The sequence below is a fragment of the Zootoca vivipara genome, chromosome 13, assembly GCF_963506605.1.
Source record: "Zootoca vivipara chromosome 13, rZooViv1.1, whole genome shotgun sequence".
Lineage (NCBI taxonomy): Eukaryota > Metazoa > Chordata > Lepidosauria > Squamata > Lacertidae > Zootoca > Zootoca vivipara.
In genome coordinates, this window is record NC_083288.1 from 17,727,583 (window position 1) to 17,871,761 (window position 144,179).

Here is a 144,179-nt window from a genome sequence, read left to right on the forward strand (position 1 = left end):
CATGGGGAGAACTATGGAGAAAGAACTGGAAATTTACAGCCTGTGAAGTATTGAGGGAAAACCTAATCAAGATGTTTTATAGATGGTACTTAACACCTACCAAAATAGCTAAAATGTATAAGACAAAAACAAATCTGTGCTGGAGGTAAGATAAGATAAGATATCTTTGTTGTCATTGTCCCCTTGCGGGAACAACGAAATTATTCGGTTGCTACATCCACTTAGATAAAGCATTCCGCATAATCCAAAATCACAAAACCTAATTAAAAACAGTAAATATAATACAAAATAACAAGTAAAATACGATGACTTCAAAGTCCAGGCTTTCCATTTAAGGCCAAAATCGCTCTAGAGAAGAAACTGTTCTTGCGACGGCTCGTTTTTGCCTACATTGTTCTATATCTCCGTCCGGATGGCAGGAGCTGAAACAAATGGTGACCAGGGTGCGTTGGATCTCTTGATATGTCTAGTGCTTTTCTATGGCACCTGGTGGTGTAGATTTGTTCTAAGGTGGAGAGTGAGCAGCCAATAATGTTCTCTGCTGTTTTAATAATTCTGCACAGCCCTGCTCTATCCTGAGAAGTACAGCTTCCGTACCACACACATAAACCGTACGTGAGCACGCTCTGTATGGCACAGTGATAGAAGGCAAGCAGCAGCTTTTGTGGAAGATGGTTTTTCCTTAAAATTCTCAAAAAATACAGTCTCTGCTGCGCCTTCTTCACAAGCCCCCTTGTATTAATACTCCAGGACAGATCCTCCAGTAATTCAATGCCTAGAAATCTAAACGTTGTTACCCTCTCCACACAGATTCCGTCAATCAAAAGTGGTGTGGTCAAACAGAGGGGACACTTATAGATGTTTGTTGGACCTGTGAAAAAATCAAAAGCTTCTGGAACACAGTGTTCCAGTGTTTAAGTATAACTTTATGAAAAATACAAAAGCTTTTCTACTAGGGATAACAGACACAGGTATAGCAAGAGAAGATCAGAAAATGTTCTTCTATGCCACAGGAGCGGAAAGGATCCTAATTGCTAAAAACTGGAAAAAAGAAACTGTGCCAACAAAAAAAGGAATGCCAAGATAAACTGTTAAGAGTATATTGAACTGGCTAGATTAACAGAGGCAATTAGAGATCACACTAGACAAGAGTTTCAAAAAGCATGGGGAAAATGCAGAGAATACTTCACAAAACAGTGCCCTAAAATACATACCTGGACTTGTTTTGATTAATGTCTGCAGGAGACTTTGTGGATGTTTAAGTCATAATTAGAAAAATCTTAATAATTATTCATAAAGGAAACAGTTTGTAAGAAGTAAATAAGGAGGCCAGATACAGGATAAAGGAATTCTTTTATTTGGTTGTTTGTATTGTTGTATGTTATGTTCACTGTATGTTATGTTCATGTTTAATGAGCGTGGATTTGTGTTTTGGGCCGCGTGGATCGATGTGGGGATTCTGATTGTTCGGGCTGCACCATTCCCCCCTCCCCCTCCCTCCTCCTGGATTCTCCCTGCCCTGCCTAGAGGAGGAAGGGGGCTCGGCTTTGTTGAGCTGCGAACGCCATTTTAAGCAGCCCCTCTCCGGAGCCAGCCCTTTTGCGCCACCCATCGTCCCTCTGCCACCGCCACCAGCCTGTGCCGCTCGCAAGGCACAGGTAAGCAGCCACCGGGGCTCATTCAGTGCTGTGGAGAAGGGAGGGGAGAGTCGGTGGGGTTTCCCCCCAAAAAAATATATATAGTGTGGCCCCCCACAAGGTCTGAGGGACAGTGGACCGCCCCCTGCAGAAAAAGTTTGCTGACCCTTGCCTTAGAGCAAAGTGCGGATGAAAACGAAGACATTGGTGGGGGGGGGGAATAGCATGCAAATCTGCACCATATTGGAAGTTGCTTGCAGAAATGCACACATCACTCAAAACTGCATGTGCATCAGGAGAAATTTGCACCAAAATGCTTACGAACCACACACACACATGCGCACACACGCACGCACACACACACACACAAATTGCTACAGAAATGTGGAGAATTGAATTTAAGACTAGGAAAAACAAGAGGCCGAGAGAAGTGAAATGGGCAAATCCTTCTACGCCTAAGTTGCATGGCGTTTGCCGGCTCTGCATCAGCCTGTTATGAAGTGGCGCTTGGTGTCCAATTCTGAGCTGCGGTTCCTTTTCCATTCAGCTTCAGATTGTTTAGTCTTGCTCAATGCATCTGGCACCCACAGGGCAGCTGTGACTCAAAACACTTTCACGGCAACACTCACTCTCCCGGTAGGCGGCCTGCCTCTGCACTAGAATCAGGATAACACCATCTCAGTTCCGAGAACGCTGCTGGGATTCGAACCAGGGACCTCCAGTTCCCTGTGCAGCTACCCCTTGTGGTGAGCTACCAGAACTGCAGCATGGAGCACCTTCCTGGGCGGAAATGTGTTCTTGGCTGAGTCCGGACTGGTCTTGCCCACCCAAGCGGACCGCTGGTCCCTCACCTAGACAGAAAGATGCTTTCAGGGCTTCCTGTTTGTCCTGGGGCTTTGTCTGGAAAACAATGGTTCTCCTGGCTCTTTGGCGTGTTTGGGTTATTTTCAGACTCCTGGTTTTTGTTCCTTGGCTCCGACTCCTCGCTGCGTCCCCTGAGCGTTCTCAACACAAATTCTGGCTCCTGCATCCCAGCTGCGGGGTCTCTTCTAACAGCAGTCCAGACAGCTAAGCCCTGGTTGATATTTAGCTTCCATAAACATATGGAGAAGGGAACAGAGGGCCAAACAAAACGTTATGATAAGTTTTTTTTTTAATATGTTGCAGGTGGGTGGGTGGGGGGGTTGGTTTGCCCCTCTAGCAGATTCTCTCTCTCTCTCTCTCTCTCTCACACACACACACACAACGACTACCAAAATCAACACAATCACTAAGGCAAATGTCTCCACAGAACACTTCATCACAGTTTTTCCTATCTCTATTCAAAGGTCCGTATAGTTAAAGCTATGGTTTTCCCCGTAGTGATGTATGGAAGTGAGAGCTGGACCGTAAAGAAGGCTGATCGCTGAAGAATTGATGCTTTTGAATTACGGTATGGTGCTGGAGGAGACTCTTGAGAGTCCCACGGACTGCAAGAAGATCAGACCTATCCATTCTGAAGGAAATCAGCCCTGAGTGCTCCCTGGAAGGACAGATCATGAAGCTGAGGCACCAATACTTTGGCCACCTCATGAGAAGAGAAGACTCCCTGGAAAAGACCCTGATGTTGGGAAAGATGGAGAGCACAAGGAGAAGGGGACGCCAGAGGACAAGATGGTTGGACAGTGTTCTTGACGCTACGAACATGAGTTTGACCAAACTGCGGGAGGCAGTGGAAGACAGGAGTGCCTGGCGTGCTCTGGTCCATGGGGTCACGAAGAGTCGGACATGACTAAATGTCTAAACAACAACAACAACAACATTCAAAGGGCCTCTGCTGCACATTACCAAATGTAACAATTCACTGATGAATCTATCTACATACTGGCTTACTGGGAAAATTTTAGAAAGTCATGTAAGATTGCTGCAGTATGGATTTGAACCATTCCAACTTTATTCTGTTCAGGAAAGGAATGGCTTACGAAACAAGGAGTCTGGGATGTGGGCAGCCATAATCCCCGAAACCTGGGATCAGGTACAAAGCAGCCTCTTGCACAAGAGGTAATCGCTGGCATCCTGGCAAAAGGGTGTCACAGACAGGCAGTCATCCCACGGACAATGGCAAACCATCCAGGAATGGATTAGGTTCTTGGTCAGGACAAAGAGGTGTGATTAACTTGGCCTGGGAAAGTAGGAACTTGTAAATATTTATTTTGTCTTACTTGATGGGTGTGAGGTGGAGGTCAAGGGGGGGGGCAAATCTGATGTTCAGGCTTCTGTCACAATACCCTCCCAATTTGTGATGTATTTCTGATGTACGCATGATGTAATTTTAGGGGTGTTGTAGGTATCTTTGTAAAAGTGATAAAAGTGGGAGCCATCCTTTGTTCTGGTCTTCTTCCTGCTTCTCCCATGTGGTGGGTGCAAGTCCTGTTGCAACGGTCCTTTAAAATAAAGACCAGGCCTACTGGCTGCTGTTTTGCTCCTATATTCCTGGCTGGTGTCTTTGTTTGGTAATCCAAATGAGCCAAAGGATTTTCCTATAACAAATAAAAAAGTATGCTTAAGCGAGCCACTCTTATTTTGAAGCAGCAGCAGCAGCAGCAGCCAAGGGGGCCTGGCTTGGAACTGGCTCCCGATCTGGATCAGGGCCTTGCCTGGTTCCCAGCTGATCCCACATTTGGATCAGATCACATCTGTGCAATGCATCTAAAGTGCATTTGTAGCACAGGGTTTCTCTCCAAAGAATTCTGGGAGCTGTAATTTTTGGAAAAGAGCGCTGGGGAGTGGAACTCTGTTAGGGGATAAACTTAGGGTTGCCAGACTCAATAGAGGACAGGACTTCTGTGCCTTTAATTGCCCTGCTCTCTTTTGAGTCTGGAAACCTTAAAGCAGGGGTCCCCAAACTTACCCGGCTTTGGGCCGGATGCCTGCCGCGCCGATTGTGTGGTGGGCCGGAGGGTGTGGGAGTGTGGGGGGGCGCGTGAGTGCGCGGCTGTGCACACCCATGCGCATATGCTATTTCTGGCACACTCCTGACCTGGAAAGCGCCGGAAATAGCTTGTGCGCATGTGCAGAAGCCTCCTCCGACCCGGAAGTACACCGAAAATGATGCTTGCGCGTGCGCACAAACTATTCCCATCGCTTTTCTGGGTCGGAAGTTGGCAGCCGCGCCGCACCGTGTCGGTAAGAGCTGGCGGCGGGGGTCCCCGGGGGCCGCATAAAAGAGCCTCGGGGGCCGTATGTGGCCCCCGGGCCGTAGTCTGGGGACCGCTGCCTTAAAGAGAAACCAGCAGACCCTTTGTTTAATTTCCAAGCAAAGGGTCTGCTGGTTTCTCTTTAAGGTTTCCAGACTCAAAAGAGAGCAGGGCAATTAAAGGCACAGAAGTCCTCTCCTCTATTGAGTCTGACAACCCTAGATAAACTACAGTTCCCAGGATTCTATGAGGGGAAGCTGTGACAGTTACAGTGCTACAGGTGTGCTTTAAGTGTATGGCATGGGCAGAAGCTCCGACTTGGGTCGAATGATGCGGGGGGGAGGGGCCTGAGCCCCCTGCTAAGGAAGATCGAGGGGGCTGACGATGCCTCTGTTCCCTAGAGTTGGGAGGCCTGGGTCTGGGTGTGGTCAGCACACCCTGTCCACGCAGGGCTGCCTTTGGAGATAGCTTGGAAATTGAAGCTAGTGCAAAACGTAGTTCGGGGTACTCAAAGGTCCGCAGTACCGGCACCTCTCTTTGTTGTTATAAAGTGTGGTGGCACTAATATCAATCATTCAAATACCAAATTATATAATTTGGATAAGTCCCCCCCCCCCCCCCGGCGTGCTAGAATTGATAATTTGATGGTTTTCTTTATTTCTGCGTTACACAGCCAGGCATTCTCCATTTCAGTGCGAATTAAAACAAAGACTTAACAGAGCATTCAGCCTGGCTTATTTGCAGGGAAATGAAGTTGGCTATTCAATGAGCATTCATTTCGAATTGTTTGCAGTGAGATTAGACGATGTTGCATCGAAGCAAATCCCACACTGTGTCACATACAGTTTTCCAATAATTCCCCTTATCGCGAAAAGTCCGATCTTTGGGGCAATCAGTATTGTTGTGCAAGATCTCGTCAATTATAATCAGGTGGCACGAATTTGCTGGTATGCAATTGAATCCCACTCGAAAGTAGTGAGAGAATGGGAGTGCCCTTTGCTGCGTAGTACTGTTTAAATTGTGTTTGATGTTGTTTTTTACGAGGTTGATGATGTTTTTATGGAATTTTATCATTACCTGCCCAGAAATCTTTGGATGCTGAGCAGGATATAAACAGGCAAGTGAATAAATCATGCATCTTGCATTAAATCCCACACCGCTTCCTTCAACCTGCCCGGAGATAGAGCTGGTTTTAGAAATTACAGCCTCTCTTCCCGAAGTCACTGGAAAGACCAGACTCCCTCTTTCCCCCTCCCCTCCCCTCCCCTTAGATATGAATCTGTCTTATCGTATGACTGTCAAAGGCTAATGTTTGGTTAAGAGGGGCAAAGGTTAACATGCAACAGGTGCTCACATATTTCTAGGGAGAACTGATCTGCTCAAAGCGTGCAAGGCTCAAAATCCAGGGAAAATATTAGTTCTTCACTTGAAAGAGGGGAAGCCGCCACCACAATTGAGAGAGGGGGTGTCCAGCAGAAAGACTGCTCACGTGATCTCTCATGACACGAGTCCCCTTCGGTCCCTTCTCGTAGAGAGCTTTTTAGAAACCTTTTGGGAGTTCTTTTCAAGCATGCCTATATTACAGACATGTGTGATGTTGTAGGCAAAGCCACATTCTTGCATTGGCAAATCTGCTTGGGTGACTTACACGCTGCCGGTTATGACCAATGTTGGATTTACGTACAGTCATACCTCGGTTTAAGTACGCCTTGGTTTGAGTACTTTCAGTTTAAATATTCCGTGGACCCGTCTGGAACGGATTAATCCACTTTCCATTACTTTCAATGGGAAAGTTCGCTTCAGGCTTCAGGTTAAGTATGGACTTCCAGAACCAATTACACTCATACTTCGGGTTAAGTACGCTTCAGGTTGAGTACTCCATGGACCTGTCTGGAACGGATTAATCCTCTTTCCGTTACTTTCAATGGGAAAGTTCGCTTCAGGTTAAGTACGCTTCAGGTTGAGTACTCCGCGGACCCGTCTGGAACGGATTAATCCACTTTCCATTACTTTCAAAGGGAAAGTTCGCTTCAGGTTAAGTACGCTTCAGTTTAAGTACTCCGCAGACCGTCTGGAACGGAATAATCTACTTCCCATTACCTTCAATGGGAAAGTTTGCTTCAGGTTAAGTACACTTCAGGTTAAGTACAGACTTCCAGAACCAATTGTGTACTTAAACCAAAGTACCACTGTATACCGTATTTTTCGCTCCAAAGGGCGCACTGGACCATAGGGCACACCTCATTCTTACAGGAGGAAAACAAGAAAAAAAAATTCCCCTGGTTTTCCTCCTCTACCGGGCTTCTCCTGCCTCTCCCACCCCTGCCGACACTGGCAAACGGGGGGGGGGGGAGAAAGGGGCAGCCCACCGCTTTCGCTGGTGTCAGAGGAGGCAGGGGATGCTGCCGCCGGCTCTGGCAGGGGCAACCGCGCTGCCCCCCATTCTTGCCAGAGCCGGCGGCAGCACCAGAGCCCCGAAGGAGGCGGCCCGAGAGCCCAAGCTGCCCGACACCCAACAGCCGCGTGCAGCGGGAAACCGGCTTCTCGTGCTGGGGTGGGGAGGAAGGAGCTCTCCTCTCCATCTAATAGGGTTGCCCCAGCCACTCTGTGTGGTTTGCAACATATATATACAGTGAAACCTTGGTTTTCGAACGTCTCAGCTGCCAAACGCTTTGGATGCCAAACGCCGAAAACCCAGAAGTGAATGCTTCCGTTTTTGAACGGCTTCCTTGGCGCATTTTTCCATTTTCACCATTGAAATTGCCGACAGCCCTTTGATTTATGGTTTTCGAATGTTTCGTAAGTCGAACGGACTTCCAGAATGTATCACGTTTGAAAACTGAGGTTCCACTGTATTAACATAATAAAACATTAAAAACTTCCCTATGCAGGGTTTTCATCAGATGTCTTCTAAAGGTTGTATAGTTACTTATCTCCTTGGCTTTGGGGGCGGGGGGCGGTCACATAACTCCACATCCTCCAGCATTTATCCAATGAAAATAGGGATGTCCTAAGGAAAAGTGGGACATCCTGGGATCAAATCAGAAACTGGGGCGGCTTCTGTAAATCCGGGACTGCCCCTTGAAAATAGGGTGTCCACTTCGAGGGTCTGCCATGGCAGAGAACTTGCTTTGCATTCACAAGGGACTCAGCTATGCAGCTGTAAATAAAATGTTTCAAGTGCATCGCAAAGTGCAATATACAAATGTGTCACTAGATGGCGATGCCGAGCTATGGCAACTTCAATATATTTTTCAAAACGTTTTTTTTAAAAAAGCATTTTCACAGCGTTTTTTTAAAAAATATGTGTGTAGATTCCACCAAGGTCTCAGGCTTCATCTCTGGATGTCTCCAACTAGCAATGTGAAAGAGCCCGGTCTGAAAGCTTGGCAAGCCACCGCCAGTCAATTGAGACTAAGCTAGATCAGGGGTCGGGAACGTTTTCGGGTTCGAGGGCCCCGTTCCTTCCCAGAGAACCTTCCCAGAGGTGCATTCTGCTGCTAGCCATAAGCTGCATTTCAGCCATACAGCTGGGCTTGGGGAAAGGTCTCTTCTCCTGCTGTGTTACCACTGGAGATAAACCAGGGATGGAACTCTGGGATAGCTCAGATTTTAGAGCATGAGACTCTTAATCTCAGGGTTGTGGGTTCAAGCCCCAAGTTGGGCAAAAGATTCCTACATTGGAGGGGGTGGACTAGATGACCCCTTCCAATTATGTTTCCGAGCACAATTCAAAGTGTTGGTGCTGTCCTAAACGGCCTCGGTCCAGTATACCTGAAAGAGCGTCTCCACCCCCATCATTCAACCCAGAAACTGAGGTCCAGCTCCGAGAGCCTTCTGGCGGTTCCCTCACTGCGAGAAGTGAGGCTACAGGGAACCAGGCAGAGGGCCTTCTCGGTAGTGGCGCCCACCCTGGTGGAACGCCCTCCCTTCAGATGTCAAGGAAATAAACAACAATCTGACTTTTAGAAGACATCTGAAGGCAGCCTTGTTTAGGGAAGTTTGGTGTTTTATTGTGTTTTTAATATTCTGTTGTAAGCCGCCCAGAGTGGCTGGGGAAACTCAGCCAGATGCGTGGGGTATAAATTTAATAAATAATAATAATAATAATAATAATAATAATAATTCTAGGAACCGAGACTCTCTGGCTAGGGCGCCTTCACTAAATCTGGGGAAGTTGGATGCGGAGAAGCAGTTTGGTACTGAAGCAAGGGCTCAGATTCATACTGTTCACTTTCTGCCACGGGTCTGTGGATGCTCCCAGAGCCCTCGCAAAACAGGAAACTTATGCCCAGAGGTGCAGTGTGCTTTCTGAGGCCTGGTTTGAGCCAAATGAGCTCACCTGAGACCTCCAAGTGCCCTTATTTTGAATCCGATACGCCGGGGGTTAGCAGTCAAAGATCTTGCCCATCTAGACTACCGGTGGAATTTTCCATTACTCTCCAAATGCATTGCGCTATTTAAGGAGAGATCCCCTCTGGGTCTCCTTTTCCTTTCTCCCCCCTGTCTGTGCCGGTGGCTAATATGACATTGCCTCAACCACTAAATCATGCCGGGACTTGTCTCCTGGCACCAGTGGGGTAAACGTGTGTGTGTGGAAGATAAGACCCTCCTTGAGAAAGAGGAGATGTTTTCCTCTGTGAGCCAGGCATCCCACACAGGCCAAAGTCTCCGCAGGAAAATACCTTTTCTCTTCCTCCATTTTCACAATTCCGACACTGGAGGGGCTTCTGTCTGACTGGGGCTTGCCAGGGACTCCGGGGAAGGCTTCCCCTCTTCCACTTCTCCAAACACAACCCCCTCCGGACAACCGCTTTTGGGGCGGCGTGTCTGAAACACGGCGAAGCTGTTTGCGGTATCTATTGCAAGGCTGAGCGCAGGCAGGTGCAAGCTAATCCGTGCGGTTTCCTCTCCTTGGGCACGTGGTTTTAATTCTGAGGTAAAGGGGAACAGCTCTGAGTCAGCTTTGGGCCTCTGCCCTCTTCCTCCTCCCAACACTTTTCTCTCTCTCTCTCCACAACAGCCGATGATCGTTTCATTTCTCTGGGCCTGCCATTTCTATGAGAGGCAATGTGACGCAGTGGTTAGAGTGTCAGACTAGGAACAGGTTAAGTGGGTTATGATACACTGGGCAAAGGACTTGGGACATAATAATATTAAGATGGCAGGCTGGGAAAGGTTATGGGAATCAGATTTGAAATTTACGGCATGTTGTACATTGAAAGAAAACTATATGAAAATGATGTACCAGCGGTATTTGACTCCTCCTAAGTTAGCCACCTCATGAGAAGAGAAGACTCCCTGGAAAAGACCCTGATGTTGGGAAAGATGGAGGGCACAAGGAGAAGGGGACGACAGAGGACGAGATGGTTCGTCAGTGTTCTCGAAGCTACGAACATGAGTTTGACCAAACTGCGGGAGGCAGTGGAAGACAGGAGTGCCTGGCGTGCTCTGGTCCATGGGGTCACGAAGAGTCGGACACGACTAAACGACTAAACAACAACAACAACCCAGAGGTTGGCCTGGTCCCAGCAAACAAAGGGACTTAGGGGCTTTCCAGATTGGCTTACTTAGGAATGAAGTCATGGTCTCCATTTGGCGAATGCCAACTTTCCTAAACAACTAAACAACAACAACAACATTCAAAGGGCCTCTGCTGCACATTACCAACAAGTTAGCAAAAATGTATAGGACAAGTTCAAATATCTGCTGGAAATGTAAAGAAAAGGTACCTTTTATCATATGTGGTAATTCTATGATTATGTGATTCTAGGGTAAGGGACGCGGGTGGCGCTGTGGGTTAAACCACAGAGCCTAGGGCTTGCTGATCAGAAGGTCGGCGGTTCGAATCCCCGCGATGGGGTGAGCTCCTGTTGCTCGGTCCCAGCTCCTGCCAACCTAGCAGTTGGAAAGCACATCAAAGTGCAAGTACGGTAGAGAGAAATACAGCGGGAAGATAAACGGCGTTTCCGTGTGCTGCTCTGGTTTGTCAGAAGCGGCTTAGTCATGCTGGCCACATGACCTGGAAGCTGTGTGCAAGATGAGCACTACAACCCCAGAGTCGGTCACGACTGGACCTAATGGTCAGGGGTCCTTTTACCTTTACGGTTCTAGGGTGGGTGGGGGAATTAAATAAGGATGCACACCGCCAGTGGCATGCGTCAGTGGGGTAGAGGGACCAGTCCCCTAAATGTTCCTGCCTGTCAGGTTTCGGGGAATCAGATCCCTCTCACAGTGGCAGCCCAGAATCAGAGAAACTGTCAGGGGCGGTCTGGATTGGAAGGTGGGGAATGCAATCACTGGGAGATCAGTTCCTAACAGAAGAAGAGGGGAAATTCCCCCCCTTCCAGCTTTTCCAGAAGCAGAGAAACAGGCAGAGACAGAAGTTGTACAGTTAGGGAGGAGCTACCCAGCTATGAGATAGTAGCTAAGCAACCAGAAGGGAAGGAGCAGCTGGGTGATACATCAATCGAGAATTGGGGGGGAACCCCCTCCCTCCCCCGAACTCGGAGGTCTGAGCGTGTCAGAGAACAAAGAAAACACGGGGGGGGGGCTTCCCTTTCGCGCGCTTCTTGCTGCGGAAGTGGGGAGGAGTCAGAGTAGGCAACTGATATCCTTGCGGAGGGTTGCCTGTATGTGCCTGTAACAGAATGTTGTAATAAAAGGACTATAAATCTACCAAATGCTCGTTCTTATTGGTGAGCCACCAGAAGGGAGAGGGGAACTCCCGTACTTGACAGAAATGATAAAAGTTCTTACCAAGCAATTTATTTAATAATTCACAGAGAGCGCCAAAGGAATGCAGCCTTCCCTAATAATGGTGTTGCTCCAAGTAAAGTCTCACCCCCCTACATTTCCCCCTATTAGACGTCACTCCTGCGTTGGTTAATCTTAGCTTTCTGCCTCTGGGCTCTCTGTTCTAATACCCTCAATGCCTGCCTGGTCCTGGGAGAAGGGGGGGGGGTCAGGAATGCTCTCCAAGGACACTGAGTCTGTCGGCTGTCTCCCCTGGTGCTTCTTCTTCTTCCTGCTGTTCCTCCTCCAATATTCCCCAGCTTTCCCCTCTGCAGCCTCTGAACTATGCCCTTCTGCAAGCCACTGTTCTAAATCTATACTGTCCTCCTGTTATCAGGAAGGTTCAGGAGAGGTGAGGGCGCCTAGGGAGGGAGGCACAATGCTCACATGCATGACGTCGGCCCTCCCCATCACCCTTGCAAGCTGGCCACTGTACACCACCTCAACCTCCTTGGAGATAGAAATGCAGCAAGCAAGCAAACAAACATGTAACATTTCCCCAAACTCTCTATCTCACTGGACTGTGCTCCTCAAGGCTGAGCATTGGTCCTGGTTTTCTTGCCCAACATTTACACAAAGGTCAGACTACAACTGCATGCACACCATCCCATAAAGCTCATCCTCAAAGAATCTTGGGAACTGTAGTTTACCACCCCACACAGAGCTACAATTCCCAGAACCCTTGACAAACTGCAGTGCTGAGGTTTCTTTGGACAGGGGGAGATGGGATTTAAATTAAGCCATGCTGAGCATTCATTCTGATTTTTTTGCTGGGTGGTGATACATCTTCTTGTTCATTCATTCATTCATTCATTCCTCCCACACTTCTCACCATGTTTCCCCATCACTGCAAAAAGTCTTATCTGTTTTGAAAAACTGGAGGGCTGACATTCTTCTTTAGCTAATTTGTATGGTTTAAGACCATTGTCTTTATTAAGAAGACAATGTTGGATGGACAATAGAGAGAAACTAGCCTACTGTATATAGAAACTAGTCTACTGTGTACAAAGGTTAAAAATAACCTTTGTTGCTCTGCCTACTTTTGCCTCTGGCCTCGCCCACCACTTCCATGTGGCCCTTGAAAAGTCACCTAAAAGGGAATATGGCCCTCAGACTGAAAAAGGTTTCCTACCCCTGTTTCAAGAAACAAACGAATAAATGAATTTCAAATGGAGCAAAGCGGAAAGCTCCCCCCCCCCAAGCAATTCTGCAATGCTGCCAGATTTGTGCAGAAACCATAACCCAGAAGCACTCTTTTCTTTTTCACCAGGTCCCCTATTCCTGCATTTAAAAAGGGGCCTAAGACCTCTCTGACATTAGGGACATTTTGATCTCTATTATTCACACGTGGAAAATAGCAGCTGCAAGGAAACAAATGTGTGGGATGCTCTAAAAGCCGCAGCTATGGATAGAGACCCTGGGCTCTAAGGCTGCTCCTTCTCCAGATGTTCACGGAACTGTTTGTTGCTTTGCCATCTCTTACAAATGCCAGGAAAAAAAGAGGGGAAGAGAGGGAGGGAGGATGTAAAGCAGCACTTGGAAAACAATGCAGGTTTATAACATTGGATTTGGACGCAGACGGAATCCAGGAAATTGCCGAGAGAATCCCTTTCCTGGCCTGGGACAGGCATCATTATAGGGAGCAAAATTAGTTCGTTCTCCTCCCAATAAGAGAAATGAGCCAGGCAGAAGGAGGATGTTGCTGCAAAGTAACTGCATTTCTTGTATTCTAAAGACGGAATGGTGAATCTGTCAATTTCGATTTCCCTCTGCTTCTCATTTAACTAATCTTAAATTCAGAGTCAATCCTTGGAAAAGACCCTGATGTTGGGAAAGATTGAGGGCACTAGGAGAAGGGGACGTCAGAGGACAAGATGGTTGGACAGTGTTCTCGAGGCTACGAACATGAGTTTGACCAAACTGCGGGAGGCAGTGCAAGACAGGAGTGCCTGGCGTGCTGTGGTCCATGGGGTCACGAAGAGTCGGACACGACTAAACGACTAAACAACAACAACAAATTCAGTTTGCTACATATCCCCATCCGTTTGTTACATTTTAAAGTCCTTGTGCAAAGCCATCAGCATTTCCATGCGATTTCCCCCCCTAATAGACACATTTTTTGCATGCAAATATGCCCAATTTTTGTATGCTACATTCCTTAAGAGTTGCAATTTTTATGCACACCTTAAGGGCTGGAGGACAGCACCGCAAAATCCTGAAGATCCATTTCCAGGCTTAGACAGCCAAGGCATGACACATGTTCCAAGTGACTAGAACAGCTGGCTGCCCATTTGCCCCCATTGTCATCTACAAATGCCAGACTGTATGAAAGCCCACTGCGTATTTTGGTTGGCTCGCAGTTGTTAAAACCCCTGGTGCTGAAACGTGGGCTGGAATTCTTATTTTTTTCCCAGTGAAAACTGAAGGAGCACCATGTGTTCCACATTGGTTGTCTGGACATTTTAAAAGCATAGGTCACCGTCAACCCGCATGACTCAAGCAAGTGAGCAAAGCCAACTGCCACAAGAGAATAAAGGGGCAGGAGGAAACTGCAGGAAAGTTGTGTTTAATGGAACATAGGAAGGTGCCTTATTGTCACGAATTGGCTGGATGTAGAAGAATGGTGGGAGGAGCCAGCCGGGGAACCCCTAAGGGAAGAAGGCTCAGACTCCAGGGAGTGGTGGTGGGACAGCGATGGGTGGTCACAGGGAGGAGACTGGAAAGAGGAGGAGTCGGAAGCTGAAGAGGTAACAGGGTTTAGTGAGCGGGGAGAATCTGTGGCAGACAGATGTCCAGCATCAGAGGCAGAAGCTGAAGCAGGAGGGGTGGGGCTAAGAGGCAGAGAAGTCTAGCTGGTGAAGAGTCAACAAGCTCCCCTCTTCTCTCGTCTCCCAGAACCAGGAAAGGCATGAAAAGGGCGGAGGGGAAGTTAGCTTCACATGGGCACACTCTCAGATTGCTTGGGAAGGGCTTAGGAGACGAGGAGACTTAGGCAGCTCTGGGAAGGTGGGGAAAGGAGATTCTAACTAAACATATGGAAAAACTTTCTGAAAGTAAGAGCTGTTCGACAGGGGAACGGTCTCCCTCGGGAGGCTGTGGACTCTCCTCCCTTGGAGGTATTCAAGCAGAGGTTGGATGGCCATCTGTGGTGGATGCTTTAGCTGAGATTCCTGCATTGCAGGGGGTTGGTCCAGATGACCCTTGGGGTCCCTTCCAGCTCAACAATTCTATGATTCTACGACCTTCAGTCTCCACAACCTTCAGACTTGCTGGAGATGAGCGGCTGTGGTCTTTGGGCCTGGCACTCCTGAGCAGATTCTGTTTCTTCCAGTAAAGAGTTAACTTGATGTAATCCGTGTGCTTTATTGCTGGCTCGCTCACTACACTTATACAGGATCAGAGCACTGGTCCATCCACCTCAGTCCTGTCAACACTAGCGGGATTTCAAGCTGGGGATTGTTCCCAGACCTAGCTGGATATGCGGAGATCTTCAACATGCGAGGGTGAAGCTCTATGACTGAGCTACGGCCTCTCTCTTCCTAAATTGTGTGTGTATAGTTCCTTTGTGGCCCGAAAGGTATATCAAGCGCCAAGCCAGAAGGTGTCCAGCTGCTAAGTGTGCTGACGGCTGCTTCAGTTTTGGTGTTATCAAGCATCGCGCACGCAAGACCCCTCTGTGAGCCAAGTGGAAGTTCCCCCCCCTCCCTGTGCACATGCAAAAGCCTTTTCGGTGGTCCTTGGGCAGCTGAAGGAGGCCTTCCCCAGCCGTCCCAAATACAGCATCAGCTTCCCCCCTAAGCTGCACAGCCCCATCTTTCCTGTTGAATTCCAGATGGATGACATTTTCCTGGCTTTTGGAATCTGCTCCTGGCAACAGCTGCTGCAGCAGCAGCAGTAGCAAACACTTCTTCCTCTGAATCACAGTAAATCAGAGTTTGAGGTTTCATCGACTGAAACCTACAACTGAAAAGACTCTCTGGGCAGGAGCTGCTTTCCTGTTTTTAAGGGGGGGGGGGGAAAGTTGGCATTCGCCAAATGGAGACCATGACTTCATCCCTAAGTAAGCCAATCTGGAAAGCCCCTTTGTTTGCTGGGACCAGGCCAACCTCTGGGTTGTTGTTGTTGTTGTTTAGTCGTGTAGTCATGTCCAACTCTTCATGACCCCATGGACCAGAGCACGCCAGGCACTCCTGTCTTCCACTGCCTCCTGCAGTTTGGTCAAACTCATGTTCGTAGCTTCAAGAACACTGTCCAGCCATCTCGTCCTCTGTCGTCCCCTTCTCCTTGTGCCCTCCATCTTTCCCAACATCGGGGTCTTTTCCAGGGAGTCTTCTCTTCTCATGAGGTGGCCAAAGAATGGATAGGTTTGATCTTCTTGCAGTCCATGGGACTCTCAAGAGTCTCCTCCAGCACCATAATTCAAAAGCACCAATTCCATAGCTGCCAAGTACCCCGCTTTCTCCGGGAAACCCCCGTTTTTACTTACCTTTTCCCGGTGGTCCCCCATATCACTTCGTCTCCCGTTTTTCTCCGTTATTTTCTCCTGCTGGCGGCCATTTTTTTCTTTCTGATTTGCCCTTCTATGGGCACCAAAAATGGCCGCCGCCAGCTTCAAAATTCGCATCTACGCATGTCCGGAAGTGCCTGCGGTGGCCATTTTTGGTGCCCATAGATGGGTGGAGCGACACCAGAAGGTGCGTCGGCGCACTTCCTGACATGCATACAAGCGACTTTCGAAGCCGGCAGCGGCCATTTTTGGTGCCCATAGAAGGGCAAAGCGACACCGGAAGTTACATCAACGCAACTTCCGGTGTCACACGGCTGCCGGTCCCGGATTCTGCAGTCCGGGACTTGGAAGGTAAGCATCAATTCTTCAGCGATCAGACTTCTTTATGGTCCAGGGACCATCCATGGTTGCTCTGCTGTCGCATGACATCATAGAGCCCTTGCCTTCTACATAAACCAAGGTTGAAGGGCAAAAGAAGGTTCTCCTGGATCAGGCCCATCTAATCCAGCATCCTGTTCCCACAGAGGCCGAACAGTTGGAGGAAACCAGGAAGCAGGATTCAAGCGCAAGAGCACCCTTCTTCCAGCGAGCGGTGTTCAGAAGCATTGCTCCCTCCAACTTGCATACACCCAGGAGCGGAGGGTGTGTGGTGGGGACGGACCGCCGGGGTGTCTTTGCTGAGGGGGGTGACATTTGGCATGCCACCCGCCCGCGACTCCCAAGCCTACCCCGAGCCACTGGGGGAAGGGGGAAGCTGCACCACTTTGCCGGCAGCATGCCCCCTTCCCCCTTCATTTTGACAGCTGGGGGAGGCTTGGGAGTCGCGGGTGCGTGGTACACGAATGTCTGCCGTTGTGGTGCGCTCTGCTCCCGTGGGTGGCTCGCTCTGCCCCCGGCGGCAGGGCGCCTGTGCCATTCCATGCACCTGAGCGGCTATCCCGCACCTGGGAGAGCACCCTCTGCACCCCCCCCCCCCGGGAACACGCCAGCCCTGGGCAGTGCAGGCATAAGCTCCGCCACTGCATACGCCTCCTGATTTTCCAGGGACAGTCCTGGAATTACAAAAGCCACCCCGGCTTCTGATTTGAACCTGGATTGTCCCTATTTCCCCTGCCAGCTTCTCCAGCTCTGAGTTTGGGGAGGAGGGTGAGCCGGTGTTTGTCCTGAGCGGCGGTGGCAGCAGTGGCGGCTGCAAGAGAGCATCCCATGGCCTCTTCATGGCCACTGCTGCCGGCCTCCTTCCATCAGTCTTTGAGAATTGTGAGCTCCGCTAGCCTTGTTAAGCCTTCACACATGAACCTTTGAAAGAGTCCGCCCCCGGAGGAAACCATTCCTGTGAAACGGGCAAGAAGCTGGCCACCCGTTGGATGAGATAAGAATGTATGGGAAGAGATAAGAACACATGATACATCATAGCACTTTATTGTCGGACTTTATTGCACCTTATACTGGACTTTTAAGACTTCGAGTATGAGACTTTGCACACATTTTTGATTCTCCTTGTATATGTGAAGGTTGTTTATACATTTAAATATTTGCACCTCACGGTGGTTTACCTTTTCATTGTTTCACCAAGATCACTGTGGTTGTCTCTTTGTTGCTGCGGCCTCCTTCCTTGAGCAGCTCGCAGCAGCCGCAGGAGAGTGGGCAAGGAGGAGAGGAAGCTGCCACTGCCGCTGCCTAGGCCCAGTCCCGCGTGACGTGCCAGGTCTGAAGGGTAGGCAGAGGGCAGGGGCAGCCCTGGGCATGAAGAAAGGGGGAGTCTTGATTTAAAAGAAAAAAATGCTATGCTTGTCTGCATACATACATAACATAAAGGTAAAAGTTAAAGGACCCCTGGATGGTTAAGTCCATTCAAGGGCGACTATGGGGTTGTGGCACTCATCTCACTTTCAGGCCGAGGGAGCCGGCGTTTGTCCACAGCTTTCCAGGACATGTGGCCAGCAGGACTAAACCGCTTCTGGCACAACGGAACATTGTGATGGAAGCCAGAGCGCATGGAAATGCTGTTTACTTTCCTGCCACAGTGGTACCTATTTATGTACTTGTATTGGCATGCTTTCGAAGTGCTAGGTTGGCAGGAGCTGGGACAGAGCAACGGGAGCCCAAGAGGCTCAGTGGTTTAGACCAACCACAGCGCCAACCGCATCCACATACAGTACATATATAACATGGGGGGGGGGCAGGGATTTCTGCCCCTATAATCCCTATCAGAAACGCTTCGGGCTTTCTCATTTTAAACATCTTGTGTTTTTCGTTTTGTCCATCTACCAAAGAATAAAATAAAATAGGGTCAGTTGGGGAGGGGGAGTGAGAAAAGACCCTATTTTCATCTGAGGAATGTTGGAGGGTTTGCAGCTGCAGGGGCAGAAGCTTAACCATTGTGGCTAGTAGCCATTGGTGTCTGTCTCCTCCATGAATTGATCTAGCCTTCTTTTCAAGCCATGTGGGTTTCACCTGTGGACACATAAGGCCATTTGATCCCTGTTCATCTTGTGAGCACATTCGGGTCATCATTTCAGGGCCCCGTGGTTTCCATCCCATGGCAGTTTTATTGCTGTAGGCTTTTTAAAAAAAATCTTTATCAATTGTTCCATTGAAGGCCACCCTCTCTTTTTGACACAGAACCGGCCCGTCCTGAGTTATTTTCAGAGCAACCTTAGCGATAGCAAGCTGGCGTAAATTAGGCTGGCATAGGGACCCAGGTGGCGCTGTGGGCTAAACCACTGAGCCTAGGGCTTGCTGATCAGAAGGTCGGTGGTTCGAATCCCTGTGACGGGGTGAGCTCCCGTTGCTTGGTCTCAGCTCCTGCCAAACTAGCAGTTCGAAAGCACATCTAAATGCAAGTAGATAAATAGGAACCGCTATAGCGGGAAGTTAAACGGCGTTTCCATGTGCTGCTCTGGTTTGCCAGAAGCAGCTTTGTCATGTTGGCCACATGACCTGGAAGCTATACGCCGGCTCCCTCGGCCAATAATGCGAGATGAGCGCGCAACCCCAGAGTTGGTCACGACTGGACCTAATGGTCAGGGGTCCCTTTACCTTTACCTTTAGGTTACCCTAAACTCGGTACAGGAGCCTCTAGGAGGGATGAGCTGGCAGGTGAGTGTGGAACCGAGTTGTGAGGTTTGGGTCACAAGAACCCAGCTGAATAGAATTTGGCATAGCTATGAGTCTCTCGTTGCCCCTCTACTCCCCCAGAACACCCATTTTTGGAGCCTTAACCCAGCATAAGTTACACTGACAGCGGTGCCAACATGAATTAAAATATTGGGGAGGCCAGGTGAGCCCCTCGGCCCCTAGGAATTGGCTCCTATGCTGTCTGATATCCCAGCGTTATCTCTGGCTGAGCGACTTTCACTGGTGTAGCCCTGGCTCAGCTGAGAAAGCCCAAGATCTACCGCATCCAAAACCTATCCCGGTGGGTACTGGGTTCGAATTATACTGCTGGGCAATCAAAAAATTAGTAAAGCTGCAACAGTGAAAGGTTAGGCTTTTCCAGAGGTTTGGAAAAGGGACTCTTCCTTTCCTTTTAAAAAAATAAATCCCAAGCTGCAGCCTGCGACCCCAGAGACCTTCCTTGCCTCCCAGGCCTGCTGCTGCTGAGTTCATTTGGTCTCTTTTCATAACTGTGTCCACCCGCTGCCCCAGCTCAGCAGGCAGCTTGGCCTGTTTATTCAGCTGCTATCAGTGGCGGAGCTCTGGGATCATCAATCATGTAGGTTTTGCTCTCAAGGGAAAAAGGGGGAGGAAAACTGTGGGGGTGGGCAGGGAAGGTTTAAACACAGCCCTGGTTTACACATCAGCCCAGCATCTAAGGAAACCACACACACACACACACACACACACACACACACACACACACACACACAGAGCAAATTTAGGCTGCACAATTAAAGGCGACTTGGAGCTCTTGCACAACAAACTTGCTCCCCCTCCACCAAGTTGGACTTTTTGCAGTAAGGAAAGTGATGGGGGGGGGGGCACACGCTGGGAAAGTGAGGGATAACACTTGCTTGACCTAATGTTAGCTTCCCCCCCCCCCGCCAACCAAATAAGAATGAACGCTCAATAAATAGCTGTCGTCATTTAACCTCCCTGCAAATCAAAAGCGCAAGCAAATGAGGAGGAACGCTCAATAAGCAGGTGGTCTGGAAACAACCGGGAATTCATTTGTCAATATCTTCTTTGGTTTCTATACTTAATTTGGTTGTTCCTCTTTTTGTACTTCTGAGGGTGTTTCTTTTTCCCCGCTGCTGTTTTGAATTGCTTTACATTTTGTTAATTATAGGGATTATCTGATTAAATGGGTTCTGCTGTATTGTGTTTATCTTTTAATCTTGCTGGTGGTCTTGGATGGTTTGTGCTAGAAAGGGAGGGGGAAATACTGGAAATAAATCAATATAAATCCTCACAGCCAAGGGCGCTGGCTCCTGGGGGGCCCAATGCACTTTGGGCCCCCTCAATCTTTTTTTCTTTGTTTAATTTTCGCCCCCAATGTTCAGTGGGCCCTGTGCACGACGTCAGACATTGTGCGTCATTTCGCACACGTCAGGACACCATAGCGATCCTCAATCCTCTGGAGATCCTCAATCCTCTGGAGAAGCTGGTGTGTCTGCTCACGGTACCTCTGAGAGAGAGAGGTCTGAAATTATCCCTGTTTTACAACTGGAGAACTGAGGCTGAGGCAGCAACTTATGAGGGACCACACAGTGTGATTGCAGAGCAGATGTGGGCCATAAACCCAGACTCTGGGTTGTCATGACCTTCCAAATCTAATACATCTGCATTTTTTAACAGTATCCAATCCCGAAGCCAGCATAGGCAGGACGCTTCATAATATAACTTCACAACTGGCAGGGAGACGTCACCTCTTTCTTTGGAATCTATCAGTAACTTATATTTCATTCTTGGCTTTCCCCCCTGCCAGATACATTTAGATATTGTTTATTGCCATTCTTTAAAGTGCACTGCCTCACTGATCACAGTTACTGATTGAAACAAAAATAGCATTCTTGGTAGTGCATTCATTTTTATAGCCGATATGCCTTCCCAAAATGATAAATTCATTCTTCCCAACACCCCTAGGTTTTTTCTTTTTTTCTTTATATTTTTTGCAGTTAACAATACCCCTAGGTATTTGAACACCACCTATCTCAGTCCTCTCCTGGTTGGATGATCTGTTGGCAGGAATTTTGGGGTCTGAACAGCCCTTGAAGCACAGTAAGCCTGCAACTTATAGAGGCTACGTTCCGGATATGACACCTAAAGCCAAAATCGTGAGTTCAACAGCGGGTGAGATTGCCAGTCTTCCCAACTCCCCCCCCCCCCGGGACCTCTGCCCCTGTCTGTTTCAGGTTTTTTTAAAAAAATAAATTGCCCAAAAAAGCTGAATGTGCATAAGTTAAATGTGCTCTAATTTCTTACCTATCTGCCCCTGTCTGCTTCCTGTTACTTCCGATGCTGCCACCTAATGGCGACATAAACAATTACACCCTAATGTAATAGAATGCTTGGTGTGACATTTGTCTAAAAATGTTTAGACTCTAAAAGCCTGGAGGGCTTAGGGCCAAACTAAACGAAATGTTAGGAGAACCATGATCAGATATGCATTTTTGAAAAGAAGAAGAAGAAGTTAAAATCAGCCACAAGAGGGAGGCTTAGTTTGGGACTGCGACACCAGAGACGGGAGAAATGTTTTACTTCTTTTCTATGTCTTGCTTTCCTGACCTAAATTTTAACTCCTGCTGCTATTTTGCCAAGTAGGAAACGCCTTCAATCTACGCTGTGGGTACCTGTATGTTTTCCTTGGTAGATGCTTGTGATATTTAATGTTTTATTGATTTTTTTAAAAAAGTGCAGACATGTGGTTTTTTTTTGCTGTTTTGTGGTTTCTGTTTTAACTATTTATTTGTGCTTTTATACTCATGTTTTTATCTTGTGAATCGCCTTGAGATCTTTTGATCTTTATTAATCTAATAAAGAAATAAAGAAAACAGACCCTCCAAGTGCCCCCATTTCCCAGGGACAGTCCCGGATTTACAAAACCATCCTGGTTTCTGATTTGACCCCAGACATCCCTATTTTCATCGGAGAAATGTTGGGGAGTATGAGAAAACAAGGATGAAATAAGTGGGAGGAAGAAAGTATACAGGGATAATAAAGTATTGCTCGGCAGGGCAAACAGCAGCTCTGAGAGCTGGGGAGGAGGGGCGGGTTTGATCAGAGAAGAGGTGTAGAGACAACAGATTAAAACCCCGCTAACCGCTGCTTTGTGCCTTGATCCAGCTTGCTCTACCCATTCTCTGCCCTGCCCCAGGCATGGTTGGAGAGTATGAGATATAGCCCCTGTGCCAAAACAAAAGTCTAGCCCACATAGGCCTCCTGGGTTTCATGATGGAAGAACGCTGGGTTAGCAACATACTACACAACAAATTATGTTGAGCCTGGATAGCTCAGTTGGTTAGAGCATGGTGTTGATAACACCAAGGTTGCAGGTTTGATCCCTGTATGGGATGGCTGTACATTCCTGCATTGCAGGGGCTTGGACTAGATAATAACATAGCTGCCAAGTGTCCCGTTTTCCCCGGGAAATCCCCGTTTTTCCAGCTGTTCCTAGCTGAAAAAACGGATTTTTTTTGTTTCCCCCCGGTTTATTCTGGCGTGGCAGCCATTTTGGAACTGGGTGGAGCATGCTCAGAAGTGACTTTTGATGCTGCTCTGCCCAGTTCCAAAATGGCTGCAGTGCGACTTCTGGTGCGGCGGCCATTTTGGAACTGGGCAACGCAGCATCAAAAGTCACTTCTGAGCATGCTCCGCCCAGTTCCAAAATGGCGGCAGCGCTACTTCCGGTCTGCTATTTCCGGCCTGGTCCCTTATTTCTCTGACAGCAACTTGGCAGGTATGGATAATAATAGTAATAGTAATAATAGTAATTTATTTATACTCCGCCCATCTGGCTAGGCTTCCCCAGCCACTCTGGGCGGCTCCCAGCAGAATATTAAAAATACAATAAAACAGGCATCCTAGATGTCCTAGAACAGGCATCCGCAAACTTCGGCACTCCAGATGTTTTGGACTACAATTCCCATCATCTCTGACCACCGGTCCGCTTAGCTAGGGATCATGGGAGTTGTAGGCCAAAACATCTGGAGGGCCGCAGTTTGCGGATGCCTGCGATAAAACATCAAACATTACAAACTTCCCTTCAGATGTCTTCTAAAAGTCAGATAGTTTTTTGTTTCCTTGACATCTGTTGGGAGGGTGTTCCACAGGGCAGGCGCCACTACCGAGAGGGCCCTCTGCCTGGTTCCCTGCAACCTCGCTTCTCGCAGGGTCCCTCCCAACTCTGTGATACAAATAAACAAAAGCAGGCAATCTGGTCCCAGCACTTCCACTATCCCGCCCTGTTTGGGCTTTGGATCCCGGAAATGTGGGTATTGGATCTCGCCCATGCCGTTTAGCAGCTTGATTAGGGCCGCAGCGTCAAACACCAGCCGTTTTCCTAGGCATGCCCTAGGAACCTGCAGCTCTCTAGATGCTGTTGGGCTCCCAGACATCAATCCCAGGCAGACACATGGCCAACCAGCCAGGGATGATTTTTTTTTTAACTCATCTTTATTCATTTTATAGATAGAATACAAAATACAAAAAGAAAAAAGAAAAACACCAGGCACAAAAAAACACAAAAAGCAAAAAGCAAACAAGCAACAACAAAAAACAAAACAAAAAACAAATAATAATAATAATCTATGTCTTATATCCTCATCAATTCATTTGGACTCCCCCGATTCTTCCCTCATTGGTTTCTTATTTCAATTCTTTAAAAAACAGTTTATCAATTATTTTATAATCTATTAGAATTTCCTTTCTAATTATCCTCTTTAGATTTTAATAACTAATAACTCAATTTTAATATACATACAATTCTAATTAATAATTCCCCAACTTAAATTTTTGTCAGAAATGAAATTCCCCTTAAAAAAATAATAATATTCATTCTCCCCCCCCCCTTCCCCTGGACCCAGATTACCCAGAAATTTCAGCAAATTCCAAAATTCATGCCAGTGTCGGACTTTCCCATGCAATCCAGCCTATAAACACAATATTATGACTTTTATCCCAACCAGCCAGGGATGATGGGAGTTGCAGTCCCAGTGACATCTGGGCTGTGCTACAGCTTTCCCATCGCTGCTGTATAACTGTGTGTGAAAGAGAGATGGAAGGAAGGAGGTCCTGGGGTCCTTATTTGTTGGCAAGCACAGCAAACAAATGTGGGGGTGAATATGACTAGCGGGCCAGCTGGGGTCACCCAAGGGCCATATCCGTGCTGTGCGTCCACCTCCAGTCTGAATTCTGCCCCCTTCTCCAAAAACCGAAAAGGAAAAAGGTGCATTGAGAAATGAGCGCCAGGGCTTTGGAGAAAACGGGTGGAACTTAGACATTTGGACAGCACACTCTTGTGGACGACCCTCGGAAATGCAACATTTTTGGGTCTTTCCCACAGACCAAGCCACATAGCACCTGCTTTTCCGATGCCCTCTCCAGGATGGGTGGCCCAGAACACTTGCTTTAGATTTCCTTCCTCCACTGAATGCAGTCTATTCTTTCCCTTTCATAAAATTTTGTTTTGACAAAGCAACAATCACAAATAGACAAGAACAAAAACATGCACCCCACCACCGAGACCATTCCATTGTAACTATCCAACCTCCCAAAATTTCAACACCTCTTGTGGTACTCCTTTCTGTTTTAACGGTATGAATGCCATCTAATGAGATGCCCTCGCCTCTGGATGCTCTAAGCCAGGCATAGGCAAACTCGGCCCTCCAGATGTTTTGAGACTACAACTCCCATCACCCCTGGCCATTGGTCCTGTTAGCTAGGGATGATGGGAGTTCATAGAATCATAGAAACATAGAGTTGGAAGAGACCACAGGGGCCATCCAGTCGAACCCCCTACCAAGCAGGAAACACCATCAAAGCATTCTTGACATATGCCTCCAAAGACCTCCAAAGAAGGAGACTCCACCACACTCCTTGGTAGCAAATTCCACTGCCTAACAGCTCTTACTGTCAGGAAGTTCTTCCTAATGTTCAGGTAGAATCTTCTTTCTTGTAGTTTGAATCCATTGCTCCGTGTCCGCTTCTCTGGAGCAGCAGAAAACAATCTCTCTCCCTCCTCTATATCTATGACATCCTTTAATATATTTGAACATGGCTATCATATCACCCCTTAACCTTCTCTTCTCCAGGCTAAACATACCCAGCTCCCTAAGCCGTTCCTCATAAGGCATCGTTTCCAGGCCTTTGACCATTTTGGTTGCCCTCTTCTGGACACGTTCCAGCTTGTCAGTATCCTTCTTGAACTGTGGTGCCCAGAACTGGACACAGTACTCCAGGTGAGGTCTGACCAGAGCAGAATACAGTGGTACTATTACTTCCCTTGATCTAGATGCTATACTCCTATTGATGCAGCCCAGAATTGCATTGGCTTTTTTAGCTGCTGCTGTAGTCCCAAGACATCTGGAGGGCCGAGTTTGCCTATGCCTGCTCTAAGCATCTTCCTCTCTGTAGCCGTGCCAGCGGCTCCCAGATCTGGATTGCTCAGTTGGTTAGAGCATGGTGCTGATAATGACAAGGTTGGAGGTTCGATCTGGGACAGCTGCATTGTCCTAGATCAGGGGTGGGCAAGGCTTACCGGCCATGGGCTGGATCACTCCCACGGAGATTGTTTACCAGGTAGGCAGGCGGGGGGAATACCAATTCTGTCCCATCACACGACTAACCACAAACATGCAGTTGGACTCTCTGCAAACGCGCTAGGACCAGGCATTTCTGCAGTTGCAAATCTCAAATTTCAAGCCATTTTTATTTTTTTTTAGGATCGTAGTGCACATCCTATGTCTGAATTACAGGTATACAGGTATCACCGTCCTAAACAGGAGCAGAGGGAGCTTCCAAGTTGTCACTCATTTCCAGTGGGATTCAACCACATAACAGTGGTACCTTGGTTCCCAAATGCTGAAAACCTGGAAGTGTTCTGGTTTTCAAATGTATTGCGGAAGCTGAACATCTGATGCGGTTCTCGGCTATTGCACCAATCAGAAGCTGTGCCTTGGTTTTCACACATTTCAGAAGTCAAACGAACTTCCGGAACGGATTAAGTTTGGCGCTCTTGTTTTTGCCATTTATTTTGCGTTTTTGTTTCTGAGGCTTTTTCGATCAATTGGTTTTTGTAACTGTGTGGACCATAAAGAAGACTGATCGCCGAAGAATTGATGCTTTTGAATTATGGTGCTGGAGGAGACTCTTGAGAGTCCCATGGACTGCAAGAAGATTAAACCTATCCATTCTTAAGGAAATCAGCCCTGAGTGCTCACTGGAAGGACAGATCGTGAAGCTGAGGCTCCAACACTTTGGCCACCTCATGAGAAGAGAAAACTCCCGGGAAAAGACCCTGATGTTGGGAAAGATTGAGGGCACAAGGAGCAGGGGACGACAGAGGACGAGGTGGTTGGACAGTGTTCTCGAAGCTACCAACATGAGTTTGACCAAACTGCGGGAGGCAGTGGAAGACAGGAGTGCCTGGCGTGCTACATAGCTGCAAAGTTTTTCCTTTTCTCGCGAGGAAGCCTATTCAGCATAAGGGAAAATCCCTGTAAAAAATGGATAACTTGGCAGCTATGGCGTGCTATGGTCCATGGGGTCATGAAGAGTCGGACACGACTAAATACTAAACAACAAAAACTGTGTGGAACCCAGTTCGGCTATTGATTGATTGTGTGACTGTGGAAATGGATAAAAGCCATAGCTGCCAAGTTATCCCTTTTTTAAGGGATTTTCCCTTATGCTGAATAGGCTTCCTCGCGAGAAAAGGGAAAACTTGGCAGCTATGATAAAAGCCCCCCCCCCATCCATACAATGACTATCATCAGTGCAGGTAAGACAAATTAATATAATTTTAATTTTCATCATCTACAATATTATTTTATTTATTTTATAGTACAGTACATTGATTATTGCTTTCATTTTATGGCTCAATGGTCTGGTTAGATAGTAAAATTCATGTTAAATTGCTGTTTTAGGCAGTAGCGTAGGAAGATAGGGGTGGTGGGGGCGCGCCACCCCGGGCAGCGCGATCCCAGGGGCGCCATCGCAGCTGCCCGCCCCGCCCCCAAAATGCAGCTCCTGCCCACCTAGCAGTTCAAAAGCACATCAAAGTGCAAGTAGATAAATAGGAACCACTCCGGCGGGAAGGTAAACGGCGTTTCCATGTGCTACTCTGGTTCGCCAGAAGCAGCTTTGTCATGCTGGCCGCATGACCCGGAAGCTGTCTGCGGACAAACGCCGGCTCCCTTGGCCTATAGAGCGAGATGAGCGCCGCAACCCCAGAGTCGGACACGACTGGACCTGATGGTCAGGGGCCCCTTTTAATCTGGAACGGATTAATCCATTTTGCATTACTTTCTATGGCCAAGGGGCGCCTTGGTTGTAGAACACTTTGGTTTTGGAACGGACTTCTCGAACGGATTAAGTTTGAGAACCAAGGTACCACTGTACTGCCAAATTCAGGATGCGTGATTATAGTCGCTCGGGAGACCTTGTGCAACACAAACCCAATTCCCCCCAAAGTTCTGACTTTTTGCAATCAGGGAAATCAGTGGGGAAACACACCAGACACTGTGAGACAACAGTTGGCTTGGAAGCAACATCCCCACACCTCCCTGCCTACAAACCAGAATGAATGCTCACTCAATAGCCAGCATCGTCTAACCTCCCTGCAATCAAATCAGAACAAACACAATCGATGAAGAGAAGAACAGGGACTTTCCTACACCCAATGAACCTGTATCGGCAGCCTCTGGGGCTCTGAGAGTTAAAAGCCTGCATACACCGTTTGGTGGCTCCTTTCCAAAAGAGGTTGCTGTTAAACCAAAGGTCCGCTCATTGCTCACTCTCGTTAATAGATTTCTCCCATTGATTTCTCCCTTTATTGACTATCACTTCCTTTTTCTGCAGGGGAGCTATTAGCTGGGTCGCTGATCCATCGCAACTTAAAAGGCCGCCCATTGATTGGGTTTTATTGGCGGCTAGGTGTGTGTGGTGTGGTGTGTGATGCAGGAGTGTTGCTAAAGACCCAAACACCCTTGGCAAAGACTTTTGCTGCCTCCCCACCTGCACCCATGGCTGGCTTGTGGGACTCTCCTCACCCTGGGCAGGCTGCAGGGCTGAAGTTAGGTTTGATGAGGCCCCAAGCTACTGAAGGTAATGGGGCCCTTTGTATGTCCAGCTGTCCTTTGTCAACAACACATTGTCACTGTTTTTTGTGTTGAATATATGCTATATGGTAATTTATGGACCTAATAGGCAACCAGTCCATGCAGAATGTAGGCACCCTATATACAGAAATGAGCAAACCAGTCATATTTTAGGGAGCAGGCTAGCAGGCGGGGCCCATGACTTACACCATAGGAGCTTACACAACACAAAACACTGTTGCTGTATGTTGGTTTTTTAAATTATTATTATTATTATTATTATTATTATTATTATTATTATTATTATTATTATTTGTTCTTTATCTTATATTTTGGAAATGTATAACCAGTCCTTTTTTGCTTAATTTTTTTTGGGGGGGGATGCCCAAGAGATTGGGCCCCTAAGCTATAGCTTGTTTAGCTTATACGTAAATTCGGCACTGGGGACGCAGGTGGCGCTGTGGTCTAAACCACAGAGTCTAGGGCAGGCATGCCCAAACTGCGGCCCTCCAGATGTTTTGGCCTACAACTCCCATGATCCCTAGCTAACAGGACCAGTGGTCGGGGAAGATGGGAATTGTAGTCCAAAACATCTGGAGGGCCGAAGTTTGGGGATGCCTGGTCTAGGGCTTGCCAATCAGAAGGTCAGCGGTTAGAATCCCCCTGCTCCTGCCAACCTAGCAGTTCGAAAGCACATCAGAGAGTGCAAGTAGATAAATAGGTACCACTCCAATGGGAAGGTAAACGGCGTTTCCGTGCGCTGATCTGGATCGCCAGATGACCCGGGAGCTGTACGCCGGTTCCCTCGGCCAATAAAGCGAGATGAGTGCCGCAACCCCAGAGTTGGTCACATCTGGACCTAATGGTCAGGGGTCCCTTTACCTTTAAATTCGGCACTGGCAGGCTGAGATGTTTTTAGCAGTCCAGGAAGCAATAACACATCCATCATTTTCTCTCTCTCTCCACACACATGCCCATTTACACGTGCTTTACCCGGTGTTTGAAACTCTCATATAAATAGATGATAGATACACACACACACACACACACACACACACACACACACTGCTTTAAAAAAATGTTTGGGGGTACTCTCATTTTCCTACTCATTTTGAAATACTGCCCCTCAATGAGGCCGAGCTTAGATTCACAAAATGTTTAGCGGCATGTGTACCTCTGCATCCCCGCCCCCCCACCCCGAAAAAACCACTGTGTGTGTGTGTGCGTGCGCGCATGCAGTGCTTTTTTCGGGGGGGGGATGCAGGAGGACGCATACCCCTAAACATTTTGTGAATCTTTGTACTTTTGTCCATTTACTGTATTTATTTTTCCCAATTTGAATTATAAAATGGTGATTTTCTTGAATAAAAATGAGAACACCCTAAACATGTTTTTTTAAGAAAAAAGCACTATATGTGTGTGTGTATGAAATCATTTTTATTTTATTTTACAAATATGAATTTATAACATTCCAAATGCATATCCATATATAGAGATTACTCTGAATCTCGAGACTTCCCCCATCCCCTCCACAGGTCCTATTCTCAACATTTACAACTGCGTTCTATTCCTGCTGTATCCTGCTGTTTCCATCTGCTTGCAGTGGTCTCCCAGGTAAGTTACAATTTTTCCCCATTTTTATTTTTATTTTATAATTAAATTTTTATTAAAGAAAATTCCTTTTTTGAATAAAAACAAATTGCAAATACATATACTGTAACCAATTACATTCCCCCCTTTATTCCCTCCCTCCCCTCCCTCCCTCTCCCACCCTCCAGAGACTTCCCTCAGCTCCCCTCTCTGGTTTGTTTGTACATATTATTCTATGCATGTTATAAAATTGTACATATCATTGCATTATCTGTCATCATGTTCTACTAATAAATTTGTGAATGTTTATTCAAAACCTGCCAATGAATCCAAGTCCTTTTGTTGCTTTTGTAAATAATTTGTAAAAAGTCCCCATTCTTCCTTAAAGTCACGGTTGTCCTTCTCGCATAGTTTATATGCTAACTTTGCCAGTTCTGCATAGTTCATCAATCTTTCTTGCCATTGTCCTTTTGTTGGGATTTCCTCATTCTTCCATCCTTGTGCTAACAAAACTCTTGCTGCTGTTGTAGCATACATAAATAAATTCTTTGTTTTCTTTGGCAGATCTTGTCCTAAAATCCCTAACAAAAATGCTTCTGTTTTTTTTTTACAAATTTCATTTTAAACATTTTTTTCAACTCATTATATATCATCTCCCAATTTTTAAAAACTTCTTTACATTCCCACCACATATGATAAAGTGTACCTTCTTTTTCTTTACATTTCCAACATGCATTTGATCTGGTTTTTATACATTTTAACCATTTTTACTGGTGTAATATACCATCTATACATCATTTTCAGGTAATTTTCCTTCAAGAGAGTACAGTCTGTAAACTTCAAATTTACTTTCCCCAATTTTCCCCAATCCTCAAGTTGTATATTATGTCCTATATCTTGCACCCATTTAATCATAACCGATTTGACCTCCTCATCTTTAGTTTCCCATTCTAGCAGAATACTATATGCTTTTTTCAATAACTTCACATCTTCTTCTATAACCTCCTTTTGAAATCTAGAAATTGTGTAAGTGAACCCTTTTTTGTTATCTTCCTTATGAATCTTATTTAATTGTCTATAATGCCACCAACTCTGGACATGTTCTTTAATTTCATCGTAGTCTTTTAATTTCCATTTTCCTTCTTGGTCTCTCAGTAGGTCTCTATTTGTTGGCCAAATTCCCTTTTTACCTAGAGGTTTGAGTAATGAAACTTCAATTGGTGATAGCCACTACGGACTTTTGTTCTGTTAAATCTTTATACCTCTCCCACACTCTTATTAACGATCTCCTAATTATATGAATGTAAAATCCTTTATGCACTTTCCCTTTCCCATACCATAAGTATGCATGCCATCCATATCTGTTATCATGACCTTCCAAATCTAGTGCTTCTTCCTTTCCAATTTTATCCAGTCCCTAATCCAGACCAAACATGCAGCCTCATAATACAATTTAAGATATGGGAGAGAGAAACCTCCTCTTTCTTTTATATCTGTAAGTATCTTATGTTTAATCCTTGCCACCCCCACCCCCCAGATAAACTTAGAAATATCCTTTTGCCATCGTCTGAGGCAGTCATCCTTAACCATTACTGGGACTGTCTAGAAAAAGAAGAGCATTTTTGGCAACACATTCATTTTTTACAGCAGGGATTCTTCTTAGTAGGGAAAGGTTCATTCTGCTCTAAATACTTTATACCTTTTTATGAATTTCTATCTCAATGTAAATCAGATCAACCAAAGTCCTGGTTAAAGAGAAACATTTTTGCCTGGCGCCTAAAGGTGCATAATGAAGGTGCCAGGCGAACTTCCCTGGGGAGAACATTCCACAGACGGGGAGCCACTGCAGAGAAGGCCCTGTTCTCGTCTTGCCGCCCTCCAGACCTCTCAAGGAGGCACACAAAGGAGGGCCTCAGCAGATGATCTCAGGGTCTGGGTAGGTTCATACGGAAAGAGGCGGTTATTGAGGCATTGCGGTCCTGAGCCGTTTAAGCTTAGTTTCATGCAGAAGCTTCCCTTTGAAACACCCTTTTCAATTATGTCCGCCGTTAAGATCAGCCATCCTGGCAGATTGAAGTGTTCTACTGATTTATGAATCCCTGCTAGATTTGCATCTGTTGATTTGTTTGCATAGGGTCTAGTTGCTTTGTCCTACATGGAATGCTATGGCTAGCAGATGACGGCATATATCACTTTGGAAGGCATTGACTCAACAGTCTTTATTGTCAACAGGCTTCCAGATCCCAGGCTAAATCTGTAAGGCTGTAGAAGGCAGTTTCACCTGTCATTGACTATATATCTTGAAAGATATGGGTCTCCTTTGTCACCTCCTGCTCCCTCCCCTTTGCCCCACATCCAACAGCCAGGCAGAAATCCCAGAGGGGTGAGTTTTTTTGTTTTTTGTTTGTAAAGTCACTGCTCTTAGTTCAATTTCCTCCTGTCTAATTAGGCTGCGAGGATCCCGGCAGTGCTTCCTTTGAGCCAAGGCTAATTTCCAGAGCGGACTTAATTCCAATAGCAGGGATCAGATCACAAGCTGCATTTTGATGCTATCTGGACCTCCCCTCGCCCAGTGGGCCAAATGGAGTGGGTCAGTGAGTAGGGGCTGTTTAAAAACAGCATTAATTTATTTTAAAAAATCAAACAACTAACTCTGCCTACATTGTGTATGAACAGAGGGGCCCATCCCTTTTCACCACCTGAGGCGAAATGGGAATGTGCTGCTCCCTGAGCCTCTCTCATCGCTGGGCCGCCCCACCCCTTCCACTGTGGTCGGGAATCCAGTGGTCAGGGATGATGGGAGTTGTAGTCAAGCGAAGATGGGGACCCATGCTGGCAGTAGCTCTCCATGTTTTCCTGTCCTTATCTGGAGAAGGTAAGGATTGAACCTGGGAACTTACACATGTAAGGCAGATGCTATTACAGTGAGCCACAACCCTAACATGGTTGAACTTGCTGCTATGAAAATAGTAATATTAATAGTAGTAGAAGTAGTAGTAGTAATAATAATAATAATAATAATAATAATAATTTATTATTATTTATCCCCCGCCCATCTGGCTGCGTTTCCCCAGCCACTCTGGGCGGCTCCCAACAGAATATTAAAAACATGATAAAACATCAAACATTAAAAACTTCTCTAAGCAGGGCTGCCTTCAGGTGTCTTCTAAAAGTCAGGTAGTTGTTTATTTCCTTGACATCTGATGGGAGGGCATTCCACAGGGTGGGTGCCACCACTGAAAAGGCCCTCTGCCTGCTTCCCTGTAACTTTGCTTCTGGCAGTGAGGGTACCCCGCAAAAGAAGAGAAGAAGAGTTTGGATTTGATATCCCGCTTTATCACTACCCGAAGGAGTCTCAAAGCGGCTAACATTCTCCTTTCCCTTCCTCCCCCACAACAAACACTCTGTGAGGTGAGTGAGGCTGGGAGACTTCAGAGAAGTGTGATTAGCCCAAGGTCACCCAGCAGCTGCATGTGGAATAGTTGAGAGGCGAACCCGGTTCACCAGATTAAGAGTCTACTGCTCTTAACCACTACACCACACTGTCTCTCCTCAGTGTCCTGGCTGGACAATGGGGGTGGAGACGCTCCTTCAGGTATACTGGGCCAAGGTTGCTTAGGGCTTTAAAGGTCAGCACCAGCACCTTGAATTGTGCTCAGAAACGCACTGGGAGCCAATGTGGGTCTTTCAGAACCGGTGTTATATGGCCCCGGTGGCCACTCCCAGTCACCAGACTAGCAGCCACATTCTGGATTAATTGAAGTTTTCAGGTCACCTTCAAAGGCAGCCCCACATAGAGCGCATTGCAGTAGTCCAAGAGGGAGATAACCAGAGCATGCACCACTCTGGCTAGACAGATAAACAGCTGCCCTGGACACAGAATTGACCTGCGCCTCCATGGACAGCTGTGAGTCCAAAATGACTCCCAAGCTGCGCACCTGGTCCTTCAGGGGCACAGTTACCCCATTCAGGATCAGGAATATGATATGGGAAGTGGCTGGCTGAGCCAGACTCACCTCACTCGCCACTAATGCCCCACCACCACCAAACCCTCCTGCACCAGGTGGTAGGTAGCATGTTCTTTTCTCTCTCCACCTTGCCATTCAAGGGGTGAGATCATGCCCTGGGACCTCTGCAGTCTCAGCCACCCCTTGTTCAGTCCTTTTTCTACCCCACCTAGCAGTTCAAAAGCACGTCAAAGTGCAAGTAGATAAATAGGTACCACTACGACGGGAAGGTAAACAGCGTTTCCGTGCGCTGCTCTGGTTCGCCAGAAGTGGCTTAGTCATGCTGGCCACATGACCTGGAAGCTGTACGCCGGCTCCCTCGGCCAGTAAAGCGAGATGAGCGCGCAACCCCAGAGTCGGTCACGACTGGACCTAATGGTCAGGGGTCCCTTTACCTTACCTCAGTGCACTCCTCACGGGTTACATGCTGGTGAAGCAGACCCCTGTAGCTTGCAGGACTGCACCCTCCTCCACTCACCAGCTGGTGAGCAAAGGGTTCGAGCCTGCTGACTTTTGCTCTACGCATGTCTTTGCCTGCTGAGACCAGGCACATGCAACCAAAGAAGAGCGTGGAGCTGCTTAAAAGCCCTTTTGCAAAGAACCCTGTACTGCTCTTTGCAGAGGCTGCCTGCTTACCACTCCTTATCCCAGATATCTGTTGGTCCCAGATAGTTCCTTGCGCCGCAGCCCAAACCAGGGTGATCCACGGCTGACTCAACCAGACTCAGTCAAAGCCTGGATCCACTCCGATCCACCCAATTCAGCCTGGGATTGGGGCTTCAGTCAATCCAGTGCACAGGTCAATTAGTTCCCTGACAAATTTGGTTCAAAATCAGCGCTTGATTCAAAGCCTCATCTTAAGAGGTGTTGAAATGCACGCGGTTTGGAACAGTTTAGCCCTCCATCTTGATACGAAATGGCCCCCAGTGGTTTACAAGGTGTGACCGGAAAGTTTGGTGCATGGTCACAGAAATCGGACAGCGAGAAATGTTCAAACAGACAATCGGCATCGGAAACCCATGAAATGCTCACAGCTGTTTACAGAGATGAAGCTGTAACTCGAAAGAGAGTGTATGAGTGGTTTAAGCGTTTCCGTGAAGGGCAGCAAACCATCGAAGATGACCCTTGGCCTGGCAGACCGTCGACGAGCAGAACGGTGGCAAATGTCAACAGAATTCATGAGTTATTGATGCGGGATTGGTGTTTGTCCGTCCGAATGATGGCGGAAGAATTGCATATTCCGTGTGAAATCGTTACTGAGGTTACTGAGTTGTCCCACCCTTCATATTCTCCCGACCTGGCCCCACCGGATCTCTTTCTTTTCCCAAAACTGAAATCTGCACTGAAAGGGCACAGATTTCCCAACATTTCACACATCCAAGCTGCTGTGACGAGGGAACTGAAAGCAGTACGAAAAGAGGACTTATCCAGAAGTTTCCCACAGTTCTACGAACGTTGTCAATGGTGCATTGTATCAGAGGGGGTCTACCTTGAAGGCCTGTAAGTCATGTATGTTCCAATATTTCTTGCTGTCCCGTTTCTGTGGCCATTCACTGAACTTTCCGGTCACACTTTGTACAAACATAGACCCGAACTTGCTCCTCACAGTGCCATTCGAACAGTTTGGTCTGTCACTTTGATAATTGCCTCTTGTGACGACTCCTCAGACTACAGTTCCCGGGACTCTGTGGGAAGCCATGACTGTTGAAAGTGGTGTAACACTGTCTTAAACGTATGAGACCAGAGCTACAATTCCCAGGAACCCTTAATGAACTACAATTCCCGGGACTGTTTGGGTGAAATCATGTTCTTTAAATGTAGGGTGTGTACGCAGTCTCTCTCCGTGTGACAAAATGGTTCCTTTTACCTTCTGTGTGTACATTACTGTACTTTATTAACACCCCCCCTCCCCTTCAGCCACGGTGATTCCCCCCCCTCCTCGCCTTAGCACTTCCTGAGCCGCGGCCATTTACTGCTCCGCTGCCCCTGCCCCCAGTCCAATCTTACAAGATGGCAATCAATTAACGGCGCACTCCATCACAATAAAACCATTGCCCACCCTGAGATAACTCTTTTTAATTGTTTTCTTACATTATAACATTTTGAGAGAAACTTCGGCGGCTGTAAGTTATGGCATTTAATCTCTCAAAGTGCTAAGAATTTAATGGCTTCCTTCCTGCATGCAAAGTGCCCCCAACACGACTCCCACCCGGAAAATTATATATATATAAAAGGGGGGACTTGGGAGGAATAGTAAGAGGTGGCGCCCTGCAGTCAAAGGGGCAGGGGAGTGGGGAAGGGCGCTGGGCTCGGAAGCGCCAAGGGGGCACGTCACCCGCTTGTGGGCACCCCAAACTCTGGATTCCCACGACGGCAATGGTGCTGAGCTCTCGGCATTATTGCAGGGGTGGGGGTGGGAATATATTGCCTCGCAATATGTTATCGGCAGTGCCTGATGCTCGATGGTTGGTAGGGCAGAAAGCAAGGAGACTCTAAGTTGGCAGAACCAAGGACAGGCTGTGGTCTAAACCACTGAGCCTCTTGGGCTTGCCGATCAGAAGGTCGGCGGTTCTAATCCTCGCAACGGGGTGAGCCCCCGTTGCTCTGTCCCAGCTCCTAAAATTCTATTTTAGAATTCTATTTCACAAATCAACACGACCTCATGAATTAGGTAAGGAACCAAATGCTATAAAATGCTATATGATACTATAAAACTTAAGCCATGCCAATTGAGAAATTTGATGTAATCTATGTATTATTTGATATTTTTGATATTACCAGCTGACGAATGCATACCTTATTTGACTGTAACTCGTGAGTAGGATTTATTCCTAACATTGAAATTTCTGGCCAGAGTTCTTGGTGTCTTTCTTTTCGCTGTCCCAGCTCCTGCCAACCTAGCAGTCCGAAAGCATGCCAGTGCAAGTAGATAAATAGGTACTGCCATGGTGGGAAGGTAAACAGCGTTTCCGTGTGCCCTGGTTTCCGTTGCGCCAGAAGCGGTGTAGTCCTGCTGGCCACATGACCCGGAAAGCTGTCTGCGGACAAATGCCGACTCCCTCGGCCTGAAAGCAGGATGAGTGCCGCAATCCCATAGTCACCTGTGACTGGACTTAACCGTCCAGGGGTCTTTTACCTTTTGTTTTTAACCTCTCTTGAGTTCTGCAAGCGGCAAAGCTAAGACTAGGGAGGATGAAGCAGAAAGCCAGGGATGCTCCCTTGCTGTATTGCTTGGCAGTGAGAAGGCAGGTGGGGATTGGGGGAAAGCAAGGTTGGTGAGGTGGTGCCCCATTTACCCTCATGGTAAATTACCCTTGATTATTAACAGTTCTTCAAAACCAGCCCAAGCCATGCGTGAAAAGATGGGGTGTACATTACACATACCCTCCAACATTTCTCTGCAGAAAATAGGGACGTCCTATTCAACAACAACAACAACAACTGTAATTTTACTATTTATACCCCATCCATTTGACTGGGTTGCCCCAGTCACTCTGGGTGGCTTCCAGCATATATAAAAAACATAATAAAACATTAAACATTTTTTAAAAATTCCCCTCTACAGGGCTGCCTTCAGATGTCTTCTAAAAGTTGTCTAGTTACTTATCTCCTTGGCTCGGCCGGGGGGGGGGGGCGTATCGCATAACTCCATACCCTCCAACATTACTCCGATGAAAATAGGAACATCCTAAGCGAAAGCGGGAAATTCTGGGATCAAATCAGAAACCGGGGCGGCTTCTGTAAATCCGCAACTGTCCCTGGAAAACAGTGACACTTGGAGGGTCTGATTACATGGCATGGTGATGTTCAGGCAACTATATTTACGTTTACACAACCGGATTGCTGAAATGCACTCTATGTTGGGTGTCTGTCGCGCTTCGTGCGGAAGCTGCAGTTAGTGCAGAATGCTGTGGCACGATTGCAGACAGGAATGAGGCCTTCTAAGCATAGAACACTTGTGTGCAGAGATCTGCACCTGTTTCCGATTTACCACCGAACCAAGCTCAAGGTTATCATTAGTACCTTGGAGCCAGTTTGCCTATGAGATCGCCTTACCCCGTTGTGTGCCCACTGGCCTCTTTGACTGGCAGAACTGGCACTTCTACGGGTGCCAAATTCCTATTCCGCCTTTGCAAGAACTCGGCCATTTCTTGTGGCAGCACCTGCAATTTGGAACTCCCTGCCAATTGATATCGAGCAGGCGCCTTCGCTGCACTTTCCCCGGTGCCTGCTAAAAACGTTCCTGTTTAAACAAGCTTATCCAGATGCTTAGAAAGTTGAGGCAATTTTAAAGTTTTGGGGTTTTTAAAAAACTTTTGTGTGCTTTAAAGCACAGCAGTAATTTCCCCCCTCGATGTTCCTGCTTTAGCTTTTCGTAAACGGCTTGGAGGTTTTCTTACAATCAAGCGGTACATACAATTTTATGGAATAAAATAAAACAAATAAATCCAGGGTGGGGGACTTTAGGCCTAGGTCAGGCCTCCCTGCCTGACCCTTGGGACTCTTGTCCAAGCCCCACCCACTTCATAAGCCCCACCCACCCCTAAAGGCCCTTTTCTACACCCTTCTTGCCTGTTTTTTTGCTCAAATTGGAATGCGCTCTTGATCTGTGACACTATTTCTTGCTTGCCTGGAGGGAGAGATGAGCGCATTGGTGTTTGCAGAACATCTGACTGAACGTCAGTTACTGTACAAAGGGAAATCTCATCTCTTTTGTTCCACCTGGCCTCACCCATCACCAGAATGCGGCCCCTGGAAGTTTGCCAACAGGGGCATGCCGCCCTGGTTTGCATGGGGTCACGTTGGAGACCAGACGTATCCCCACACCCCAAGCTTCAACTCCTAGAATAATAATGCCCTCTCTGAGTGTGGATCCTTGCGGAACCATAACAGGACTGCCCACCACACGAGAAGGAAATGTTTGCAGGACTCAGGGAACTCACACACAGCCTAGGTTGCAGAGATGCAAAAAGGGGCAGGAAATATCCTCTAAGGTTGTGCTCCCCCCAAAAAAAACCCAGAGAAGTGAGCATGCTGATCAGCCCCAAAATGCTGCCTGGGAACGGAATGGAGTATTTTCGAAAAGGGCATGATTGGGACCCGGAGAGGGAGAATGGCAAAATTTTGTTGCAGGTCTCACTTTTGCACATCCCCCCCTTCATTTCTCCTGCAAGACCTGCCCATTTTAGAGTCCTTCAACAGCAGGACCTGCCCTCAGGCGGTGCACACATTCCTCGCCAATTGCAGTTGCCATAAGGAATGTGACTGTTCAGAAGCCTTTGGCACTAAACACAACCTGTCTCGCTGCATGCATGCCTACACCATTCTGCAAGCCCCTTTTCACTTTCAGTCACGCATTGCCTTTCTTTTGAAGCTCTGTTCTCCCCTGGCGTACAGCCATGGCTTTGCCATGGGGCCGTCAGCAATATTTTTTAAAATTGAAGTGTTAAACAGCAACACCCACCCCAACCCCCCCCCTCCTATATGCCATTTATTTGTACACTGCTTTTCTGTGCTTTACCATGTCTCAAACAGTTTGCAATACAGTGGTACCTTGGTTCTCAAATTTAATCCATTCTGGGAGTCCATTCGACCCCCGAAACGGTTCGAAAACCAAGGCGCGGCTTCTGATTGGCTGCAGGAGCTTCCTGCACTCAATCCAAAGCCACGTAAGCCGCTTCCGACATTCAGCTTCCGAATGACGTTTGCAAACCGGAACACTCACTTCTGGGTTTGCGGCGTTCAGGAGCCGATTTGTTCAGGAGCCAAGCTATTTAACTACCAAGGTACCACTGTAATAAGGGAGGCAGGTGGCAATGTGGTCTAAACCACAGAGCCTAGGGCTTGCCAATCAGAAGGTCGGCGGTTCGAATCCCTGTGATGAAGTGAGCTCCCGTTGCTCGGTCCCAGCTCCTGCCAACCTAGCAGTTCTAAAACACGTCAAAGTGCAAGTACAGTGGTACCTCGGTTTATGAACACAATTGGTTCCGGAAGTCTGTTCATAAACTGAAGCGTTCATAAACTGAAGCGAACTTTCCCATTGAAAGTAATGGAAAGTGGATTAATCCGTTCCAGACAGTCCGTGGAGTACTTAAACTGAAGCGTTCATAAACTGAAGCAAACTTTCCCATTGAAAGTAATGGAAAGTGGATTAATCCGTTCCAGACGGGTCCACGGAGTACTTAAACTGAAATGTTCATAAACTGAAGCATGGGTGTAATTGGTTCCGGAAGTCTGTTCATAAACTGAAGCGTTCATAAACTGAAGCGAACTTTCCCATTGAAAGTAATGGAAAATGAATTAATCCATTCCAGATGGGTCCGCAGCGTTCATAAACCGAAAATTCATAAACCGAGGTGTTCATAAACCGAGGTTCCACTGTAGATAAATAGGTACCACTACAGCGGGAAGGTAAACAGCGTTTCCGTGCGCTGCTCTGGTTTGCCAGAAGCGGCTTTGTCATGCTGGCCACATGACCTGGAAGCTGTACGCCTGCTCCCTCGGCCAGTAAAGCAAGATGAGCGCCGCAACCCGAGCTGGTCACGACTGGACCTAATGGTCAGGGGTCCCTTTACCTTTACCACTGTAATGCCATATGTTGCTGTTGGTATCTGTCTGTCTTGAGAGACAAACGAGTGCACATCCAGGGATGAAGTTAGACTGGTGCAGAATCACAGTGCTTCCTATCAGTGCCGGATTTACGTATAAGCTAAACAGGCTATGGCTTAGGGCCCCACTCTCTTGGGGCCCCCAAAAAACATCCAAAGGAAAAAACCTGGATGTACATTTCCAAAATATAAGATAAAAAACAAATAAAATAAAACCTACATACAGCAACAGTGTTTTGTGTTGTGTAGGCTCCTAATTGTTATGTGCAAATGGCTTTAGATACCTATTTCGTCCATAAATTACCATATATATATTGTATATTCAACACACGAAACAGCGAAAATTTGTTGTTGAAAAAGGCTAGGGGACATATAAAGGGCCCCATTACCTACAGCAGCTTAGGACAGGGGTCAGCAAACTTTTTCAGCAGGGGGCTGGTCCACTGTCCCTCAGGCTTAAAAACCCAACATTGTTAACTATGATTATTTATTAATAATAATCAATTCAGCCTTTATATGGATTCCCCCCTTTAAACTGCACCTCCCCTACTAGAAACTCCCCTCCCTACAAACCTGAAATCCCAAAATAAAATCCCTCCAACTCACTTTTTTTAAAAAAGAAGCTCGTTTAGACAAAAATTTTCCCAAATACCTAAGCATAACCTATGATGTGGATTAGTTTTCTTTTATCTACTTTATTCCTGCCACCGTCACCACGCCTCGCCTGTTGACGGGAGTAAAGGGGGAGGTAAACCAATCTCAACGCCTTTACAAACGCAGCAACAGAACCAGTTTGAGGCCTAGAGGAAAGGCGGGAGCAGCCGGGTCTACGGCAGCAGCCCAACCAACGTGCCTACAACGTTTCCCTCCTTCCACAGCCTTTTATGAATGAACTTTGGGCGCTCTTGTGCTTCTTTTTTTATGAATGGGAGTTCCAGCCGTGAATGAATCTTAGAGCAGCTCGCGCGGATTGGCTCGGGGCGCTCAAGCCACGCCCCTCCCCGGCTGGATGAGGGCGACGCGGAGCCTTGATTGGCCGAGCGTGTCCCCCGCCCGAGGCGGGGGGATTCCGCCCCTCCCGCTCCTCCATTCACAAAGTCAATGAAACAAAGAGAAACAGAAAAGAGTCTGTTTCTGTGAAAGAGGAAACGACTCCCGGGCTGGAGGCGGGAGCAACCTTACTCGGCTCCGTCCCACGCGAAGTAGCGTAGCTCTGTTATCGAGGATCAGCTGCCCTGCGGTGGGGGCCGACTGCAAAGACCTGGACTGACCCCCCCACTCTTTTTCCAATCTCAGGTGAGGGCAGTTCTTTTTTTTCTTAAAAAACGTTGAGGGGTACTCTCATTTTGACTACAGAAAAATCACCATTTTATAGTTCAGATCGGGAAAAATAAATACAGATACAGTAAATGGACAAAAGTGCAAAGATTCACCAAACGTTTAGGGGTATGCTTCCCCCTGCGTCCCCCCAGAAAAGAGGCACTGTGTGAGGGGGCGGGGAAGATAACTTTTTAAGGCAAATGGGGTGGCGATTTCGCCTCACGTCGCAGAACTTTTCGTAAATTATACCGGGGAGGGGATAGGACGTGGGAACCATCTCTGGGGCCTAGTCCGGGAGAGAGCTGATTTTTGGATAGGGAGTCAGGATGTAGGAAAGACCCGGGGGGAGGGGGGGAGGGAGGCGGGTAGCCAAAGGAATGGGAGACAAATGGAAAAGAGTACTAGGGGCGGGAGACTTTCCTCACGCGACCCTGATGCGTATCTACTCGGAAGTAGGTCTCGCTGGGTCCCGTGGGGCTTACTCCCAGGTAAGTGGGCACACGCGTGCAGTCTTAGGCTAAGGAAAGCGAAGAGCAAACAAGGAAGCCGGTTTTGAGGAAAGGTGGGTTTTGAAGTGAGAGGTGTGTGTGTGTTGAAGTCAACATGGGGAGGAGGGCGCAGAGCAATCCCGCCCCCCCCCGGGGGTGGGAATAAACGCGAGTAAAGTAAAGTAAGCAAAGAGAAGAGGCTGAGAAAAGGGGGGGCAATAGGAGGCAAAATCCAGGAGGGGAGCTCCGTGGGAAGAGGGGGGTGAAGGTTGGAGGGGTGAAGGGTTAGAGGTCCATATGGGGCTGGGATTGAAAGGGGATCTAGGGCACTAGGGAAGAGATTAGGAAATGCACTTACTCCTCTCTCTTGAGCACCCTCTTCCTCTGAAGGGGGTCTTTCCCCTTCAATTTGTGGAGTGTGGGGAGAGGACTTCCCCCGCTTGGGTATTTCTGCTTGTAGCAGCAAAGAGAGGGTCAGTGAAAGGGGCTGTAATCCCCCCCCCCGGCCCTTTGCCGTCACCACATACGGAGCAACCACACAATATCACCTGACTTGTATGCAATTCTGCGACCCTTGTGTTTTGCTCAGCGTGTCCCGACTGCTGTGGGGCACGATTTTGGTACCTGTTTGTTTGTCCTATATGCAATTCTCCTTGCAGGGTCTGCTGCTGGCCCTCCATGTTGGCGAGGCATTCGCACCCATGACTGATGGGAGGATGAAAGGATATTTGGACCAGCAGGTGCCTTACACTTCTGCACAGGTGAGCGATGAAGGAGAATCTAACCGCTCGACCTCTTTCCTGGTCGGCCTTGCCTTTTAGCTTTGCAGCCTGTAGATCAGACTAGAGTTGAGGCGAGCATTGTCTTACGTCACATGTGTTATTTTTCTTCTTCTTCAAATGCAGAAACCGTCCGGAAATGGCATCCTGGAAGGCAGAGCTGTGATGGCTGCGCGGAAGAAATCCATGGATCCAGGGATACCCCACGTCCCAGACCCCGAAGGTGTGTATGTGGGAGATCCTGGAATGTGGGTTATCTATGGGGACCACTTGAATATACCACCTGCGTGAAGCCTGTTGGCACTGGAATAAAAAGATCCTGATGCAACACCGTGACCTGAAATATGATATTTTGGTACAGCTTTTGCTCCCATTTTACAGACTGAGGAACTGAGGCTGAGCAGGAATCCCTTCTCGTGTGACCCCCTAGCTTGTCACGGGTTTCCATGAGTTTTAATGCTCAATGTTTGGATTCTCTCTTTTTTTGACACTTCTGAAGCAGGCCTGGTTATCTTCAGTTCATGTATCTTAGGCTTCCCAATGCTGTCATTGCACAGCCTCTGGAATTGTCTGCAGCCTTGCCCGAGGGGCTGCCTGGTGCAGTTGCTACATTCCTCCAGCTAACAGATTTAGGCAGGAGAAGGGGACTTGCAACCTCAGTAACATCTGGAGAGCTACAACTCCTCCAAGTGCCTTCCTCATAAGAGGTCTGGAGGGTGGCAACAAAATAATGAAACTTTTCTGCTCTCCGTTTGTAGAATATTCCCCCCAGGGATGTTTGACTGATGTGTTAGTTATACATTTTTAGGTGCCAGGCAAAAATGTTGCTCTTTAACCAGGCCAGGCATCCCCAAACTCCGCCTTCCTGCTGTTTTGGGACTACAATTCCCATCATCCCTGACCACTGGTCCTGTTAGCTAGGGATGATGGGAGTTGTAGTCCCAAAACAGCTGGCGGGCCGAGTTTGGGGATGCCTGAACCAGGCCTTTGGCTGATGGACATCCGATGGCCTTTTAAATGTGTTGTGGGAGAGGGGATTATCGGTTTGTTTTCGTTTCTGTTTTCCTAATGTATCTTGCGCTTCTTAAATCGTAATTTTATGTTGTGAACTGCCCCTGAGAGCTACAGATGAAGAGTGGTGTACAGATCTAATTGTTGTTTTTGTTTTAACTGTGCTGCATCACCAGTTGGACCTTGAGATCAGAAACCTGGGCTGCTTGGAGAAGCAGGGCGCAAGCTTACCTGTAGCTAAGCTCTGCTGAGTTCCCCTGTGTTCTAGGCTCCTGTCACTTGTGTGCCTGGGAGCCTTGCTGCAAGATGGGTGATAGATAGCTCAGTCAGTAGAGCAGGAGACTTTGAATACCAGGGTTGTGGGTTCGAGCCCCACGTTGGGCAAAAGATTCCTTGGATCAGGGGGGTTGGTCTAGATGACCCTCCTGATCCTTTCCAACTCTATGATACTATGGTGCAAGGTATAAAACCACAAAATACCTAATAAAAATAAAAACAGCAACCCAACAGCCCCCCCCAAAAGCCACATTTTAAAAGGGCATAGGATGTAAATCGGATTAACCAAAGGCCTGGTTAAAAAGGAACGTTTTTGCCTGGCGCCTAAAGGTGTATAATGAAGGCGCCAGGCAAACTTCCTTGGGGAGAGCATTCCACAGACAGGGAGCCACTGCAGAGAAGGCCCTGTTCTCGTGTTGCCATCCTCCGGACCCCTCGAAGAGGAGGCACACGTAAAGAGGGCCACAGAAGATGATCTTAGGGTCCGGGAAAGAGGCAGTCCTTGAGGCATTGCGGTCCTGAGCTGTTTAAGGCTTTATAGGTGAAAACCAGGACTTTGAATTGGGCCCGGAAACTAAATGGTAGCCAGTGCAGTCGGACCAGGATCGGTGTGTAATATGCTCAAACTATCTTGCTCCGGTGAGCAACCTGGCCGCTGAATTCTGCACCAGCTGAAGTTTCCGAACCGCCCTACGTATAACACATTGCTGTCTTTCTGCTGCCGAAGCTCCATGGCTATCATACCCCGTCCTGTTCTCTTGCAGATCTCTTCCACGACCTGAACCAGTTTCAGGAAACCTGGCTGACTGAAGGTAAGGCTGAGCTGTTGGATTCCTTTCACTGGCCAACCCCTTCCTTCCCCTTCCCCTTCATCTTCTTTGGCCACCTCCCCCCCCCCCTCTGCTTCTAGAGACTTTTGCATATGTAGCTCAGGCTTGGGTAAACTTGGGAGTATGAATCACACCATTGTGTTCTTATTTGCTTATGAAAGGAACTTGGCATGCCCCCCCCAAAAAAACTTCCTTTTCCAGAATGGGCCGGCCTGGGACAAACGTTTGTTTGCTTTAAACTTGCAGGGAGTTTCATCTCCTTCGCAGATCTGAAGATCTGCCACCTGCTTTTAAACTTTTGAATGAGGCACACTGTGAAAAAAAGAAATTAAAGGCTTCGAGTTTCCTTTTCCCCTTGGCTTGTTAGGTTATAATATCTCACTCCACTGTTTCTCTGCTTCTCGACTGACGTCGGCCTGGGAAGGGGGAACCTGGTGATTCCCCGAGAGCCCAATTAATGCTGATAGTAGTTAATTGCAGCTTTGAAGTGAGTTTTTGGCTTCTGTTCTTGGAGGCGGTGGATCTAGGGACCTGACATTTTGAGAAAGGTTTAAACGGGTTAGAAATTGTATTGTTTACTTCACTTGCCATTGTTCTCGGGCAGTGAATCGCCCAGGAACGTAGCTAAGATTAAGTCATAAAGGCATCCCATCGGCACTGATGACCAATTTTTCAAAAGAAAGAAGAAAGTGTGTGTTGTAAGGGGGAATTCCACCAAGATGACTCACAGATGTGTTCATATTGCTGCAGGAGATTTATCAACTGAGTGCCACAATGTAGCTTGGTGCTTATTTCTCATATGGCCAATAATTGGAAGGAAAATAATTTATCAGTGGAATTGAGCATCTTGAAACACGGCTTCTGTTTATAAATACCTAAAAAGCAAGCTACTGGATCTCATGGTTTTAGAGAGAATCTTCTCCAAAACTTTTCCCCTTCCTGCATTCAAATGATTTAGGAAACTATTTTCAACAGGTTCCAAATAATTTGAGAGTCTGGATCCTAGAAATGGAATAGGTTTTGCAAAGTTGGCCCAGTACATGCAGGAACAATCTGCACGGTATATTCTGCTTCTGGAATTTCCCTTTCCACCCTCAATATTGCCTAAAGAATGTGACAGTCCTATTGGTAGTACTGCATGGTGCTTGGTGTATGTAATTGTGACTGTGTGTGGTCAGCTATATTGCAATAAACATAAGGACTAGAAGCTTGGGCGTTGCGTTTCCGCTTCCGCTTTTTTATTTTTCTTAAAATGCTTAGTATGTCAGAAATTCATTTCCTGTACTAGAATTCTATGCTCTAAGATCTGCTGATTGTGTTGGCAGTGGTCTGAGGATATTTGAGAAGAAATGTAGTACCCTTGCTTTATATTTGTGAAGGGGAGATCTTCCAGCTTCGGGGAGGAGGGAAGCTTAGAGTCGAAATAGGTTTCATATGGTGCGTCTTCATCGAACATATATCTGACAAACAATGGGAGAGAGGGAATGGATTCTGGGTGCTTTCACTTCAACGTGTATTCCAAAAGTAGTGCCAAAGTTTCCCCATTCCTGGCCTAGAGTATTCTCACCCAGAGGATCACTTCCCTCCCTCCTGTTCAGTACTGCCGAAGTTCGCCAGACTCTTAATGTGGTTTCCTCTGTACAAGCCTATCCAAGGCTATTTTGGTTCCAGATTGACTAGACAGAAGCACATGGTTGTCCCATAACATTCTAGCAACAGAAGCAGAGCTTTTCGGCACCCAAAATGCCAGGCCGTGCCTTTGCTTGGTATCTTAAGGTCCATGTGTGTACATTTCACAAATATGTGAGATGAACCCCATGCGCTTGGAACTGAAACTTCCAGGGATTTAAAAGAGGAAACTCAAACTTTCAAAGAGTTGCAACTCTTGCAGCTCAGTCACATCGAACTGACAAAAGAAAAGAAAAAAAGCATTTGCCGGAACAAAATAGTGAAGCAAAAAGATACGTTGATTCATTAGATTTGGGGAATTTGTGCCTCTCTCTGGGGAATAGGGACAATAGGAAAATACAGATTCTGGGTGGTAGGTGGCGGGTTAAGCATGACACCCTCAGAGGAGGGCTGCCCTCCCCATCTGGAAGTGGCAAGACATGCAGACTGAGAAACCTTTAACCTGATCTTCCTGGATATGCTGTGCAAAGCGGGAATAACAGCCCTCTGCTAATTGTGGATCCTCTGCTAATTGTGGAGGGTAGCTCTTTGGAAACAGCTTGTGCAATGCATTTGCCATCGATATCAGAATCTGCAGGGGACTTAAAAATCGTAGAGTTGGAAGGGATGCTGGCGTTGTTTAGTCCGACCAGTGTTCAGAATTAGCCATGTGCATTTTGCACCTGCCTATTGTGCCACTTGCGATCAAGTGAAGATGCCTGGGCCACCAAGATGTCCCCTGACATCTCCACCATCTGGAGGTGCAATACTGTAGAATTCTATCCGTGATATTTTACCTGCGCTATCAGGATGAATTTCAGGAACCAAAATGCTTTTCGCGTGCGGCCGGAGCAGTGAACAATGTTATAGTGAATTGTTGCAGCTTGTCTTCACTTACCCCACCCTGCTGCTGTGCTCTGAGTTGTGAAAAATATTCTTAACGTTATGAATGGTCCGTGTCACCGTTAAGAAAAAAAGGTTGGAATCAGCCAATATATACAGGGCCGGATTTAGGTTTGATGAAGCCCTAAGCTACTGAAGGTAATGGGGCCCTTTATATGTTCAGCTGTCCTTTGTCAACAGCAAATGGTCACTGTTTTTTGTGCTGAATATATGCCATATGGAAATGATCGATCCAGTGAAATCCTAGGGAGCAGGCTAGCAGGCAGGGCCCGTGCATAGCTGCCAAGTTATCCCTTTTTTAAAGGGATTTTCCATTATGCTGAATAGGCTTCCTCGCGAGAAAAGGGAAAATTTGGCAGCTATGGGCCCGTGGCTTCATCATAGGAGCCTACACAACACAAAACACTGTTGCTGTATGTAGGTTTTTTTAATTAAAAAAATCTTATATTTTGGAAATATACATCCAGTTTTTTCCCCTTTAATTTTTTTGCCCCCCCCCAAGAGAATGGGGCCCTAAGCTATAGCTTGTTTAGCTTATACGTAAATCCGGCACTGAATATATTTTTTGTGGACTGTCCCTAGATAAAAGTGACTTTTCTTCTTTAATTTCTTAGAGCTCTTAACCTAGTTCAAGGTTGTCATCTGAACTAGCCCGATATTTAACTGATAATCCATCCCAGTCAGTCCACCATTTGAAAAATAAGACTTAATAATAATAACAACAACAACAATAATAAATTTATTATTTGTACCCCGGCCATCTGTCTGGGTTTCCCCAGCCACTCTGGGCGGCTTCCAACAAAAATTTAAAATACATTAAAATGTCACACGTTGAAAACTTCCCTGAGTTTTTAATGTGTGACATTCCCTGAGTTTAGAGCCGTCTTGCCCCAAAATGGCAGCTAGACATTCTGTTTTGGCGACTGCAACCTTGGTTTACGGAGCCATTTGGTCCCTAGCTTGTATACCTGAGTTTCGAACACGTGAGTCCAACCCGCTACGATGCAGGAATCTCAACACATCGTCCCTCATCCAAGTTGAACCCATACCAGACCTTGCTAAGCTTTGCAAATGTGCTAGCAGTTTTATTTATCCTTTGCTGCTCCCCAGTGAGACTTAAGATCCTGCCCAGCAATGTTGTGCCAGAGGACAGGCACTGAGCCAAGGGCATGGGGAGGGCTGTGGGGCCAAGGCTTCGATCCCCAACCCCAATGCAATGGTTAAACTCTGCGATCTCAGATTTCTTGGCGTACATTGGAACTTCGGAGACAGGTGATGACCGCACCTCTTTTTGACAGGCTTTGTTCTGGGATGGTGTCAAAATGAGAGGATGCTGGGAGCTGGTTTGGGGAATGCAGCCGATCAATGTTAGCTGGCGTTCAGCTAGTCTTGAATGTGCCTTTTCCCCCTCCCGTCTCGGCACACATGCTGAGCTCAGCTGGGGTTTGTGTGGCCCAGCCTTCCCTTCCCTCCGGGGTGGGCGGGGGAACGTGTGGGAATTTTATCTGGGATCACAATGGCTTATAATCATAAAGGGCATCATCGCACAGCAGATGTTGTGATTTTCATTTGAGCGATGTGAGCGTGTTAACAGACTCTTGAGAGATCCCTGCATGCCAGCCTTGTAAATAACATGGAAACCACAGTCAACGGGACTCCTAAAGTGTACAGGAGCAATAGCATTGAAACAAATAACAGTGCTGCATTTCACAACTGTAGTGCATAAAACACTTGTGAAATAGAGATAATATGTCCAATTTAATTTAATTTTTTTTAAATAGCATTTTTTAAAAAATAGCCTGCATTTCCATGCTAGCAGCAATAACAGCCAGCACGGTAGTAATATCAGAATAATGGAAACACAAACAAACCGTGAAAATACTAAATGTATATGCAACCAGAAGACTTCTTCTCCATTTCACTGGTGTATTTTCCTCAGGGGACAGACTCTGTCCCCTGAGGAAACTACACCAGTGAAACGGGGAAGAAGCTAGCCACCCGTCAGAAAACAGATGAGGACGCATGATACATCGTAGCACTTTACAATTGGACTTTTGGCACTTTATATGGGACTTTTGATATTTTGAACATTGCACTTTCTGAATCTTACTTGCCTTTTCAGATACATTGTACATGTGAAGTCTTCTGGTTGCCTATACATTTAGTATTTTCACAGTTTGTTTGTGTTTCCATTATTCTGCATTTCCATGCTGGCTGTGGAAGAGGAGAAGCCCTTTCCATCACAGCCAACAGGTTAGTTAAAAAAAAGAAAAGCCTTCTGCTGCCAAGTGTACTGGCTGGAGGTGTGTGACAAGGCGATCTGTTACGAGTGGCAAGGCTACGTCCAAACCAGCCGTTTTGATTTGTGACGGATATTTATTGGCTCCTATATCTGTAATCCTGACATTTGTTTCAGGAGCTGCGGGTGGGACAGCATACGGCACAGCACAGAGTTAACATACGGAACTCACTGCCACAAGGTGTGCAGACGGCCACCGGCTTTCAGAGAGACAAATTTGCAGAAATATGCCAGTCTGCCCCTCGGCTGCATTTTGATGCTGGTTGTGGAGAAGGAAAGTTCGGCAGTGGAACGGTCTCCCTCGGGAGGTTGGGGGGGGGGGAACTCTCCTTTCTTGGAGGTTGTTAAGCAGAGGTCAGGTGGCCTTCTGTCATGGATGGTTTAACTGAGATTCCTGCATTGCAGGGGGTTGGACTAGATGACCCTCGGGGTCCCTTCCAACCCTATGATTTTCTGCTTGCCTTTGGTTAGCAGGCAAGCTTTTAAATAAAGCTGCTGCTGGAGAATGAGGTCTGTTGCCTTATAAGTGGGTGGCGGGCAAGATGGAAATACATGACTATAATAAACTCTTTGTTGGATCAGAGCAAAGACTTGTCTAGTCCTGTGGCCGGTCATAAGCCTCTGGAAGCTTTCTTGCAAGGCAGGATGAGAGAGAATAATCCCTCATTGCTTGCCTCTAGTATTTGGCGTTCGATCTTGTATCATGAAGGTTCTATGTAGGTACTGTACTGGAGGCAAGAGCCCTTGATTTAGGCTCCATGGATATCTCTTTATTTTATTTTATTTTATTTATTTATGATTTTTAGTTATATACTAGGTTGCAATTTAGCCGATTGCGTGGCCCCCAGCTCAAAGGGAGCCTCAGATTGAGACCCTGGTTCTTTTTTTGTCATTTCACAACTTGTTTTTTGTATGTGCCTTGAACCAAAATGCGTTGGCCTGTTTGAAAGCAGCTGCTTGCTTAAAAAAACAAAACAAAAAACCCTCTCCCTGCTTCTTAGGCAATGTAGTCTCTGCTTCTTGAGTATCCTGGTAATTTTTAGCCTATTGCAGATGTGAAGAGAAATGTGGATTCCCTCTCCCCCTGCCCATCTTTCCCCGATTCATTATTTTGTATTTTGGAGGCTGCTGGTATCGAAAACACATCTGATGGAGTCCTTTGCAGGGAAGGAACCACAGCTCAGCGGTGGACTGTTTTCTTTGTGTGCAGAAGTTCCTTTTTGAGCATCTAGTTGAGAAAGTGATTCGGTAGCAGGAGAAGGAAGAAGACTTCTGGATGGAGAACCATTAGCAGCCTTGAAGTGCTTGATGCTGGGCTAAGTAGAAAAAAAATCAGCCTGGCTCTGTATAAGGCAGCAGCTCTCTGTGCTATTAAGGTAGATGCTCCAGCTACCTTGGATGAGCTTTCCGGGCTTCTTGGTTGCTTGCCAGTCAACCCCAATGTCTGCTAGAGAGGAATAAATTTGCCGTCTCTAGGAGGAAATGTTGAGCACTCCTACTGTCTGGCCTCGTTCAAATGCTTTGGCCGGGGCGAATTGAATCATGGCATGGTAGATGTCTTTCCAGCCTTGGCTTGCGGATACGCAGAGATGGTGAGTCCTTTTTTCACAAAACCGATCGATTATCTGTTTTTATTTAAAAGGGGGCCACATTGATTTGAAGTTGGGACCCTAAGGCTGCAATCCTAGGGATGCTTGCTTGGTTAGTACACTTGGATCTAATGGTGTGTTGCTTCTAGGTAAGCAAGCTTGGTATTCCAACGAAATGCTGTTTTTAAGGAGAATAATGTTTTTAAGAAAAATAATGTTTTTAAGGAGATCCATGCAGAATATATGGTTGGGATGTGATTCATCTCCATAGCTCTGCATTTGGAAGGATTCCTGTGGTAAATCTGGGATAACTTTTTGACAATAAGAGCTGTTTGACAGTGAAACGGTCTTCCTTGGGGATACAGGGCCGTCTTTAACCAGGGGTGCAAGGGGTGTGGGGCACCCGGGCGCCGAATACTGGGGGGGCGCCAGGCACCCACCGCTGAAACTGCCTAAGCTCTTAACTATCTACCTGTTATGAAATAATAAATAATTTTGATCAAGCAAGAAAAGCTCCCCCTTCTAAAGCATGTCGTTTCAGGAGTCATTCTCGAGATTCGTTAATTCAGAATGGTGGATGATGACAATAATAAACTCTGGGGAATATTATTTTGCAAGTGATCTTACATGAGGGATTTTTTAACATCCCGTGTTTTGTAAGTGACGTTAAAACAAGAATGGTTAGAAAGCAGACCCTTGAGCTGAATAGGGCTCCTTCCCAGAACGCATATCGCTTCTTTGCAACATTCAGGATCAGGAATGACATGCCAGGAGAAGAGGATGAAGGCATATGTGAATATTGTATTTTTTTGTGGCGGGGTGGGGTCTTCCTTCAACTCAACTGCACTGGGTGAGGCTGATTTCGCACCTGGGCCTCCTGTTTCTTTATTTTGTTTATTTAAATCTTTTTTTTAAATAATCTGCATTTCATCCAAAGGACTTACTAGTTTTCTGTGCATTAGCCTGATTCGATTTTTCCGCCCCCATGGAATGGATACAGGACTATCTCTCCCCGTTTCTCTCCCCCCCAATCTTTCCTTTGAGTTTATTAGGCTGAGGGTGTGGCCCAAAAGTCAGCTAGTGAGCTCCCCTCTGTACGATGATTTGAACCTCCCAAAACCAAATCCAGTATTCTAACTCCTCTGCTACGGGAGGCTGTCAATTCCTACTTTAGATCCTTTCAGGCTTCCATCTCTCTCTCTCTCTCTCTCTCTCTCTCTCTCTCTCTCTCTCTCTCTCTCTCTCTCTCTCTCTGTGTGTGTGTGTGTGTGTGTGTGTGTGTGTGTGTCTGTGTTTACTAGAACCTTGAGATCCACCAATAAGAGCTTGATGCAAAATACTTAGCACTTAGAATCAAGCTATTCTGACCCCAAGATTCCCCTCAGTACGCCAGAATGGAACAGAGCTCACAATCCTTCAAATCTACTCCTAGTATCATTCCTTGCTTCCTTCACTTCAGCAGTATAATGCGGCATGGGTGGGAATTATTTTCTTGGCGTTGTTAAACAGTTGGGAGTCAGAAATCGTTGCTTATCTACTTCAAATTAGCCAGAGATCTACAGCTAGATCAGGATCTGTCTTCTGCCTCTCCCTACTGTAATGTACATTCAAGGCTGTGATCTCGTTCCGTTTATGTGTTTTACGTTCACACGTGCTTTTTCCTGGAATGGCAGCTTATGCCTTGTATCTATTTATTTTTAAATCATACTTGATTGGCATGACACACCCAGTAGATGTCCATATGAAGTTATCACCTTCCATTCAAATAATAATGAAATGGTGTCCATCGGTAAACGCGATGAGCGGGTGCTGCAGTTGCCCAAATGTAGCATTAAAAGTAAGAAAAGATAAAAGCTCTGATAATGGAAGAGGAGGGGCTGAATAAAGGAGCTTGTGGGAGCGGTTTTGCAATTGATTCCGCTTCCCAGGGAAGTCCGGGAATGGTAGTTGCGTGAGGATTGGAGGTCTACAGTATTCCTTGGGGAACCATGACTGTGTAAAGTGGTATGATGCCACTTTAAATGTATAGGGTACAGAAACCAGTTAGAAGGTTGCCAGCACATTTTGCTGTATAACTTTTGCTGTATAACTTTCCTTCTACTGGGGCTACTATAAACCGAACCTGTAATCCTCGGATGTAGGGTGGTATACATAAATTGAATAACTTAAAATAATAATACCTACTACCAGACCCTCCAATTGTCCCTGTTTTCCAGGAACAGTCCCGGATTTACAGAAGCCGTCCCGGTTTCTGAGTTGATCCCAGAATCACCACTTTTCCTTAGGACATCCCAATTTTCATCAGAGAAATGTTGGAGGGTATGGAGTTATGCGACCCCGGAGCCAAGTAACTATATAACCTTTAGAAGACATCTGAAGGCAGCCCTATATAGGGAAGGGGTTGTTTTAATGTTTATTTTAAAAAAAAAATATGGTCCTTTCCCCTTGTTTTTGGAGAGGCACTGCTAGTGACTGTGGGCAATAACCGTAAGACTTGGGAGAAGGCAGCTTCCTATGTTTGGTATTCCATTTTTTTAAAAAAAGCAATGAATTTTTATTGTTTTTCTCAGATTTCTTTACATCAACAGATACAGTTTACGTTTGTACATTACGTAGCTCTATCAGGCTTTGACTTCCCTCCTCCCTTAAGTAGGTACCTCAATTCACTTTACTCGCGCATTTTACAATTTCCCAAAATTAAATGCTAACTCAATACAAAAGATTATACTCGTATTAAATCAACATTGTAGGATCCAATTTATGCCCGCCAGAGTCTTTAAATTCTTATAGCTCTCCTTTGCATAGTCCATAAATTTACTCCACTCTTCTCTGAATTTCGTGTCCTCCTGGTCAAATTTGCCAGCTCTAGATATTCCAACATCTTCACTCACCATTCCGCAACTGTAGGTAGTTCCTGCACTTTCCATCTCTGGGCTATTAATACTCTCGCTGCCACTGTGGCGTACATGAACAGTCTTTCGTCTGCTTTTAAAATTTCATTTTCCATCAGCCCTAACAAGAAGGCCTCGGGTTTTTGGGGGGAACGTATTGGTATTCCATTTTCAGTCCCCCAGCTTTCCCCCCTTTCCTTTCATTAGTTCAAGCCAGGTCGAAGTAGGGTGGAATATCCCTTTAATTCAGTGCCATGTGGAAGGCATTAAAAAGCACCAGCCTCTCAGAGAAGTTCTATTTATACTACGCAAGCGGAAACAAGACATGCATTTGAAAGAAACCTGAATGGTCCAGGGAAGGGATTGAGGCGGGGGTGGCTCAGGGAATTGAGACTGATGGATTTAAAGTGCCAGCGAAACTGGGCAGTGGATTGCTTATTCTTATGATTTCAGAGATAATACCTCATTCTATGTGACATGGTAGCATTTTTTTTAAAAAAAAATAAATATTTATTCATTTTACAAGCAAAAACAAACAAACAAACAGAAAAACAAACAAACACAAATATTATTTATAAATTCCTAATTTTCCTTAAACAATGGTATGTGACTCTCCACAATCCCCTCCATCTGAATTTCATATCAGATCATCTTTGGCAGTTCTAAAATTCAATACATCACCCAATTCTATCTACTTTAAACTTAACCTATTCTTCTATATTTACACCGACAGCCTCAAACACTAAAGGATATTAAATTCACTAAAGGATATTAAAATCACTAAAGGATATTAAATATTACAATATTTTCCAAGATATAACTTAACACATTCACTCCATAAGACACACAGACATTTCCCCTTACTTTTTAGGAGGGGGAAAAAGTGCGTCTTATGGAGCGAAAAATACGGTAAATTTCTTCCAATCTCCTTCCTTCACCTCCTCTTCTTCGTGGTCGCAGAGTCTCCCAGTCAGTTCGGTGAGTTCCATAAAGTCCATCATCTTCATTTGCCAGTCATCTATAGTTGGTGGTATGTCTTGACTCTTCCAATTCTTCGCAAGTAGTAGCCTCGCGGCAGTTGTGGCATACAGAAAGAATGTAGTGTCCTTTTGGGGGATTTCCTCCCCTACTATTCCCAGTAAAAAAGCTTCTGGTTTCTTAATAAAAGTGTCTTTCGACAATTTTTTCAACTTGACATGGTAGCATTTTAGAGCTATCCCTGGTAAAATAATAATTTAGTATGACTTGTTCTTGGCCTGCAACCCTAGATCTGCTTTGTCGGCGTCTTTCTGCCTTGAGAGACAACGGAGTGTGCCTCCGGGGTTGAAGTCAAACTCATGATGTCCTGCTCCTTCTGGGATAGTTTGTCCACCTTTGGTCCCCACCCTGCACTCAACTCTCACCTGTGGCTCCATATCTGTTTACCTGGGAGTCTTTTTCTTTGGCGATCAGTTTAAAAAGTGAGTCTGCAAGTGACTGTGGAGGCCATTTCTGGACCCACAGTGGGGACATAGATTTCCGGGCAGGAATTGATCACGGTGAGAGTTTGCCAAGCATGCCTTCCTCTTTACACTTTTCTCCCATGAGTCCTGAGTTCGAGTGCCTTCAAAGCCCACGGCTGTTCTTCAATGGGAGTGCTCGCAGGCCAGTGTTTCCCAGTTGTCGGTGTTTATACTACATTTATAAAAGATTTGCCTAGCGAGAGTCTTTAAACCTCTTTCGTTGACCACCAGCATTGCGCTTTCCATTTTTAAGTTCGGAATAGAGTAGTTGCTTTGGAAGACGATCATCGGGCATCCGCACAACATGACCAGTCGAACGAAGTTGATGTTGAAGAATCATTGCTTCGACACTGGTGATCATTGCTTCTTCCAGAACACTGGCATTATTAGTTCGCCTGTCTTCCCAAGTGATATGTAAAATTTTTTGGAGACACTGTTGATGGACTCTTTGGAGGAGTTGGAGATGGCGTTTATAAGTGGTCCACATTTCACAAGCATACAGTAAGGTTGGTAGTACAATAGCTTTGTAAACAAACATTTTGCTTTCCCTGCAAATGTCCTGTCCTGGTCCTCAAACACTCTGCACTTCAGTTGGGAGAAAGCTGCACTCGCAGAGCTCAGGTTTACCTGGGAGTAAACCTCGTTGAACACAATATATAAGGACTGTGCTGTTTAATTCCCTAACCTAGACTATTGCTTGAGAAACCTAATGGAAGTGAGAGTGATCACAGAACAGATAAAGGCAGGAGATCCCTTTTCACAGAAGCCACTTAGCTTTTAACATTGGATATGTGTGCATTTAGCTGCCTTTCTGCAGTGAATAGGCTGCCCAACCCTGGTGGGATATAATCTGTGTTCCTACCTGGGCACTGTAACATTTCTTACTCTCATATGGCAACCCTTTCCTGGCTTCCTCCCCATTCCTATATCCAGGAGAAACCTTGTCCTTGCATTTAAAAGTCTCCCTTCGCCATCTCTTAGCCCAGGGGTCAGCAAACTTTTTCAGCAGGGGGCCGGTCCACTGTCCCTCAGACCTTGTGGGGGGCCGGACTATATTTTGAAAAAAAATATGAACGAATTCCTATGTCCCACAAATAACCCAGAGATGCATTTTAAATAAAAGGACACATTCTACTCATGTAAAAACATGCTGATTCCTGGACCGTCCGCGGGCTAGATTTAGAAGGCGATTGGGCCGCATCCGGCCCCCAGGCCTTAGTTTGGGGACCCCTGTCTTAGCCATTTGGCTATAGGGCAGTACAGTATATAAATTCAAGTAAAAAATAAATAAAAATCATGCAGCAGTGTATCTCCACCCTGTTCTTGTTCTTAGGAGACCCCATTCCCCTTCCCCAATCTGGAAATTGTAGCTCTGCGTGGGGATCTGGGGTCTCTTAACAACCAGGGTTCAAAATTAGCCGGGGGCCGGGCATGTTTTGCGTCTAGTGCAGGTCCAATTGTGACCACGTGGAGATCTCTGGATGCCAGGTTGGCGACTGGGGAAAGCAAAATGTTACTGAAGTATTTTCCTTGGATTTGTTTTATTTTGCATTGTTTTATTTGATGTTCTAATGCAGGCATCCCCAAACTGCGGCCCTCCAGATGTTTTGGCCTACAACTCCCATGATCCCTAGCTAACAGGAGCAGTGGTTGGGGAAGATGGGAATTGTAGTCCAAAACATCTGGAGGGCCGAAGTTTGGGGGTGCCTGTTCTAATGTGTTGTAAACCGCTTCGAGAGTTCTCCTTTAAAATACAAAGTGGCGTAGAAATCAAATGAACAACAACAACGAACATCAACGAAAAGAAATGGCACTTAGACGTTCCATGGTGGTGATGGCAGCCTAGGTTTAAGGTGCTGTTTGGCGAATAAGTTATACACCTGAGTTTCTAACGCTGCTAACAACCCTCAGCACCCTTAACAAACTACAGTTCCCAGGGTTCTCCTTTTCCCTCTGTGAGGCTGAGAAACAGTTAATGCCCCAAGGTCAAGCAAAAAGCTTATGGCTGAGTAGGGATTTGAACCCTGGTCTCCCAGCTTTTAGTCCAGCACTCTAACCACTATGCCACACTGGCTCTCACCAGCAGCTTGGTCTGGCTTGCCTTATCTCTTGCTGCTTGTACCTTACTGTGGTCTGGATCCCTTGGCTGCGCAGAGCTGGTGGCTTTTCCTTCCTGTCTCTTGAGCCGGACGGAGCTAGCCCGGGCTTCTATCGTAGCATTGCCTGAAGCGCTAAGAGATCAGTGCTGCCCATTGAGAAAGGAGGCAGAACACCTGAGTTTTTGATCCTCCGGAGGAAGGAAAACAGCCAGCCGTGCTAATGGGCGAACCTACTGGGGGGAAAAGATTACGTAGAAGTGACTGAAGTCCCAAGGGGGAAACCGGCTCTCGTCTCCTGGCAGTGTGATCCTTTTCCCATCATCTCATGTGCAAGCTAGTTCTCCACATCCCTCCCCCCTCCCCACAATCCCCGCTGCCTTATTTCTTCTGGAGCCTGGTTTTAATAGAGTGCCGAGTTCGATGCCAAACGTCGCTCCCCCTTCTCTCTTGCCCTTTTGCAGCTCAAGTTCCAGACAGCGATGAGCAATTTGTGCCTGACTTTCATTCAGAAAACTGTAAGTACTATGGCTGGGGAGATGGCGAGGAGGAGGAGGAGGGGAAGGTAGGGCTTTAGTGGGGAGAAGCCAGAAGGTGATGAAAATGTCTGAGACGCCAGCATGCCTGATCCCTTTCGCACAACCAAATGCGCTGAACTGGGAAGTGGGGAACCTCAGGCCCGAAAGCCAGATGTGGCCCTCAAAGTCCCTCTGCCTGACTCTATCCCAGTCACACCCATCATGCTTTGTGCCCTCCTTGAATGCTTTCCCTCCAGCCCCTCCCTCCCCGTCTTGAACACTGACAATGCTTTTGGCATTGTCCAGGGCAGCTGTCTACCAGCTCCATCTGGTACGCAGGCTGAGACCCTACCTGCCCAGAGACTGTCTCGCTAGTGTGGTGCATGCTCTAGTTATCTCTTGCTCGGACTACTGCGATGCGCTCTATGTGGGGCTACCTTTGAAGGTGACTTGGGCAATGGCTTTGATTGGCCAGCTAAACCAGGAGAGGGTCTCAAACCTGAAGGAGCGTCTCCACCCCCATCGTTCTGCCCGGACACTGAGGTCCAGCGCCGAGGGCCTTCTGGCGGTTCCCTCGCTGTGAGAAGCCAAGTTACAGGGAACCAAGGAGAGGGCCTTCTCAATAGTGGCACCCACCCTGTGGAATGCCCTCCCACCAAAGGTCAAAGAGGACAACAATTACCAGACCTTTAGAAGGCATCTCAAGGCAGCCCTGTTTAGGGAAGCTTTTAATGTTTGATGAATTTCTGTATTTTAATATTTTGTTGGAAGCCGCCCAGAGTGGCTGGGGGAACCCGGCCAGATGGGCGGGGTATAAATAATAAATTATTATTATTATTATTATTATTATTATTATTATTATTATCAAACCCTCGATGAGTTAGGGACTTCGCTGCATGCAAAGATAGGCTCCGGCGGATTGAGTGGATGAGACCAAGAGTGGGTCCAACAGTCAAGAAGGCGGTTTCTGCATGAGCTGTATAGGGAAGTGAGGGGCAGACGGGGCTCGTCCACCTGGGAAGGGCAGAAGGAAAGCTCTGATCCTAAAGCTGCCTTGTGGGATATCTCCGGGAGAAGAAAAGGCTAAGGAGTAAACCCTACACAAATCGAAAGTAGCATCCCTGAGATGGTTGGGCCTATACGCCTTCTTCTTGCTCTGCTTTCCTTTGGAGTGAGGCCGAGATTGTGGGTCTTTCTGTCTGTGCAGCCCAGGGCCTCCATACACACTGCCCAGGCTTGGCCTTCCAAATGCTGGGACTACAACTCCCATGGTGGCTGGCCATTGGCCATGCTGGACTGGGGCTGATGGGAGTTGGAGTCCAATGGCTTCTGGAGAACCACGGGCTCTTTCCTGTCGGGAGGCCTTGACACCTCGATTTCCTTTTCCCAGTAGCCCTTCACAGCCCCCCAGCTAAGATCAAGAAGGAGCCTCAGAGCCCATGTTCGGAAGCGGCGGGGTCCTGCCGGCGCAGACAGCCTTACCAGTACCGTAATGGGGAGCAATGCCTTTATGCCAGGTAATGAGTGGCTTACAACCCATCTCCCCTGATCTGACATTAACCAGAGGCACGCCTGTCATTGTGAGATGCGTTTCCAGTGTTCCTTGAAAGCGTTAAGAATTGATGTGCTGGCAATCTGTTCTTCAAGCGTCCGGTCAGCAAGACATGCCCTTTTCTTGGTCACTCCACCCCACCCCACCCCAGAAACAGCCAGCCAGCATTCCATGCCCACTAAACATTGGGTTGCTTTTGAGATTTCCCTCCCATCCATCCCTCCCCAACTTTTAGGGCTCCTCCAGCCCAATACTTTTTTATACTGCTGCAAACTTCAAGGTTTCCCTGCTTCTGCTGATACTCTCCTTTTGTGCATGGTTTTGCCTACCAGGGTGGATAAAAACCAATGATTTTTTTTAAAAAAATAAAAAAGTTAAATTGGATTTTTAAAAATGTAAATTGGATTTTTAAAAATGTAAATTGGATTTTTAAAAATTTAAATTGGATTTTTAAAATAAAATGCTTATGGAGGAAAAATCTAAAGCTAGTTTTCTATTTAAGTTATATTATAGTCCAAAGGCTATTCATCAGGAAAAAAGTGTTTGTTTTAAGTTTTTCATGTGTGCTAAAACTCAGTCTAAGTCTTTTTAAAAAATTGTTTAACCACATCAGTTAACAAACATGGACACATATGCTATAATGTTATTGTTTTAGTTAAAAAAATGGTTCAAATTGTTATTAGGGAAGGGATTGTTTTTCTCTTTCCAGTAAAGCACAGCAGAAAAGTTATCCAAATATAAACAGTTAACTTTTTAAACCTCACAATAATTTCATAATTACCTGCCTATGTATTTCTAATAGTATACCCAAACCACTTATTTTTGATATAACTGTAAATACTACTCTGAAAATTTATTATTCCATCTGGTTGCAAATATTAAGATTATACCAGCAAGAATGAGTCTTTCTTTTAAAAAAATGATTTAAATCAAGTCTTACTAGTGATTTAAATCAATTTGATTTAAATCAAACCCACCCTGTTGGCTACGTAATGATCTGTACCCGGAGAATGAGGTCGCTAAGAAAAACGAGCAAGTGTTTGAGAATCGCACGAGTTACCATGTGTCCGGGTTATGCTGGGTTAAGTGGAAGAGGTCACTGGGAGGAAGTAAGGTGTATATCTGTCTGCAACTGATGCCTGCGTATTTCTCTAGGCAAGAGTCAAACTTTGTGAGCTCCCACGGCCTACCCCAGGCTGCGCCCGGACGGGCATACCTTATGGAGCACAGGTGAGCCATGGCATTGAGTAGGTATCGTTTCGCAATGCATCCCAACCAATCCTGGAGGCTCAAGCTTGACCTCCAGCCACCGAATGCCAGGAGTCCTTGAAAGACTTTAGTGTTTCTGTAGGGATGGATTTAGACACCAGGAGAGGATATATTGCCTAGTTGTCATCCTTCCTTGCTCACACTAGCGAGATCAGCAGAGTAGCATCCTTTGCGGTTTAAACTTGGAAGCAAAGACAAGGTGGATTTAACCTTCTAGAAACAAAAACCCAGGATGCTACCGGTATAAGGCAGGCTGGATTTTTCTGATATTACCCCTTCCTCTCAAAAAGCCAACTGTCACACACACATTGTTTTGTGAAGAAATAAAAGTAGTATTTACTTACATATTCTAGCGATTACAGTAGCAGATTGAAGGTAGGCTTATAATTACTAAGTTACAAAAGTAACTTCGAAAGCACGTCAAAGTGCAAGTAGATAAATAGGTACCGCTACAGCAGGAAGGTAAACGGTGTTTCCATGTGCTGCTCTGGTTCGCCAGAAGCAGCTTTGTCATGCTGGCCACATGACCTGGAAGCTGTACGTTGGCTCCCTCGGCCAATAATGCGAGATGAGCACCGCAACCCCGGAGGGGGATTAAGTTAATATAATAAGAATAAGATTTTGAATTAGATTAGAAAACTCGCCAAAATTAATTAAAGAAGTTAGGAAATCCAGGAGGAAGAGAATCGTGGAAGCCGCAAACAAACTGTTAAGAAAATAAGATTTGGAATTTAGATGTTTTTTTTTCCCTTTTTTCCTTTTTTCATGTTTTTTCTTCTTCTTTTTCTATTTGTGGTTTTGTTGTTGAATTATAATGAAGAATTAGCTGGGGGATAAGCCAAACCTCAGAGCTCCTCCGCCTCTGTCCTCTCAGTGGCAGGGGGGGGGGAGGAGGGAGGGGGGAGGTCAAACCCAGCTTAAAAATGGACCCCTTTGTTTCTCAATGCCCATGGGTATCACTGGTGGCAGAAGTGGTCTTGTGGGTGGAGGGAAAATGAAGGGACAGAGTTTATTGTATATGTTGTGTATGTTTTGTCTCTATAAAGAAAAAATCAATAAAAATTATTATAAAAAGAAGAAAGAAAAAAAACAAAAGTACAAAATCCAAGTTAAAAAATGGTGAGCTCAGACATGCACATTTGGTCAGCTTGGAAGCCCGATGAAGATGGAGGAGGCACGTTTGCGTGCCTGAGAGCCTTTGCCGCAAGATGGGCGATAGCTCCGTCGGTAGAGCAGGAGACTCGAATCTCAGGGTTGTGGGTTTGAGCCCCATATTAGGCAAAAGATTCCTGCATTGCAGGGGGTTGGACTAGATAACCCTTGGGGTCCCTTCCAACTCCACAGTTCTGCGATTCTACCAAAAAGTGGTGGCTGTAAACTCACATCGCTTTGTATGGGGGAGCTGGCCAGCTTGTACAGTCGATCCTGGTTTTTGAACAGCTTAGTTCTCAAACATTTTGGCTCCGGAACGCCGCAAACCCGGAAGTGACTGTTCCGGTTTGCTAACTATTTTTTGGAAGCCGAACGTCCGGCGTGGCTTCCGATTGGCTGTAGGAGCTTCCTGCAGCCAATCAGAAGCTTCCTGCAGCCAATCAGAAGCTGTGCTTTGGTTTCCAAACGTTTCAGAAGTCGGATGGAACTTCCAGAATGGATTCCATTTGACTTCCAAGGTACGACTGTAGTGCGTTTCTTAAACGTTAGCTTTCACTGGAGGCGTTTGAGGCGTTTTAAACAGAAAGCCTGCAGTTGCACCCAGCTCTGGGCAGGGGGGTGAGACTAGATGATCACCGGGGTTCCCTTGAAGCCTGTAACCCTGTTACTCTATGCCCACTCTCTTTCTGTCCTCCTTCCAGCTCCTCATATCAGCTGCGTGGCGAGATGGGCCAATCCTTCCCCACCTCTCAAGCCTTGGGATCGGATGCCGCACCGCCTTATCAGCGCCCGCTGTCTGCCCCATGCCTCCCATACCCTGCTCAGGGCTTCAAGCAGGAGTACCATGACCCAATGTATGACCAGGCGAACCCGCTGGGGGCCGGTGGCAGCTCCCGGTACGCGACAGGAGTAGTCATCAAGCAGGAACAGATGGACTATGCTTTTGATGCAGGTAGGCAGTGAGAGAGTCAAGCTGAATTGTGGGGCGTGTGCGTGTGAGAGAGATGAGGGGTACTAGTATTTTTTCTTCAGCACAGCGTACCAAAGCCCATTAGCCCTGGAGAGTCATCTTGGTGGGGCCCCTCTTCTGAAGGGTGGGAGCACCCAAAACAGGGAAGTGGTCCTTTTTTAAAAATAAAATTTTTAAATGCAGGTTTCAGGTTTATACGTTTCACTAATTCTACAATCATTTTAGCATTCAAAACTTGACTTACTTCCCCCCCTTTCTGCAGTTCCTTGAATTTATTTTTAATATCTTCCGCATATCCAATATGCGGAATAATTGGTTCATTTATTCATCTACTTTAAATATATACTCTTATCAAACTGCAGGTTCTTACAGTAATCCTGCCAGTGTTCATATCTGTTTACCATTTATCTGTAAATATTCAGTAAAACATTTCCATTCTTTTATATATAAAAAAGGTTTGTTATCTTGATTTCTTATTCTTCCAGTAAGTTTCGCCATTTCTGCATATTGCGTGAGTTTTTGTATCCAATCTTCCTTTGCTGGGACGAAGCCAGCGAACTCCCAACGAAACTTGGAAGTGGTCCTGACTTGCTTTGGTGGTGTTGTTTTTTTTTACCAGGAATGGCTAACCTGCAGCCCTTCTGATGTTGAGAATACAGTTCCCATCCATCCCGGTCCATTGGCCATGTTGGCTGGGGAAGGATGGGAGCTGGAGTCAACATCTTGAAAGGCCAAAGTTGATTCCCCTTTTCCTGCGGGAATAGGAAAGCAGATTCCCAGAGGAAAAAGGGGGACTGCGGGCTCTCAGAAAAGAAAGGAGGAGAACGTTTTTAAAAAGAAAATAAAAAAGTTCTCTGCACGTGTTCAGGAACACAGAGCTTTGGGGGTGGGATGGGGGTGGAAAAAGGAGCTTAGTTAATTGTCTGTCAGGCTGCTAACTTTTCTCTACCTCTTTCTTCCCCATTCCCCTGCATTTTCATACTTTGCTATGTTTTCTCCTTGTAACGAGGGAGGCCCCTTCATGGATCAATGCCTTGTCGTGGCGAAGGGGCTTGAATAACTCAGAGAAGCTATGAGCTATGCCATGCAGGGCCGCCCAAGATGGACAGGTCATAGTGGAGAGTTTTGACTAAACGTGATCCACCTGGAGAAGGAACTGGCAAGCCACTCCAGTATCCCTGCCAAGAAAACTCCATGGACAAAGACAACAGGCATATAAAAGTTATGACGCTGGAAGATGAGCCCCTCAGGTCGGAAGGCGTCCAACATGCTACTGAGGAAGAGCGGAGGACAAGTACAAGTAGATTCAGAGCTGATGAAGCGGCTGGGCCAAAGCCGAAAGGACGCTCAGTTGCGGATATGCCTGGAAGCGAAAGGAAAGTCCGATGCTGTAAAGAAAAATATTGCAGAGGAACCTGGAATGTAAGAACCATGAGTGGAGGTAAGCTGGATGTGGTCAAAAATGAGATGACAAGAATAAATATCGACATCCTGGGCATCAGTGAACTAAAATGGAAGGGAATGGGTGAATTCAGTTCGGGTGACTATCATATCTACTACTGTGGGCAAGAATCCTGTAGAAGAAATGGAGTGGCCCTCATAGTCAACAAAAGAGTGGCAAAAGCTATAATGGGATGCAATCTCAAAAATGACAGAATGATCTCGATACGAATCCAAGGAAGACCTTTTAACATCACAGTAATCCAAGTTTATGCACCAACTACCGGTGCTGAAGAAAGTGAAATTGACCAATTCTATGAAGACCTACAACACCTTCTAGAAATGACACCAAAGAAGGATGTTCTTCTCATTACAGGGGATTGGAATGCTAAAGTAGGGAATCAAGAGATAAAAGGAACAACTGGCAAGTTTGGCCTTGGAGTTCAAAATGAAGCAGGGCAATGGCTAATAGAGTTCTGTCAAGAGAACAAGCTGGTCATCACAAACACTCTCTTCCAACAACACAAGAGACGACTCTACACATGGATATCACCAAATGGGCAGCATCGAAATCAGATTGATTATATTCTCTGCAGCCAAAGATGGAGAAGCTCTATACAGTCAGCAAAAACAAGACCTGGAGCTGACTGTAACTCAGATCATCAGCTTCTTATAGCAAAATTCCAGCTTAAACTGAAGAAAGTAGGAAAAACCACTGGGCCAGTAAGATACAATCTGAATCAAATCCCTTATGAATACACAGTGGAAGTGAGGAACAGGTTTAAGGATTTAGATTTGGTGGACAGAGTGCCTGAAGAACTATGGATGGAGGCTCGTAACATTATACAGGAGGCAGCAACGAAAACCATCCCAAGGAAAAGGAAATGCAAGAAAGCAAAATGGCTATCCAACAAGGCCTTACAAATAGCAGAGGAGAGGAGGCAAGCAAAATGCAAGGGAGATAGGGAAAGATACAGGAAACTGAATGCAGATTTCCAAAAAACAGCAAGGAGAGACAAGAGGGTCTTCTTAAATGAGCAATGCAAAGAAATAGAGGAAAACAATAGAATGGGGAAAACCAGAGATCTGTTCAAGAAAATTGGAGATATGAAAGGAACATTTCGTACAAAGATTACCATAATCAAGGACAAAAGTGGTAAGGACCTAACAGAAGCAGAAGACATCAAGAAGAGGTGGCAAGAATACACAGAGGAATTATACCAGAAAGATATGGAGGTCTCGTACACCCCAGTGTGGTTGCTGACCTTGAGCCAGACATCTTGGAGAGTGAGGTCTAATGGGCCTTAGAAAGCACTGCTAATAACAAGGCCAGTGGAAGTGATGATATTCCAGCTGAACTTTTAAAATTTTAAAAGATGATGCTGTTAAGGTGCTACACCCAATATGCCAGCAAGTTTGGAAAACTCAGCAATGGCCTGAGGATTGGAGAAGATCAGTCTACATCCCAATTCCAAAGAAGGGCAGTGCCAAAGAATGCTCCAACTACCGCACAATTGCGCTCATTTCACACGCTAGCAAGGTTATGCTTAAAATTCTACAAGGCAGGCTTAGGCAGTATGTGGACCGAGAACTCCCAGAAGTGCAAGCTGGATTTCGAAAGGGCAGAGGATAGCAAACATGCGCTGGATTATGGAGAAAGCTAGAGAGTTCCAGAAAACGTCTACTTCTGCTTCATTGACTATGCAAAAGCCTTTGACTGTGTCGACCACAGCAAACTATGGCAAGTTCTTAAAGAAATGGGAGTGCCTGATCACCTCATCTGTCTCCTGAGAAATCTCTATGTGGGACAAGAAGCTACAGTTAGAACTGGATATGGAACAACTGATTGGTTCAAAATTGGGAAAGGAGTACGACAAGGTTGTATATTGTCTCCCTGCTTATTTAACTTATATGCAGAATTCATCATGCGAAAGGCTGGACTAGATGAATCCCAAGCCGGAATTAAGATTGCCGGAAGAAATATCAACAACCTCAGATATGCAGATGACACAACCTTGATGGCAGAAAGCGAAGAGGAATTAAAGAACCTTTTAATGAGGGTGAAAGAGGAGAGCGCAAAATATGGTCTGAAGCTCAACATCAAAAAAACCAAGATCATGGCCACTGGTCCCATCACCTCCTGGCAAGTAGAAGGGGAAGAAATGGAGGCAGTGAGAGATTTTACTTTCTTGGGCTCCTTGATCACTGCAGATGGTGACAGCAGTCACGAAATTAAAAGACGCCTGCTTCTTGGGAGAAAAGCAATGACAAACCTAGACAGCATCTTAAAAAGCAGAGACATCACCTTGCCGACAAAGGTTCGTATAGTTAAAGCTATGGTTTTCCCAGTAGTGATGTATGGAAGTGAGAGCTGGACCATAAAGAAGGCTGATCGCCGAAGAATTGATGCTTTTGAATTATGGTGCTGGAGGAGACTCTTGAGAGTCCCATGGACTGCAAGAAGATCAAATCTATCCATTCTTAAGGAAATCAGCCCTGAGTGCTCCCTGGAAGGACAGATTGTGAAGCTGAGGCTCCAATACTTTGGCCACCTCATGAGAAGAGAAGAATCCTTGGAAAAGACCCTGATGTTGGGAAAGATTGAGGGCACTAGGAGAAGGGGACGACAGAGGACGAGATGGTTGGACAGTGTTCTCGAAGCTACGAACATGAGTTTGACCAAACTGCGGGAGGCAGTGCAAGACAGGAGTGCCTGGCGTGCTATGGTCCGTGGGGTCACGAAAAGTCGGACACGACTAAACGACTAAACAACAACAACAACGAGGGAGGAGGAATGTAAAAGGGGGCTAATGATAAATGCCGTAGCCGATTTTTTGCCCTCCGGATATTTACTACACTACAACTCCCATCATCCCAGGCTAGGTCTGATGGGAGTTGGAGTCCCAACAACTTTTGGAGGGTGGTGAGCAAAGACGCTATGTCTTACAGAGGTAAATAGAAGTTTAGCCCTGAATGATCTACTTTATACCTTATAGCAGGCCCTCCAGATGTTTTGGACTACAATTCCCATCTTCCCCAACTACTGGTCCTGTTAGCTAGGGATCATGGGAGTTGTAGGCCAAAACATCTGGAGGGCCGCAGTTTGGGGATGCCTGCCTTATAGCATGATCTGGGAAGACTGTGTCTGTCTTAAGCTGTAACCGTTGACCGTGTTTTTTTGGGTTTTTTGTTGACACGGTGTATGCGTTCAACTAAAAATTTAAAAATGTTTTGTAATGTACAATCACACAGCCCGTTTTGTGTGTTTTTCAAAAGCTGCTTTTTCTTAAGCTATTGATTATGTTATGGATATGTACAAGCTTTTCGGGTTCATAGAATTCTTCATCAGCCATTCTATCACTTTGATGAATCTTGAAAGCTTGCAGACTTCCACCCCACACTCAACTGCTTCCCCAAACTCAGTGTTCTTCTCCTTTTGGGGCAAAAATGACAAAATAAGTCTATAAGCTATCCATCTTTCTCTTTCCTTCCTTCCTTCCTTCCTTCCTTCCTTCCTTCCTTCCTTCCTTCCTTCCTTCCTTCCTTCCTTCCTTCCTTCCTTCCTTCCTTCCTTTCTTAAAAGAAAGCTACAGGTCACTTTCAAGCAGGCTGCACCTCTCCCCCCCACTCATTTCTCTGACCGAGAGGCAATCTTTTCTTGCTTTATTCATTTCCTTTTACTTCTCAGCCTGGGATGTTTCTGTGCTCAGTTTCATAGCTTGCAAGCTAATGAGCCTATGAGATGCGATCAAAAGGTGGCGGCTGTTCCTTAGGCAGGCCTACCCTCCTCTCGCACATCTCACTGTGGAGGGATAGCTTATTACACACTGCAAGATCTCTGAATAAGTTCTTCCAGGGCCAGCTCCAGCTACAAACCTCCTACAAACCTTTCCCCTGCCCTGGATAAATGACATCCTCTCCAGTGAGATTGGTCCTCTCATTCAGTTTTTTCAATAGCCTTCTAAGACCAGGGTGGGGATCAAACTGGGCATCGGCTTTTATGTGTCTATTGAACCGGTAACCATACTTTTCTTTTTCTTTTCTTTTTTTAAATATATTTTTTATTAAGTTTTCTGTTTTACAATTTAAAATACTCATTTTACATCCTTACAATATAAATGACTTCCCTTCTTCTCTTCCCGTAGCTCATTTTGCATACCATACATCCCTGCATATTTCACATAAACTAAACCATTCAGTATTTTTTTATCACATCCATCAAAACTTATTTACACCGTTGAATTCATCTTAATGCTACCAGCGTTTTTAAATGAACACAATTTTCACCCATATATTCAGGAAACATTTTCCAAACTTCTTTAAACGTATGTTCTTCTTGTTCTCTTATTCTAGATGTTAAATCTGCAAGTTGTGTGTATTCCATCAGTTTTAAAGTTGCCATTCTTCTTTGGTTGGGACCTCGCTTGTTTTCCATTTTTGGGCTAACAAAACACAGGCCGCAGTGGTAGCATACATAAATAGTCTTTTTTTGACACCTGGGAATCTCCCTCTGAATTATCCCCAACAAAAAAGGACTCTGGGTTGTGGGTTATTTTTTTAAAAAAGGTATTTTAAAACATTTTTTCCAATTCATTGTACATCATTTCCCAATACTCTTTTACCCTTTTACAAGTCCACCACATATGATGAAATGTACCCTCAACCTCGGTTACATCTCCAGCACTTATCTGATTCAGACTTATACATTTTAGCAAGTCTACTCGGAGTTAGATACCACCTGTAAATCATTTTCAGGTAGTTTATGTATCTATTCAATGGCTCCGCTTAATCAAACAGTGGTACCTTGGTTCTCAAATGCCTTGGCACTCAAAACAACTTGGAACCCAACACTGCAAACCGAGAAGTGTTCTGTTTTGCAAACTTTTTCTGGACGCCAAACGTGCTCCGTTTTGGGTGTTACGCTTCCAATTTGAGTGCCAAGCTGAGGTCTATCTGTTTTGGCTATTTATTTTGCATTTCTATTTCTGTCGCTTTTTTTGTTTTGTTTTCATGTGGAACCCAGTTCAGCCACTGATTGATCGATTGTGTGACTGCAGTACATTGTATATTGCTTTCATTTTATGGATCCATGGTCTTGTTATATAGTAAAATTCACGTCAAATTGCTGTTTTAGGGGTTGCTTTTAAAAGCCTGGAACGGATTGATCCATTTTGCATTACTTTCTATGGGAAAGTGCACCTTGGTTTTCGAACGCTTTGGTTTTGGAACAGACGTCCGGAACGGCTTAAGTTTGGGAACCAAGGTGCCGCTGTATTTTTCTGTGTACAAAACGAGACTGGCAACCCTTTCATCTGGCTGGAGACTTTTATCTGGCATGCGACGTTGTCGAGATTTCCTTTCCATCCACCCCCTTGCTTAAATCGCACCTTCCCTTTTCAGCTTATCGAACCCCGACGGCACGCCGTTATTCCGCTCTGGGGTGGCTTGACATTTTGTGACCTTCAAATACTAGAAGGGAGGGAGAGAAGCGGCGCTGCTGTGCTTCTTCCCAAGGCCTGGCGTTGCGTTGCGTTGCATAACCTCGAGCTGCCTCCCCCTTCCCCCCCCCCGCGTCCTGGCAGGGAGCCCTCCTGTTGCTGAATGGAGCAGAAAGGAATTTCATTCACAAAATGGAGGCACAGGAACTGGGCTCTGGGCTGGCGGGGTATCGGATTACAGCAAGGCTGCTCTCCTTATGGGCAGCTGACATCAGCGCACAGGCTGGTAACCGGAGCCAAATCTTGCTTGGCTCGAAGCCCAGAGGGAAGAGAGTCTGGGCATGCAACTTCCGAGCCCGGGGCGTCGAAATGCCTGGGTGGAACAGGGGTTTCTTTGGCTGCCAGAGAAGCAAAAAAACAAAACAAAAACAAAACCCAGCCCCCTCTTTCCGGCAGCCCTTAATTTTCTCCATGGGCAGCCTTTAAAGGCTTTTCCTGGGCTTGCCCCTTCCTCTCGGATGAACCTTGCAAAACCTCAGGCTGCTTTTGGGAGAGTGCGGGAGAGAAGCCACTCTTACCAATGTTATAAGAAAAAGCTGCTCCTTCCCCCCTCCTTTTAAAAGGTTTTTAAAAAATCTTTATTTAAATTCATTAAACTACAACACCATAAAATATACAGCATTTGTATAGGTCTTGATAGACAGCTGATTCCAATATCATTAAAAAAAAGTTAACTTCCCAATCACAACACTTCGCTTATCTTACAAATTCATTTTTAACTTGCGTTACTTTCATTTACATTTGTATCTCTAATTTACAATTCTCAATTTTTCCTTTCTAATTTCTATTCTCCTCATGACAGCCTAATTTAAGCAGATCATCAACTCAGTTTTTATATCGATTTTTTAAAAATACTCTTCCACAAACCCCCATTCCAATTTATATTTTTGTTTAGAAGTATTTCTAATTAGAATCATAGAATCATAGAGTTGGAAGAGACCACAAGGGCCATCCAGTCCAACCCCCTGCCAAGCAGGAAACACCATCAAAGCATTCTTGACATATGGCTGTCAAGCCTCTGCTTAAAGACCTCCAAAGAAGGAGACTCCACCACACTCCTTGGTAGCTAATTCCACTGTCGAACAGCTCTTACTGAGAGGAAGTTCTTCCTAATGTTTAGGTGGAATCTTCTTTCTTGAAGTTTGAACCCATTGCTCTGTGTCCGCTTCTCTGGAATTGCTGCCGTCATTCTCTCCAAATTCATAAATTCAATTAATTTTAGTTGCCAATCTTGAATTGTGGGCAATTCCTTCTCCATTTCTGGGCAATCAGCAGCCTAGCTGCTGCACATGCATATAGAAATATATTTTTTTCTATTATCTGGCATTATGTTCGCTGCTCCTTTCCCCTTATGGGGTACCCAAGAGCCCATATATAGAGTCCTTATGTAGGTTCTCTATCGCCAGGAGAAAATAACAGAGGCCAACCAGAGAATGTTGAGAAGCAAATCAGCTAGTAAGCCTGATCTTTATTAAACTGTTGCAACAGGGTGCTCACCCCCCCCCCCACATAAGACCTTAGAATTCCTATAACACCAACTTTTAAACGTTTAACCCATGCATTTGAAATGCACTGTTGTTCAGAGCCGTGTTTCAGTGTTGGGTTTTGATGCCGGGGGGGGAGGGGGGCAGGCTTGTGGGGCAAAAAGAGCTTTTGCTTAACAGGGCATCGTCTTGCATATTATGCAATCGTATCTGAAGCATTTTTAGCCTACTCTTCCCTTGAGAGAGGGGCTCCCAGAGAACTTGTAAATATCCGTAATAAGGCAATTGCAACACAAAAGGAAAAGGGATTGAGAATGAGGACGAAACCGCCCCCCGCCGCCCCCACAATCCAAGCACTAATTCTTAGGTGCAGTTCAAATGTGTTTGAATACACCATTGAAATCACACTTACTGATTCACAACACCCCTTCAAATATTTTCACAAGACTTACTATTGGCTACTGGACTTTTTTCTTAAGATATTTTTTTTTCAACACATAAAATTACTGCAGCTCGCACGTTTAGTCAATGAAAAAAAATCTGAGTTAAAGAAATATGCTAGCTCGGATAGATCTGAATCCATTTAGATTATTATTACTATTTTGAAAACACATACCAAAGGGTGAGGTTCTCTCTGCTGCTATTTGTTTTATTTATTTATTTAAATTTTTTTTAATCTCCCCTTTTATTTGAAGGGGGGTGGGAATTTCAGGCAGGGCAGCAGAAAGAGCAATAATAAAAGTTGAGCGCAAATCATTAAAGCAATTTAGTGTAATAATCCAAAGACTCAAACCTCTCCACCCGCCATACAGTAAAACCAATTGTAAATATTATTGCAGTGTGTTAATGAAGTGTTAGTGGAGTCTGTCTAGTATGGGGGCGGGCTCCCTGGCTAGCTAACTTTCTCCGGAGAGAGAATTCCACAAATATGAAGCCGCCACTTTTAGGATTTGCACCTCTGGAGGGAGGAAACCAAATCTTGCCTACTCAACCCAGCACTTTGTGCCTGTCTGTCTTTTTTAAAAAATGATTTATTTGGTTTTTCAACTTAAACTTTTACAGAGATATATCAAATAGAAGTCATAAAAACAAGATTCCAAGGAATCTCCTGGACTTCCATCCTCCCCTTTGTGGGTCCTATTATTAATCATTTCCTCCTGCATCTTTTACGATGATCCAAATTTTTTACATCTCTACAGTGGTACCTCTACTTACGAATAACTCTACTTACGAATGGAGCTCCGTCTGCCATCTTGGATGCGGTTTAGATAGGATTTTTTCTACTTACGAATTTTTAGATAGGGTTGCTTCGACTTACGAATTTTTTCTCCCAATGCATTCCTATGGGATTTGACTTACAATTTTTTTCGACTTACGAATGTGCGTTCGGAACACATTAAATTCGTAAGTAGAGGTACCACTGTATTTGTGTCCAGAATTCTGTCTTAATCTACAAGTGATATTCCAATCCTACTAACGATTTTAACTGTTTACAATGGTCTTTAAGATAAGTTTTTTTAAAATTCCCCATTCCTTATTAAAATTTTGGTCTTCATGATTTTTGATTCTTCCAGTCATTTTAGCCATTTCTTTGTCGTCCAACTTCTTTAGTTAATTTTAGCCATTTCGGCATAATCCGTCAACTTGATCTGCCATTCTTCTTTGGTCGGGATTTTATCTTCTTTGCATCTCTGGGCCAATAACATCCGTGCAGCCATGGTCGCATACATAAATAATATTTTCTGCTCCCTTGGGATTCCCGGCACTTAGAATTCCTAAAAGGAAGGCTTCAGGTTGTTGTTTTTTAGCAAAGGTTATTTTAAACATTTTTTTCAACTCATTATATATCATTTCCCAACATCCTTTTAATACCTTACAATTCCACCACATATGATAGAAGGTGCCTTCTTTTTCTTTACATTTCCAGCATACATTTGAGCATGTTTTATACATTTTTGCCAACATGATGTGAACTTTAAATTCCATTTCTCCTAAGCTGTAAGTTGTATATGATACCCAAAGTCTCTCGCCCAATGTATCATTACAAATACAAATACAATCTTTATTACGGCCCATAGACCCATCAGTTTGTTACAAAGCAATGCCCAATAAGGACATCCTGCCTTCAGGTTTCAGAAACGTTTTGTTCAGACTTAAGAGTTGGGATCATTGATTCTCACAACCACCGATAGAAATTTCGCCACTGCTAGTGTTCTAACATTTGACCGGTCTTCCAATAGGAACTTGTGTATCATTACTGATTTGACCCGTTTGTCTTTTGTATCTTTGTGTCTGCCTTATAGATGTCCCGAGCTGCCATTCGATGTATATGAATGTGGACCCTTTCCCAGTACATTCCAACCCCGACGGAACACTAGGTGAGGCATTTTCCTTGAAGGCCTTTTCTTGTCCGCAAGCCAATATCTCCTATTAGCTGGGCTGTTAGCCGTTTCTCAGTCTACACACGAGACCAGGCTGACTAGTAAAAGGCAGGTTTGTACACTCAGGAAAGGATCTGCCCTAAGTTTTCTGTATTTGGAGTTCAGCTGCAGTACATACGGGCCAGTAAGAAAAGCAAGTGTACTTTCTGAGCATTGCAGAGTTTCCATGTCACACAACCCTGGTTGGGCAAAACCAAGGGAATGCATGTGGCGTTAGAAGCTTTTATAGGGGTGAGCGGTTGTCATGTGATCACTTCCAGCCAATCTGGAGTGTTGCGAGGAGCACTGGGACACGTGACCAGTCCAAGCCAATCCGGAGCATAGCTGCCAAGTATCCCGTTTTCTCCGGGAAACCCCCGTTTTTACTTACCTTTTCCCGGTGGTCCCCCGTATCACTTCGTCTCCCGTTTTTCTCCGTTATTTTCTCCTGCCGGCGGCCATTTTTTTTCTTTCTGATTTGCCCTTCTATGGGCACCAAAAATGGCCGCCGCCGGCTTCAAAAGTCGCATTTACGCATGTCCAGAAGTGCATAGACGCGACTTCCGGTGTCGGCCATTTTTGGTGCCCGTAGATGGGCAGAGCGACACTGGAAGTTGCGTCGGCGCAACTTCCGGTGTCACACGGCTGCTGGTCCCGGATTCTGCAGTCCGGGACTTGGAAGGTAAGATCCGGAGCACTGGAAAGAAGGTTCTGGCAGCTAACCCTGGTTGATGAGTCAGTCATTCATCCCCCCCAAACGGGAACGTTCAAGACTCCTACTGCAAGTCAGATCTTTTTCTATGTGGTTGTTCACCAAGCAAAACTAAATTATGTTCATTTAGCCAAGCTATCTTTTCGAATCCATGTTAAAAGTTCTTAGTACCCCTCATTTTTGGAATGTGAAAGTTGAAAAAAAATCAGCACATGCCCTGCTGATGTGTTCTTCTTTTTACAGGGTACAGTTATGAGAAACAGGCACGGCCGTTCGCTGATGACGTCTGCGTCGTCCCTGAGAAGTTTGAAGGTCAGATACGCAATTGCCCTGGGTTATATGAGCTGCACCCCTGGGCCTCCCCCCATCTTTTCAAAGGTTGCCTGATTGAGCTAAGGAAACGTTTTGCATGAATTCAGTATTCTCTAAAACAAACAATTTAAAGAAATCTGAACCAGAGTGTCCAACTATGAGCCACAGATCACAATCCCTCCCTGCGTATGAAGAAAAACCCAAGTCTTTACAGCCTTGGAAATTTGCGGTATTTAAATGTAGGGCCTTTTTTCATGTGCACGGTTCTGGTAAGGAAAAGGAACCGGAGCAATGATCTTCACCGTCTTGCCCAAAGCTGAAATCTGCCTTCCTCTCTGAAAAGTCAGGTGGAGCTAGAATTGGAAAAATTAAATTTGAAATCCAGATCATAATAGAGGTGTGTGTGTGTGTGTGTGTGTGTGTGTGTTGGGGCAGGGGGCTAAGCCATTGTGTCTTACCTCAATGATGAGAAAAAGGGGTGGGCATCTGGGGAAAAAAAGACTTCGGCAATCCCACCCGCCAAGGAGCCCAATGTGTTTTGAAAATACGTAATTTTGGCTTTAGGAACCACCCCCAGAATGTAACTCCGTCATAAGTTGAGAGTTGCCTATAGACTTTGTGCTAAAATTCTTACTCTCTTCCAGGGCTTAATTTGTAGCAAGTCTTAGCTCGGGAATCGGCCTTTTTGTCAGACTCTTTATCTGCCCTGGAATATATGAAGTAACATGGAAAACCTGCAACAAAATGTTGCTGTGTAGCCCCATCTTCTAATGGGAGCACTCCTATTCCGGGTACCAGCTAACCACACTGGTGTCCAAGATGCTCCCTCTGTTCACGATTTTATACTTTTCTTTTCCAATGGACATTCAGGGCACCATGCTACTGAGTCCTCCTAGGGCTGTTTTGGAGGTCTTTTGCAAATATTTATATATACCTCTGCAAAACCTGGGCTTCCACCAAGCATACTGACGCCTGCCTCTTTGTTTGCTACTGGTCTTATTTTGGCTACTTAGCCCTTGGCACTCATCACCCGAGTTTGATTATAGAGGGAGCGATGAACTTTGAGCCAATGTTCGAAATTCACCAGGCGCCTTTTGCACCCGGCTATCGGCCACTTGCAACCAAGCGAAGATTCCCGGGTGCCAGGATAGCACCTGATGTCTCCACCATCTGGAGGTGCCATGCTTGGGGAACCTTGGATCTGGACTGCTTTCATATACAGTGGTACCTCGAATTCCGAAGGTTTCGACTTCTGAAGTCGGCAAACCCGGAAGTATTTTCACCGTGCGTGCGATCTGCGCCTGAGCAGAAGCGGGGCACGCGGCATGCGCAAAGCGCAAAAACGCGCTTCGCGCATGCGCAAAATGGACGCTTCGACATCTGAAGATTTCGACTTACGAAGAGCGCCGCGGAACGGATCGCCTTCGTAAGTCGAGGTACTACTGTACCAGGGCTGGCTCTAGGTAAGGTCCCGGTGGTGCGGGGCGCTGCATGGCAAAGCCGCGCGGAAGCCAGACAGGACGCTGCGAGGGCAGGGGCACCGGAGCGATCTCAGCGCCAGGGCGCCCGACCTGCTCCAGACTGCCCTGTACTGTACTAGCAACACATCCTGTGGAATTCTATCCCTTAAATTTTATCTGTACAATCGGAATGGATTTCAGGAACCAAAAAGGTGCATTGAAAAAGACAACTTTCAAGCCACCTAGCCCCAAAATGTCAATTAGGCATTTCGTTTTGGCGACTGTAACCCTGCTTTAAGGAGCCATTTGGTGCCTGGCTTAGACAGTCGTACCTTGGTTAACGGACGACTTGCGAGTCGAACGTTTTGGCTCCCGAACGCTGCAAACCCAGAAGTGCGTTTGCTGACTTTTTTTGGAACCCAAATGTCTGCCGCGGCTTCCTGCAGCCCATCGGAAGTCGCGCCTTGGTTTCTGAACATTTTTGGAAGTCGAACGGACTTCAGGAACACCTTCTGTTCAGCTTCCAAGGTACCACTGTGTATCTGAGTTTCTAACACTGCTTTGAATGTGTGTGTGTGTGTGTGTGTAGAGAAAGAGAGGGAGAGAGAGAGAGAGATGGATTGGAGAACCTTTGCCCCCCCCCCAGTTGTAATTAATTGAATCACATGCGCCCCAGCAGGCATGGCCAATGGGAGTTGTAGTTCGGCAGTGCCTGGTGAGCTAAGGGTGCCCCACACCTAATGCCCAGAGCATGCCTTTCCCTTACTACTGAGAGGGAAATGAAAAATTGGAGTTCTAGGCAGAGCTTCATGTTGGCACCTCCTTTCCTATTGGTTAAAATAAACAGAGTTAACATTCGGGGTGCTTCTTGTTTTCATTATGTTGGCTGTGCTTGGCAGGGGACATCAAGCAAGAAGGGGGTGGGTACCGTGAGGGCCCCCCTTATCAACGGCGGGGGTCTCTGCAGCTTTGGCAGTTCCTAGTAGCTTTGCTGGACGACCCAAGCAACTCCCATTTCATTGCCTGGACGGGCCGAGGGATGGAATTCAAACTCATTGAACCAGAGGAGGTGGGTCTTGTTTAAGGTTGAATTAATTTTTATACAGTCATACCTCAGTTTAAATACGCCTCGGTTTGAGTATTTTCAGTTTAAGTACTCTGGAACGGATTACTCCACTTTCCATTAGTTTCAATGGGAAAGTTCGCTTCAGGTTAAGTGCAGACTTCCGGAACCAATTGTGTTTGTAAACCGAGGTACCACTGTACTTCCCACCAAGTTTTGATTCCTGTGCCATTTAAAGCGTGTTGTTATCTCCTCCCTTTCTTCTTCCCCAAGTCAACTCCCATAAATGTGCCAGTGGCCATTGCTGGACAGGGAAGAGCACTCTGTGTGCACTCAGAGGCCACCTTCTCATCTGGCCAGCTAGCTAGTTTGTACCCCCAAATAAAAGCAGGCTTCAATGTTCGAACGTGGTGGGTTGTTGTTATTATTTTTTAGGTTCCTTGACAAGGTCTGTTTCGCATTAGAGTGGTACCCTGGTTCTCGAACTTAATCCGTTCCGGGAGTCTGTTGGACTCCTGAACCTGTTTGAGAACCAAGGCATGGCTTCCGATTGGCTGCAGGAGCTGCGTCGGATGTTCAGCTTCCGAAAAACGTTTGCAAACCGGAACACTTACTTCCGGGTTTGCGGTGTTCAGGAACTGATTTGTTCGGAAGCCAAGCCGTTTGAGTACCAAGGTACCACTGTATCGTTATTTATTGAATTTATATACCTGCTCTATATCCATAGGTCTCAGGGATAAAACAAGATAAAATCAGAATATAAAACCACAATGTAAATAATAATGATGATGATAATTTATTTATACCCCGCCCATCTGGCTGGTTTTCCCCAGCCACTCTGGGCGGCTCCCAACAGAATATTTAAAACACGATAAAACATCAAACATTTAAAACTTCCCCAAACAGGGCTGCCTTCAGATGTTTTCTAAAAGTCAGGCAGTTGTTTATTTCCTTGACATCTTATGGGAGGGCGTTCCACAGGGCGGGCGCCACTACCGAGAAGGCCCTCTGCCTGGTTCCCTGTAACCTCACTTCTCGCAGGGAGGGAACCGCCAGAAGGCCCTCAGAGTTGGACCTCAGTGTCCGGGCAGAACGATGGGGGTGGAGACGCTCCTTTAGGTATACTGAATAATCAAAATAAAAACATTTTTAGGGGCATAGAATTAAACCCAGCTTGTTTTTCTCTCTGCTCCCCACCTTCGATGGGCACGGCTGCAGGTGGCACGGCTTTGGGGCATCCAGAAGAATCGCCCAGCCATGAACTACGACAAGCTGAGCCGCTCTCTTCGCTACTATTACGAAAAGGGCATTATGCAAAAGGTTGGTTTTGCGTCTGGAGCGGAGGGCGGTTGTCCGGAGTTCAAGCTGGGTTGCGCTTGGGTGCAGTTTTGTCCCCACCCCCGAATTCCGCAAAGTCAAACTTGTGACTAAGGATAGAGAGCATGAATGCCAGAGTCGCCTCAGAGACTGGTTGTGAGAAGGCTGGCAGATTGGGGGCTAAATGAGGGCAGACTGAGGTTGGTGGGGCAGTGCCTCTCTCTCTCCCCCCCCCCCATAAATTAGTCTCCACTGCCTGTGCAGTTTGAGCTTAGTAAGGGACATGTGCGTTAATAGAAATTATTTTTAAAAAAAACAGCTACGAAAAAGGGGGGAAAGAGGAAGAAGTAGGAAGAAGAGAGGAATCGGAGAGAGGAAAAGGGACAGAAGCGAAAAAGAAAGGGGGAAAGAAGCAAGAAAGATGCTGCTCAGAATGTTGGGTTGCATAGTTACTTATCTCCTTGACATCTGGTGGGAGGGTGTTCCACAGGGCGGGCGCCACTACCGAGAAGGCCCTCTGCCTGGTTCCTTGCAACCTCACTTCTCGCAGGGAGGGAACCACCAGAAGGCCCTCGGAGCTGGACCTCAGTGTCCGGGCTGAATGATGAGGGTGGAGATGCTTCTTCAGGTATACTGGGCCAAGGCTGTTTAGGGCTTAAAGGTCAGCACCAACACGTTGAATTGTGCTCGGAAATGTACTGGGAGTCAGTATAGATCCTTTATGGCTGGTGTTGTATGGTCCCGGTGGCCACTCTCAGTCAACATCCATATTTGGGATTAGTTTTAGTTTCCGAGTCACCTTCAAAAGCATCCCCACGTAGAGCGCATTGCAGTAGTCCAAGCAGGAGATAACCAGATCATGCACCACTCTGGCGAGACAGGGCACAAGCAGGTAGGGTCTCAGCCTGCGTACCAGATGGAGCTGGTAGACAGCTGCCCTGGCACAAAGAATGCACCCCACGTCTGTTCTGGGGTCATCCATGTGGGGTTATTTGCAAGAACCGCTTGCTGCAGTACTATCTTTCCCCTCCATTCTCCCCCCTGCCTTACAGGTGGCTGGTGAGCGTTATGTGTACAAGTTCGTGTGCGAACCAGAAGCCCTCTTCTCCCTGGCTTTCCCCGACAATCAGCGCCCGTCCCTGAAGGCCGAGTTCGAGTGGCACGTCAGCGAGGAGGACACCGTGCCTCTGTCCCACCTGGACGAGGGCGTAGCCTATATGCAAGATCTCGGGGGGCAGCCGCCGTATGGGAAAGGCTACACCTACTAACTGCCAGAAGAAGAGACGGGTCAGATAATGGCCGAGTTGTACATATACGAAGACGCTTGTCGGTAATCACCAATGTAGAGTATTGCCTCTGCTTTCCTGACGCTGAACCGGACTGTACAGTGGGCTGCCTTTTTGAGGAGAGGGCAGTACAGTTGCCCAGTACCCAGATCTGGATTCAAATCCTGCCTTAGCCGTGGACTCGCTGGGTGAACTTTGGGCGAGCTGCTTTCATTCCAGCCTCCGTTCCCGAGGACTAGCGTCCTACCTCGCAGGGATGTTGTGAGGGCGGGGTCAAATAAAGATTGTAAAGTGCTTTGTACCATTTTTTGAAAATGCTATCTTGATTGATTAACAGTGGCAAGTGTACTCAGTAGTAAGTGAAATGAGAAGCAACCAAGCTAGAGGCTTTGAATACGTTGACTCCAAATTCGAAGCAGCTTCTCGCTGGCTGTGTGTGGTTCGCAGACTCTTTGAAGCCGTGGCGACCGGGAGAAAAATTGTGTGGCCTGGTTTTCTCCCTATCCCCCCTTGCAAATAAACATTAGGCACACAAACACTGCAATTTTATTAAGGGTCTTACCTTATTCCAGAAGGGGTCCTTGCTCTCACAGTTTCATGCCACAATAACTACATTACTCAGGAGTAAGCCCTACTGAATTCCATGGGGATTTCTCCCTAATCAGTAAGCAGATAATTGCAGCTTGAAGTGGCTGGTTTTAAAGGTTACGCACAGGGCTGTTAAGAAGGGACCCCATACATTTCTGGACCTATGGGGAAAATATTATTCATCTCCCCCAGCTTATTCATGTCTACATCTTTTTATTTCCAGTGGAGGGATATTAAGTGAGCTTAGGACCTGGGAGGCCACGGCTGAAGTCAGCCATGGAACTCAATTGTGCGTCCACTTTGGCCACTTACGGTCTCCCAGCCTAAGCCTACCACACAGGGTTGTTGTGAGGAAAATATGAGGGGGAGGAGATCCAGAAATGCCGCCTTCAGCTCCTTGGAGGAATGGATAACATTATAGTACAGTACAGTTTATATTCAGAAACATTATAATAAATAAATATTATAATGAATAATAAAAGCCTTTCTCCAGCATGTCTGCCCCCAATTTTAAATGTGGGGAGAGGGGGTGGTTTTCAGATAATGAAAAAAGCTTGACCTAAAGCCACAGGGGGAGAAAAAGAATCTCGGATGCATCCAGGCCTAGAAACACTGGACTTATAAATAGGTTCTTGGCAAATTCGATGTGTGGGTGTCTGCTGGGGCAGGCTTGCTTGGGTTGGGTGTACAAGCAGGGCACAATCATAGAATCTTAAGAGTTGGAAGGGACCCCAAAGATCCTCTAGTCCAACCCTCTGCAATGCAGGAATCTCTGCTAAAGCATCCGTGACAGATGGCCAAGCAACCTCTGCTTAAAAACCTCCACGGAAGGAGAATCCGTGCTCCAATATTGCACATGGGTTTTACACACAAAAGCTCTCCTCTGCAGCATCCTGCTTTTTTTTGCAAAGTGTCCAATAGTTGTCTTCTCCTTACAAGGAGACCCTGGTGCCTTTTTAAGTAAAGCAACAGAAAGGACTTTACTAGCACCCTAAGGACTTAACAAATTACAGTGTAAGCAGTTTGCTTTATCAGATTCCTTGTTCTTGGTAATCCATGAAAAGGTAAAGGTAAAGGGGCCTCTGACCATCAGGTCCAGTTGTGTCCGACTCTGGGATTGCGGTGCTCATCTCGCTCTATAGGCTGAGGGAGCCGGCGTTTGTCCGCAGACAGCTTCTGGGTCATGTGGCCAGCATGACAAAGCTGCTTCTGGCGAACCAGAGCAGCGCACGGAAACGCCGTTTACCTTCCCGCCTGAGCGGTCCCTATTTATTTACTTGCACTTTGATGTGCTTTCGAACTGCTAGGTGGGCAGGAGCTGGGACCGAGCAACGGGAGCTCACCCCGTTGCAGGGATTCGAACCGCCAACCTTCTGATCAGCAAGCCCTAGACTCTGTGGTTTAACCCACAGCGCCACCTGTGTCCCCTTAATCCATGAAAGCTTGTGCAATAATATATTTGCTAGCTTTTAAAGTGCTACTGGACTTAGGGCTGCAGGCAAGACTCCTCCGCTGCTCAACATTTCCCTGCTCACCTTGATGCATCCTAGGGGTCTCCTCCTCCATAGAGGGCAGGGGTGTCCTAAAAAGAAATTGTTGCTGAGGCTTTCATAGAATTGTAGAGTGGGAAAAGACCCTGAGGATAAACCCTTGCTGTTCTCAGCACCATGCTCCAACCAACTGAGGTACACAGCCCCCCGTTTCCTTTTCTTTTAGGGAGAATTTTGGCAAAACAAAACGCAAGTCCCCTTGCACGGAAATCATAGCAAAGGCCCATCTAGTCCAGTGGCCAACGAGATGTCTCCATAAAAGCCCACAGCCCCCTCCTGCTGCTTGTCTTCTTGCTGGAGGAATTCAGTGGTAGACTGCCTCTGAACCTGGGGGCTCTATACAGCTGTTGATAGTGGCCATAGATACCCTCCTCCTCCTCGTCTCCATGAATTTGCACTATCCCCTTTCTGCCCCTCTAAGCGACTCGTCCTCGTCACATCTTGTGTGTGTGAGATCCATAAATTAATTCCATGTCCCCACAGCCTGTCCTTAATCTTCCCCATCAATGATATTGGATGACCCAAAGTTCCCGTATTAGATGAAAGCAGAGAGCAGTTTATGCCTTCCAGCACCTGTGTTTGGGGGATCTCAGGGTATAATCTGAATGTATATGTAGGGTTGCCTAAATGGTTGAGTTTTTTTGGGGGGGAACCTCCCCACAAAATAGTGATTTTGGGGCTGTTTCTGCTGCTTTTTCCATTCCGTTGCCATACATCCAAGTTTTCCCTGACATTTTGCTGAATCGGCAAAGTACCCCCCTCCCCGGACGTCATTTTTACACCCAAAAAAACAGGACATGTCAGGAATTTTGCTGACGTACGGCAAGCCTGTGTATATGAGGCCACCACTTTGCTGAAGGTAAGCAAGTTTATTGGCCATTCAATCTGAATTGCTCACACTAAACTTACACAGAGTTAGACTATGTCTGGTCTTTATTGAGCATTCCTTTTTATTTGTGGATAAGTTACACAACGATGAGCATTCCTCCTGATCCGGGGTGTTTATTTGTCTTTTGGTTAGTCAGTTGTTCATCCCACACGTTTCAACGCATTTCCCCATCCGTTTTCAAACCACAAAAGTCTGATAATAATAATAATAATAATAATAATAATAATAATAATAATAATAATAATAAGTGGCTTTGTTGCTTTAGGGTGACAGAGCCCTTGAAACCATTTGAAATGCACCAACTTAAAATTTCTGGTATGTGCTAAAATTCCACCTGTCCCCCCAAAAACAAGCAAGCAAAACCCACAGAGTTTTTAGACCACCTGGGTCTGGTTAGTGCTTAGATGAATGACCCTGGAAACCACATCTATGGTGCTTTGGGTTCCATGATGGAAGAAAGATCAACATCCTATACCCTTTTAAAATGTGGCTCTTTTGGGGGGGGGGCGGGCGGGCGGGGCGGTGTATTATTGGTGTATTGTTTTCATTTTTATTTTATGTATTGTGATCTTGATCTTTTTTGTGAAGTGCACTGAGACCTCCGGGTATAGGCAGTATATAAATTCAACAAATAAATAAATAAAACAAACAAAGATGGGATTTAAATGTAAGGGAATGAAAGGGGTGGGGGGGGGGGGATAAATGCACAAATAACTTTACAGCTGTACGACTGGTGCAAATTCAGCTGGTGTGCAATTGACCGGCTGCGTGTGGATGCTTCACCTGATGAATTTCTGCCAGTCCTGGGTTTTGGAATAAACAGGCGGCAACCTGAAACCCTTTTTTGGGGGGGGGGAGGGAAGGCTTTTGTTGCTTCCAGCTGTGACAAGAAGCCTGGCTGGATTTACGTATAAGCTTGTTGTTTACCGTAGTCGTTAAGTTGTGTCCGACTCTTCATGACCCCGTGGACCAGAGCACGCAAGGCACTCCTGTCTTCCACTGCCTCCCGCAGTTTGGTAAGACTCATGTCGGTAGCTTCGAGAAAACTGCCTAACCACGTATAAGCTGAACAAGCTATAACTTAGGGCTCCACTCTCCAAAACATAAGGAAAAAACATAAGGAAAACATAAGGAAAAAAACCAAATTATAAAAACCTACCTACAGCAACAGTGTTTTGTGTTGTGTAGGCTCCTATGATGTAAGTCATGGGCCCCACCTGCTAGCCTGCTCCCTAAAATATCACTGGTTTGCTCATTTCTATATATAGGATGCCTACATTCTGCATGTGCAAATGGCTAGAGCAGGCACCCCCAAACTTCGGCCCTCCAGATGTTTTGGACTACAATTCCCATCATCCCTGACAACTGGTCCTGTTAGCTAGGGATCATGGGAGTTGTAGGCCAAAACATCTGGAGGGCCGCAGTTTGGGGATGCCTGGGCTAAAGATACCTATTAGGTCCATAAATTACCATATAGCATATATTCAAGACAAAAAACTGCGACAATTTGTTGTTGACAAAGGACAGCTGGACATATAAAGGGCCCCATCACCTTTAGTAGTTTAGGGCCTCATCAAACCTCAATCCGGCCCTGGCTGCAGCGCTGCTCTGGGGCGAGGAGGAAAAGCCAGGAACCTTCCGTCCCGAGTGTCAGTTCCAGGCCGGGGAGCTTTGGACAACGGGCCTCGGCGGGAGCGAAGCCTCGCCGGACCGCGGCGTCGGGCAGGGAAGCCCGCCCGCGTTGCCCGTACTTCCGCCCTGCAGCAAGATGGCGGCAGGCAGCGGGGGTTCCGGGCACCGTCGGCGGCGCGGGGCGCTGCGGCTGCTGATGCGGGTGGGCTCGGTGCTGCTCACGCGCTTCCCGTTCTGGCACTGCCTCAGCGGCCTCCTCCTCAACGCCGAGCGCGCCGACGCCCGCCGGTGAGCCCGCGCTGCCGGGGAAGCGGTGGGGTGGGGTGGGGGTGCGCGGTGGCGTCGTCGTCGTCGAGGGCGCTTCTGAGCATGTGCAGAGGGCCTTCTGCGCCTTGACTCCCCGGCGGGTTGCGGGGTCGGGGAAGGAATCCAGTATTTGCTTTGAGGAGGTCGTGAGCCAAGGGGGCTTATGGGATGGGGAAAGGAGAAGGGTGGGGAGCCCTCCAGGGTCTTCACAGAGAGGGGTGCGGTGGGGGAAGAACCATAGAATTGTAAAGTTGGAATTATTATTATTATTATTATTATTCTGTGAACCACCCTGAGACCTCCCAGTATAGGGCGGCATACAAATTCAATAAGTATTGTTATTATTATTTTATGAATCATCCTTATTCTGTGAACCGCCCTGAGACCCCCTGGTATAGAGCGCTATATAAATTCAATAAATAATTATGATTATTACGTGAGCCACCCTTATTCTGTGAACCGCCCTGAGACCTCCCGGTATAGGGCGGTATATAAATTCAATAAGTATTATTATTATTACGTGAACCACCCTTATTCTGTGAACCTTCCTGAGACCCCCCGGTATATTGTGGTATATAAATTCAATAAATATTAGTATTTTTGTGAACCACCCTTATTCTGTGAGACCCTGGTATAGGGAGGTATATAAATTCAGTAAATATTATTATTAGTAGTAATATTAGTACCCTGCCCATCTGAGCGGCTTCCAGCATAATGTTACAGAACTGTGTGTGTGTCCTCCTAAACACCAAAATTAACAAATGCCAGAGTTTGGGGCTATTTGTGATAGGAAAGGAGAATATAAGCTGCAAAGGAATTCCTGGGTAGCCTGACCAAGCCAGGGCCGTTAAGAGAGCCATTGTGGGTCATTACGATAACGTAATAACATAATAAACCATTAAAGATTAAGAAGCTTCTGTATGCAGGGCTAAAGGTTATATGGTTACTCCCAAGGGTCCTCTCATCTAACTAACCCCTTTGCAATGCAGGGATCTCCATTGAAGCATCTATTCTGCCTTGGTCAGACCACACCTGGAATACTTGTGCCCAGTTCTGGGTATTGACAAGATGATACAGGGTCTGGAAAGCAAGACTCATGAGGAACGGTTGAGGGTGCTGGGTATGTCCTGGCTGGAAAAAAAGAGACTGAGATGAGATTTGATAGCCACCTTCAAATATCTAAAGGGCTGTCACATGGAGAACAGAGCAAGCTTGTTTTCTCCTGCTCTGGAAGCTAGGACCGGATGCTTCGGAGATTGCAGGTTGCCTGGAGATTAGTCATAGTTGCCACAGGTGACCATGCCAGTGGATGTTTAGAAGCCTGCAGGATGGATAACTGAACATAACTTCCCAAGTGTATTGGAAAATGCATGCGTCTCTTGTCACGCCTGCAGTTTGCCACTGAATTAAACCGGCATGCAGGAAAAGAGATGGGAAGAGAGATGGTGGGAAAATTCTGGGAAAAGGGAGTAAAAGAACATGGATGTTTATACGGCTCGCTATATTTGGGGTAGCAATATGGAGCTGCTGCTAGTATACTGACTTATTAAAAAACCACTCACACACACACACAAACACAAAAAAAACCAAGTCCAGACTTTCAAAATATCATGGCAATGAGTTCCATAGCCCCTCTAACAGTCTGTGCTCTCTGTGGCTTGAAATTGAATTTCCTGTGGTTTCAAAATGTTGCATTTAGCAACGCTAATTAAATCTACATAACTTTGCAGCAGTTCGTACATCACGAAAAAAACTTTCCAAAACTGGGTCTGTTTCAGGGTGGAATGATTCCTCCTTGGGGATTTATTTCTTTTTTTTAAAAAAAACCATAGCCCTATTTTTCTCTTTCCGTTCTCTTTGTGCTGTATTTGTTTCTTCTGGGTGCCTTTGATGACTAATGTTCTACATTTTATTTCCTTGCCCAGAAAACCAGACATCCCTGTTCCATTTCTCTACTTCGACATGGGCATGGCAGTGCTGTGTGCCAGCTTCATGTCCTTTGGGGTGAAACGCAGGTGGTTTGCCTTGGGGGCTGCCCTTCAGTTGGCTATCAGCACATATGCGGCGTACATTGGAGGCTATGCACACTATGGAGACTGGCTGAAGGTGAGAGAGAGTCTTTGGCTCACTGGCTTCTCAAAAGCTGCAGTTGGACTGTACCAGATTGCAGCTGAGTAGAAGAGCGCTTGCTCTGTGTACAAAACGTCCCCAGATTCAGTCCCCAGCCTGGGAACCACCAAGGGAAGAAGGCTCAGAGCCTGGGGTATAGTGGTGGGACAATGAAGAGGGGGAAGACTGGGAGGAGGAGGTGTCAGAAGCTGAAGAGGTAACAGGGCTTAGTGAGCGGGGAGAATCTGTGGCAGAGAGAAGTCCAGAATCAGAGGCAGAAGCTGAAACAGAAGAGTGGGATGAGGGAGGCCAAGAGGCAGAGATGAGTCAGGCTAGTGAAGAGTCACAAGCATCTCCCCATCTTGCTGTGACAAGCTCCCCTTCTCTCTGGTCTCCTAGAACCAGAAGAGGCATGAAGGGGGAGGAGCAAAGGCAGGCATGCAGGCGCAGTCTCCGATTTCTTAGAGCACCGTCTCCAATAGCTTATGATGCAGGGATCTGAACCCTGTTGTTTGCCCTGAGCGTCAAGTGGTCAGAGGCATACAGCCAAACCTCGGTTGTCGAACGTAATCCGTTTTGGAAGATCATTCGACTTCCGAAACGTTCGACAACTAAGGCCCCTGCTTCTGATTGGTTGCAAGAGCTTCATGCACTCAAGCGGAAGCCGCGTTGGATGTTCGGGTTCCGAAAAACATTTGAAAACCGGAGCATTTACTTCTGGGTTTTCGGCGTTCGGGAGCCGAAATGTTTGAAAATGGAGCTGTTCGAGAACCAAGCTTTGACTGTACTTTGTCTGTATATGGACCTGCCCTGCATGAGTGTATAACCCTTCATATGCTATTGAAGCTATCCTGCATGAATCCCATATATTATTTATGCATTTATATCAACTGCCCACTTTTAAAAATCCACAACTCTTAAATGATTGGAGCAAAAGTGATCCCCGCTGCTTGCTTTCTACACTCATTTTGCTCTTTGGTCACCTCCCTTTCCAGCCTCAACACCCCCCCCCCAAAAAAAACCCTTAAAGCTTTCTTTGCAGTAAAGGACAGTGGTGAGATTGGATGTGTCCAGAGGGCTGTTCTTTGTTTCCTGAAGGACATCAGAGCAATAGGTGAATAGATAGTTTCTCTGTTGACTGGATTTAGCATGCAGGCTGATAGTTGCCTCTTGATGTAAGGCTTGGCACTGAGCTTTCCTCTGAACAGATCTTGAGGTTTGCCTGAGCCTGAGGACCTGCCAGAGGTGAGCAATGTGAGATGCTTTAGTTTGTGCCCATAAGTGCTGAGGGATAAAGAATGGTTGTCTTCTAAAGTGCTTTTAGAGTAAGTACAAAATTAATTTTTTATGCTGGCATTACTCTACAAGTCTACAGGGTATCTGCTCTGAGCCGGTGTGGCTTAGGTGTGGTTGTGAATCTAAGTAAGATAGCAAATTGGACAATTACACCTTTAATTTTCACCCTGTTTCTGCTTTCTATCTAGCCCTTCCGGTATCAGACCCTGACCCATTTCAGAAGTACAGATCTTGGCTTAATACACCAGCATATTCACAAACTTTGTGCCTGCCTGCTTTGTCCTCACACCAGACCTTTCCCTTCAAGATCAACCCAGGACGTCTTCCATTAACCCACATTTCCCGTTAAAGCCATTGTTTAAGATCATGGCTCATTCTGAACCCGGCAAACCATAGTTTTGTGCTTTGTGGATGTATCAAAAGACTATATGTCATGGAAGACTTCCTGGATTAGTCTCAGCGGTGCTGGGGGCAGCGTAAGGCTGGAATGCACATATGCAAGGATCCTGCATGTTTATTAAGCTGGGATTTGTAGGTCTGAACAAGGCATTTAACTGTAATCTTCCAAAAATGGTCTGTGCTAGACCAGAGTAGAAGAATGCTCTCTCCTTGCAAAAATAGCAGTGTGCCTGCTTGGGAATTTGGGTGCACAGGAGGCAAATGTTTGCAGCTCATATGATACAGTAAACCAGCGTATCTCTGGTTATTGTGGATGATTCAAGGTGTTTGGTTTGCCTTCCGTTAACTTGCCTGCCTTGTCTTTTGGCATAGGTGAGGATGTATTCACGAACGATAGCCATCATCGGTGGTCTCTTGGTCTTGGCTAGTGGGGCCGGTGAGATCTACCGGCAGAAACCGCGAAACAGGTCCCTGCAGTCCACGGGGCAGGTTTTCATCGGCATCTACCTCATCTGTGTGGTATGTATGCTGTCAAATCCCAAAACGGTCAAATCCCAAATGTTTTGAACGCCACATGTTGCTGGACTACAACTCCCATCACCCTCACTTTATTTGCTTGTCTCCCTTTCCTCTTCCAGGCCTACTCTCTCCAGCACAGCAAGGAAGACCGCCTGGCCTATCTCAGTGGCGTCCCAGGTGGAGAAATTGCCTTACAGCTCCTCTTTGTCCTCTACGGGGTGCTGGCCCTGTCCTTCCTGTCTGGCTACTACATCACCGCAGCCGCTCAGATCCTGTCGGTCATCCTCCCTCTGGTCATTCTCTTCATCGACGGCAACTTGGGTTACTGGCACGATTCCCGCCGAGTCGAATTCTGGAATCAAATGAAGCTGGTTGGGCAGAACGTTGGGATCTTCGGGGCCGCCATAATTTTGGCCACGGATGGCTGACAGTAGACTCTGTGAGACACTGAAGCGTGGTGCTGTGATCTGGGAGTGGGGTGCATTTTTGCAGAGGATGGAGACATTCCCTCTTTTTATTATTATTTTTTTTTTATCATTTTACTGCATCTTTTAAAAAAAAAACACCGTTCCTTGCTATTGGCAGCTAAACGAACAAGCGGGTGGTTGTTTTCGAAATCCAGAGCCATTCCTACATTATTACTTTCATTTCCAAGGACACTTTAGCAGCTCCCCCTCCCTCCACATGTTGTAGTAATTGCGAGAGTCTCTTAAGTGGGCTCAGGTCTGCTTTTGGGTTGTCATCTCATTTCAGCGGGGAAGGGGTGAATCTTTGCTTCCATGCTGGTCACTGGGTTAAATATAACTTTGCAAAGGTCACTGTGACCTTGGGCGTGCTGGTTCTTGGATCCCAACCCTAGGGTTTGGATAGCCAAAGATACACAGATCATTCGGCTCATCTTTGCTCCGTGTGCAGATGGCGGAGGCTGTTGTAGAACATGCATTTCTTTCTATCAAGCAGATCAGGGCTTTTGAAAGGTTCTCAGAAGTTCGTGCGAACCACAGGCTCCCGCTTCGATGGGCTGGCTTCCTCTTTGCCTGTGCCGAAGCTTTTGCAAAGCTCCCTGGGCAGGTGGCAAAGTGCCACCTACAACCAGTTGGGCAAAAAACTGTTCTATTTGGAACGTAGCAACTCGGGGGAAATGTCTCCCTGCCGCCATTCTTGCGTGGTACAGAGTGGATACAGAATTCGTGCACACAGGACGTAGCTGATTAAATGGGATGGCAAACTGCTGGCGTCATCCTTGCATGATGGGAAAAGAAAAGCTAATCCAGCACTTAACTCGGGAGTCTTGGAGGCTGCTTTCAAAATGCTTGGTGGATGGGATTGGGTTGGTGGGGAAGAGCAGCCTGAAGCTCATTGCCCCCTCACCCCTAGAAGGGGCAAGCTCAGACCTGACAATATTGGACTAGGTGAGCTGCCTAATGACCCAAGGCAGCTTTCAAGAGCTCAGAAACTCCTGCTACTTCCACACACACACCCCAGCATTGAGCAGGTTTTGTTTTGGAATAATTTATGCCAGGGCTGGGGGTGCTGAGACCCTCCAGATTTTGCTGGACTACAACACCCATCATCCTTGACCGTTGGACACGCTTGCCAGGGCCAATGGCAGTTGGGTTTCATCTGGAGGGCCACTCCAGCATAACTTGGGAAAGGCAGAGAACGGTTCTCTCATGATGGAGGAGTGGGGTACCTTAATTCCCCAGCTGGTTATGTACAAACACAAGCTCTTTCTATATCTGCAAGATCATGCTTGGCACATTTTATTTATTACTTCCGAGCTCAAAGGCGACACTGAGAACTGAATCTTTGCTCCGTAGTATTGGCGTCTCTCCAGATTCCCAAGTTTGTTTTCTCTTTCGAAAAGAATGAGGGGGTGGGGAAGGGGATTCTCAGCATGTTCATAGATCTTTAAAATCTAGCATGTCCAGCTAAAATGACACATGCACTGAAACACGTTGAATTGCGCTGCTAGAGGGACAGGAAGCTGCTTTTGGGGCATGGAGGCGACCTACCACCAAGAACACACATTTAATCTCCCCTGTACCGGACCAGGTTTCTCCTTGTTGACCCCAGTGCGTGAGCTTTCTGCTGTTTAAACTGCATACATGCCGCCTTCCGTTTGTACAATGGGGATTGCACTTTAGGGAAGAGTGTGCATGAAGGGGAAACAAGAAAACCCTTGTCAGGGTTGAACATCCCCTTGGAATTTGGTGTGTATGTTGAGGAGGATGTTTGTGTTTGGCTGAGGCTAGCCAGGGGCTTAAAATGCTGGCCAGGAATCACTCCTGGAGAAGCACTCCGGTGGAGGCACTTTGGAGCTGATTGAGCTCTGTGTTCTAGGCCAGGCATCGCCAAACTTCGGCCCTCCAGATGTTTCGGACTACAGTTCCCATCATCCCTGACCACTGGTCCTGTTAGCTAGGGATCGTGGGAGTTGTAGCCCAAAACATCTGGAGGGCCGCAGTTTGGGGATGCCTGTTCTAGGCTTAAAGGCCATTGAAACACGGTTGACCATACACTGCATCCCCCCTTTCCCTTATCATCAGATATCGCTGATGGCTGCATCTTCCTTTTGGCTTTTTCTAAACCTCGCTGTGTTTTTGGAGGATTAAGAAGAAAATAAAACACTTTTTCCAGTCTCCCATTTTTTTTATCTTTCTGCGCCTGTCCTTTCCGCTGCTTCCAAACACCCGTTGGTCTTTGAACTTCCAAACAACCCAAGTTTTAGCAGGGCGGCGTGGACCAGGGAGGTTTCGGTTATGTGATCCTTGACGCCCAAGGCAGTAACTGGCAGCTCTACGAAGCTCAGCATTTGTGCGTCGTCGTGTCATGCCAGCATCTTAGGCGTTTAGGAAGCTGCCTTATATAAAGTCCGATCATTGGTTGCTCTAGCTCGGCATCACCTGCACTGACTGGCAGCAGCTTGCCAGGTTTCTGGCAGGGCATCTTCTCCAACAGCCTAAAGGTGTATAATGAAGGCGCCAGGTGAACTTCCCTGGGGAAAGCGATAAAACAAACATTAAAAACCTCCCTAAACAGTTCCCTAAGGAACGGACAGAAAGAATTCCATGATATTTATTATCTGTATACCGCCCTTCATCGAAAGGTCCCAGGGCATCCTATATAATAATGTCCATGTTGTCCCTGCGTCCAGTTGTCCCGTGTGTCCCTGGGGTACTGCGCATGTCCCCCAGAGACACAGGGATTGGACGGAGGGACAACCAGGGACACAGGGATTGGACCCGCGCTCTCGGGACACAGGGAACAGCCAACTGCCGCTCCGCCAACCGCCGCTCCGAAGCCCAGTCTCATGCTGGAGGTGCGCGGTGAGGCGGCGGGGGAGAGAAGCGCTCCCCCCCCCCCGGCAGCCTTGCCGCACACCTCCGGCATGGGACGGCGCTTCCTCGGGGAACCCGAGGAAGCCGAAGCGGCAGCGGGCGCGGAGGGAAGCCCGCTTTGGCTTGGCGGCGGCGGGAAGAAGGGGAGGAATTCCTCCCCTTTTTCCCGCCGCCGCCAAGCCAGTCCTGGAGCCAAATTGCGGCGCGGCGGGGTTTTTCGCCGTTTGCCTCCCCCTCGGGGGAAGGCAAACGGCGAAAAGCCCCCGCTGCGGACTGGCTTGGCGGTGGCGGGAAGACCCGCCACCGCCAAGCCAGTCCCGGAGCCGAATTGCGGCGCGGCGGGGTTTTTCGCCGTTTGCCTCCCCCAGGGGAAGGCAAACGGCGAAAAGCCCCCGCTGCGGACTGGCTTGGCGGTGGCGGGAACATCCCGCCACCGCCAAGCCAGTCCCGGAGCCAAATTGCGGCGCGGCGGGGTTTTTCGCTGTTTGCCTCCCCCAGGGGAAGGCAAACGGCGAAAAACCCCCGCTGCGGACTGGCTTGGCGGTGGCGGGAAGACCCGCCACCGCCAAGCCAGTCCCGGAGCCGAATTGCGGCGCGGCGAGGTTTTTCGCCGTTTGCCTCCCCCAGGGGAAGGCAAACGGCGAAAAGCCCCCGCTGCGGACTGGCTTGGCGGTGGCGGGAAGACCCGCCACCGCCAAGCCAGTCCCGGCAGGCCGCTTCCTCTAGCGCCCGTTTTTAAACGGGCTAAAATCCACTAGTATCTATATATATAAAGTCCAAGTTGTCCCTGCGTCCAAGCTGTCCCGTGTGTCCCTGGGTCACTGCGCATGTGCCCCAGGGATACAGGGATTGGACAGCAGAGACAACCGCCAACCGCCGCTCCGCCAACCGCCAACCCCTCTGCCTACCGTTTCCCTGCCTGGGCAGTAGCGGCAACCTGAGGTGAAGGTGGAAGATGGGTCAATGTGGCGGCAGCCTCCAGCAGCAGCGCCGCCCTCGCCTTCCTTAGAGACCCGCGAGCAAGCGAGGGAGGAGGAGCAGGAAGCAGTGGCTGAGGAGGCGCCAGCCCGGACAAGCCCCATGCGGAGGAGTCGGCACGGAGGGGGCAGCTGCGGCTGCTGAGTTAGGCTGAGAACCCAGGACACTCTCATGCGGCGCCGGAGGCTGGGCTAGCGGGCCGCTCCCAGCGCCGGCCTCCACGGGCGCCTAGAGGATCCCCCCCCGCCGCCACCACCCCGGCTTCGACCCCGTGACAGCCATGTGTGGCCCCGGAGCCACCTTCCTCACCAGCCTCCGTTGTTCTGGTGAAGGAAGGAGGAGGAGGCGGCGGCGGTAACAGCAGCAGCGGGAGCAGCCCGGCCCGAGCGTCTCTCACCATCCCTGGCCTCTGCCCGTCCTGAACTCCTCACCCTCAGGGGGCCGGGTTCTCTCAACGCGCGCGCGCTCTCTCTCAACTCTCTCACACACACAACGCGCTCAACGCGCGTGCTCACTCTCAGCACTCTCTCTCTCTCAGCGCTCTCTCTCACTCACTCACTCACTCACACACACACCGCTCTCAACGCGCGCTCTCTCTCATAGAGGCGGGGAGCCGCCGTCGTTCCCCTCGCTCTCCAGGAGGGCATGCGGCAGAACCAATGGTCCCAGGAGCCGCATTCAGTGTCTTCTCCACCCCCTACTGTAGTCGCGGACAGAAGTATTTCCGATGGGGAAGTTTTAACTGCTCCTACCGTACATGCTGCTGATTGCTTGAGGTGGTTTAGATGCAGTGGGGCAATTTCGGAGATCTCAGCCTGTCGAGTCGTTCTGGTGCTTTTAAGATTGAGGGCTGAGATCTGACAAAGTCAGGCTCAAAATAGACCCACTGGCATCAATGGAACGAGGCAGGCCTGCAGATTTCAACAATCCTATATAATAATAGATGCTCTAGCGCCCGTTATTGAACGGGCTGAAATACACTAGTCACAGAATAAAATGCAAGTTAAAATGCAAGTAAATAAGTAAACCAAAATAATAACGCCTCTTCCCGCAGCCTGATGGTATCTCTTTAGGTGTTTCAACTAAAAATGCATTTCTGGCTGCTTGGTCCATCTTGAAATGCAAGTGCGGTGATCAGGAATGGGCACTAGGTGGTCCCCTCTACTAATTTGCCGCAGATTTTCATTTTTACAGCTCTGGGTGTGTGCAAAGGGGAAGATTGCATTGAATGCACGCCCAGTTCAGTTCAATAAAGCGTTCCCACTGCTAAATGCAGTATTTCCACTGCTTATCCTTTCTAAGCAATATTTTAAAATGTGCAAGTTCGAATCAGGGCAGACGATATATAAGCATCCTCTTATTTAAAATGAAATAGGATGCAAATATTCCTGGAAGTCTGATACTACTATGACTCCAGAATAATTTCCTAGCCTGCGCTTCTTGGGCTTGTCTAGTATTCTGCATCTCTTCAGAGGCAATGCAGCTTCACATCTTCGAGCAAACCAAATATTGGGAAGAGAAGACTTGTGCTTGGTCTAAGCCAAGGAAGGCTGGGAAAGAGCCCTGCTTTTGGCCACCATGGCTGCTCTTTGCTCAGTTTCCCCAGGGAGCAACAAGCAATCATGAAGAAAATACTGAGCTAGATAATGGCCTGACTGCGTAAAGGACCTTCCTATGGCACCTATTGGTAGAAGACTCCTGCATCAGGCTGTTTCTTAGGGTCTGAAGAATGTGTATCTATATCCTAAGTGCATTTCTCCACATTGTCACATCAGTTTGTAGAGTTTTTGTTATAGAGTCCTCATGAAAATCCATGGGCATTTCAGCACAATTTTCTTCTAATTTTTGCATGCAATTTTCCTTTTTTTTTTTTTGCAAAACAATGTTCCCTAACGTAATGCATTTTCATTGGTTGTTTTTAATTAATACATGTTTTGATTAATATATACACGTTACCCCGCCCAGAGTGGCTGGGGAAACCCGGCCAGATGGGCGGGGTATAAATAATTCATTATTATTATTATTATTATTATTATTATTATTATTATTATTATTGTATATGCTTTTTTCTTAGTATACATCACTGGGCTGGAAAGCTGCATTGCAAAATTCAGAGAAGTGTGGTTTTTCAAAGGGTGGCTGGTGTTTCAATTCACTTATTTTGTTTTTGAAAGTGTGAATTAGGTTTGCCTCGAAATGTGAATGGAAACTAAGGTCTTCCCCACCCCTATTTGCTGCATTCCCACCCCAGTCAAATACGTCCAAATGAACGTCGTGAAATTGAGACATAAACCAAATCTATCTATGGTATAGCATTGTGCTCTGGCTCCTTAATGTCTATTATGACACACAGAAAAGAAGGGATTTTTTTTACACCAAGAACTCTGGCCAGACATTTCAATGTTAGGAATAAATCCTACTCGCGAGTTACAGTCAAATAAGGTGTGTATTCTGGTAAGATAACAGTCTTGAACAGAACAAATGAATACAAACAGGATATGAGCTTCAAGTTTCAATAACAAATTATATAATAATAAAAATATCAAATAATAACAAATAGTACACAGATTACATAAAAATTCTCTATGGGCTATGCAGTACGTTTCCGAGCACAATTCAAAGTTTTGGTGCTGACCTTTAAAGCCCTAAATGGCCTCGGTCCAGTATACCTGAAGGAGCGTCTCCACCCCCATCGTTCTGCCCGGACACTGAGGTCCAGTACCGAGGGCCTTCTGATGGTTCCCTCGTTGCGAGAAGCCAAGTTGCAGGGAACCAGGCAGAGGACCTTCTCGGTGGTGGCGCCTGTCCTGTGGAACGCCCTCCCATCAGATGTCAAAGAGAAAAACAGCTACCAGATTTTTAGAAGACATCTGAAGGCAGCCCTGTTTAGGGAGGCTTTTAATGTTTAATTGTTTTATTTCATTTTTCTGTTGTAAGCCGCCCAGAGTGGCTGGGGAAACCCAGCCAGATGGGTGGGGTATAAATAAAAAAATATTATTATTATTATTATTATTATTATTATTATTATTATTATGCATTTTTTGTTATTTGATATTTTTTATATTACCAGCTGACGAAGACGTCCACATCGAAACGGCCCTGTCCCGGGTTCTTTTACTGAATCGACTCGGCATTCCGGCTCTATATAAAACGACCCTTTTGAACACTTTTGGAATTGGACTGATATTTATGGATATTATTAGTTGATATCTTTTGTGTCTTTACACTGTAATGTACTATCATTTTCTAAGTTGTAACATATACTCCGGTGACCTTGAAGCTCATTTCTTGTTTGTATTCATTTGTTCTGTTCAAGACTGTTAGTCTTACCAGAATACATCCCTTATTTGACTGTAACTCGCGAGTAGGATTTATTCCTAACATTGAAATTTCTGGCCAGAGTTCTTGGTGTAAAAAAAAACTTCTTTTCGGTGTATTATGGCACACAGGCTTTTATGATATCCACATCTTTGCATTGCCCTAAACCAAATGGTTCTTCCCTTAGTTTTCCAGAGCTTTGTCAAGATGTAATAACTGAGCTGCCTGGGGCAGCCTGGGCTGGGAAAATAGGGGAGTGGGGACCGGCTTTTCGTTGCTATGAGTTACAGGATAAATTGATGGGGTTAACCAGCATGGAAACAATGACTAATCCAGGATAAAAACCAAAGGCAGTGTGTCCTCTTTGTCCAGAACAAAGCAGCCTGTTTCAAACATGCGCCGTGAGATAACCATTGAACAATGGCTTCTGCGGCATTCTGGGTAACAGCCTTGTCCCGTCGTTCATTTCTGACAGGTCCCTTTCACCGTTTTGCGTGGTGGGGTTTTGTTTGTTTTCGTCACGGTTTTCCTTGCATCAATATGCTGGGCAGGAAAAGGACAGATCCAAGAACTGGGTTGTGTGTTGTTTTTTTTAAAGGGGTGTGAAAAGGGGTATGGCTGGGTGGCGACTATATAGAGCAGGGGTGGCCAACTCCCAAGAGACTGAGATCTACTCACAGAGTTAAAAACTGGCAGTGATCTACCCCCTTTTTAGGGGTTCAGGTCACAGTTGTTGAGCTTCTTTTAGGGAGGAAGAAAGCCATATTTTTAGGGGGTGCAGGGCAAAAATGTTGAGCTTTTTTTAGGGGAGCCAAAGTTGTTGAACTTCTTTGGGGGGAACCAGTGATCTGCCAGTGATCTACCACGGACGTCCAGTGATCTACCGGTAGATCACGATCTACCTGTTGGACATGCCTGATATAGAGTAAGCATAGTCGAAGCAATTGAGTGCTTCGTTTTCAAGACCACCGAAAGAATTTGGAAAAGTGCTACGAACATGGTTTCTAGAACTTCCTTCAGTCTGAGGAGCGAGCAAGAGAGAAATAACTGGGCCCAATTTGCAGGTAGGATCTCAGCCTGGGGCAGGTAGGATCTCAGCCTGCGTACCAGGTGGAGCTGGTAGACAGCTGCCCTGGACACAGAATTGACCCGCGCCTCCATGGACACCTGTGAGTCCAAAATGACTCCCAGGTTGCACACCTGATCCTTCAGGGGCACAGTTGCTCCATTCAGGACCAGGGAGTCCCCCACAACTGCCCGCCTCCTGTCCCCCACAAACAGTACTTCTGTCTTGTCAGGATTCAACCTCAGTTTGTCAGCCGCCATCCATCCTCCGCCTCCAGACACTCACACAGGACCTTCACCGCCTTCACTGGTTCCGATTTGAGAGAGAGGTAGAGCTGGGTATCATCCACATACTGATGAACACCCAGCCCAACCCCCTTGATTATCTCTCCCAGTGGCTTCATGTAGATGTTAAAAAGCATGGGGAAGAGGATGGAACCGTGGGGCAACCCACAATTTCCACATTTGCAGACTCCTTCGAATATCTGGACATCTCCCCTCCCCTTCATGGCTCCTATTTTTAAACCTTTTCTACTGCATCTTTCCCAATACTGTATATATTTCATGTCATCCCATTGTCACCATAGTACTTGCTACATTGCAAGTGTTATTATAATCTTGCTAGGTTTTTCATCTGCTTACAGTGGTCTCCAAGATAAGTTATAATCCCCCCCCCAATTCTTTGTTAAAGTTCTGGTCTTCTTGATTCCTGAGCTTTCCGGTCAGCTTTGCCATTTCAGCATAGTCCAACAATTTGATTTGCCATTCTTCTTTCCATCCTTCCATTGCGAACACTTCCATATCTAGAAACAGTTATGAATCTAATGCAGATATAGGCTGCTACAAAGATATCTACTTGACAAGGCTTCTGGAAAAAGGAAAGTCTTCAGAAAGCACCAAAAGTACAAAAAAAACCCCAAAAACCCTGATACGTAATAGAAGGACGTTCCAAAGTTTAGATACCGCCATGCTAAAGTCCTGGTTCCTATATTGTTTGGAAATAAACTTCTGATAGGATGGTATCTGCAGGAAGCCCTCTCCATCAGGGTGCCGTGACTGACTGGGAATTTAAGGGGTGATATCTTTTAGGTATCCTGATGCCAAACAATATAGGACCACCAGGGGGTGGAGAGCAGGCGTGCTGCCCCCAGTGACGTGGCGCATGTTCTGGGAGCGGGGCGCAGCGTGCGTTTTTGGGGGGCGTGGTGCGCCGTGCGCAATGACGTGGTACACGTTTTGGGGCGGGGCGCGCCGCGGGCAGGGGCAGGGCGCACCTTTGGGGGTGGGGCAGGCAGAGGCGATGGTGCCCCTGGGATCGCGTCGCTCGGGGTGATCCGCCCCCCCGCCCCTATCTTCCTACGCCCCTGTATAGGATCTTGTAGACCAGTACTAGGAACCTGAACTTTGCTAGGTTTCCTGTTGTGGGAAGAAGGAAATCTTGTATTTTGCTCCATAGTGGGGAGAATCATAGGCTGTTCTGCTTCGATTTTTAAGGGTGGTGGCAATCAGTGTGTCCATATTGGGTCAAAGAGAAGGTACAATGTTATTTTTGACCCAACGTGGCCTCTTTTATTTCTCTTTCTCACCGAAATAATCCAAGCAGATGTTCCTAGGAGACTGCTTGCCTCTGCTTTGTGTTCCAGACGCAGGTAGAGATTCGAAACAGACGATACAGTTTCCAAAGCCATCATGGCAAGCGCCTTCCACTCAATGATTTGCTTTTAAGGACATCATCAATCCCAGCTTTGGTGATAATGGGACAGCTGGGACTCTGCTAATCAATCTTTCAAGCGCTGTAATTTTATTTATATGCTCTCCGAAGCATCTGCTGCTTCCCTTTTCTGCTCTGGAAATGGAAGGTGACTTTGCTATCTTCCGGACGCTCTTCCCTCTTTCTCTCTTAAAAGAAAAATAAACCCACAAAAAAAACCCTAACTACACATGCAACATACCCTCCAACAGGTCGAGGCGGAAACCAGGACACCATTTCCTGGGGCCACGCTTTCTGCAGGAGTCACACGTTGGTCGCGTTACTATACATTTTTGCTAGTCTTGGAGGAATCAAATACCATTGGTACATCAGGAAAATGCAAAATCATTCCTACCCAATATCTGCTGCTTTTGGCTTGGGGGAAAAACTTTTCCTTTTGCTACAGGTGGACTCAGGGCCGGATTTAGGTTTGATGAGGCCCTAAGCTACTGAAGGTAGCAAGGCCCTTTATATGTCCAGCTGTCCTTTGTCAACAACAAATTGTCACTGTTTTTGTGTGTTGAATATATTTGTTGTTGTTTAGTCGTTTAGTCGTGTCCGACTCTTCGTGACCCCATGGACCAGAGCACGCAAGGCACTCCTGTCTTCCACTGCCTACTCATGTTGGTAGCTTTGAGAACACTGCCCAACCACCTCGTCCTCTGTCGTCCCCTTCTCCTTGTGCCCGCCATCTTTCCCAACATCAGGGTCTTTTCCCAGGGAGTCTTCTCTTCTCATGAGGTGGCCAAAGTCTTGGAGCCTCAGCTTCACGATCTGTCCTTCCAGTGAGCACTCAGGGCTGATTTCCTTCAGAATGGATAGGTTTGATCTTCTTGCAGTCCATGGGACTCTTAAGAGTCTCCTCCAGCACCATAATTCAAAAGCATCAATTCTTCTATGGCAGTGTTTCTCAACCTTTTTTGGGCCACGGCACACTTGTTCCATGAAAAAAATCACGAGGCACACCACCATTAAAAAAGTTTAAAAATTTAACTCTGTGCCGCCCTATATTGACTATATAATTATGACTGTAAGAAACACTTGCCAAATTACAAGGGCGCGCGCACTTCCAGGGGAGCTGTGGGGCAGCTCAAAGGCGAAAGGTTACCTTGGCTGCTGCTTGCGAGTAATTCCGGACCGTGAAGCCCAGCGTCCGCCGCGCAGCCATGGCGAAGGACAGGTGAAGGAGGCAGGGGAGGCGGAGCAACCTCGATGCGGCTTAAGGGGGGCCGGCGGCGGATCTGGAGCACGCCTCCCTAGGGGGCCTCCCTAGACTCTAAAACCACCCTCCAGTCATTTGCACTGAGCTTTGGGAAAGAGGAGGAGAAATATTGCTTTCCGGCGGGTAAGTGTTGTGTATTGGCGGCCGCCAGGCACGTGACAATGCAAATCGCCCTTCTCGTCGCTGCACGTCGCGGCACACCACGAGGGGGGTAGAAGTGTGTGTGTGTGTGTGTGTGTGTGTGTTTGTGTGTGTGTGTGTGTGTGTGTGATTAGATAGATAGATAGATAGATGATAGATAGATACAGTAGATGAGAGAGAGAGAGAGAGAGAGAGAGAGAGAGAGAGAGAGAGAGAGAGAGAGAGAGAGAGAGAGAGACATTCCCTTCCTAAACACACCCAGTGCTGCCTTGAACCTGCAGCTGTGCTGGGAATCCCACTTCTCATCATGCACTGTGCTTTCTGGATCTCTTTCAGCCTCCCAGGCATATAATTTGCAAGAGACACTTGCATCCCTTGCCCTGGGAAACGGATCAAGCCTGAAACAGACACCTCTTCTTCTCATTTTTATTGAATCTCCTGTAATGGCCCGACAGGTGCTGCTGCACAGAGTGGCAAAGGTGAGATGCTCCTGGGGACGGAAGCATAAGCGAAGCTCTGCCTGCTGCAGGTGGCTCCCTCACTTCCGAGCCAACAGTGATTAGCTCCCAAATGCCACAGGGAGATCTCAAGTTCCCGTCTATGACCAACAACCAGCTGCTGTTGGGAGGGGAGGGAAGCCTGGCACCATCAGGTTCCGGCATTCAGTGCTCCTTGGATTCAGTTCGTAACTATAATTCTTCTGGCACGTAGTGCCAATGACGGAGAGACTTAGCACCAGGGAGGACAGCTAGCGGGGAAACATTTGGAGCATGGGCTACTCTGGGAAGTGCTTAGGAAGCCAGAGCCCGATTTACCTATAAGCTAAACAAGCTATAGCTTAGGGTCACACTCGCTTGGGCCCCCCAAAAAAAATTAAAGGAAAAAAAACTACATTTCCAAAATATAAGATAAAAAACAAATAAAATAAAACCTACATCCAGCAACAGTGTTTTGTGTTTTATAGGCTCCTATATTGGGACCCAGGTGGCGCTGTGGGTTAAACCACTGAGCCTAGGGCTTGCTGATCAGAAGGTCGGTGGTTCGAATTCCTGTGACGGGGTGAGCTCCCGTTGCTTGGTCCCAGCTCCTGCCAACCTAGCAGTTCGAAAGCACGTCAAAGTGCCAGTAGATAAATAGGAACCGCTACAGCGGGAATGTAAACGGCGTTTCCATGTGCTGCTCTGGTTTGCCAGAAGTGGCTTTGTCATGCTGGCCACATGACCTGGAAGCTATACGCCAGCTCCCTCGGCCAATAATGCGAGATGAGCGCGCAACCCCAGAGTCGGTCACGACTGGACCTAATGGTCAGGGGTCCCTTTACCTTTATGATGTAAGTCACGGGTAGGCAAACTAAGGCCCGGGGGCTGGATGCTGCCCAATCACCATCTAAATCCGGCCCATGGACGGTCCAGGAATCAGCGTGTTTTTACATGAGTTGAATGTGTGCTTTTATTTAAAATGCATCTCTGGGTTATTTGTGGGGCATAGGAACTCGTTCATTTTTTCTCTCTTCAAAATATAGTCCGCCCCCGCCCCCCGCCCCCCAAGGTCTGAGGAACAGTGGACTGGCCCCCTGCTGAAAAAGTTTGCTGACCCTGATGTAAGGCTGACCCTGGCAGCCTGCTCCCTAAAATATCACTGCTTTGCTCCTTTCTATATATAGGGTGCCTACATTCTGCATGGACTGGCAACATGTGCAAATGGCTTTAGATACCTATTAGGTCCAGAAATTACCATAGAGCATTAGATCCAGAAATTACCATAGAACAGCATTTCTCAACCGCTGTTCCGCGGCACACTAGGGGTACTCTCACTTAGACTCAAGAAAAATCACCATTTCATAGTTCAATTCTGGAAAAATAAATACAGTAAATGGACAAAAGTACAGAGATTCACAAAATGTTTAGCACTTCGTGTGTGTGTGTGTGTGTGTGTGTGTGTGTGTGTGTGTGTGTATTTGATATTCCAATATCGTTCCAATGACAACCTCATTATAACAATACCAATTTTATCTAATTAATACAATCATTACTGCCAATTATTCAATTGTCAAATTATACAATTTAATTAAACTGGCCCCCTTGCATGCTAGAGTTGATGAGTTCATTCTTCTACATTTTTTTCCCTGTGTTCCAAAATTTTAATAATCTCCATTGCATTCCATTCAGATATAATAATCCCTTATATAACAGCTACAATCTTGTGACTTCTATTTGTGTTGGTCTATTAGGTAATTGATGCTTTTGAATTATGGTGCTGGAGGAGACTCTTAAGAGTCCCATGGACTGCAAGAAGATCAAACCTATCCATTCTGAAGGAAATCAGCCCTGAGTGCTCACTGGAAGGACAGATCGTGAAGCTGAGGCTCCAATACTTTGGCCACCTCATGAGAAGAGAAGACTCCCTGGGAAAAGACCCTGATGTTGGGAAAGATGGCGGGCACAAGGAGAAGGGGACGACAGAGGACGAGGTGGTTGGACAGTGTTCTTGAAGCTACGAACATGAGTTTGACCAAACTGTGGGAGGCAGTGGAAGACAGGAGTGCCTGGCGTACTCTGGTCCATGGGGTCACGAAGAGTCGGACACGACTAAACGACTAAACAACAACAAATTAGGTAATTTAATATCAACGTTTAGATATTTAGTGGGAAGAGCAGGAGGCTCAGGGGAAGAGCATCAGCTTTGGTGTGTCAGTTTGTGTATGGGCTCAGGAAGCACAAATCAAATTTTTAAAAATAAATAAATTGGCAAACCAAAATGAATTTCTCCAGCTCTGCTCCAAGAGACTCAATGTCAAGCAATTACAACACACCTTCCATACTCCCTAGAAATGGCAGAAAAATCTGTGTGTAGGCAGCCCTGGTGAAAGCCTTTTCTCTCCTTCTGGCGGGTAGGCTCGCTTATCATGGGTGCCAAACCAACGGTATGCGAGAGATGGAAGGGGAGGCTTGCCTGTTCTTTCACCTTCCCCGAAACCGTTCCCAGTGACACCTGAAAGGAACATGGAACAAACGGTGGCCTTGTCCTGGAAGAAAATGTCCCTTACGTGCCAACTTCTGAATTACCCCTGGAAATGAAATGTTGAAAAAGTAAGAAACAAAAAACAAAACAAAACCCCAGCAAACAACATTTTATGAAAAGGAATTCTCTAGACTGTGTGCTGTAGTTTGGGAGCTGAAGAATAAATGGTTCATTATTCATACTCGGTAGGAGTTAGGAGGGATATCATACAATATATGGTTGCAGATGACAATGGAACAACACCTGTTGCTAATGAGAGAGACAGATTAATCATATTTGTTCTACTTGTTCTTTTGTGTGTTGGGGCAGAACTGAATGTTAGCTTGGCAAATGCTTAACCCCTTTCCCTTTTCTCCTGCAAAGGTCTCACAGCACCCCACCCCACCCCCAGCTTCCTCTGTTTCTCAATGAAATTATAAACTGACTGGGGAGAGTGGAGTTGGGCACATTTGTCCATTTCAGTTTCTCATTTTTCCAGTCCAGTTCTCCACGTTTCCCTATCGGTTTGCATCTATATAAATAAAAATGTAAATGTCTGTTTCTACAAAATAAAAAATCTCTGAAAGTTCTTGACCGATTGCTTTGAAATCTTGACACAACGTTGCATTCGAATATGGGAGTGTTTGCATATAATTAGATTATAAAGACGTCAAACCTGTGCCAGGTAAAAACATGCTTTTTGGGGGAAAACAGCGCCATCTGTTGGACGTCAAAGCAACACACACTATAGTAATTTTTTTTACTCCCAGGACGCCTTGGGGTGCGCGGTGGTGACCTTCCGGCGTGAGCATGCAGAGGGTACTGGAAGCGGGTGACCGGCGGGTCCTTCTGGGAGAGCAGGGGCCGGATCTTGTCCCTTCGCCGCCACCGCCTCACCTCTCTCTCTCGCCCTCAGCATGTCCGCCTTCGATAAGGAACTGCAGCTGGACCGTCTGCCCCCTCACCTGCTGGGATCAGCCGGGGGAAGTGGCCAGGCCCTCCCCCAAATGTGCATATGGTAGGCGGGTCCTTCTGGAAGACCGGGGGCCAGATCCTGTCCCTTTCCACTGCTGCCTCGCCTCCCCCCCGCCCTCGGCATGTCCGCCTTCGATAAGGAACTGCAGCTGGGCAGCCTGCCCCCTCGCCTGCTGGGATCCGCCGGGGGAAGCAGCCAGCCCCTCCCCAAAATGTGCAAATGGTATGCGAGGGGGAGAGAGAGGGGGGTCGGGGTGGAGGGTGATGTCACATGGGGGGAAGATGATGTCACATGCTGGGGGCAACAGAAAGAGGGGCATCGTTATGCCATGCACCTGTCCTGGGAATCGGGGGCCCTGACTGAGCCACAGCAACGCGTGGTCAGGTACAACTATTTTTTAAAAAAATAAAAGTCATCATGACAACAACAACAACAGATTATTTATATGCCACCCAACTGACTGGGTTGCCCCAGCCACTCTGGGTGGCTTCCAACAAATTAAAATGCAGCGAGACATCAAACATTGAAAACTTCCCCATGCAGGGCTGCCTTCAGATGTCTTTGAAAAGTCAGATAGTTGTTTATTTCCTTGATATCTGATGGGAGGGCATTCCACAGGGCAGGTGCCACTACCAAGAAGGCCCTCTGCCAAGGTTCCTTGTAACCTCACTTCTCGCAGTGAAGGAACCTCCAGAAGGCCCTCTGAACTGGATCTCGATGTCTGGGTTGAACAATGGGAGTGGAGACACTTCTTCAGGTCTGCAGGTCAGAGGCTGTTTAGAGCTTCAAAGGTCATCACCAACACTTTGAATTGTGCTTGGAAACGTACTGGGAGCCAGTGGAGGTCTTTCAGGACTGGTGTGATATGGTCACGGTGGCCGCTCCCAGTCCGCTCCCAGTCATCAGTCTAGCTGCCGCATTCTGGATTAGTTGTAGTTTTTGAGTTACCTTCAAAGGTAGCACCACATAGAGTTCATTGCAGAAGCCCAAGATGGCTTACAAAAAGCTCTCAAATGCATGACAAAACTGAGGTCCAACTCTGAGGGACTTCTGACAGTTCCCTCGCTGCCAGAAGTGAAGCTACTGGGAACCAGGCAGAGGGCCTTCTCAGTAGTGGCACCCACCTTGTGGAACACCGTCCCATCAGATGTCAAGGAGATGAGTAACTATATAACCCTTAGAAGAAATGTGAAGGCAGCCCTACATAGAGTGGCTGGGGCAACCTAGCGAGATGGGCAGCATATAAATAAACTATAATTGCTTTTGCTATTGTGATTATTATTAGGGTGGTGTGCTCTGAAAAGCAGGTTTATAACCCCCCCCCCAACCCTGTAAGAAGTAGTGATGTGGCCAACGTGGATGCAGTGTCATAGCATGGGTTGCCAGTGCCCGGGGCCATGCAGAAGAGTGGGAGGGAAGGAAATGGACTGATTAAGCATGCACATTTAAGCATCTGTGACACCCAGGAGATCGCAGCCACAGGCATAAGAAGAGTCGTTCCGTTGCCTGGAGAGACCACTTCCTGGTTCACATGGAGAAGCCATTTTCAACAGAGCCCAGCAACGTAAGCGCGCAGCTGTATTGAGGCAGCACTGGGCGTTGAAATTTTGTGCCCCGAACAATTCTGCACACCTGTCGCCTCCCCTTTCCATGCAATGCCATTGCGTGGGTGACTTTAAAAGTGGATAAGACAAATGCATGCAGGGAAAGGTTGTCAGTGGCTACTGGCCACAGTGGCTATATTCTGCCCTCACCGCAAGGAGTGTCGTGAGTCCTGACTTTTAAATACAGTGGTACCTCTGGTTAAGAACTTAATTCGTTCTGGAGGTCCGTTCTTAACCTGAAACTGTTCTTAACCTGAGGCACCACTTTAGCTAATAGGGCTTCCCGCTGCCGCCACGCCGCCGTCGTGCGATTTCTGTTCTCATCCTGAGGTAAAGTTCTTAACCTGAGGTACTATTTCTGGGTTAGCGGAGTCTGTAGCCTGAAGCGTCTGTAACCTGAAGCGTCTGTAACCTGAGGTACCACTGTACCCATGTTCCTTGCTAGCAGGTTAAGCAAGAGGATGTCTACCTTAACCTGCAGCAGGAATAGGATATTACCTACCATCATTTGCCGTCTCAATTATTTGCAGACTGCTTGATCATTCCCCCCCCCTCCTGCAATCGGGTTTTCCAATGAAATCAAAGAAAAAACGTGTCCACTATTCAGCTACCAGAACACCTGGTAATGTGACGAAGCAGCCGATTCTGGCAGCATCGTGGAGCTTCAGAAGACGTCCCTCCAGTCCTCCCCGTCTTTGGGCCTCGGCCAAGAAGTGTTTCCTTTGCATCAGAGATCTGTCTTGTGGCGCTTTGGGGAGGGAAATGGCTCTTGATTGCTTTCCTAGCAAATGGGATGGAAAACTGGCCTTTTTGCTCATCTGGGGGAGGGCAGATCAAGAAAGCTAGGTGGACACCCCCGGGGCTGTTCCGCAAGCTGTTCCAACAGCATTTTGACCTTTGCAGGTTGTTCTGAATGATGGGGCCAGGCTGTGTGCATTAAGAGGAACAGTAACTAAATGGCCCCTTTTAGCCTCTTCTGTTTGCACACTCTATTCCTTCAGATTGCTCCGCATTTCGCTGTGTAAACAGCTCCCCCTCCTCCTCCTTCCCCCTCCTAAATGGAAGAACAGAAGGCAGGGAACATGTCACAGGCAAAGCAGGGTGAGACCGAGGCCACATTTGCACCATTCATTTACTATGAGACCACTTTAAACCAGGGTCCCCAGCTGTTTTTTGGACTACAACTCCCACCATCCCTAGCTAGCAGGGCCAGTGGTTAGGGATGATGGGAAGTGTAGTCCAAAAACAGCTGGAGACCCAAGTTTGGGAAACGAAAGAAGAGCAGACTAAAGCAGTAATGATTAAGTGGGCCCAGGACTTTGGTTACAACCTTCAGATGGAGCAGTGGGGAAAGTTATGGGCAGAAGATATGAGATTTACTGCATGCTATAGTCTGCGGGAAAACAACATGAAAATCATAGAATCATAGAGTTAGAAGAGACCACAAGGGCCATCCAGTCCAACCCCCTGCCAAGCAGGAAACACCATCAAAGCAATCTTGACATATGGCTGTCAAGCCTCTGCTTAAAGACCTCCAAAGAAGGAGACTCCACCACACTCCTTGGTAGCAAATTCCACTGCCGAACAGCTCTTACTGTCAGGAAGTTCTTCCTAATGTTTAGGTGGAATCTTCTTTCTTGAAGTTTGAATCCATTGCTCCGTGTCCGCTTCTCTGGAGCAGCAAAAAACAACCTTTCTCCCTCCTCTATATGACATCCTTTTATATATTTGAACATGGCTATCATATCACCCCTTAACCTATCGATGGCATCTCACTCCCCATAAACTGGCCAAGATGTATGGAGGGGTAAGCCCCCAATGCTGGCGATGTAAAAATGACATTGGGTCATACTATCACATGTGGTGGACCTGCCAGGATATCAGAAAATATTGGAACAGCATTTACGAGGAAATTAAAAAAAACTACTACTTAAACAACCCATTAAGAAAAGGCCGGAAATGTTTTTATTAAATATATTGCCCCCAGAGGTGAGCTTACCCACAATATTGGAGTGGCAAATGCTCATGCTTGAATATTTACAGCTGGCAAAATTAACCGACTGAATAAGGGGATCATCAACACAAAAGGTGTCAAAAGAATGGAGTGTTTACAAAAAAATCTAAAAATGTATTACCCAAATAACTCTTTATTAGCAGAAATAGAATGATGTTTGAGAAAGACAAAGATGAGGAGAACAGGAAAATAACTACCGGTAGGAAAAGAAAGCAGAAAAATTATTACGTCAACCCGTGGCTCAGAAAGAATCTGATATTGTATAAGGAGGACGGGAAGTATCTAAGATGAAACAGGAAGAAATATTTTAGTTATATACTGTTCACATTGCGAACAATAAATTTTGTGTTTGATTATATATTTTTTACCTTCCCGCCATAGTGGTACCTATTTATCTACTTGCACTTTGATGTGCTTTCGAACTGCTAGGTTGGCAGGAGCTGGGACTGAGCAACGGGAGCTCACCCCGTCGCGGGGATTCGAACCGCCGACCTTCTGATCGGCAAGCCCTAGGCTCTGCGGTTTAACCCACAGCGCCACCCGCGTCCCGCATATGTTGGACATGTGACTGTAAAACCTTCATCTGAAAAAACCAAATGAATAAATAATAATAATAATAAAAGGAAGCTGCGCATCCCAGGTTTGCAATGGGACGTGTTGGAGAGGGAATGCAATATGCCTTGTTCTGGCCTAGCCTGGCTGTGACAATGCTTCTATTAACAGAAGAAGAAGAAAACTACACTGCAGCCTCTTCTCCTTTCCTGAGCAAGGCTTGCTCTTAAAGCAGAGCCGAGAACTCGGTCTCCAACTGTTTCTCCCACCCTGGAGGGGGCAAAGCCCAGGCAAAGGTTGCCCTTCCTTCTCAGCCAGGAGCACTGCAAGCGAAGCCCACCCTGGGAGATCTTCCTGAGTCACCGGGAGGAAGAGGAGGGCAGAGCCAGCAGGGAGCGCTTGGCGGAGGGAGGTTGAATACAGGCCATCACTTCCAATTAAAGCAGAGGCACTCAGAGCCATCTGCAAAGAGCTCCGTCCTCCCCTTTTCACTGGCATGTTAAAAGTGCAGTGGCGCCTTGGTTCTCAAACTTAATCCGTTCCGGAAGTCCGTTCCAAAACCGAAGTGTCCCAAAACCAAGGCAATGCGCTTTCCCATAGAAAGTCATGCCAATAGAAATCAAAATATCAAAGAGGACGTTGCTTATGTATGGATTAGTGGCAGCAAGGATCCTAGTAGCTCGGAATTGGAAATCTGGAAAAGTACCGAGCATAGTAGAGTGGCAAACTCTGGTGGTAGAATATCTACAACTGGCAACAAGAATAAGAGGGCATACCAGACAGAAAGTAAAGAAAGAATGGGAGATGTTTAAAGAATATTTGCTGAAAAATGGAGTATCAGAAACCCTAATAGCAGACTTAGGCTCAACCTTCTTTAAAATATAAGAAAAACTCAAGCAAATATTATATTCATTAATGTGCAACAACTTAAGAGTAATATAAATTACAAACGGAACAATTGGAAGACAATTTTTAAAATATTTTTGTTCTCTCTCTCTCTCTCTCTCTCTCTCTCTCTCTCTCTCTCTCTCTCTCTCTCTCTATATATATATATCTGTTTTCTTTTTCTTCTTTTTTTGTGTAGGTTTTTCTTCTTCTTCTTTTTGTCTTTTACATTTTTGTATCTCTGATAGTTATGGATGGTCTGTATTCGAATTTATAACTTTTAAAACAATAAAGAATTTATTTTTTAAAAAAGAAAGTAATGCCAATCGGATTAATCTGTTCCAGACTTTTCAAAACAACCCCTAAAACAGCAATTTAACATGAATTTTACTATCTAACGAGACCATCGATCCATAAAATGAAAGCAATAATCCACGTACTGTACTGTAAAATAAATAAGACAATATTGTAGACGATAAAAATTAAAAGTAATTTTTTTCTTACCTGCACTGATGATAGTCATTGTTTGGATGGGGGCGCGCGCGTTTTTATCCATTTCCGCAGGCACACAATCAATCAATCAATCAATCAATCATTAGCTGAACTGGGCTCCACACAACCACAAGAACAAATTAACTGAAAAAGCCTCAAAAAACAAAAACGCAAAATAAATAGCCGAAACAAAAGCGCCAAACTTATCTTTTCCGGAAGTCAGTTTGACTTCCAAAATGTTTGAAAACAAAGGCGCAGCTTCTGATTGGTGCAGGCGCCCTGGAAACAGTAGTCGACAGCCGCATTGGATGTTCGGCTTCTAAAAAATGTTCAGAAACCGGAACACTTACTTCCGGGTTTTCGGTGTGTGGGAATCAAGGCGTTTGAGAACCAAGGTGGGAACCGACAGGAAGAGCCGTTCGGCATTGGAACAGACTCCCTTGGGAGGCAGTGTACTCTCCTTCCTTGGAGGTTTCAAAGCAGAGGTTGGATGGCCACCTGTCATGGGTGCTGTCAGAGGGTCGTCGTGGCTACTCTAGAGTAACTCCGCTTGAGTCCAGTTTGTCTTTAAAGACTTATATTGTGCATAGTATTTACTGTGCAGAGATAGCTTAGAACAGGCATCCCCAAACTTCGGCCCTCCAGATCTTTTGGACTACAATTCCCATCATCCCTGACCACTGGTCCTGTTAGCTAGGGATCATGGGAGTTGTAGGCCAAAACATCTGGAGGGCCGCAGTTTGGGGATGCCTAGCTTAGAACATGACCTCTCAGTCCGAATCAGAATCCGGCAATGTTGTACGTCTGTTCCTACGCCAGCAAAGTAATTGGGGCACCCCAAAATGCCTCCCCCTTGACCTGCGTTGTGGTGCTCTCCTTAACTCTTGCGCCGGAAGGAGCGATGCCCTCTCAGCCTCCTCCCGATCAAGGCGGTGGAAGGGCTCTCCAGCATCCTTGAGCCCTTGCCTACATCTCTCCTCCCCTGAGCTTTCCCATCGTTCTGCACGCTGGCTTCTCTCTCCTTCCGAGTCTCTCCCCTCCCCCCCCCTGGCTGCATCAGACCCACTGCTGCTCCCTGTGCTTGGCGAGGTGGACATTAGGATGATGGGGGCTGGCTCCCTGTAGGGATTCCTAGTATAGCTGAGATTCCTACGTTGCAGGGGGTTGCACTAGATGATGTTTGGGAGTCCCTTCCACCTCTGTGATTCTATGAGGCTCTTGATGCACTTCATTAACGCCATTTTCAGATTTCTCACTTCATTAAAAAAAAAATTAAATCAATTGTGTTTTTAAAGTTGTTCCCCCTTCATGGATCAATGCCTTGTCGTGGCGAAGGGGCTTGAATAACTCAGAGAAGCTATGTGCTATGCCATGCAGGGCCACCCAAGATGGACAGGTCATAGTGGAGAGTTTTGACTAAACGTGATCCACCTGGAGAAGGAACTGGCAAGCCACTCCAGTATCCCTGCCAAGAAAACTCCATGGACAAAGACAACAGGCATATAAAAGTTAAGACAAGACTCCCTGGAAAAGACCCTGATGTTGGGAAAGATTGAGGGCACTAGGAGAAGGGGACGACAGAGGACGAGATGGTTGGACAGTGTTCTCGAAGCTACGAACATGAGTTTGACCAAACTGCGGGAGGCAGTGGAAGACAGGAGTGCCTGGCGTGCTCTGGTCCATGGGGTCACGAAGAGTCGGACACGACTAAACGACTAAACAACAACAACAAAGTTGTTCACCTCCCTGGGAACTTCGGATAAAGAGGAGTATATCCATTGAACAAATTATTATCGTTTCAATTAGTAATGCATTGTTGTAGTAACATTGTTGTGCAAAGTGGGGTTTTTTTTGGGGGGGGACATGCGATTTTGGCCGCCGTGCCTGAAAAAAGTGCTTTATGGGGAGGAAACTCTGGCGCGAGATCATGGCAAGCAAAATGGCCACTGTGCTCTCGCAATAAAAAACAGGAAGATGGTGTCCGGGAAGATGGCATCCCAGATTTTGGTATGGACCAATGGGAAGCCAGTTTAACCTAGAAGGGCACCTCTGCTCATTCCACACACACACCCCAGCCTGGCGTATCGAGAGTTCAGATTGCTTTGCCCTTTATTTACTTTACATTGACGCAAAGTCCCCAATTTACATTGACATGGAAAAAACAAACAAACAAACAAACAAATACGTGTATACAAAGGGAAACTTTAGCACACAGGTAAACACATAAAAATAACATCAATATTTTACAAGGTTCCTAATAGTATATGCTGATAACTATTTCATTGAGGCCTGTCCGCTACAACACACTCCACTTTCCAATAAATAAGATGTCCGCCTTCCCTTTTGTTTATAAGCTTATTCATTCTCATACTCTTAAATTTTTCTCCTTTAGAGTTCATGGTTTCACCCACCTGGAACGAATTGACATACGACGTGGCTGTTTAGAGATGAACTATCATTTCCACATAATCTGATAAGACATGGTGTTCTATGTACCCAGAGTTACTAATGGATCTGCTGGCAACTCCTAACCTGTTATAGTTTTAATTTTGTTTGTAATAGTCATCTGAGAGGGCTTTATTTTTTCGGAGCAGGAGTAGACAATATGGAATTATATCAGCGTTTAATGCTCCACATCTTCAACGCTTGTTATTGTCTCCAGTATATATTTGATTGAGCAGTGAGGGTGTCAAATACAAATAAAAGAGAACTTTCTTTTTATTTATTTTTTAAAGTTTGAAACTAGAGCTTAAAGTATGCTGTGACTCTTCCCCAGCCAGACTCCTTTCTGCTTCTTGGCCTCCCTCCTCTGCTGTTTCAGCTTCTGCCTCCGAGTCTGGACTTTTCTCTGCCACTGACTCTCCCAGCTCACTGAACTCTGTTACCTCTTCAACTTTTCAAGACCTCCTCTTCCGAGTCTGCTTCTCTTCTCCAAAACAACAACAAAACCACACAAAAAACCAGAGTCCTTTCCGTTGGGGATAATTAAGACTGAAATTCTCAGGTGTCAAGAAAGGTTATTTATGTATGCTACTACTGCGGCCTGTGTTTTGTGAGCCCAAAAATGGAAAAGGAGCAAGGTCCCAACCAAAGAAGAATGGCAATAAGACAGGCTTCTTCAACCTTGGCCCACCAGATGTTTTGAGACTACAATTCCCAGCATCCCTGACCACTGGTCCTACTAGCGAGGGATCATGGGAGTTGTAGGCCAAAAACACCTGGAGGGCCGAGGTTGAGGAAACCTGGAATAAGAGAACAAGAAGAACATACGTTTAGAGGAGATTGGAAAATGTTTATTGAATACATGGCAAATAATTGTGTACAACTGAAAACGCTGGCAGCATTAAGATAATTTCAACAATGTTGATGAATGTAATACTGGAATACTGAATGGTTTTTGTTGTTTAGTCGTTTAGTTGTGTCTGACTCTTTGTGACCCTATGGAACAGAGCACGCCAGGCACTCCTGTCTTCCACTGTCTTCTGCAGTTTGGTCAGACTCATGTTGTTAGCTTCGAGAACACTGTCCAACCATCTCGTCCTCTGTCGTCCCCTTCTCCTTGTGCCCTCCATCTTTCCCAACATCAGGGTCTTTTCCAGGGAGTCTTCTCTTCTCATGAGGTGGCAAAAGTATTGGAGCCTCAGCTTCACGATCTGTCCTTCCAGTGAGCATGATCTTGAATGGTATAGTTTTTTGTAAAATATGCAGGGATTTATGATATGTAAAATGAACCATGGAAAGAGAAGAAGGGAGGTCACTGATGTCTTAAGGATGTAACTTTAATTTTAAAGCAAAAATCTATTAAAAATTATATTAAAAAGGAAAGGAAAGAAAGAAAAGGGATCTCACGGCTCAGGCCACTTTCCCCTATGCTTGCATATGTGTCGCAAATACTCAAAATAATGTTGTACAATTTACTCAGTAACGTGTTGCCCTTTGGATGACAATATTTCAAAGCCTGTTCTCTCTTGTCAGAGGGCCATATTTTGTCACTAGAGAGTTAGCACTATGTCCTATTTGTAGGCTTTGAAAAAGTCGCAGGCAGTGCCCTCTGACCATACCTGCCAAGTTCCGGCCTGAGAAATTAGGGACTGGACCGGAAGTAGCAGACCGGAAGTGGCGCTGCCGCCATTTTGGTACTGGGCGGAGCATGCTCAGAAGCGACTTTTGATGCTGCTCTGCCCTGTTCCAAAATGGCCGCCGCACCAGAAGTCGCGCTGCAGCCATTTTGGAACTGGGCAAAGCAGCACCAAAAGTCGCTTCTGAGCATGCTCCGCCCAGTTCCAAAATGGCCGCCGCGCCAGAATAAACCGGGAAAAAACAAAAAAATCCGTTTTTTTGGCTGGGGGCAGCTGGAAAAATGGGGGTTTCCTGGGGAATACGGGAGACTTGGCAGCTATGCCTCCGACTGCTGCTAAAGCAGCCCTTCCCCAACCTAACATCTTTTAGACATTGTTGGACTCCAACTCCGAGAGTCATTTGAGTCAAGCAACAGTGGGAAGGCACCAGTTTGGTCAAGGCTGGTCTAAAAAAACACCCCATAACCATTTCAGACCAAGCCTCGGAAATGCTTCGTCGCTCATCGTCTTTCGACTGGAAGCACATAAAAAAGAGTCGAGGCTGCAATTTGCCGGCAATTGCCAGCAATTTAAGCAACAAGATGGGCATTACTCAGGGGAGGCCAGGTGTCCAACTTCCTGCAGCTTTGCTCCCCCCCCCCCCAATCCTTGGTTTCTTGTGCCTTATGCATGACATTATATGAGCTAATGTGTCCATTGGCGAGGCTACAAAGGATGAACTGGCACCATTGTGTACACAGAAGAGACAAGGGGGGCCCTGTTTAATTGACTCATTCCACTCAGCCTTATCTTGTTCAAACACACATTCGTCCTCCAATCGATTAGTGGGGGAGGTTCCGGGGCAAACAGCCCTGCGTGTTTTTCTTACAACGATTACATTGATTGCTAATTGACCTCCTGATGTCAAAAGAAAGCAATTGCTCTTTTCTGCATGACCTAGCTTTCTTTCTTTTTTCTTTAACCCATAACACCTGATCACTTTCTCTCTGCATGTTTGGCACACTATGCCCGCTGGGGTTTTTAAGGGAGATTTTTTTTTTCCCTCCTCACAAGCTCCGTGGGCTGCTGTAGAATTGGCACCTCCCTGGGAACGATGCGAGAGTTCAGCCCAAAACATGGAGTCGCTTTGGAGTTTGCCAGCTGACAAAGAAACAGGGAACCATCATCCCATGCAACTCCCTCTCACCTGCCAAACCTTTATTATAACTTTTGAAATTACAATAATACAAGAACGGAAGAAAAAGTTTAACAACAAAGAGAGGAAACGAAAGCTGAAGGCTGTTGTTACGTATCTCGTTCCTGCACTGAATAACTATAAAATGCAATTCGGAAATAAAGTGATATATCAGGAGTTGGAGCTAATGACTTATCAGAAAGTTGCAATAAAAGTGCAGGGAATCAACACTGCCTTCTCCCCATTCGTTTCTGGGGCACCAAATTAATAGTGCATTGATACAGAAATGTTGGAACTAGATTCTTTCCGAGGGACTTTTGATCCAAGCTGGAACTAAACAAAATGGTTAACAATTTTTTATTGATGGGTTGGTTTGAAATATTTGTATCCCACCTTTCTGCCTGACAACAAGATGACTGTCAAGAATCAAAAATTATGAATAGGTAATTTAAACATGGGACGCGGGTGGCGCTGTGGGTTAAACCACAGAGCCTAGGGCTTGCCGATCAGAAGGTCGGTGGTTCGAATCCTCGTGACGGGGTGAGTTCCTGTTACTCGGTCCCCGCTCCTGCTAACCTAGCACGAAGTGCAGATAGATAAATAGGTACCACTCCAGCGGGAAGGTAAACGGCATTTCTGTGCGCTGCTCTGGTTCGCCAGAAGCGGTTTAGTCATGCTGGCCACATGACCTGGAAGCTGTACGTTGGCTCCCTCGGCCAGTAAAGCGAGATGAGTGCCGCAACCCCAGAGTTGTCCGTGACTGGATCTAATGGTCAGGGGTCCCTTTAGCTTTAATGTAAACATAATATCCCCCTCCCCAAGGCTAAGAGATCAGTAGCCCAAACTATTCTGTCCTCCAGATCTGTTTATTTTTTATTTTTTATAATATATCTTTATTATTTAAAAGTTTTAAAACAAACACATTACATACAAACACATATTATACATACAAGCACATATTATACATAACAATAACAAATAACAAATAACATCATTCTATAACTTTCAATCCCCTATAACTTTTGATCCCCTTCATGGATCAATGCCTTGTCGTGGCGAAGGGGCTTGAATAACTCAGAGAAGCTATGAGCTATGCCATGCAGGGCCACCCAAGATGGACAGGTCATAGTGGAGAGTTTTGACTAAACGTGATCCACCTGGAGAAGGAACTGGCAAGCCACTCCAGTATCCCTGCCAAGAAAACTCCATGGACAAAGACAACAGGCATATAAAAGTTATGACGCTGGAAGATGAGCCCCTCAGGTCGGAAGGCGTCCAACATGCTACTGAGGAAGAGCGGAGGACAAGTACAAGTAGATTCAGAGCTGATGAAGCGGCTGGGCAAAAGCCGAAAGGACGCTCAGTTGCGGATATGCCTGGAAGCGAAAGGAAAGTCCGATGCTGTAAAGAAAAATATTGCATAGGAACCTGGAATGTAAGAACCATGAGTGGAGGTAAGCTGGATGTGGTCAAAAATGAGATGACAAGAATAAATATAGACATCCTGGGCATCAGTGAACTAAAATGGAAGGGAATGGGCGAATTCAGTTCGGGTGACTATCGTATCTACTACTGTGGGCAAGAATCCTGTAGTAGAAATGGAGTGGCCCTCATAGTCAACAAAAGAGTGGCAAAAGCTGTAATGGGATGCAATCTCAAAAATGACAGAATGATCTCGATACGAATCCAAGGCAGACCTTTTAACATCACAGTAATCCAAGTTTATGCACCAACTACCAGTGCTGAAGAAAATGAAATTGACCAATTCTATGAAGACCTACAACACCTTCTAGAAATGACACCAAAGAAGGATGTTCTTCTCATTACAGGGGACTGGAATGCTAAAGTAGGGAATCAAGAGATAAAAGGAACAACTGGCAAGTTTGGCCTTGGAGTTCAAAATGAAGCAGGGCAAAGGCTAATAGAGTTCTGTCAAGAGAACAAGCTGGTCATCACAAACACTCTCTTCCAACAACACAAGAGACGACTCTACACATGGATATCACCAAATGGGCAGCATCGAAATCAGATTGATTATATTCTCTGCAGCCAAAGATGGAGAAGCTCTATGCAATCAGCAAAAACAAGACCTGGAGCTGACTGTAACTCAGATCATCAGCTTCTTATAGCAAAATTCCAGCTTAAACTGAAGAAAGTAGGAAAAACCACTGGGCCAGTAAGATACAATCTGAATCAAATCCCTTATGAATACACAGTGGAAGTGAGGAACAGGTTTAAGGATTTAGATTTGGTGGACAGAGTGCCTGAAGAACTATGGACGGAGGCTCGTAACATTATACAGGAGGCAGCAACGAAAACCATCCCAAGGAAAAGGAAATGCAAGAAAGCAAAATGGCTGTCCAACGAGGCCTTACAAATAGCGGAGGAGAGGAGGCAAGCAAAATGCAAGGGAGATAGGGAAAGATACAGGAAACTGAATGCAGATTTCCAAAAAACAGCAAGGAGAGACAAGAGGGTCTTCTTAAATGAGCAATGCAAAGAAATAGAGGAAAACAATAGAATGGGGAAAACCAGAGATCTGTTCAAGAAAATTGGAGATATGAAAGGAACATTTCGTACAAAGATTACCATAATCAAGGACAAAAGTGGTAAGGACCTAACAGAAGCAGAAGACATCAAGAAGAGGTGGCAAGAATACACAGAGGAATTATACCAGAAAGACATGGAGGTTTCGTACACCCCAGGTAGTGTGGTTGCTGACCTTGAGCCAGACATCTTGGAGAGTGAAGTCAAATGGGCCTTAGAAAGCACTGCTAATAACAAGGCCAGTGGAAGTGATGATATTCCAGCTGAACTATTTAAAATTTTAAAAGATGATGCTGTTAAGGTGCTACACCCAATATGCCAGCAAGTTTGGAAAACTCAGCAATGGCCAGAGGATTGGAGAAGATCAGTCTACATCCCAATTCCAAAGAAGGGCAGTGCCAAAGAATGCTCCAACTACCGCACAATTGCGCTCATTTCACACGCTAGCAAGGTTATGCTTAAAATTCTACAAGGCAGGCTTAGGCAGTATGTGGACCGAGAACTCCCAGAAGTGCAAGCTGGATTTCGAAAGGGCAGAGGAACCAGAGACCAAATAGCAAACATGCGCTGGATTATGGAGAAAGCTAGAGAGTTCCAGAAAAACGTCTACTTCTGCTTCATTGACTATGCAAAAGCCTTTGACTGTGTCGACCACAGCAAACTATGGCAAGTTCTTAAAGAAATGGGAGTGCCTGATCACCTCATCTGTCTCCTGAGAAATCTCTATGTGGGACAAGAAGCTACAGTTAGAACTGGATATGGAACAACTGAGTGGTTCAAAATTGGGAAAGGAGTACGACAAGGTTGTATATTGTCTCCCTGCTTATTTAACTTATATGCAGAATTCATCATGCGAAAGGCTGGACTAGATGAATCCCAAGCCGGAATTAAGATTGCCGGAAGAAATATCAACAACCTCAGATATGCAGATGACACAACCTTGATGGCAGAAAGCGAGGAGGAATTAAAGAACCTTTTAATGAGGGTGAAAGAGGAGAGCGCAAATTATGGTCTGAAGCTCAACATCAAAAAAACCAAGATCATGGCCACTGGTCCCATCACCTCCTGGCAAATAGAAGGGGAAGAAATGGAGGCAGTGAGAGATTTTACTTTCTTGGGCTCCTTGATCACAGCAGATGGTGACAGCAGTCACGATATTAAAAGACGCCTGCTTCTTGGGAGAAAAGCAATGACAAACCTAGACAGCATCTTAAAAAGCAGAGACATCACCTTGCCGACAAAGGTCCGTATAGTTAAAGCTATGGTTTTCCCAGTAGTGATGTATGGAAGTGAGAGCTGGACCATAAAGAAGGCTGATCGCCGAAGAATTGATGCTTTTGAATTATGGTGCTGGAGGAGACTCTTGAGAGTCCCATGGACTGCAAGAAGATCAAACCTATCCATTCTTAAGGAAATCAGCCCTGAGTGCTCCCTGGAAGGACAGATCGTGAAGCTGAGGCTCCAATACTTTGGCCACCTCATGAGAAGAGAAGACTCCCTGGAAAAGACCCTGATGTTGGGAAAGATTGAGGGCACTAGGAGAAGGGGACGTCAGAGGACAAGATGGTTGGACAGTGTTCTCGAAGCTACCAACATGAGTTTGACCAAACTGCGGGAGGCAGTGCAAGACAGGAGTGCCTGGCGTGCTATGGTCCATGGGGTCACGAAGAGTCGGACACGACTAAACGACTAAACAACAACAACATAACTTTCAAACTTAAAATCTGTTAACAGAATCTTAAAAATGACTTCCAATTAAACTTGCTGTATTTTGTCGATTGTTTAGATATTTCTGCACAGTTTTTTATATATACAGTATATTTTACATATTTTCATCGCTTTTTCTTGTAATTAAATATTTACACTATACCAGGTTCAGTCTAGCTCTGCCAAAGGGGTTTTCTCCAGATCTGTTTAAGTAGGATGGGGTGGAGAGACACATTTGCCCCTGAGGTTACACAAACTCCTGTAGAAAGCACAGAGGAGATAGATGTACCTTCGGCAATGTTTCCTTTGGTGGAAAACCACAAAATGAGGGGTTTTGGATGCAATGAATCCAGAGCCCCTTTCCTTCCCAGAGACCCCAGGTTCGGACCATTCAACTATGCCAGCCTGGTTCTGGCATATCCAATTTCCCAGGGTGGTTTAACAATCAATCCCTCTTCTGGGAATTGTAGTCCTGTGAGAGGAATGAGGCCTCCTAACTTCTCAGAACAGCCTTAACAAACTACGGTACAGCTCCCAGAATTCTTTGGTGGAAGCCATGATGGTTTAAAGCATGATCATGTTCGTGTGAATGCTGTCCCAGCGTTCAGCTGCACTATGGGAAACGTAATATTAACGGGGAGCCCAGACCAGGCCTCGGTACACATTTACCCAAGAAAGCCAAGGGCTGGTTGCTGGGCCCAGACATCTGCGATGGTCGGCACATCGTTGCTTTCCCCTTCTTGTAGCTTTCACCACTTTGTTGTCATCAACCCAGAAGGCATTAGTGGCAATTAATTACTGAAAAAGCTGTTTTCCCTCTATCTTTATCGATTGGGAAATTTTCTCTTGAGTTAGTGCTTAATGACTTCTTGGAAGAAATTAGAAAACAGCATCGATTTGGGTTGCAGCAAATAAACTTTTATTTCCCCTTCCACCACCAAATCCTGTTCTTTTTTTGGTCCTCCTTGATTTAGGTCAGGGGATCTGATTAAATGCACTACTACTATCTTCTACTACTACCAGCAGTTATTAGACTTCATTGAGGTTGAGTAAGTGTGGGAGGCAGGGCTGTCTTAAGATCCGCCTGCCCCCCCGCCCCAGGTTGCCCAGTCCCATAATAATAATAATTTATTATTTATACCCCACCCATCTGGCTGGGTTTCCCCAGGCACTCTGGGCGGCTTCCAACAGAAATATTAAAATACACAAATTTCTTAAAGATTAAAAGCTTCCCCAAACAGGGCTGCCTTCAGATGTCCTCTAAAATTCTGGTAGTTGGTTTTCTTTATGACATCTGGTGGGAGGGCGTTCCACAGGGCGGGTGCCACTACCGGGAAGGCCCTCTGCCTGGTTCCCTGTAACTGGTTCCCTGTAACTTGGGAACCACCAGAAGGCCCTCGGCACTGGACCTCAGTGTCCGGGCAGAGCGACGGAGGTGGAGACGCTCCTTCAGGTATACTGGACCGAGGCCGTTTAGGGCTTTAAAGGTCAGCACCAACACTTTGAATTGTGCTCGGAAACATACTGGGAGCCAATGCAGGTCTTTCAAGATGCAGTCCCAGGCGCGCAGGGGGGTGGAGCCAGCCGGCCGCCTCAGTGTCTTGCTGGCTGGGTTGTCCACAAACTTGCAACACAGAGCCGCCTGCAGCAGAAGAGCCCGCCAAGGTGCTCCAACCAACGGGTGGGCTCTTCCCCAGACTCAACTCTCAGGCCCCGGACTCTTGGCCTGCCACCCCTGAGAGCCCGGAGCCTGAGTGCCCCGCACCCCTAGCGCCTATGGGTAAGACGGAAGTTTTCAACATTATTTTCTGGCCAAACTGTATGTTGTGTGTGAGGCCATGACCAGATCTCTGTGTTTTTTTTAAAAAATATTATTATTATTTACAAAACAAATACAATATTTTTATTAAATTTTCATTTTAAACAAAACAAAACAAACAAACAAAATCCCAACAGTTATCCACACATCTCTTTTCACATTGCTCTGCCGACCTTTGACTCCCCTCCATCCCACCATTAGGCTTTCCTTCTTCCAATCTACGTCTCACGGTCTCTTCTTATAATTCAATCTACGTCGTAGGATTTATTTCAATCCCGCTAGTGTCTTCAAGCCTCCCACAGTTTGTATTCATATAATCCATAAATTTACTCCAGTCTCTTTGGAATTTTGCTTCACCCTGGTTTCGGATCCTGCAGGTTAGTTTTGCCAATTCCACATAGTCCATCATCTTCGTCTGCCACTCCTCTGTCGTTGGTACTTATTGTAATTTCCAGTTTGGGGCTATTAATTTTTTTTTTTTAAAGTAACCAAAGGTCAGGAGTGGAACACATTGAGATCCTCGGAAGAAAAAGATGATATATAAATATAAGAAACAAACAAACAAATAATATCAGCAGGCTTGTGTGTGTGTTTGTGTGTGTGTGTGGGGGGGGGGTAATCCTGAGGTTTCTAGTTCTACATTTATTTATTTTTTAAGGCAAATCAGTCCAGTAGGTCACAGGCCACAGAATGCCGAGTGGCTGCCAGGAAGGAAATTTGGGAGGGGAGGGCACATCCTGGAGGTGGGCAAGGCCGAATGGCTGGAAGAGTGAGCAGGAGGAGCACTGGCGGACGAAGGTGGGGGCAGGGGAAGCGGCCCACCCTGAGTGCCATCCTGGGGAGGGGGTGTTACATCACGGCCACCCCCACCCCCGGGACACTTGGTGCTTGCCGTGCACCTCTGGGACACTTACTGCCTGCCACACACGCCCCAGGACATGTGCCACTTGCTGCGCATCCTTCCGACATGCACCACACCCCCCGCGGGCGGTGCGCCACGCTCCCTGGGATGCACGCCAGCCATGCCCCCCCCCCCTTATGCAGGAGGAGCAGTCCTGCATGGATTCCTTAAGCTTATTCTTCTAGAAGCTTATTCCCTAGATCAAGGGAAGTAATAGTACCACTGTATTCTGCTCTGGTCAGTCCTCACCTGGAATACTGTGTCCAGTTCTGGGCACCACAGTTCAAGAAGGATACTGACAAGCTGGAACGTGTCCAGAGGAGGGCAACCAAAATGGTCAGAGGCCTGGAAACAATGCTTTATGAGAAACGGCTTAGGGAGCTGAGTATGTTTAGCCTGGAGAAGAGAAGTTAAGGGGTGATATGATAGCCATGTTCAAATATATAAAAGGATGTCATATAGAGGAGGGAGAAAGGTTGTTTTCTGCTGCTCCAGAGGAGCGGACACGGAGCAATGGATTCAAGCTACAAGAAAGAAGATTCCACATAAACCCAAACTAAGGCCCGGGGGCCAGATGCGGCCCAATCACCTTCTCAATCCGGCCCACAGACGGTCCAGGAATCAGCATATTTTTACATGAGTAGAATGTGTCCTTTTCTTAAAAACGGATCTCTGGGTTATTTGTGGGTCCTGCCTCGTGTTTCTACATGAGTAGAATGTGTGCTTTTATTTAAAATGCATCTCTAGGTTATTTGTGGGGCATAGGAATTCGTTCAATTCCACCCCCCAAATATATATATATATATATATTGCGACCCCACACAAGGTCTAAGGGACAGTGGACTGGCCGCCTGCTGAAAAAGTTTGCTGACCCCTGACCTAAACATTAGGAAGAACTTCCTGACAGTAAGAGCTGTTCGGCAGTGGAATTTGCTGCCAAGGAGTGTGGTGGAGTCTCCTTCTTTGGAGGTCTTTAAGCGGAGGCTTGACAGGCATATTTCAAGAATGCTTTGATGGTGTTTCCTGCTTGGCAGGGGGTTGGACTGGGTGGCCCTTGTGGTTTCTTCCAACTCTATGATTTTCGTCACGTTGCGTATCCACAAGAGTGACGAGAGGAGGGATGACTGCTGGGAGGAGTGCAGAAAGAAGAATGGTGCATTTGCTGCAGCCCAGTGCCGGATTTACATATAAGCTAAACAAGCTATAGCTTAGGGCCACACTCTCTAGGCCCCCCTCCAAAAAAAAAAAAAAATTAAAGGGAAAGAAACAACTGAATGTACATTTCCAAAATATAAGATAAAAAACAAATAAAATAAAACCTACATACAGCAACTGTGTTTTGTGTTGTGTAGGCTCCTATGATGTAAGTCATGGGCCCCGCCTGCTAGCCTGCTCCCTAAAATATCACTGGTTTGCTCATTTCTATATGTAGGGTGCCTACATTCTGCATGGACTGGTTGCATGTCAACATGTGCAAATGGCTTGAGATACCTATTAGGTCCATAAATTACCACATAGCCTATATTCAACACAAAAAACAGTGACGATTTGTTGTTGGCAAAGGACAGCTGGACATATAAAGAGCCCCATTACCTTCAGTAACTTAGGGCCTCGTCAAAGCTAAATCCGGCCCTGCTGCAGCCCAACCAGGTGCCTTCATCTTCCCCAGCTGCAACGAAACATCTCTCTCCCACATCAGTCTCTCTCCCACATCAGGCGCTGCAATGTCCCAACAGTTTGACTTCATCCACAAAGGTGCCCTCCTCCATGGACTCCCGAGTCAGATGGATGCCAACCATTCTTCCTATGTGTGGGCTGCTGTTTCTTTTTATCATGATAGTTTTGGACTGGGGTAGCCACATCCCAACATCTCTGGATACTGGCTGTGGTGGCTGAGCTGACGGGAGCGCAGGAATTTCTGGAGGGCCGCTCCAGTTTTAGGCTGTTGATGTTGATCTGAACAGCGAATTGTGCTGCACAATATCAAATTTAGAGGGGGCAGAACCCCCCAAATGAATGCTTTCTTCTTCTCAAGGTGATCCTGCCGGGGCAAATGACAGGGAGCTCTTGTTTCGCCAGTGGTCCATTTATTCCCTGACTGCACCCAGGCAGAACCAATTCTTTTCTTAATAGTTCGGGCAACCGTGCCAGCCCACCTAGCTGAGCCAGCCATCTGGAGCTGCTTAGAGCCCAACAAAGGAGATATTGAATACGGGACTTGGAACATTTCCTTACTTCATCAAGGACACAGCTAGAGATACGGCGGATGCATTGTAATGGCTGGCACACTGTCGCTGTGAAAAGGAAGATTGTCTCACCTGCGTACATAGCTGGTTGTCCACCGCTCAGTCGGTGGAGCATGAGAGTCTTAATCTCAGGGTCGTGGGTTTGAGCCCCACTTTGGGCAAAAGATTCCTGCCTTGCAGGGGGTGGGACTTGATGACCCTCGGGGTCCCTTCCAACGCTACAGTTCTCTGATTCCTGCAGATGCCACCTCTGCCGTATGACATAGGAATTGGGCCTTTACTAGGGTGGCACCTATCCATTGGAACTTCCTCCCAGTAGTACATACCAGACACATCTCTATTGTCTTTTTGGTAGTCCTTCCTTTGTTGACAAGCCTTTCGTAAACAAGTCCAGTAAGTTCTAAATATCACTTTTTTTTTGCTGTATGAGGTTTCATTTGCGGTCCAGAGACACCCTTGTTATAGAACACGGGTCAGCAAACTTTTTCAGCAGGGGCCCGGTCCACTGTCCCTCGGACCTTGGTGGGGGGCTGGACTATTTTTTTGGGGGGGGGGAGAAAAAAGAAACTAGCTTCAATCGGAATTAAGAACAACCTGGAAAAAGGCAACCCAAATGATCAATTGGATGCAGCAACTCTCCTATGAAGGTTGCAGTGTTTGGGCCTTTTTAGGTGAGCAAAAAGTGACAGAAAATGAGTTTATAGGATTATTCATGGAACGGAGAAAGAGGATAGAGAAAATTTTTGTTCATGGACATCCAAGGAATAGTAGTAACAACAACAACAACAACATTCTATTTATACCCCGCCCATCTGGCTGGGTTTCCCCAGCCACACTGGGCAGCTTCCAACACATTTAAAAACATCAAGCATTAATAGTAACAATCTGATCCAATGTAAAAAGTCAAAGCGACATTCAACAATCCATCAGAATCTAATAACAACAAAATTAAACATCAGCAAATGATAATTAGGAAGCTTATACCTATCAGCCACAATAAAGAATTACCAATCTCTATAAACAATTTAAAAAACCCAGCAAATCGCAATGCATAAAATACCGCGAAGCATACAGAACTATGTAAACGGATCAAATTGAGGAACAAGGACACACATAAAACTATTAAAAATACATCAATCTATCTCTGAACTCCTCTCTTTCCAGCTGCTGCTGCTGTTCTCGAAGTCATGGTCCAGGAAAGGCTGGGTCGGGGAAGGCAGATGGAAACGCCATTGCCTGATGAGGAATAAGAGGTCTCTCTCCCCTCTCTCCTCTGCAGCAGAGCAGCTGTCTTAGGAAGCCTCCCAGAGCTGGAAGCTGAAGGTTGGAAAATTCAGGACAGGTAAAAGAAAGCACGCAGCACGTAGCTGAAATATGGAACTCCCTCCACCAGGAAGCAGTGATGGTCACCAACTTGGATGGCTTAAAAAGAATCATAGAGTTGGAAGGGATGCAGGAATGTGCAGTCATCCCATACGGGGATCAAACCTGCAACCTTGGCATTATCAGCACCATGCTCTAACTGACTGAGCTATCCAGGGTTAGACAAGTTTGTGGAGGGCAAGACTATTGAGTGCTACTCTAGCCACAATGGCTCTGCTCTGCTCCCACAGCTGAAGACAGCAATGCTTCTTTTCTATTACAATGGTACCTCGACTTACGAACGACTCGGCAACCGAATTTTTCAACTTACGAATGGGGCAAATGGCCGCACGCTTACGGATTTCTCGACATCCGAACGGAAACAGTGGTGGTTTTAGATAGGTTTTTTTCGACTTACAAATTTTTAGATGGGGTTGCTTCGACTTACGAATTTTTCCGTTTCCAATGCATTCCTATGGGAAATCACGTTTTCAATGGCGCTTTTCGACTTACGAATTTTTCGACCTACGAAGGTGCCTTCGGAACAGATTAAATTCATAAATCAAGGCACCACTGTATTAATAAATTTAAATTTTATTTTTCTTTACTTTTTGAGGACAAAGTTATAATCATAAATAAATAGGAATAAAGATGTGCACTCCACCACTGAGACCATTCCATTGTAACTATCCAACCTCCCAAAATTGCAACACCTCTTGTGATGGTTTCACCCTTTTCCATTTTAACAGTACAAATCCTACAAACACCCTCCATATCTTCCCCATATCATTTTTCCTGCATATTCCCCACCTTACCTTAATGGCACATGTTAATTGATCATGAATAGCTATAGGCTATTCTACCATTTCTACCATTCTTCCGTTTTATATTCTGCTTGCCCCTTCCACTTCCTAGCTATCATAATTCGTGCAGCTGTCAATAAATTTGTGAGCAAGTCCTTCCTAGCCTGTGAACCTTCCACCCCATCGTAAATTGATAATAATGCTCCCTCTGGACTTTCGGCCAGCTTTAACCCAGTGATTTCTGTTTTCTCCTTAAAAACCCTTTGCCCCCCCCCCAAATAATTGTACATATTTACACCCCCACCACATTAATTTATAAAAAATTTCTTTTATTCTTATAGACAACATTTTCAACATACGTTGAACATGCTTCTGAATACCAATTGCTGGAAACCACAAGTCCTGCTTGCACGCATTGGGAAACCTAGCCAGATGAGTGGGGTATAAATAATAAAATTATTATTATTATTATTATTATTATTATTATTATTATTATTATTAGCCACTGTGAGAACAAGATGCTGGACTAGATGGGCCCTTGGCCTGATCCAGCAGGTTCTACTTATGTTCTTAATATCCTTACATTGTTAGCTGTGATTCACGCTGATAATGTGTGCACAGCCTCGGTTTTTGGCAGACCTCTTCGCACCCTCTCAAACGGCAGCTTCCCTATTAAAACGGAACATCACCAAAACACTGCTCACAGGAGAGCTCTGTTCTTCCAAGAGAACCAGCCAGTTGGCTGGAGAGAAACTGCGATCAAATTCCACTGAGAGCAAAACATCTCCCAATGGCAGGTGATTGTAGGTGATTGTAGACTCTGGACGTAATTGGCCTTATGCCACCCCCTTCCATGCACAAATACACTTTAGCAGGTACTGTGCACTTCAAGATATGGTAAACAAACCCTGATGTGTTGGGGGGGGGCATCCTCATGCTGCTGAACGGGGGCCCCAGGCTTCTGCCCCACTCCTAAGTCCTGCCCTGATGGTGCCACTACTCAGTAGATGTTGAAGTCATGTTCTGCAAACTTTCAATTGGCATATTAGAAGGCAACAGGGCCTTCTCGGCAGTGGTGCCTTCCCTGTGGAGCGCCCTCCCACCTGATGTCAAGGAGATAAAAAACTACACCACTTTTAGTAAAGGTAAAGGTACCCCTGACCATTAGGTCCAGTCGCGGACGACTCTGGGGTTGTGGCGCTCATCTCGCTCTATAGGCCGAGGGAGCCGGTGTTTGTCCGCAGACAGCTTCTGGGTCATGTGGCCAGCATGACTAAGCTGCTTCTGGCGAACCAGAGCAGCGTGCGGAAACTTTTAGAAGAAATCTAAAGGCAGCCCTGTATCGGGAAGTTTTCAATGTTTGACGTCTTATTATGCTTTCATGTGTTCTGGAAGCTGCCTAGAGTGGCTGGGGTATAAATAATAAAATTATTCCTCTACCTGGGACGCGGGTGCCGCTGTGGTCTAAACCACTGGGCTTGCTGATTGGAAGGTCGGCGGTTAGAATCCCTGCGATGGGGTGAGCTCCCGTTGCTCTGCCCCAGCTCCTGCCAACCTAACAGTTCAAAAGCACGCCAGTGCAAGTATATAAATAGGTACCACTGTGGCAGGGAGGTAAACGGCGTTTCCGTCATGCTGGCCACATGACCCAGAAAGCTGTCTGTGGACAAATGCCGACTCCCTCGGTCTGAAAGCGAGATGAGCGCTGCAACCCCATAGTCGCCTTTGACTGGACTTAACCGTCCAGGGGTCCTTTACCTTTACCTTTTACCTATAACTCAGGTATGCTACAGAACATGGGAAAGGTGCCCATTGTTCACTCGCTAGCCTAACTTAGGGTGACCAGATGCCCAGAATCAGGGGGGGGGGCAACTGGAATAAAACATTGTAGGGCCCATGTATGCCCCACCCCACATAACTGATCACATGACATGGTGCACACACACCATTTGAATGGCAATGCCCATCAATTTTGGGGGGTGGGGCTGACCACCTCAAATATTTTATTGGGGGATCCTATGCCCAGAATGGTTGCAAGCAAGACAGATGGTGTTGTGTGCCTTTAATAATTAGGTAGAAAGGAGAATTTAACAGCAGACAAGCTGCATTCCTGCCACTTTGCCCCCCCTCCTCCTCCACAGCCATTAGAGGCACGAGCCCCCATCCATTCCCAGAACACAATCCTGAGCATCTGGTCACCCTAACCTTCCTGGAACAAACTAAATCCTAACCGTTTGTTGTAGCCCTGTTTCGTTTGGCTGTTCCCCCTGCCACCCACCGCCTGCTTTTGCAAATGAGTTTGGGAAATGCAATACTAGGAAAAACGAGAGCCCCAGCGGGAGCTGTGGGGGGAGGTTAGATTGAGAGCCAAGCCATGCTCTGATTGCCTACCTTTATTCCTCAGTACCTGGCCTGCGCTCCTGCCATGCCTTGGAGAATAAGCCTGATTGTGTTAGCAAGCTTTCATTTAGCCAACCGCCTGCTACTACTGACACACCCGAGCGGCTAAATGGGCTCCCTGCTTTCTGTACTTATTACTCAGAATGTTTTGTAACTGAGCCGCCACGCTCGGCTTCGAGAGAGAGCGCTCCAGAGGTGGATGTAACTTGCACACGGATGAGCAGACACTGGTCTTGTTTGCGCAGCCTGTTCTCCTGGGTACAATATGGGGTGGGTGGGGGGCGGAAGGACGCAGAAGGAAGTGCAGAGTTCTTGGCTCAGGGCTTATGCGCAGACCAAGGCAAGGAGGTTAGACTGTACCCATACTTCATTCTCTTCCTTCCTGGCCTTGGGTTGCAGGCAGCCAGAGAAGCAGGGAAGAGAAGAGAAGCCTTTCGATTTCAAGCTCACCTGCAGCTCCCTGAGCCATGCCTCTTTCCTCTCTGGGCCTTGCTTCTCTGTTCATCTGCCCTTAGATCACAGAGTCAGAAGAAACCCTAAGAATCCTCTAGTCCAGGCATGTCAAACATGTGGCCCTCCAGATGTTTTGGACTACAATTCCCATCTTCCCCAACCACTGGTCCTGCTAGCTAGGGATCATGGGAGTTGTAGGCCAAAACATCTGGAGGGCCGCATGTTTGACATTCCTGCGTCTAGTCCCTGCAATGCAGGAATCTCAGCTAATGTCTGAGCGTCTCACCAGCCACAGGTGAGCAATGAAAGCAGGGGTTGGCAACCTGTGGCCCATGGGCCACAAGCGGCCCACGGGGGTCGTTTAAATGGCCCACGAGCCGCCCCTGAACTGAGCCACCCGCTCAGCGAGTCCCCATGTGCTGTACTAAACCGGTGCGGCACGGAGCGGGGCTCCAAAAATCATGCCTGAGCATGCGCAGGTGCCAAAACCCGTGTCTGCGCAGATGCAGACACCAGAAATCGCATCTGTGCAGACGCGATCTGGCCCACGGAGCGATCTCCGCGGGAGTGAACCATCCCAGGCGAGGGAAACCTTGCCGACCCCTGAATTAAAGGCGCGACGAATAGAGACACCTTCACAAGAAATGCGAACCTCTTTCTTTAACCATGTTAATGACCAGAATCAAGACCTTTTTATACCAACCGCTCGATATTCTCAGTGGAGGGGTTACGTTAAGTAATATGCTGAATGTGTAAGTCTATGTCGAGAGACAACGGATAAAACAAACACCATTAGCTGTACTGCTGGATAAGTGTTTAAGGACTATTGTATTTGCATTTGTTCAAAAACCAATAATAGATGTGGTTTTGTTTTTTTAAAGGAACATGCAGCTGTCCTATGCAGGGATCAAACCTGAAACCTTAGTGTTATCGGCACCATGTTCTGACCCAGGCATAGGCAAACTCCAACCCTCCAGATGTTTGGGACTACAATTCCCAACATCCCTAGCTAACAGGACCAGTGGTTCGGGATGATGGGAATTGTTTGTAGTCCCAAACATCTGGAGGGCTGGAGTTTGCCTATGGCTGTTCTAACCTGTTTCACTGCAGCCAGGCCATGTGTGTGTGTGTGTGTGAGGGAGATCTTCCACCCCCAACAGCTGGCTGAATTTACTCTTCATGTATTGGGGAAAGGGTACTGTCATATACATGCAGAGGAATGGCAGGAATAACCAGCTGGGGAACCCCCAAGAGAAGGAACCTCAGAGCCCGGGGATTGGTGTTGGGCAGGGCCAGTGCTAGGGGTTTTTTTGCACCCTAGGTGAGATCACCTTCTGGTGCCCCCCCATTAATAAAAAAAATAAAAATAAAAAATAAAAATAAAATAAAAAACAGCTCAGAGGCTCCACTGCACCTGTCAACTGTGCCTGTTGAGCAGCTCCAGGCCGCTCTCCGGAGGCACGCACGGCCTCAGGATAGCGGCCTTAAGCCACTCAACAGGCACAGCTGACAGGCGCGGAGGAGGCGGCCCCAGGCTCGCACTCCCCGCGCGCCTCCGGAGCTTCGCGCGGGGAGCACGAGCTGGGACCGCCTCCACTGCGCCTGTCAGCTGTTGAGCGGCTTCAGGCCGCTCTCCGGAGGCAAGCGCGCACTTCAAGATAGCAGCCTGAAGCCGCTCAACAGGTGACAGGCGCAGTGGAGGTGGCACCGGGGGGCGGCAGCGGGTGGTGGGCAGGCTGGCCAGTGCCCCCTCCATTTTGGCGCCCTAGGCAGCTGCCTAGTTCACCAAAATGGATGCACCGGCCCTGGTGTTGGGATAATGATGGGTGGACATTGGGAGAAGAGGGAGAAGACTGGGACGAGGAGGTGTTGGAAGCAAATGGGGTAACAAGGCTTAGTGAGTGGGGGGGGGAGCCTATTGCAGGGAGAAGCCCAGAATCAGATGCTGAAGCTGAAACAAGTGAGTAGGATGGGCGAGGCCAAGAGCCAGAGATTTGTCAGACTGGTGAAGAGTCATGGGTGTCTCTCCCTCCTGCCGTGACAATCCCTCCTACCAACTGGTCTCCCAGAACCAGAAGAGGCATAAAAAGGGGTGGAGGAGAGGTTGGCTTCATGCAGGTGCAGTCTCAGATTGCTCGGGGAAAACCCTGAAGAGAATAAGGACTTAGGCAGCTGTGGGGAGGCTGAATTGGGGCAAGACCTGCCAGAGATGCATTGCTGGGCTCATTTGGCCTGACCGCCCTGTGCAGATTGTGTTTTTGTTAATAAAGAGTTAGCTCCAGCTTGCACGGTGTGATTTACTGCTGGCTCGCTCCTGACAGCTGCCTTCCTAGCACACAAAGAGAAAACGAAGATCTCCTGGGGAGCCAAGAAAGGGCACTATGCGCCCTCATGTGCCTATGTGTATCTGTGTGAATGGTCATCTTTGTGTGAGAGAATGTGGTGTGCATTGTGTGGGGTGTGTGTGTGTTTTCGCCCCAATCTTTGTGGGCATCTGGTCCCTGACCACTTGCTCGGAGGCGACGTGTTTTACTGGAGGGCTGGGCAATGTCTGGTCTTTCCAACACTGAAAGTTTCAAACTTCACTTTCCATCAAGCCCCGTTGGCAGGGCCAATGATCAGAGATGATGATGGGAGATGCAGTGCAACAGCATCTAGAGCAGGCATCCCCAAACTGCGGCCCTCCAGATGCTTTGGCCTACAACTCCCATGATCCCTAGCTAAGAGGACCAGTGATCAGGGATGATGGGAATTGTAGTCCAAAACATCTGGAGGGGCCGAGTTTTGGGGATGCCTGATCTAGAGAGCCACATTTCCCCTAGCTGTGGTAGGGAGAGGTTTGGGTTTTTTTGGGGGGGGATTTCTGTTTCAGGTGCCAAAATAACTTGACTGGCTTTGGGTATGACACACTACGACAGACAGGGTGTTGGTGGCTGACTCTATTTACGGCTCTGTTGCACACAACAAAGTGGCTTGGAGTGGCCTTGTGACTGCACTGCACTGATTCTTTGTAGCTGTTGTAGAGCAAGCCTACCTCTTGCTTTTGCAACAGGGATGTCCCTCCCTGCCACAGCATTAAAAACAAAACAAACAAACCTGTACCAAAGAAGGACACCATCATTATCTAAGGAACTTGGAGGGGGACGTGTGGGATACTCACAATGTGACGCCTTGCTGAAGGGAGGGGTTTGCCAATTGTGTTATTGAGCTAGATCTGATCCTATAGTTTGCATTGCCCCCCCCAATATTCCTCCTAAAATGCTTCTTAAAATGCTTTCCTCTTTGCCTCTATGCCTCTGTGTGTCAAAGTGCAATGTAACAGTGAGACTGTTAAGAGCTGACCTTGTCTGGATCACAGAGAAAGGCTTATCAGTGGACGCACGTCCAGCCTGACGCTGGAAGCTGCTAGCTTGAGGCATAGTCGTATTGAAGGCTTTGCTGAGTCATCATGTGTTTCTGAAAAGGACAGGATACGGATCTTCCTTATATGTACTTGTGACCCCCTTGCGTGCGCACATTTACAGAGGAGGGGGAAAGGAGCCCAAGAAGTGTATAAGAAGCTTTGCAAATTTGTGTTTCTTTACTCTTGTCGTGAAACATGGATCACCGAGAGTCCCTTAAATTTAAGGATTAAATTCTTTCTCTGAATTCAACCCCCGGTGTCATTATTGACTGTCTCTGTCCTGCCTGGGCGCAACTTAAAGGACCCTTAGTAGCTGATAAGGCTACGTTGCCTATAGGAATGGGTGGATATATCCGGTTCAGCTTCTCTCACTGCCTCATTGCTCCCATTTTAAGTTCAGTTCTCCACATTTCTGCATTTGCAAAATTCAGAGAAGTGTGAAGTTTGAAGAATGGCTTTGTATTGGTTCCTATGTTGTTTTGGAAATTGCTCCTCCATCCCTGCTTGCCTCTCACGCAACACACAACGGGAGCTTACAGACACTACAGTGAGAAACGATTGTGTGGAAGATATATGGATATGTGAACATGGATTGAACTAGGGAGAAATGGCACATTTTGTGCACGTGCATGGGCTTCTCCTGCTGGGTCGCTTCTAAAGAGCTGCTGAGAATGTGTGGCCAATTACCTACGCTGGTGAGAAGGCTAAGACCTTATCAATGCCTGCAATGAAGGGATGCGGAATGACTATATCTATGTACGACAGGGTGCCATGGAAAGAAGGGCAATCTTTCTGGGGAGCATGGTTGTTAACTGCTGCCGTATGCGCATGTGAGCAGGCAGCTGAGTGTGCGTTGCAGCCAGTTCTGTGGTTCCCAATGACCTTGAAGCTCATGAACTGCACACCTCCATTGCCTGGGGATACCCTCTCCCCGCTGCGCACATGAGTTTTCTCTCGGGTGAGAGGAGGGTCACTTGGCAACGGTGACGGTGGCATTGGAGGAAGATGTCTGTAAACTGGCTTCTCTTCCGAGGCAAGGAAGGGACATGGCTGAAGAAGCTTTCAGTATTAAGAGCTTGCAGATCTTGCTGTACCACAAGGTCTCGGCCCAGTATACCCGAAGGAGCGTTTCCACCCCTATCATTCAGCCCAGACACTGAGGTCCAGCTCCGAGGGCCTTCTGGCTGTTCCCTCACTGTGAGATGTGAGGATACAGGGAACCAGGCAGAGGGCCTTCTCGGTAGTGGCACCCACCCTGTGGAACGCCCTCCCATCAGATGTCAAGGAAATAAACAACTACTGTATCTGACTTTCCGAAGACATCTAAAGGCAGCCCTGTTTAGGGAAGTTTTTAATATCTGATGTTTTATTGTATTTTTAATATTCTGTTGGGAGCCACCCAGAGTGGCTGGGGAAACCCAGCCAGATGGGCGGGGTATAAATAAATTGTTGTTGTTGTTGTTGGCATAATTCCTACCCACCAACAGGCATCTTACAGCTGCAATCTAAGTCGCCATGAAGTTCTCAGCCCCAGTTCAGCCAAAGATAAAGGTAAAGGTACCCCTGACCGTTAGGTCCAGTCGCGGACAACTCTGGGGTTGCGACGCTCATCTCACTCTATAGGCCAAGGGAGCTGGTGTTTGTCCGCAGACAGCTTCCGGGTCATGTGGCCAGCATGACTAAGCCGCTTCTGGCGAACCAGAGCAGCGCACAGAAACGCTGTTTATCTTCCCGCTGGAGTGGTACCTATTTATCTACTTGCACTTGATGTGCTTTCGAACTGCCAGGTGGGCAGGAGCTGGGACCGAGCAACGGGAGCTCACCCCGTCATGGGGATTCGAACCGCCAACCTTCTGATCAGCAAGCTCAGTGGTTTAGACCACAGCGCCACCCGTGTCCAAAGATACAAAGGCATTATTTGCTCAACCCAGCTCAGCTGGGATTCAGTCTGCACAGCCAAAGTTGGCTGGCCTGAGGCCACTGGAAGTACCAAAAATGAGCATTTTTTAAAGTCTGCACAGAATTTCGTATGCCTTTCTCCCAACAGATGTGCTTCCGCATGCAATCTTGCCTAATATAAAGATTTTACTTTCCCTGTAACACACTGCCGTTTTGTACATGATTTTTCAACATTGTATACATTTCTATGCATACTTTTGGGTTGGAGACCTGCATCGCAAAAATCCAGAGAAATTGATTTTGGAAGATGGTGGCGTTTTGATGCGCTTCTTGGTTCCCGAAATGCAAATTCAGGAAACCCAGAGCAAAATGCCACCTGAACAGATTTTCCCCGCATCTCAAGTTCTGTGTGGGATTCCCTGAAGCAACACCCCCTCAGATAGGAGCACTCAAAACTACGTTGTACAGAGTCAGATCTGTGGTAAATCTATAACTAATTGTAGATTGTATATTCCTTTACAGTGATTTCTATTTGTAATTATATCACTTTAAAAGATGCATACAGTTGTACCTTGGTTGCTGAATGCCTTGGAACTCGTATGTTTAGGCTCCCAGACTATCAAAAACCGGAAGTGGGTGAATCATAGAATCATAGAGTTGGAAAAGACCACAAGGGCCATCCAGTCCAACCCCCTGCCAAGCAGGAAACACCATCAAAGCATTCTTGACATATGCCTGTCAAGCCTCTGCTTACAGACCTCCAAAGAGGGAGACTCCACCACACTCCTTGGTAGCAAATTCCACTGTCAAACAGCTCTTACTGTCAGGAAGTTCTTCCTAATGTTTAAGTGGAATCTTCTTTCTTGTAGTTTGAATCCACTGCTCCGTGTCCGCTTCTCTGGAGCAGCAGAAAACAACCTTTCTCCCTCCTCTATATGACATCCTTTAATATATTTGAACATGGCTATCATATCACCCCTTAACCTTCTCTTCTCCAGGCTAAACATACCCAGCTCCCTAAGCCATTCCTCATAAGGCATCGTTTCCAGGCCTTTGACCTCCTCTGGACACGTTCCAGCTTGTCAGTATTCTTCTTGAACTGTGGTGCCCAGAACCGGACACAGTACTCCAGGTGAGATCTGACCAGAGCAGAATACTGTGGTACTATTATATCCATTGATCTAGATGCAGTCCAGAATTGCATTGGCTTTTTTAGCTGCTGCATCACACTGTTGACTCATGTCAAGTTTGTGGTCTACCAAGACTCCTAGATCCTTTTCACATGTACTGCTCTCAAGCCAGGTGTCTCCCATCCTGTATTTGTGCCTTTCATTTTTTTGCCCAAGTGTAGTACTTTACATTTCTCCTTGTTAAAATTCATCTTGTTTGCTTTGACCCAGTTGTCTAATCTGTTAAGGTCATTTTGAAGTGTGATCCTGTCCTCTGGGGTATTAGCCACCCCTCCCAATTTTGTGTCATCTGCAAACTTGCTCAGGATGCCCTCAAGCCCGTCATCCAAGTCATTGATAAAGATGTTGAATAAGACTGGGCCCAAGACAGAACCCTGTGGCACCCCACTAGTGCTTCGGTTTTTGAACGATTTTCTGAAGCCGAACGTCTCGTGTGGCACCCGTGGCTTCCGATTGGCTGCAGGACGCTCCTGCAGCCAATCAGAAGCCACGCTTTGGTTTTTGAATGGTTCCGGGAGTCGAGTGGACTCCAGGAACACATTATGTTCGAGAACCAAGGCACTCAATCATTCAACCATTCTAGAGAGAACAGGGCTAATTTTCATGAAACATGTTCCTCTTTTCTTTTTCTTTTTGGAAATAATTTTTATTTGACTTTACAAGTGTAAGGACTTTTAGACCAGTGGTCAATCTAGCTCAATCTAGCTTACACTGACTGACAGTATCCCTCCAGGGTTTCAGATGGGTCTACAACTAAGCTATGGCCCTTCCCAAGAAAGCTAGCTCAGATCTTACCTTCCAAGTCTCGGACTGCAGAATCCGGGACCGGCAGCCGTGTGACACCGGAAGTTGCGCTGACGTAACTTCCGGTGTCGCTTTGCCCTTCTATGGGCACCAAAATGGCCGCCGGCGGCTTCAAAAGTCGCTTCTACGCATGTCAGGAAGTGCGTATGGGCACAAAAAATGGCCGACACCGGAAGTCGCGTCTATGCACTTCCAGACATGCGTAGATGCGACTTTTGAAGCCGCCGACGGCCATTTTTGGTGCCCATAGAAGGGCAAATCGGAAAGAAAAAAAATGGCCGCCGGCAGGCAAAAATAACAGAGAAAAATGGGAGACGAAGTGATACGGGGGACCACCGGGAAAAGGTAAGTAAAAACGGGGGTTTCCTGGGAAAAACGGGGTACTTGGCAGCTATGGCTCAGATGCAGTGGGAGAGCCTGTCCCATCACCAGGGTCATCCAGCTTCCGAGCATGATTCAGCTTCTGTGTGTGTCCTCCCACAAGTTTTCTCCAGCCTGATTCACTTGTAGACCCACCTTGTCCCAATCCGTCACTTCAGCTTTTGAGGGACTGTTGACGTCTGAGATTAGAACAGCATCCAATTTTCCTTCTTCAGCTGGAGCCACCAGACCACACGCTGGCGAGGTCCGCGGTGGTTTATATGACTACGACTAAGCGAGCCTTTTATTTATTTTGGCACAGTCTTCAGAGAATGGATTTGTCAGGGCTGTTCTGAGCAGTAAGTGATATCTGTGATAGGATTTGTCAGACGGGCCTCGTCATCTCTCCGAATGGTGCGTCTCACCCACAAGGCTGGTTTTCCATCCATCATGGAGGCTTGGGCTATCTCTGCCTTCTGAAAAGACCCCTGGGGACTTTGTAAGGAGGAGATCAATATTGCATGATGTCCACTAAAAATGACAGCCAGGGAAATGAAAGGAGGACAGGGTGCGCACGATAGCCTTCCAGCCGATCCTGCCCTCGAGGGACCTCTGCACACATGCGCTACTTTGAATCCTGGTCCAGGACTAACTACAAAAGTGAAACCAGGCCTGCTCTTACAAAAAAATTAGGACAGGCTGAAGGAACTGAACAGGTGTTGCCTGCAGAAAACAAAACTTTGTGTGTGTGTTTCTTGGAAGCATGTGGAGAGGTGTGCCCTCCAAGATCTCCATAGATGTAAAGAAGGAAGTCAAGTTTTGAAATATAATAATAATAATAATAATAATAATAATAATAATAATAATAATATATTTATACCCCGCCCATCTGGCTGGGTTTCCCCAGCCACTCTGGGCGGCTTCCAACAGACATTAAAATACAATAATCTATTAAACATTAAAAGCTTCCCTAGACAGGGCTGCCTTCAGATGTCTCCTAAAAGTCTGGTAGTTGTTTTTCTCTTTGACATCTGATGGGAGGGCATTCCACAGGGCGGGTGCCACTACCAAGAAGGCCCTCTGCCTGGTTCCCTGTAGCTTGGCTTCTCGTAGCAAGGGAACCGCCAGAAGGCCCTCGGCGCTGGACCTCAGGGTCCGGGCAGAACAATGGGGGTGGAGACACTCCTTCAGGTATACTGGACCGAGGCCATTTAGGGCTTTAAAATGACTGCAAAACTATTGAAATGTATATAACTGAAAATCATAAAATAATAATAATAATAATAATAATCTGGTTTATCCAGGCTCAGACTATGTGCATGGCTTACAATCCACTTTGCGGTTCTAGACCAATAATTTAGAAACATTTTATCAATTTTTGTAACCTAAGATTTTCTGCCTGTGTTTTCTTGCTGCTATGTGGGAAAGCACATGAATCTGACCTTTGAAGAATTTGTAAGTAACCATTTTTAACTTACCGAACATGTGGTCTCTTTCAGGGCTAAGGGAAGAAAGGGAAACTTTTGAAAGAAACTTAAAAGGGGTTATTTTAAAGGTCTAACAGCCTATAATTTCACGCTTTACTTTGCTGCATGTTTTGTGATTTTCAATCTCTGCTGGGGCGCTCTCACCAAAGAGTACTTGCCCCAAACCTGGATCTAGACATCCAATGAATTCTCCTTTTATTCTTTTAAAGTAAAAAAAAATACCAACAGGCAATAAGTTATTGACTTCTTAGCACCACACCTCTATTCGGGTAAAAATCGCACAGAGCTCCACCATATCGCGTAATCCAGGGTGATATGATAATGGCGCTTGGCCCTGCAGCCTTCAACACCGAGACCCTGAAATATTAACCACTAAAGCCACAACATTAATGAAACGAAACCACAAAAGGGTAACTAATCAGTCCATAAAGCGAGGATTTGGATGACTATTGATTTGGTGGGGAGAAATTTCTCTGATGCAATCAGAGTTTTAATGGGACATTGGACAGCAAGGCAATGATTAATGAACAAATCATCCGTCCTTCTAATTAAGAAGAGTGGGAGGAGGCCGGTTGGCTGCCTGGTGACGTACAGAGTTGTGGGCCTCACTGTGAGAAGGTGCACAAGGGCAAAGTTGTGTGTGTGTGTGTGTGTGTGTGTGTGCAAGCACATTTATTAATTGTTTTACCAACACATTTTTAAAATGGGTAATTTAAATATGCATTTCAATGCAAATGGTTGTGCAGATTGGGGGTGGGGGGAAGGTTCGTAGATTAATTTGGAAATGGGGCTCAGTGGATTTACATGTGAAAGAAACAAGAACTGGAAGTCAAAAATGTCTCCGGCAGTGGAAAAACTTGAAACTGCTACTGCGTGCTATATTAATGAATGAAATTTCGCTTTCCTTTAGACACCTGTGATGGAGAAAAGCAGATGACATGCTTTTTGGAGCAAGGCTACACCTCCAGGAAATGAAAGTAGGCCTGTGTCAAAATGTCTATTCTCACCTGGGCCTTTTCCAGCTACCCTCCCCATGACAGTTCTAAAACATCTTCTCTGCATAGGGCCATAGCCGGCCCTGTCATTTGATGCAGGCAATTGGTTCATACATTGACCAAAGCAGCCGCCCTTTCCCTCAGCTTAAAGAATGAGAGATGCTCTTGAATCTCTTGTGAACTAAAATCTGCAAGGGAGGCCACCTCTGATTTCATGCATGCTGTCCACTTAGATCAGGCTTCCTCAACCTCGGCCCTCCAGATGTTTTGAGACTACAATTCCCATCATCCCTGACCACTGGCCCTGCTAGCTAGGGATCATGGGAGTTGTAGGCCAAAAACATCTGGAGGGCCGAGGTTGAAGAAGCCTGACTTAGATAGAAAGATCAGTCAACCAGTAGACTGATCAGTCAACCAGTCTATCCAACTATCTATTCATTTACGGTGGTACCTCTACTTACGAATGTTTCTACTTACAAATGGAGCTCCGTCCGCCATCTTGGATGCGGTTTAGATAGGATTTTTTCTACTTACGAATTTTTAGATAGGGTTGCTTCTACTTACGAATTTTTTCTCCCAATGCATTCCTATGGGATTCGACTTACAATTTTTTTTGACTTACAAATGTGTGTTCGGAACGCATTAAATTCGTAAGTAGAGGTACCACTGTATCTATCTGTCTATCCGTCCATCCATCCTCTTTCTAGTTTTCTAGTTTGTGTGTCTATATCTACCGTATTTTTCTGTGTATAAAACTAGGCTTCCCCCCCCCTAAAAAATAATGTCAAAAATTAGGGGGGCATCTTATACATGGGTATATCTTCCCCCATTTTCTCAAATCTGAGTCCAATACGCTATCTGTCTGTCTGTCATCTCTCCTCTATCTATTGTCTACCTATGTGTATGTATCTATCTTGTCATAGGTGTGTTTGGTGCTTATGGAATATAAGGTCTCTGCCCTGGGAATCTTACAATCTAAAAGTCAACACAGGAGTAACAACAGAGGGAGGGCGGGGAAGTGGTGGCAGATGTAAACAGGGAAGCTATATGCCATTGTTTCAGTTGCATCTATTGTATGTAGGCTTAGTTGCATGCTGAGCTGCAGCAGTGTTGTTGTTGTTGTTGTTTAGTCGTTTAGTCGTGTCCGACGCTTCGTGACCCCATGGACCAGAGAACGCCAGGCACTCCTGTCTTCCACCGCCTCCCGCAGTCTGGTCAAACTCATGTTCGTAGCCTCAAGAACACTGTCCAACCATCTTGTCCTCTGTTGTCCCCTTCCCCTTGTGCCCTCAATCTTTCCCAACATCAGGGTCTTTTCCAGGGAGTCTTCTCTTCTCATGAGGTGGCCAAAGTATTGGAGCCTCAGCTTCAGGATCTGTCCTTCCAGTGAGTACTCAGGGCTGATTTCCTTCAGAATGGATAGGTTTGATCTTCTTGCAGTCCATGGGACTCTCAAAAGTCTCCTCCAGCACCATAATTCAAAAGCATCAATTCTTCGGCGATCAGCCTTCTTTATGGTCCAGCTCTCACTTCCATACATCACTACTTGGAAAACCATAGCTTTAACTATATGGACCTTTGTTGGCAAGGTGATGTCTCTGCTTTTTAAGATGCTGTCTAGGTTTGTCATTGCTTTTCTCCCAAGAAGCAGGCGTCTTTTAATTTTGTGACTGCTGTCACCATCTGCAGTGATCAAGGAGCCCAAGAAAGTAAAATCTCTCTTCTATTTGCCAGGAGGTGATGGGACCGGTGGCCATGATCTTGGTTTTTTTGATGTTGAGCTTCAGACCATATTTTGCGCTCTCCTCTTTCACCCTCATTAAAAGGTTCTTTAATTCCTCCTCACTTTCTGCCATCAAGGTTGTGTCATCTGCATATCTGAGGTTGTTGATATTTCTTCCGGCAATCTTAATTCCGTTTTGGGATTCATCTAGTCCAGCCTTTCGCATGATGAATTCTGCATATAAGTTAAATAAGCAGGGAGACAATATACAACCTTGTCGTACTCCTTTCCCAATTTTGAACCAATCAGTTGTTCCATATCCAGTTCTAACTGTACCTTCTTGTCCCACATAGAGATTTCTCAGGAGACAGATGAGGTGATCAGGCACTCCCATTTCTTTAAGAACTTGCCATAGTTTGCTGTGGTCGACACAGGCTTTTGCATAGTCAGTGAAGCAGAAGTAGATGTTTTTCTGGAACTCTCTAGCTTTCTCCATAATCCAGCGCATGTTTGCTATTTGGTCTCTGGTTCCTCTGCCCCTTCGAAATCCAGCTTGCACTTCTGGGAGTTCTCGGCCCACATACTGCCTAAGCCTACCTTGTAGAATTTTAAGCATAACCTTAAAATCTAGTCGCGGACAACTTTGGGGTTTTGGCGCTCATCTCGCTCTATAGGCCAAGGGAACCGGCGTTTGTCCACAGACAGCTTCCGGGTCATGTGGCCAGCAAGGTACCACTGTATAATAAAGTGTCAGGGACTGGCTGGATGAGAAGAGTGGTGGGTGCCAACTGCCCAGGAACCCCCGCACCCTGGGAGGACATGGAAGAAGAAGACCCTGGATTGCAGTGGTGGGATATTGGGGAGCAGTCTGGGGAAGGAACAAGCTGGGAGGTGCTAGAAGCAGGGTGCTTGCATGATCAGGTGGGGTTGGGAGAAGGAGGCCTTTCTAGGACAGGGTAAGAAGAGGCTGAGAGTCACTGTTTGAGTGCAGACTCATAGAGGAGTCAGAGGCTGCCCTTGCTATTCAGCTGCAGTCCCAGTCCTGCTGGCTCTCCTCCTCCTCTGACACCCTGCTCAATAGAGGTAGCATTGGGAGGAAACTGCAGGCTTTCCCTGCCCCTGTGGACCTTGCCACCTGAGGCAGTTGCCTCATCTTGCCTCATGGGTGGGCTGGCACCAAAATAGCTTTGAATGTGGCTATGCGGGAGGCAGTGCAAGACAGGAGTGCCTGGCGTGCTATGGTCCATGGGGTCACGAAGAGTCGGACATGACTAAACGACTAAACGACAACAAATTCAACTGGGGGCAGTGTGGCAGTGAGGAAACTCACCCAAAATAGGGAAAATGTGACCAGAGACGAATGGTTGGTAAAGATTATGGACTATGCCGAAATGGCAAAAATGACTGGGAAGATCAGAAACCAGGAAGAAACCCTGCTCAGTAGAGGCAGCATTGGGAGGAAACTGCAGGCTTTCCCTGCCCCTGTGGAGCTTGCCACCCGAGGCAGTTGCCTCAT

General features: G+C 46.7%; 2 protein-coding genes across 3 annotated transcripts; both read left to right on the forward strand.

The window, feature by feature from the left end:
- The first annotated feature begins 41,674 nt into the window (after positions 1–41,674).
- ETV4 (ETS variant transcription factor 4) lies at positions 41,675–80,986 on the forward strand. Of its 2 annotated transcripts, XM_035136399.2 has the most exons (13): positions 41,675–41,876; positions 43,048–43,149; positions 43,294–43,390; positions 45,219–45,266; positions 58,697–58,750; positions 60,141–60,267; positions 61,458–61,532; positions 63,425–63,675; positions 74,419–74,493; positions 75,491–75,559; positions 77,919–78,088; positions 79,301–79,402; positions 80,452–80,986. In XM_035136399.2, exons 2-13 carry the CDS (start codon positions 43,090–43,092, stop codon positions 80,665–80,667), a joined length of 1,344 nt encoding a protein of 447 aa, XP_034992290.2. In that variant the 5' UTR covers positions 41,675–41,876; positions 43,048–43,089; the 3' UTR covers positions 80,668–80,986. The 2 variants fall into 2 exon arrangements, with proteins under 2 accessions (XP_034992290.2, XP_060137401.1); XM_060281418.1 differs by lacking the exon at positions 43,048–43,149.
- Positions 80,987–85,476: 4,490 nt separating this feature from the next.
- On the forward strand, positions 85,477–93,088 carry TMEM101 (transmembrane protein 101). Its single transcript, XM_035103180.2, has 4 exons — positions 85,477–85,632; positions 87,576–87,756; positions 89,827–89,973; positions 90,093–93,088. Exons 1-4 carry the CDS (start codon positions 85,481–85,483, stop codon positions 90,399–90,401), a joined length of 789 nt encoding a protein of 262 aa, XP_034959071.1. The 5' UTR covers positions 85,477–85,480; the 3' UTR covers positions 90,402–93,088.
- Positions 93,089–144,179: the final 51,091 nt, after the last annotated feature.

What these genes read in the sequence shown, in the direction of transcription:
- ETV4 (XM_035136399.2), top strand. Translation starts at nt 43,090, where the DNA reads ATGACTGATGGGAGGATGAAAGGATATTTGGACCAGCAGGTGCCTTAC. An exon ending in GGAAACCTGGCTGACTGAAG is followed by an intron (nt 45,267 to 58,696) that starts GTAAGGCTGAGC and finishes GCCCTTTTGCAG; the next exon opens with CTCAAGTTCCAGACAGCGAT. An exon ending in AAAAGGGCATTATGCAAAAG is followed by an intron (nt 79,403 to 80,451) that starts GTTGGTTTTGCG and finishes CCTGCCTTACAG; the next exon opens with GTGGCTGGTGAGCGTTATGT.
- TMEM101 (XM_035103180.2), top strand. Translation starts at nt 85,481, where the DNA reads ATGGCGGCAGGCAGCGGGGGTTCCGGGCACCGTCGGCGGCGCGGGGCG. An exon ending in ACTATGGAGACTGGCTGAAG is followed by an intron (nt 87,757 to 89,826) that starts GTGAGAGAGAGT and finishes CTTTTGGCATAG; the next exon opens with GTGAGGATGTATTCACGAAC. An exon ending in GCATCTACCTCATCTGTGTG is followed by an intron (nt 89,974 to 90,092) that starts GTATGTATGCTG and finishes TTCCTCTTCCAG; the next exon opens with GCCTACTCTCTCCAGCACAG.